The sequence below is a fragment of the Aquarana catesbeiana genome, linkage group LG05 (assembly GCF_042186555.1).
Source record: "Aquarana catesbeiana isolate 2022-GZ linkage group LG05, ASM4218655v1, whole genome shotgun sequence".
Taxonomy (NCBI): domain Eukaryota; kingdom Metazoa; phylum Chordata; class Amphibia; order Anura; family Ranidae; genus Aquarana; species Aquarana catesbeiana.
Genome location: NC_133328.1, coordinates 70,639,771 through 70,783,949, shown reverse-complemented (window position 1 = coordinate 70,783,949; position 144,179 = coordinate 70,639,771). Strand labels below are relative to the sequence as shown.

The 144,179-nt window shown below is 42.5% G+C and overlaps 1 long non-coding RNA gene across 1 annotated transcript; it reads left to right on the top strand.

Moving 5' to 3' along the window:
- Window positions 1–47,574: 47,574 nt before the first annotated feature.
- On the top strand, window positions 47,575–87,392 carry LOC141145802 (uncharacterized). Its single transcript, XR_012244647.1, has 2 exons — window positions 47,575–47,721; window positions 86,226–87,392. It is a non-coding gene; the product is annotated as an uncharacterized lncRNA (long non-coding RNA).
- Window positions 87,393–144,179: the final 56,787 nt, after the last annotated feature.

Below are 144,179 nucleotides of genomic sequence, written 5' to 3'. Positions count from 1 at the left end.
TTGTCATAATCCTTGTCACAGGGTCATGAGAGAGGGCTGATCTGGGTAAGTTTGTTTATACTATCAGTCTACAGGATGACTGGGATTCATTCCTTTACAGAAAATTCCACTTTCATTAAATTATCTGTAGCTTTATATCTATACTTGTAAGATTAGTGCAACGTGGGAGCCTTTTGCACCTCCAAGGTGAACTTGGCATACAGGCTTCATTTGTCTGTAAGGAGACACAGATTTCCAAACAGATTTTGAATTTTCAGTTTATGAATACTATGACCAGCCATTAGAAATTCTTTTACTGGGAATACATAGATAAACCAACATTATGGGGTCGATTCGTGAAGCCTGGCTGCATGTGTTATGTGTTTTACCATGTGGCATTTTCATTGTTTCTAAGATAAATATTGAATCCAGGCTAATTAATTTTTTTAAATACTGCATTCTGTATTTTACCAAATTGTGCAGTATTTCAATAATTGCAACCATAAAAATGTTTATAGGACTAAATTCAGAAAGGGTTATTGGACAGGTTATCATTCCTTTAAATGCAGTAAGGGGTTGATTTATAACGCCGTGGCCTTACGACTGCTTTACAAAAAACCCAACCCATTTAAAAAGCACAAATATATCCTTTACAAATGTGCATATTCAATTGCTCGCTTTGGGACTTCATTTCACAGAGCCCACTAGTCTAAATATATATTTTACAGAATTGACAGAACCAAAAATCGGCGTTTAATGGTACTACTCCACTATGGGCACTTTAGATTTTACAATAGCAGCAGTTCTCCCAGCTACAAAATGGATCTCCACCTTATAGTGGAATTGACACTATATTACCAAAAGTATTGACGCGCCTGCCTTTACATGAACTTTAACGGCATCCCAGCCTTAGTCCCGAGGGTTCAAGATTGAGTTGGCCCACCCTTTGCAGTTATAACAGCTTCAACTCTTCTGGGAAGGCTGTCCACAAGGTTTAGGAGTGTGTCTATGGGAATGTTTGACCATTCTTCCAGAAGCACATTTGTGAGGTCAGGCACTGATGTTGGACGAGAAGGCCTGGCTCGCAGTCTCTTCTCTAATTCATCCCAAAGGTGTTCTATCTGGTTGAGGTCGGGACTCTGTGCGGGCCAGTCAAGTTCCTCCAACCTAAACTCCCTCATCCATGTCTTTATGGACATTGCTTTGTGCACTGGTGTGCAGTCATGTTGGAACAGGAAAGGGCCATCCTCAAACTGTTCACACAAAGTTGGGTGCATGAAATTGTCCAAAATGTCTTGGTATGCTGATGTCTTAAGAGTTACCTTCACTGGAACTAAGGCGCCAAGCCAAACCCCTGAGAAACAACCCCACACCATAATCCCCCCTCCACCAAATGATTTGGACCAGTGCACAAAGCAAGGTTCATAAAGACATGGATGAGCGAGTTTGGGGTGGAGGAACTTGACTATCAGGTTGAGTCCTGACCTCAACCTGATAGAACACCTATGTGATGAATTAAAGTGGACACTGTGAGCCAGGCCTTCTTGTCCAACATCAGTGCCGGACCTCACAAATGCGCTTCTGGAAGAATGGTTAAACATTCCCATAGACACACTCCTAAACCTTGTGAACAGCTTCCCAGAGGCGTTGAAGCTGATATAGTTGAAAAGGGTGGGCCAACTCATAATTGAACCCTACGGACTTAAGGCTCGTACACGCGGTACGACAATCAGAAGGGAAAAGTCTGAAGACGAGCTGTCTGCGGATTTTCGGATCGTTGGTATGGTGCATTCGATAGACAATTTGACTTTTTCGTCAGACAAAAGCTGGATGTTCAGGCTATAAAACTTTTGTCTGATGTGAACTCAACATCTAATGCCCCATACAAACGGTTGGATTTTCCGACGGAAAATGTGTGATAGGACCTTGTTGTCGGAAATTCCGACTGTGTGTAGGCTCCATCACACATTTTCCATCGGATTTTCCGACACACAAAGTTTGAGAGCAGGATATAAAATTTTCCGACAACAAAATCCGTTGTCGGAAATTCCGATCGTGTGTACACAAATCCGACGCACAAAGTGCCACGCATGCTCAGAATAAATAAAGAGATGAAAGCAATTGGCCACTGCCCCGTTTATAGTCCCGACGTACGTGTTTTACGTCACTGCGTTTAAAACAATCGGATTTTCCAACAACTTTGTGTGACCGTGTGTATGCAAGACAAGTTTGAGCCAACATCCGTCGGGAAAAATCCTAGGATTTTGTTGTCGGAATGTCCGATCAATGTCCGACCGTGTGTATGGGGCATAATTTTTGGATGGTCAGTACAGAAATCGGTCACACAAAAGTCGAAAGTACAACCACGCATGCTCGGAATCAAGGAACAAGCAGGAAGAGTACGGTCTTGTATACTACCGTTCGTGATCTAGAATTAACATTCGTGATGTGGCAATTGATGAAATGTCGAAATGCAGCACACATTCTCATCTTCTTTAATGGAATGATAATGAAGCTGCTTTGCTGGTGATATTGATGTAGTTATGCCAAACATATTTTAAAAGGCATTTGTTTTCTTCGATCTGAAAATCACGAATCAACGCTCACCAAATTTCTTCGAACACGATATTAGCAGAAGGGACCCAAAGAGTGGTGCTTGAGAAATTAACTTCCTCTTTATAGTCTCATAGTACATCACTACGTTCGTGTTTGTCAAACGACAATTTGCGGATAGTTAATATGCTAGCCAAAATCCTGCACACGTCCTTTTGACAAAAATCAGACGCTCAGTCATCCAACAATCAGACTGTGTGTACGAGGCTTAAGACTGGGATGCCATTAAAGTTCAGGTATGTGTAAAGGTAGGCGTACCAATACTTTTGGTAAGATAGTGAATTTTCCATTGGCTCTGTCAAAGTCGTGTGACAGGCTTTCCTGCGATCACAGGATGTTGTATGCATAGAACTCCATATGGCACATCCTAGACTCTACACTGCAGTCTGCATTTATTTTATTTTTTTTTATGTCAGGTACTTATATAGCTTTTTTATGAAGGGCTTGTAAAATTAAACTGCAGTATGCATATAGATATTTCCATTGTAAATGGGACCTCTGGCTGATGATAATTATGAGGTCCTTTGAAATGTCTATGGAGAAGAGCACATAATATGAACTAATGGAGGGCAAGATAAAATGACAATTCGTGAAAAACAGGACATAATAAGTGGGTCATTTAGTGTTAGGCAGGCAATAGATTATGCAATTGCTCGATCCCCCCATTGACACAGTCAGTGTTGATGGGAAATCCCTCCCACAGCGCTACTGTGTTCTGCAGGCATTGAGTACGGGGAGCTTACTTTTCCAGTACAACACAATGATTAGGCTATGTTTCCACTAGTGCGTCCCCAAAGTCGCGCGATTTTGCCGCAATTTTTTACCGCGATTTTACCGCGACTTTTTACCGCGATTTGAAGCAATGCCTGTATCTATGGACCTCAAGTCGCATCAAAGTGGGACCAAAGTAGTGCAGGGACTACTTTGAAGTCGCTGCGACTTGAAGTCGCACAGATATGAACGGTACTCATTGGAAATCATGGGAAACAATTTGTCATGCGACTTTTCAGTCCCAAGTCGCATGAAAAGTCGCACTAGTGGAAACAGAGCCTTAGTGTTGCTAGCTATAGCCGGCGGCAATAATCGTTCAGGAAAAAGCTGACAGGCTGGCTGTACACAAGTCAATCGATAGGCTTACTTGTGTACAACCCATTCATGGATGGAAATTTGGCTGGGCTCTGCTGAACCAGCCAAAATTCGATCCATGTATAGCTGGCTTTAGACTTTGATTTTAAAGTGGAAGTAAAGTCCACTTTTTAACTTGTACCTATAATAAGGCTTACCTGTAGGTACAGTGAATATCTCCTAAACTTGCACAGTTTAGGAGATAATAATACGGGATGCAACGGGTGATGTCACCGGCGCATGCGCTCCAAAGGGACGGCATTCTGGCCCGGACATTCATATAGGCGCAGCCCGCGGAAGAGGGGACAGGAGAGCAGCCTGTACAACTGTGCAAAACTGAAAGGTAGGCTGGAGGTTTTAGTTTTAAATAGGGCTTTTTTTCCTAAACAATAGGTGCTGGACCTTAACCTCGGCCCCACAAAACCTCTCCCCCTACACACACCCTCCAAATCACATCAAATAGTGGGTGTCTTCAGTCAAATTTCACAAAAACAGTAGGAGGGTCTTAAAGGGGCACTAAATACCAGGATTGCATTACATACAAGAGTGCAGAGCTGTCACTTGTAAACACAGAAACCGGACTTCTGTGTTTACAAGTGATTGTGGTGAGCAGGCACTAAAGGATCTGAGCCAGAGGTGGTGGAACTGAGTTCCACCCAGTTCCCCCTGAAAAAAAGCCCTGGTTTTAAAAGTAAGCACCCTGAACCCATATACTGTAAAATTTCAGCTGTAGAATTTTTAAAAAAAGGTTTGCAGAAAGAAAAGACACAGACAATGCATATACAGTACAATGTGCCAGGAAAAGTAGCAACTGTCCATATGCAGTATACTTCAGATGAAGTGATAGCTATTTGCATATAGACAATACTTAAATATCCACGTGTATAAAAAGCATCATACATAATGTATATTTATAATTAATGCAAATGTAGCGCACCCCCTTAACCACTTGCTTACTGGCCACTTAAACCCCATTCCTGCCTAGGCCAGGGAGGGGGATCACCTAGGGATGAGTTACACTCGAACATCGGGTGTTTGTTTGTTCTAAATAGAACCAAACATATGGGGAGTTCGCAGGAAATTTGAGCGCAGTGGAACGCCCCATAATGCACTGCGAGATCGCAGTGCATTGCTGTATGATGATTGGCCAAAGCATGCACCTGACCTGCATGCTTTGACCAATCACAGCGCGCTCTGCTGAGAAAGCCATTATTGGCCAAAGGCAGGGTGCCTTTAGCGAATCATGGCTCAGGGGGACTAAGTCCACACCCCACACTATATAAGGCTGCTTACATAGCGGCCATGTGTAGCGTTGTTGGTGTGGACAGAGAGATAGCTTGAGTTAGATTAAGCAGGCAGGTTATTCAGTTAGTGGCAGTGTATTTGTATATATATATATATATATATATATATATATATATATATATATATATATATATACAGTGCATTCAGTGGTGTACTGTTTCTAACACCAAATTTAACACACCTGCTCCCCATTCACACCTGAGACCTTGTAACACTTATGACTCACATGACACTGGGGAGGGAAAATGGCTAATTGGGCCCAATTTGGACATTTTCACTTAAAGGGGTTGTAAAGGTACATTTATTTTTTTTTTTAAATAACAAACATGTTATACTTACCTTCACTGTGCAGCTCGTTCTGCACAGAGTGGCCCCGAACCTGGTCTTCTGGGGTCCCTCGGCGGCTGTCTCAGCTCCTCCCCGCAATAACTAACCCCCTTAATGCGAGCTCTCTCGCATGGTGGTTAGTTATTGCGGGCGCGCTCCCGTGATACAGCCGGCGGCTATAGCCGCTCGCTGTATCACTCGGCCCCGCCCCCGGCGCGCCGCGTCATTGGCTGTGATTGACAGCAGAGCGAGCCAATGGCTGTGCTGCTTTCAATCCATCCACTATAGCCAATCAGCGACCAGGCTGATCGGCTGAATGGAGGTCGGGAGCGAGCGGCTGAGTTTCGAGGTGTCAGGTAAGTAAAACGGGGGGGCTGGAGGCGGCGGTATTTTCAAAAGTTTTTTCACCTTAATGCATAGAATGCATTAAGGTAAATTCATACCTTTACAACCCCTTTAAGGGTGTACTCACTTTTGTTGCCAGCAGTTTAGACATTAAAGTGGATGTAAACCCGAATTTTTTTTTTTTTTTTATCATACTGTAGACACAGGCAGTATTTTTTAATTCCCTCCCCCACTCCTTTCTTCAGCAGCTCTGCCAGGATTGGCTGTTCCACACCTCAGCATGATTTGGCATGCTGAAGTCATGTGGTTACTTTCCTGTCTTTTCACTGGATGTTAGAGATCAAAGCAGAAGTTCAGCAGAAGTTCAGTATTACAATAATAAACAGGAGAAAATGCATATTGACAAGGAGTGTAGAGGTGGGCGGGGAGTCTACTGACATCACGACTCCACCCACCGAGCTCCAGACAATAGACCCACCCACAGAATCTGCAGTTTTTCGGGTCTCATAACAGACAGAGGGGAGACATTTGACAGGTAAAGATACATGCAGGAGGCATGTATATCCTTATAGATAAATCCCATGGCAGTAGTTTAGAAAGGACGACAATGGCATTGGGTTTACATCCACTTTAATGGCTGTGTGTTGAGTTATTTTATTTTTTTTTTAATTTTTATAAAATTCACACTGTTCTACAAGCTGTACACTCACTACTTTACATTGTAGCAAAGTGTCATTTCTTCAGTGTTGTCACATGAAAATATATAATAAAATATTTACAAAAATGTGAGGGGTGTACTCACTTTTGTGAGATACTGTATATATATATATACTCTGCATTCAGTGTAGCCTATATCCACAGTGCGTTTGGTGGTGTATGGTTTCTAATACACTTCAGGCGGTGTATTAAAGCAGAGTTCCACCCATTTAAAAGTCAGCAGCTACAAAAAGTGTAATAATCAGACATTCACCTGTCCCACGGTCCAGCGATGCGGGTGCAGGAAGCCTCGCTTCTCTCCCCCTCCTTTCCGAGGCACTGGCATTCTAACTGCGAGCCAGGTTGCGCGCTGTGAATGGCTGGGCAATCTTCTGGGACCTGTGATGTGCAGGGAGGGAGGGGGGAGAGGTGAACTTCCTTCCGGCGCTGTGGAGCCAGGGGAGGAAGTGGGAGTTGGGTGCCTGTAAAAACAGGGTACCTGCTCCTCCCCCCAAAAAAATGACATGCCAAATGTGGCATGTCAGGGGGTCACCAGTACTTAAAGCGGAAGTTCCATTTTTGGGTGGCACTCCACAATATATTTATATATACACAGTCTAGTATATATATATATATATATATATATATATATATATATATATATATATATACTCTGCATCCAGTGTCGCCTATATCTACAGTGCATTTGGTGGTGTACTGTTTCTAATACACTTCAGGCTGTGTATTAATATATATATATATATATATATATATATATATATATACACAGTCTAGTAAAAAAAAATATATATATATATATATATATATATATATATATATACTCTGCATTCGGTGTAGCCTATATCTACAGTGCATTAAGTTCCCTTGCCGGCCACCCACATTCATTTGACAGTGGCAAAATGGCTCCCCTGTGCGAATCTCCGTAGCTGTACAGCGGGCGACTTAACCAGTTACCGACCGCCTAACGCAGATATACGTCTGCACAATGGCACGGGCAGGCAAAATCACCGATCGGACCCCCCCCCCCCGGTGCCCGAGGCGGTTGGCTTTGGTCTGGCAGCGATCAGAGATGAGGGGGAGGCCATCCATTCGTGGCCCCCCCCTCGCGATTGCTGCTAGCCAATTGGAATCGTCCCCTGCCTCTGTGTAGTGCACAGAGGCAGAGGATGTGATGTCATCTCTCCTCGGCTCGGCAGTTTCCGTTCCGGCGCCAAGGAGAGAAGACATCTGAGTGAGTTGCACAACACAACACACACAGTAGAACATGCCAGGCATACTTTACACCCCTGATCGCCCCCCCCCCGATCACCCCCTAATCACCCCCCCCCCCCCCGTTACACTGACACCAAGCAGTTTTTTTTTTTCTGATTACTGCATGGTGTCAGTTTGTGACAGTTAGTGTGTTAGGGCAGTGAGTGTTAGCCCCCTTTAGGTCTAGGGTACCTCCTAACCCCCTAATAAAGTTTTAACCCCTTGATCACCCCCCGTCACCAGTGTCGCTAAGCGATCATTTTTCTGATCACTGTATTAGTGTCACTGGTGACGCTAGTTAGGGAGGTAAATATTTAGGTTCGCCGTCAGCATTTTATAGCGACAGGGGCCCCCATATACTACCTAATAAATGTTTTAACCCCTTGATTGCCCCCTAGTTAACCCTTTCACCACTGATCACTGTATAACCGTTACGGGTGACGCTGGTTAGTTCGTTTATTTTTTATAGTGTCAGGGCACCCGCCGTTTAGTACTGAATAAAGGTTTAGCCCCCTGATCACCCGGCGGTGATATGCGTCGCCCCAGGCAGCATCAGATTAGCGCCAGTACCGCTAACACCCATGCACGCAGCATACGCCTCCCTTAGTGGTATAGTATCTGAACGGATCAATATCTGATCCGATCAGATCTATACTAGTGTCCCCAGCAGTTTAGGGTTCCCAAAAACGCATTTAGTGGGATCAGCCCAGATACCTGCTAGCACCTGCGTTTTGCCCCTCCGCCCTGCCTAGCCCAGCCCACCCAAGTGCAGTATCGATCGATCACTGTCACTTACAAAACACTAAATGCATAACTGCAGCGTTCGCAGAGTCAGGCCTGATCCCTGCGATCGCTAACAGTTTGTTTGGTAGCGTTTTGGTGAACTGGCAAGCACCAGCCCCAGGCAGCGTCAGGTTAGTGCCAGTAGCGCTAACACCCACGCACGCAGCATACGCCTCCCTTAGTGGTATAGTATCTAAACGGATCAATATCTGATCCGATCAGATCTATACTGGCGTCCCCAGCAGTTTGGGGTTCCCAAAAACGCAGTGTTAGCGGGTTCAGCCCAGATACCTGCTAGCACCTGTGTTTTGCCCCTCCGCCCGGCCCAGCCCAGTATCGATAGATCACTGTCACTTACAAAACACTAAACGCATAACTGCAGCGTTCGCAGAGTCAGGCCTGATCCCTGCGATCGCTAACAGTTTTTTTGGTAGCGTTTTGGTCAACTGGCAAGCGCCAGCGGCCTAGTACATCCCGGTCGTAGTCAAACCAGCACTGCAGTAACACTTGGTGACGTGGCGAGTCCCATAAGTGCAGTTCAAGCTGGTGAGGTGGCAAGCACAAGTAGTGTCCCGCTGCCACCAAAAAGACAAACACAGGCCCGTCGTGCCCATAATGCCCTTCCTGCTGCATTCGCCAATCCTAATTGGGAACCCACCGCTTCTGCAGCGCCTGTACTTCCCCCATTCACATCCCCAACCAAATGCAGTCGGCTGCATGAGAGGCATTTTCTTTATGTCCTCCCGTGTACCCCCACCCAACGAACCCCCCAAAAAAAGATGTCGTGTCTGCAGCAAGCGCAGATATAGGCGTGACACCCGCTATTATTGTCCCTCCTGTCCTGACAATCCTGGTCTTTGCATTGGTGAATGTTTTGAAAGCTACCATGCACTAGTTGAGTATTAGCGTAGGGTACAGCATTGCACAGACTAGGACACACTTTCACAGGTTCTCCCAAGATGCCATCGCATTTTGAGAGACCCGAACCTGGAAGCAGTTACAGTTATAAAAGTTACAGTTACAAAAAAAAGTGTAAAAAAAAAAAAAAACACAAACAAAAATATAAAATAAAAAAAAAATAGTTGTCGTTTTATTGTTCTCTCTCTCTATTCTCTCTCTCTCTATTCTCTCTCTATTGTTCTGCTCTTTTTTACTGTATTCTATTCTGCAATGTTTTATTGTTATTATGTTTTACCATGTTTGCTTTTCAGGTATGCAATTTTTTTATACTTTACCGTTTACTGTGCTTTATTGTTAGCCATTTTTTTGTCTTCAGGTACGCCATTCACGACTTTGAGTGGTTACACCAGAATGATGCCTGCAGGTTTAGGTATCATCTTGGTATCATTCTTTTCAGCCAGCGGTCGAGTTTCATGTAAAAGCAATCCTAGCGGCTAATTAGCCTCTAGATGCTTTTACAAGCAGTGGGAGGGAATGCTCCCCCCCCCACCACCGTCTTCCGTGTTTTTCTCTGGCTCTCCTGTCTCAACAGGGAACCTGAGAATGCAGCCGGTGATTCAGCCAGCTGACCATAGAGCTGATCAGAGACCAGAGTGGCTCCAAACATCTCTATGGCCTAAGAAACAGGAAGCTACGAGCATTTTATGACTTAGATTTCGCCGGATGTAAGCAGCGCCATTGGGAAATTCGGGAAGCATTTTATCACACCGATCTTGGTGTGGTCAGATGCTTTGAGGGCAGAGGAGAAATCTAGGGCCTAATAGACCCCATTTTTTTCAAAAAAGAGTACCTGTCACTACTTATTGCTATCATAGGGGATATTTACATTGTCTGAGATAACAATAAAAATTATTAAAAAAAAAATGAAAGGAACAGTTTAAAAATAAGATAAAAAAGTAAAAAAAATAATAAAGGAAAAAAAAAAAAAAAAAGCACCCCTGTCCCCACTGCTCTCGTGCTAAGGCGAACGCAAGCGTCGGTCTGGCGTCAAATGTAAACAGCAATTGCACCATGCATGTGAGGTATCACTGCGAAGGTCAGATCGAGGGCACCTGGGCATTCCATGGCCTCCGAAAGTGTGATAGGCAGTGAAGAGTGAAATCAAAAATTTACACCCTTAGGAAATTCTGAAGGCGCTGATTGGTTTTCGGGGCCCCGTACGTGGCTAGACTCCTAAAAAGTCCCACACATGTGGTATCCCCATACTCAGGAGAAGCAGCTAAATGTATTTTGGGGTGCAATTCCACATATGCCCATGGCCTGTGTGAGCAATATATCATTTAGTGACAACTTTGTGCAAAAAAAAAAAAAAATTGTCACTTTCCCGCAACTTGTGTCAAAATATAAAATATTCCATGGACTCAACATGCCTCAAAGCAAATAGCTTGGGGTGTCTACTTTCCAAAATGGGGTCATTTGGGGGGTTTTATGCCATCTGGGCATTTTATGGCCTTCAAAACTGTGATAGGTAGTGAGGAGTAAAATCAAAAATTTACGCCCTTAGAAATCCTGAAGGCAGTGATTAGTTTTGGGGCCCCGTACGCGGCTAGGCTCCCAAAAAGTCCCACACATGTGGTATCCCCATACTCAGGAGAATATATTTTGGGGTGCAATTCCACATATGCCCATGGCCTGTGTGAGCAATATATCATTTAGTGACAACTTTTTGTAATTTTTTTTTTTTTTTTGTCATTATTCAATCACTTGGGACAAAAAAAAAATGAATATTCAATGGGCTCAACATGCCTCTCAGCAATATCCTTGGGGTGTCTACTTTCCAAAATGGGGTCATTTGTGGGGGTTTTGTACTGCCCTGCCATTTTAGCACCTCAAGAAATGACATAGGCAGTCATAAATTAAAGGCTGTGTAAATTCCAGAAAATGTACCCTAGTTTGTAGGCGCTATAACTTTTGCGCAAACCAATAAATATACACTTATTGACATTTTTTTTACCAAGGACATGTGGCCGAATACAGTTTGGCCTAAATGTATGGCTAAAATTGAGTTTATTGGATTTACTTTATAACAAAAAGTAGAAAATATCATTTTTTTTCAAAATTTTCGGTCTTTTTCCGTGTATAGCGCAAAGAATAAAAACGGCAGAGGTGATCAAATACCATCAAAAGAAAGCTCTATTTGTGGGAAGAAAAGGACGCAAATTTTGTTTGGGTACAGCATTGCATGACCGCGCAATTAGCAGTTAAAACGACGCAGTGCCAAATTGTAAAAAGTGCTCTGGTCAGGAAGGGGGTAAATCCTTCCGGGGCTGAAGTGGTTAAGGGGTATAGGAGGCACGGTACTGAGAGCCGATGCCTGTGCCTGGTAGCTGCGATGTCCGCCGGGCATCCGCGATCGCTCCTGACAGAGCCAGAACAAGGATCTGTGTGTGTGTAAACACACAAATCCACATTCCGGCAGGGGAGAGAAGACAGATCGTGTGTTCCTAGTATATAGGAACACCGATCGGTCTCCTCCCCCAGGCAGTCCCATCCCCCTACAGTTAGAACACGCTGAGGGAATACATTTAACCTCTTGATCTCCCCTAGTGTTAACCCCTACCCTGCCAGTGATTGATAAATGTCAATGGTCCCAAAAAAGTGTCAAAAGTTTACGATCTGTCCGCCGCAATGTCGCAGTCCCAATTAAAAACGCAGATCGCCACCATTACTAGTTAAAAAAAATAATCATAAAAATGCCATAAATCTATCCCCTATTTTGTAGAAGCTATAACTTTTGCATAAACCAATCATTATATGCTTATTGCGATTTTTTTTTAACAAAAATATGTAGAAGAATATATATCAGCCTAAACTAAGGAAGACATTTTATTTATTTATTTATTTATTTTTTATTTGGGGATATTTATTATAGCAAAAAGTTAAAAATATTGAGTTTTTGTCAAAATTGATGCTCTTTTTTTGTTTATAGCGCAAAAAATAAAAACCACAGAGGTGATCAAATACCACCAAAAGTAAGCTCTATTTGTATGGGAAAAAAGGACGTCAATTTTGTTTGGGTACAGCGTCGCACGACCGCGCAATTGTCAGTTAAAGTGACGCAGTGCTGTATCGCAAAAAATAGCCTGGTCAGGAAGGGGGTAAATCCTTCCAAGGCTGATGTCAGTGCCTGGGATGCAGCTGGAACAACCTCATCCAGAACCCATTCACTGACATTAGCTCATCAACTCTCTACCTAGGGTGCAGTGAAGTTGCCCTGCATCTTACACATATATTTGCAAATATATGCAAACTAAATCCCTGGTTTTAACGTGAATTGTTAGACAGGATAATCTGGTTTGTTGTAGGCTGGCTGGTAAGTGAGCTGTTGTTTTTGACTTGTGTTCCTCGCTGTAAAGGCCAGTTACAGATTGGGGTGATTGCCATTTGTTTCTACTCTCCACCATACCCTGCATGGTAAAGTGTCACTGTGCAGCTCCACTATAATAGAAAATCCTTATCATTTTAAGTGCAGAGTTTGCAGCTGCTTCTTCTGAGTCTAATGGATTGAATATGGCTAGGCAGCTGTGCCATATGTACAAATCAATAAAAAGACTGGCACACTTCTGGCTTTGTAGATGGATGTGTATAAGATCTGCTAATACAGCTTCACTGTGGTTATGCTTTAAGTGTTTGTTTTATATATGTCTTGATGACAATGGGGCACCCAAGAAACACACTTCAAACAATTCACAAGCACAGCAACAAAGTACCAGTTCATAGAAGAAAAGACAGTGCTTGATATCATCCATGCCCAGTAATGAAGTCCCTCCCTTGAACCTTGCCAGATCTCAGGCACCATCTTATTAATATGGGGCATCTTGTTGTACTGATATATTTACAACTTCAAAATTTAGTTGTATTACTCATTCCTTTTAAAGAGTGAAGATAGAATAGACTGAACCTAACACAGCCCTCCATGCAACTTCAGAAACCCAAAGGGCTGATAGGGTTGATCATCCCAATTCTAGTATTCTTTAGTGATTTATTGTGTATTGGGGTTTCAGGAGTACTGCGCTCTATTCAATTATTATATTTAAAGGGCGTGACCAAAAAAACATATTCAGTACATCTCTGCAATACATGCTCACTTCCCCATTTTTATTCCTCTCAACATGCTGCAAGTACAGAATGATGTACCAGAAATATAGTAGGGGGGATTTACTAAAACTAGTGCACTCGTATCTGGTGCAGCTGCGCATGGTAGCCAATCAGCTTCTAACTTCAGCTTGTTCAATTAAGCTTTGACAATAAAACCTGGAATCTGATTTTCTATGCAAAGCTGCACCAGATTTTGCACTCTACCAGTTTTGGTAAATACCCCCCAATGTGTTCCTACCTTCCTCTTTGACAGGACAACACAGTGTATTTTTGCCTTGTCAGTCCTTCCTACTTTATTACTGATGAATTACAAAAACCATAGGGTATAGAAGTCAGGAAAATACAGTTTAAATACAATTCAATACAAAAAGGTAAGGTGGGTTCTGATCGTGAGAGTTTGCAGTTTAAGGCTACTTTCAGACTGGGGCGGGCGGGCCCCGGCAGGTAAAGTGGCGCTATTTTTAGTGTCGCTTTACCGTTGTTTTATTGGCGCTATTCAGCTGCTAGCAGGGCGGTTTTAATGCCCACTAGCGGCCGAAAAAGGGTTAAAACCGACTGCAAAGCACCGATGTAGCGACACTTTGCCAGCGGTTTGGTGGCGCTGCCCCATTGTTTTCAATGGGCAGGGGCGCTTTAGGAGTTCCAAAGATGCGCTGCAAATATGCAGCTTGCAAGACTTTTTGGACCGTCCTGTAAACGCACTGCTCCAGTGAGAAAGCCATTCACCACGACTTCAGTTATAGTTATCAGCGCACACAGAATCATTAGACATGTACCCAGTGGCCCAAGTTTGTGAATGCATTTCAGGGGCAAATGCAAATACTTTGCATAGCTCTATAATATTAGACTGCAATTTGCCAAGTTGTGGATGCCCATTTGACCCACAAGCAAAAAAGACCAATTTACATGGTGCTGGGCTGTATTTTAAAATGCGGAATAACCCCCTTTTTGGTTTGTGATGGGAGGGAGACATCACTTATCTCCTGGGAAACAGGAATAAGTTGATGGATCTTTAATATTAGGCTGTATCGGTATTATATATAAACTAGCAATTCTGGATGCACAGAAGTGGTTCTAAAGACTTAAAGTGGATGTAAACCCGACATTTTTTTTTTTCAAATTAAGGCTTGCACCTTGTACAGTATAGGATTTCATGTCATCTGTGCCCAGTCTTGCCACGAAGAGTTAATCCAACTCTGAGCAGTCCTTTTATCTCTTTTCAGTGAGCTAAAAACGGACAGAGAAATAGGAGTCCATTTCTCCCCCTTGCTGTGAGTGACAGGTGATTTACATATCTCATGCACGAGCCTGAGAGAGACATTCTGTATACTTCAGATCCCCTCCTCCTTTCTTCTCCACCTCTCCCAGCATTGGCTGCTCCACACCTCATCATAATTGGGCATTCTGAAGTCATGTGGTGACCTTTCTGGATTTTGACTGGATGTTAGTGATCATACTGTAGCAGAAGTTCAGTGTAAGAAATACACAGGAGAAAATGCAGGTTGACAAGGGGAGAATAGAGGTGGGCGGGGAGTTTACTGACATCACGACTCCACCCACCGAGCTCCAGACAACAGACCCACCCACAGAATCTGCCGTTTTTTGGGTCTCATAACAGAGGGGAGACATTTGACAGGTAAGGATACATGCAGGAGGCATGTATATCCTTATCGATAACCACTATGGCAGTAGTTTAGAAAGGATGAGCGTGGGTTTACATTCACTTTAAGTTTTTTTATATGTATTAAGGTTGAAAAAAACTTTTTGTTTTCAGCTCCCTGCTTGATTTCCCTCTAAATACTTACCTGAGTCCAATTTCGATCCAGCACTGTGTCCGAGAGCAGCGTCTCTCTCTCCTCGAAGAATAGAATAGTAGCATCTGAAGCTATTGGCTCCTGCTGTTTTCAATCAAATCCTGTGATGGGGGGAGAAGGGGGCCAAGCCACACTGTCTGTGTCTATAGATGCAAGCAGTATTGCTCAGGATGGAGCCCACACAAGTAAAGCTGATTGCTATAGGGGCATTTGCCGAAGAGGAGGTGCCAGGAGCACCAAAAAGGGGAGGATCAGGCCTGCTCTGTGTATTTTTTTTTTTTTAATTATCAAAATTTTTTCTTTTTCTTTTTTTTTTTTTTAAAGATACAACTTATCAATTCGTTATTATATTCCAATATCGCTTTGTATTCCAATCTGTCATAAATAAAAACTGTACAATTACAATACATTTCATTCCACACTCTAGTATGTATAGCCCTCCACCCTAAAAAAAAAAAGAAAGAGAAAAGGAGAGAAAAAAAGAAATAAAAAGAAGAAAAAAGAGAGAAAAAGAAAAAACTCCTCAACTCTCTCCCTCCTTACATTCAATTTGTTTAGATGAAAATCGATCAATTACACCCTACTCTTCCTAGAGATTACCCTTCATTCTACCATACCCCCCTAACCTCTTATATACCAGTGCATATAATCAAATCTTAATCATTTTCCCGTGATCTCCATTTCCTTCTTCTTCAAAAAAAAATGTGATTAGAAAATTTGTGTATGAGGCCATTGTTGGCCATATTATCACCAAAAAAAACCCTTGTAAAAGCCCTTGTCGGCCACACTATCCCCCCAGAAAATGAAGGAGTAAGGGGCTACTAGTAACCACCTTCTCATTAAACCTTTTGTGAGAAAGAAAAAAAAATTGATTAGAAAATTTGAGGCTATTGTTGGCCATATTATACCAATTCAAAATCCGGACTAGAGACATGGCCCTATAATACAATGATATATCTGGTAGTCCCATTCCCCCTTCTGCTTTACTTCTGCGCAGCATGTCATAGGCCAACCTTGGCCACTTATCTTTCCACACAAATGCCACGAAAGATTTTCGTATTTGTTTGAAAAAGGTCTCTGGTAATGTAATTGGTACCATGTGTAATATATAAATTATTCTGGGTAATATATTCATTTTTATAGCGCTTACTCTCCCAAACCATGTCAAAATACTGGCCCTCCACTTCTTCATACCCCCCTATTATCCCTGTCAATAGGCATCGTATAGCAGTTTTTGGTCTGCACTAATATGTACGCCCAAGTAAACCAGGGAATCTTTATTCCAAATAAACGGATATAAATGTTGCAACGACCTTGCCAGTATTAAGGGGACATGGCTAGGTAGGAGAATGGATTTTTCAAAATAAATTTTAAAGTTGGATAGGTTACCAACTCTATGCACTTCCAACATGAGTGCTGGTAAAGATGTCTGTGGGGCAGAGAGATAGAAGAGTAGATCGTCCGCATAATCTGATACTTTATGCTTGTCAGTTCCAATACATATCCCTAATATCTCTCTGTTTCTTCTAATCTTACAGAGATGGGGGGGCACCCCTGCCTCGTGCCGTTTCGTATATTAAAATATTCTGATATTCTGATATTCTGATTCTGATTCTTTGACCCTTGCTCTTGGGTCCGTATACAAGGCCACTACCCATCCCATCATACGTTCACCCAGACCCACCCCCCTCAACACTTCGATCATAAAGCCCCAATTCACCCTATCAAATGCATTTTCGGTGTCCATAAAAAGTACGATCCTTGGGGCCCTATCAGGGCCATGTTGCATCCAGTGAAGAATGTGAAGCGCCCGTGTAGTATTGTCCCTCTCCTCACGTCCCTTCATGAATCCTGTCTGATCTGGGTGAACTAGTCCCCCCATATGTTCCTGAAGTCGAAGGGCCAGGATCTTCGCTAGGAGTTTAGTGTCAGAGTTGAGCAGAGAGATAGGCCTATAATTAGCACAATATTGGGGGTCTTTTCCTCCTTTCTGAAGTACCGTAATATATGTCAATAGGGCTTCTCGAGGTAGTGGATTGGTTGTGTTAATTGAATTGAAGTAGCTACATAGTGGTAGCGCTAACACTGAAGAAAATTTTTTATAGTATATATTTTTTTCAGGCCGTCTTGCCCTGGACTTTTACCTATTGGCAAGGCTGCTATCACTCCGCTCAACTCTTCTACCGTAATTGGACGTTCTATTTTCTCTATGACCATATCGGATAATGTGGGAATTGATGCGTCTTTGATGTATTCTCGTATCTCCTCCCTTTGCTGTCTCTCTATGTCCCCTGGTTGCGGAGTGTCAGTTGTTTGAATATTATATAATGCCTCATAGAATCTATGAAATTCTGTCGCTATAGCCTGAGTTTCAACTATCTTTTTGTCCTTCACTAATAAGTTATGAACATGCCTGGATTCCTGTTGCTTTTTAAGTTGTCTGGCCAATAACCGCCCACATTTGTTCCCCTGTTCGTAAAACCGATTTGCAAAATACCTGATTTTATTTTTAATTCTGCGATCCAGGCACTGTGAGAGATTGGATCACAAGCTATCTAATTGCTGAATATCTACGGGGTCAAGGTTTTTTTTATGTTTCATCTCTAATACACTAATTTTCTCCAGTAAGTCCCTTATTTTTTTCTTTCTTTCTTTTTTTAATATAAGAACCATATGCTATCAATTCCCCTCTGATAACTGTTTTGTGGGCTTCCCACACAGCTTGTTCTGACACCTCCCCGGCACATTTATTTCAAAGTATGCTTTTATTTCAAGGAGTAGTTCCTCTACTATATTTTTATTATCTAGTAATGATTTATTCACCCACCATGTCCGCTCTATATGACCTGCTCGGATCATATAAAGGGTCAAGGTTATAGGGGCATGGTCTGAAATAGTTATGGATTTGATTGTACAATTATGAACCTTCTCCAGATAAAATTGATCTACCAAAAATAAATAAATAATAATAAATAAAGGCGGGAGTACATGCCGTGTGTTTTAGAGTAGTAACTGTAATCTTTTACTCCTGTATGCCTTACACGCCAACTATCTACCAGATGTTGAGAGTGTAGAAGTTGCTTTACATGTTTTAAGGCTCTAAAGGACAGAGAAGTTTTAACTGTTGATGTATTCACACTTGGATCTAATGTGAGGTTAAAATCCCCACCCAAAATAAGACACCGTTCCCTAAATTTTTCCAACATCCAGTTTTAGCAAGAAAATTAACTGTCCCCTCATTAGGTGCATAAATCAAGGTGAATGTATAGCATTGGCCATGCAGTGTACCTTTAACAAATAAACAAATAAAAAACGTCCCTCTGGGTCTATCTGCAGGGACCCCAATTTCTATGGGCACGATTTCCTGAAGGCGATTGTAACCCCCCTTGCGCTTGCAATAGGTGACACTGCATGATACCATTGATTAAATACATATTGAAGCATGCTGGGTGTGGACCCTTCCATGAAATGCGTCTCTTGTAAAAAGACCACGTCGGCTGCATGGTGATGCAGTTTAAACCAGAGGCAACCCCTTTTATGCGGTGAACGCATTCCCCTTACATTATATGATACAATTTTTAATAGGGTAGCCATGTCCTAAAATATCCGCCAAGCCCTCCATACAGTATCCAAGATACCATCCCCAATACACCTCTCCCTCTGGTTGCTCTCTACAGCTGACCCTAGGAACTCAGAAACAAATAAAGCATAAAAAACACCAAAAGCTACAAAAAAGAAAAAAAAGAAAAGAAAAAGAAAACACCAACACAATACCTAAATACTCCACCCTGGAGTATGCCAACTAATCGGGAGAGGGGTCTGTGCAGGTATACACACCTTGTGCCAGACCCCCCCCCCTTAAATCGGAACCAACCTATTGACCAAAAAATGATCCCCTACTAAACTACTAAAATACTGACTACCTCCCTCTTCCCTGGGCATTTTTATTCTTAATTCCCCTCCTTAGTGACTGGATACCGTCCATAGGCCCACCCTCTAGAAAAAAAAAAAAGAAGAAAAGGAAACAAAGAGGTGACCCCCCTTCAAAAAAGGGGGGGGTTACCCCCTGACTCATTCACATTAACATATAGAATTTACATTTTACATTTTGCTTACAGCTAAACATACAGCCCCCATGACCCCCATGATCTCAATTCAGATGAATGTGGTCCCTTTCCCATCTTTTCAAAATAACACACAAAAAAAACCCTTTTATATGTACTACAAGAAATAGAACGGGAGAAAAATTAAGTTGGAACTTACAAAAAAAGAAGGGAAAAAAAAAGAAAGGGGTGGGGATTTCTTCATCCAATCATCTAGTTAGGCTCTGTAGGGATCTGTCTATGCCTTCCTGAGCGGTTTCTACGTTGACCTTTTACAGGGACTTCTTGCCATCGCTCAGGTCTTAGTAGAGAAGATCCTAAGTTACTTATTCTCCAATCTGTAAAATCCACCAAGGGGAGGTCCACAATTTCCACAAACGCCTCTAAATCATCTCTAGTGCGAAGGGTTGCTGTTTTACCATTCCTAGAGGTCATCAGACTAAATGGAAACCCCCACCGGTATTTAACCTCCGCTGAGCGTAGGGCTTCTAACAAGGGTCGGACTAATCGGCGTTGATAAAGAGTCCGACGAGATATGTCTGGGTACAGGGCTAAGTTTATACCATTAAAAACAATTTCAGGTTTACTATGGGCCATCTTCATAATGCTCTCTTTTACTGCATATTTATGCACTCTGCAAATAACGTCTCTTGGTTTCTCCATATTCTGAGCATTATAAGATGGGATCCGGTAGGTCCGATCTATCTCTATAATTTCTGGTGCAAAGTCCCCCATAATCTGGCAGAATATTTTTTGAACTGTTAGGACCAGTTCGGGCGTCTAAATTGTTTCAGGTAATCCCTTTATGCTGATGTTCTGTCGTCTGTCCCTATTCTCATAGTCGTCCAACTGATCTCTATAAGAATTTAGTACATCTTCATAGTTTTTAATGGCGTCTTGAACGTCCACCACTATATGTACCATAACCTCATGGTCATTCTCCAAACTTTCTAACCTGTGTCCCAGTGCCTGTGTATCCTCCCTTAAGCCCTCCAAAGCTTGCAGGCATGACTGTTCCACGGCACTTATTAACTGCTGAATGCCCATTTTAGTAGGGAGGGCCCTACAGTTCCCTAATGTCCATCTCTGTATCCACCATATGCCCATTTAGTCCCGGGGGCCGCCTGTCCCCACCTGTTGGATTAGGGCTAATTGCCTCTGGGGTCTGGCTTTCTCCCTGCGAGCTAGAGCCAGGGCTAATGCCGGACATTGTTTATTTAACTTGCATGGCCGAATGGCCCCCATCTGGAGCTAGGGCACCTCTACCTGTTACTAACATGGCCTCTTCACAGGATGGAGCCTCTAATGTCCCACCATTGCCATGTTCCTGTACCCGTGGGTCTTGTCTGTTTGTGGGTATTATGTCTCTATGCCCTTTATGGCCATTATCCACTCGTGGTGTTCCCCCATTAGGCATTAAGTGACCCTGCTCAGGGAAGGGACCCCCATGTCCTCAACGGGCCTTGCCCGGGTCCTGGAGTACCCTGTTCAGGGGCTTTCCTCCCCTGTCCTGCTGCCGGAGATCCCCTACCGTATTCCATAAGACCTCGACTTGCTGCCTGGGTGAAGGAGCATGCATGCTCCGAACGCGAAGCACCGCCCTCCTGACCCCGTTGCCGGAAGTGAGGACACAGGACAACACGGAGCTCCACGGAGGATCCACAGCCCACGTCCAAGCCACCCGGAGGCCCTGAGAACCCGCAGCACCACGAGCTACTAGGACCTAGGACACAGGACCCAGGACCCCCTCCACTGGCCCGTGAAATCCACATCCCCCGGGAACATGAGGATGAACCCATCGTACCGTTCTATATGCTGACTTTTATCAACTCAAATGTGAGTGTTTTTTATCCATTATAATAAAACTTTTATCATACATGCTGCATTTAGAGGGCGCCGTCCTTTTCTCTCTCTTGTATTGTTCCAGAACTCCTTCTAGCTTTTACAGACTGGCTGCCTTCTACATACTCAGCATTCCTTTTATCCTTACATGGACTAAACCTGAACTTGCTGTGATACATTAACATTCACCACCAAGTTCCCCCTCCCATGATCCCTATAACCCCCAACCCCCCCCCCTCCCTGCCTTTTCAGTTATATGTTCCTAGCTACATCCAGTGTGCGCCATATTAACCCCTTGATTGCTTATCTGCTCTCTGCACTAGTACACTGTAAATAAAGGACACCTTGCACTCATGATACTGTGCATTCATATAGCTCACAACTGTCCTGATTTCGAGGGACTGTCCTTGATTTGGAACAAAGTCCCTCTGTCCCTCTTTCCTCCTCATTTGTCCCTCATGATGGTCAGATCTATATAGTTTTATACAAAATGCACTATTTATCTTTCAAAAAGATCTTGCTAAACCTTTCATACAAATTCTAAATGACTGCATTTGTAAATGTCAGAAGCCAGTATAAAAGAACAGTAGTAGTAAAAAAAGCATTTTTTTTTGTATAATTCGGGTATGGCAGGGGGTGTGTCCTATGCCTACATACTTTTACTAATAGGTGTCCCTCGTTCCCATCTCAAAAAGTTGGGAGGTATGCATTCACATTGAGTCCTCAGTCTTTTACTCGGTATCATTCAACCAGAAAGACCGATAACATATTGTGCCAAACAAAAGGGTCTGCAAGGGACAGCTTTAGAAAGGCAAATAATGTATTGCAGCCTGAGCTGCTTTGTTTTTAACAAAGGCGGAGTGATATTTTGGACATCAAGAAGGAGCTACTCTACTTTGTACCCATTTAGTGGAGATTTTTTTAGTTCCTTTTATCCCACCATGACTTGTCTGGTTATATTGTCTCAAACAGATTTCAGAAATAGATGGGCAGTACTGATGTTTGTAAAACTCTTGTGCAGAAACACTCTGGGGAGAATTTCCCCTAGAAGCAAACCTCTTAATAGAGAAGAATTTATGGGTCAGGTTTTCACTGTACAAAACCATCCTGGGATGTTATTTAAACCTTCTGTTTCTGCTGAATGGACACCAATTAGTAATGAAGCACAGGAGCATTCTTGCTCAGTCACGTAATTTAAACATGCAACCGCCAAACGAGCTCATTATGATTAATGTAATTATTATCATGCCATTATAAGATTATGTTGTGTAAAGACGAGGCACCTTTGCTCTCGACTACATTAAATACTTTCATAATCCTTCTCATTGCTCTGCCACCTCTTTTTAACACTGCTAACATTTGCCTCTCAGCATGGGAGTACATTTGCTTAGAGCGAGTTTCTTCAAACATAGTGTGTTTTTATAGATAACCGGGGTTAGGAAAGTCGAATGAGAATGGATGTTATTTCCCGTAATGGGGATGAAAGTTTTTTCTTTCCCATTATAAAAGCAATTTATACTTTCTTACATAGGCATATTTAAAAAGATGCATTACATACTTAACGTAGCCCTGAACTAATAGTTCTGCAGCACGAAATTGCATTCTGGGAACTCTTATATTTAAGTGCTCTGTACGGTTATGGCATCACTGACTTTGACCTAAAAGCAGGGACACCACCTGGTATAACCAGAACAATATGGGTTTGTCAGTAAAAATCTAATGGAGTCACTGAGCAAATGGGTCAGCCATGAACTTATGTAGTGTATATTTATTATGATAATGAGGCAATTTAATCTGGTCTATATTCCATTAGTTATTGTCCTTCAAGCAAGCAGTATGCTAAGAGCCCAAAATCTAAAACTAAGCCATAGCCTTAAAGAGAACCAGTCACCATTTCCAATTTTTATAAAACCTCTCCACTCTTAAATTATTGAATTTTAAGGGCTTATGCGCACAGGTCGTTCTTACAGCTGCTGTTAGGGGTGTTTGACTTTTTTTAACTGCCTCTAAAAGCCCTTCCATGTCGCCCTATGTGTCCACGCACACATAAACTGTCAGAGGTGTTTGGAGGCATAAGCGTTTAGGGGCAGTAGAAAAAAATTACAGCATGTGCTTCCAGGAGCAGTAAAAATGAGCTGTAAAAATTACATTATAGGGAGTGTTTTTAATGAAAAAACATGAAAAAATGCAGGAAAATGTGCAAAAACGCGACTAAAGGTGAAAAAATGTGCGTTTTTAGTGCTGGTGTTTTTGAAATGTCCTGTGTGCATGAGCCCTAAAGATTGTTTGATTTTTGCTTACTTGTAGTTTCTATCTATTCTACTGATATTCTCATCAGTACTTACATAAAAGAAAAGTATTAAGTTGGAGGACTTTGTTTAGACAAAACCTGGCACAATCTCCTTGAAAGAGCAAACATTTGTACAAGGAAATTTCACCATGTCTCTCCAGAGGAGAGACTACAGGAAATGGGGATTTTTTAGTGCCCAAAAACTATAGACATAGCACAATATACAAAATATCCACATTTTTTATCTATACAAAGTTTAAATTGAACTTCATAAAAAGTGATCTATAATAACCATAGACATATGGCGCAAACATCTGCACATCAATGGATACCAGGAGATATATGGATAAACGGATTTCGCCCAGATAAAGGGCTTCCTCATGATCCACTTCTCAATGTTATTAGACCATATAGCTGATGAATGATACAAAAACAGTATTAATAATCACACAGGATACAAAAGTACATTGGTCATCACATTATACAATACATTGTGTGCAAACATATCATTTATTCAAACAGCAAGAGCATCACGGTATATAGGAAGCTTACTAATTTAAATAAGTGAAAGGTTTGAGGAGAAAAAAAAACTCAAACCAGTCGCACATCCTAAAATCACCCAACAACCCCCACCCTATTGTACAAACTGAAATATCTGAGGGATATTGCATAGATCCATGCATTGGACAGACATGGTGAAATTTCACTGTACACATTTTTACATAAAAGAAAACTCAAACTCTGAGAGTTTCCTAAGGCCTCATTTACATGGGTGGCTGAGAAACAGGCAGTGGGTTTGCATTTTTACTGCCTCCTGACCACACGGACATGTCTGCAAACATTTCCATGGTTGCAATGCAGCAAATCTTGTACTGCATGTCACTTTTTGCAAGTGGTGCCACCACCAAACTCACCTTATGCCTCGTACACACGGCCGGACTTCCCGTCAGAAAAAGTCAGATGGGAGCTTTTGGTCGGACATTCTGACCGTATGTATGCCCCATCAGAACATGTTCCAAATCTCTCCGTCGGAAATGCAGATGGAGTTTAGCCCGTTGGCAAGTCCGCTTGTGTGTACGCGGCATTATTCAAGCAACCGCAATGCAACTGCATCTAAAGCAAGTGGTTGTGGAACAGTGGCACTATCCCCAAAAAGCAGTTGTCCAGGAAGCAATATATTGCCTTTATACTGCTGACCATGTGAACTAGGCCTTTAACAGCCTATACAGAGCATCAGTTATGAGCTCTGAGTTGTCAGGCACAATGTGGGGTTCACAGCCTGACATTGGGATGACATTTGAAACATGTGAATAACAGGACATAAACCATAGCTTGAGAGGTACCGCTGCACTGAATGTTTGCTAAAAAAAATCCAACCTCTAGTCTATCATTTTTTAACCCTAACATTTCTATAGATATGGATGTTTGTGTTCTATAAAGGTGCGTATAAAGCTGGCCAAAGATGGAGCGATTTTCTTTCCTGCAACCATGGGTTGATGGGGGACTCACTCTCACAGAGCAACTGTGTTTTCCTGTTGGGGGGAGCCGTCCCTGCCAGGAGAACACAGTGAATATTGCAAGCAGCAATAATAACCGCTAGAAATAAGCGCATTTAAAATCCAACATGCTGGTTGTAACCAAGTTGATTGAGCAATCAACTTGGGTATATTGAGCCTGCCCATACATGGTTCAAATCTCAGCCAGTCTTAGCTGAACCAGACGAGATTCGAGCCTTCTATGTCTGGCTTTAAAGTACAGAGTTGTTACCATGTCCACTTTTATCTAAAAGAAGCCATTTATTACCATTGATTTGTATGTGTTTGTTTTTCTTTTCTTTTTTTAACATTCTGCTAAAAAATTTGTGAGTCAGTACTGCTTGGACCTTGAAGAAGGGGACATAACCCCAAAGCTTGTCCTGGAAAATTGTATGTTAGTGCAATTAAAAAAAGTATCATGGACAGTACTTAATTTTCTCTGTCACAATTGCACTAATACGGCTACAATCACCTCAAGTATCTAAAAGAAGCAATAGGCTTTCAGTCAGAAATCTGGCAAACACTCAAGAGGTATATCAAGGCACCTCTTTTTCTTGTAGAGCATTCTTCCCACTGACCATCACACTAATGTACCATGAACTGAAGATATAGTAAATATTAGCAGGGGATCTCAGAGACTGGAGAGTTATTTCAAGGGTTCCTCCATGTTAAAGTGGTCGAGTAAGGCTGTTCTAGGGTGTACAGACACCTGAACAGGCCTTAAAGTGTTACTAAACCCAGGACCGTGCATTTACTATATCTGGTCTCCCACAGTACACAGAACATGGAAATGCAATAGTTATAGTAAATATAAACTTCTAAATACCTTTTCTTATCAGCAATTAGATCAGTATTGTGACTTCTATCAGTGTCTGGTTAAAGCTTGTAGGAGGAGTTTTTATTCTCCTCTGACTGTCCTATGAGGCTGCAGGACCCCCGATCCTCTGGACAATGCTGATTGGCCCTGTGCTGATCACATGCACTTCCCCAAGGAAAAAAAACTCTCTAGCAATACACATCAAACTGAGCATGTGCAGAGTGCCCTCAAGGCTCTGTTCTATCAGGAGATTATATATGAGGGTGGGGGTAGACGTGAAGTAAATATAGCTCCATGGAGGCACCGTCCCTAGTAAGTACGAAATTCAAATTTAAAAGGAAGTAGGGTGGGACTTTACATGTGTCTCAGTGGTGTTAAGCAATGATTTATAACACAATTTAAAAAATATATAGAAACACTTTATTTGCCATCCATGGATGAAAATTTATAAAACATATTACAGTCTGAAGAAGAATACAGTTTACTGTTTCTTTTAGTCCAGGATGTGCAGGTCCTGGTGTAAGATGTCAGAGATATGGCCTACGTGTTTCGCGGGAACCCCTGCTTCGTCAGGGCCTTTATAGCAGCACTGACAGCATATAAATGTTAGAAATGTTCCAAAGACACAGAAATACAGAATTAGCTACATTATAAAATAATATTAGGTAAAATATTGATATTACATATGCAACATATGAGTAAATTTATGTACAACCACTACATCGTTGTGGGGCATTCATAGTTGCCTAATAATAAGATCCAAGTACATCCTCCGATCTGCCCTGATTCTCCTCCAGCAGTACCTGTAGGTTATCCCCACGGGCACAGTTTGAAGGTAAACTATAGATGAATATATCTAGATTAATAGTTTTAACATCTACATCTATAACCAGATTATCTATTTCTTTCCCCCTCTCCCTTTTTGGATTATTCTTGTGTTTGTGAGACACCGCTGCACATGAAAAAGTATAATTTGTAACTGCACTAATGTCAAATTTCTATGATGATGTACTTGCATCTTATTATTAGGTAACTATGAATGCCCCCAACGATGTAGGGGTTGTACAGAAATGTACTCATACGTTGCATATGTAATATCAATATTTTACCTAATATTATTTTATAATGTAGCTAATTCTGTATTTCTGTGTCTTCAGGACATTTCTAGCATTTATATGCTGTCTGTGCTGTTATAAGAGCCCTGACGAAACGGGGTTTCCCGCAAAACACGTAGGCCATATCTCTGACATCTTATACCAGGACCTGTACATCCTGGACTAAAAGAAACAGTAAACTGTATTCTTCTTCAGACTGTAATACGTTTTATAAATTTCCATCCATGGATGGCAAATAAAGTTTTTCTATATATTTTTAAAATTGTGTTATAAATCATTACTTAACTCCACTGAGGCACATGTAAAGTCCCACTCTACTTCCTTTTGAATTTGAATTTCTATCAGGAGATGGTTTGGGGACTGTAGAAGAAGGGGAGGATCAGAGAAGACAGGATCAAACAGCCTTTTTACATAATGCACAGGAATAACCCCTTCACAGATTCCACAGTGGGTATAACAAGCATGTTTTACTGCATATACAGACTGATTTTACTGTTGTGGGTTTAGTAACACTTTAAAGAACTTAAAGCGGGATTCCAGCCAGGAAATTTTTTTTTTAAAAGTCAGCAGCTACAAACACTGTAGCTGCTGACTTTAAATAAGTACTCTTACCTGTCCTGGGTGCCCGCGATGTCGGACGCCCAAGGCCAACCCGTCCCTCGGCTCTCGGGTCCCGGCACCGCCATCCTAACTAAGGGAAACAGGCAGTGGAGCCTTGCAGCTTCACTGCCAGTTTCCTACTGCGCGCACGTGAGCGGTGCTCTGTGAATGGCCCCGTGGTTTTCTGGGAACACACACAGTTCCCAGAAGGCAACGGGGCCGCTCACCAAGGAGCAGAACACGCCGCGGAATAGAAAGAGGCAGATTAGGAAGACTGCCTAGCATCAAGGGTTTAGGTAAGTTTAAAACATTTTTTTTTTTTAAATGTTTTTTTTTTTATTTTTTTTAACGATTTTTCATGCTTTTTTTATTTTAGGGTGGCCCTCCACTTTAATCACTTACCAAAAAAATCAGTCCCTTTTTCCCCTAAAGCCAGGCCTTGAATGGCAGACAGGCCTGAGGGCATGATCTGATTCTGACAGCAAATTATGCAGGCGAAGAAACTCACAGGTAGAAACAAATACAGTATTTGTTACTAGTTAATAAAATCTTTAGTTGTCTATAGAAATGTGTCATTTAATACCACTTAAACTACAAGTTCATCTACTAAAGTTTTACCAGTTGCTATGTCAAGTGAAATAGGACCATGTTCAATCCATCAAGTTCAGTTTTCAGCCCATTGTTGTCTTAAGAAAAAAGGTACAAAGCCTCATCTGAGCAGCGAGTGTTTAAAAATACATGTAAAATGCTCTCTATATATTGTTTTCTACAAGCTTTGTTTAGCAGCATGTCCTAGATTTCTGAAAGGTTCTGAGCTTTTAGCACTTCTTCCAATGCATGCTCCTTTTTGTAAATGTAGGTCAATTTGTTTGTCGTATTTTGAGAACAATTCATTTCAAGCCTCTGTCCTTTCTGGGAAATACACAAAGACATTATGACCTTGGTAAAATAAAGACAACATTGCAATAAATATGAGATAAATGCAGCCATTAATAGCTCTAAAGAAGTTAAAAAAGAAGTTGTCTTATATAGGCATACAGTTATCTTTGTTTTGTTTTTCCTTTTTAGCGTGTTTTGCTAAACAATCTGTTAAAGGCTCATTTAGGCCGGCCATACATGGTGCAAATTTCTTTGAAATTCGCATAATTCCCCCATGAAAACGGATAGTGCTGACGGGGGAATCCCTCTTGTTGAGTTCCTGACAGCTCCCGGTGGTGGTGGGTGGGGGGGGGGGCGTCCTCACCTGGAGAAGACAATGATTATCCAGACATCTCAAGTCTCCCGCGAGGTGCGGGAGTCTCCCGCATTTCGGCTACGGCTCCCGGACACCCGCATGTGCCCTACAACATCCCGGCTGTCAGCCCAGGACAAGAAATCCTGCGGGAACCCAGGGCCGGTACAAGGGCTGGGCAAAGTGTTGCCATGCAGGAGAGGGGCGCAAACTTGGATAAGTTCCACACAGTGAGTGTAAAAAACGCACAGCGCCCTGGCTCAGTCTTCTTACTACAGCGTTCACATGATACAGCATATTTCCCCGAACTCCCGCCCCTTTCAGCGACAGCCTCAGGTGGAGGGAGTGTGTGGAGAGAACCGTAGACTTTAACTGGCCAAGGGTTCCATCCATCAACTACACTGGCCCCGCCCCCTGCACCTCGGCTTTCTGTGTGGAGAAGAATGGCTGGCAGAAGTAAAGCAGCCCCCCCCCCCCAAATGATGGGGGAGGGCGTCTAGAGTCCTGAACTCTATCTACCATTGCGTTATCCCAGGTACACTTCTTCTATCAACACAGCCATACATGATACTACCAGACAGTGAGCCACCACAGTTGGTGTATGTTGTTACTTTCCCACTGCAAAGTAAATATGTTGAGCTGTGTTGATTTGCATTATAATGCTGTACCCAAACAAAATTGACGTCCTTCTTTTCCCACAAATAGAACTTTCTTTTGGTGGTATTTGATCATCTCTGCGTTTCTTATTTTTTGTGCTATAAACAAAAAAAGAGCGACAATTTTGAAAAAAACACAATGGGGGTTATTTACGAAAGGCAAATCCACTTTGCACTACAAGTGCAAACTACAAGTGCAAAGTGCACTTGAAATTGCACTGAAAGTGTACTTGGAAGTAAAGTCGCTGTAGATTTGAGGGCGACATGCAAGGAAAATAAAAAACAGCATTTTAGCTTGCACATGATTGGATGATAAAATCAGCAGAGCTTCTCCTCATTTCAGATCTACCTCTCAGATTTACAGCGACTGCACTTCCAAGTGCGCTTTCAGAGCAATTTCAAGTGCACTTTGCACTTGTAGTGCAAAGAGGATTTGCTTTTCGTAATTAACCCCCAATGTTTTGTACTTTTTGCTATAATAAATATCTCCATTTTTTTTTTTTTTTAAAAGCTAATTTTTTTCTCAGTTTAGGCCGATATGTGTTCTTTACTTTTTGCTAAAATAAATATCCCCAAAAAATAATTAAAAAACATTTTTTTTTCCTCAGTTTAAGCCGATACGTATTCTTCTACATATTTTTGGTAATAAAAATTGCAATAATCGTACATTGATTGGTTTGCGCAAAAGTTATAGCGTCTACAAAATAGGGGATAGATTTATAGCATTTTTATTATTATTTTTTTTTTTTTACTAGTAATGGCGACGATCTGTGATTTTCATCATGACTGCGACATTACGACGGACACATTGGACAATTTTGACACATTTTTGGGACCATTGTCATTTATAAAGCGATCCGTGTTAAAAAACTGCATTGATTACTTTAAAAATGTCACTGGCAGGGAAAGGGTTAACACTTGGGGGCGATCAAGGGGTTAACTGTGTTCCCTAGTGTGTGTTCTAACTGAAGGGGGGATGGGACTTGCTAGGGAAAGAGATAGATCAGTGTTCATACTTTGTATGAACACACGATCTGTCTCTTCTTCCCTCAGAGAACCGGGATTGCTGTGTTTACACACAGCGATCCCGGTTCTCACCGTGTCATGAGCGATCGCGGGAGCTCGGCGGTCATCGAGACCGCCGGGCACTCTCATCGGCTCCGAGCGCGCCCCTAGTGGCCAAAAAGGAAGCTACATAACATAACGGCGATTCGCACAGCTGAGCCATGTTGCCTCAGTACAACTGCAGCGGCTGGTCGGCAAGTATTATTTTATTATGGCATTATATTATTAATTATCTTTAAAGTATTTGGTATAAAAAAATCACAATAAGCGTATATTGATTGGTTTGCGCAAAAGTTATAGCATCTAAAAAAATAGGGGATAGTTTTATGGCATTTTTAATATTAATTTTTTTTTATTAGTAATGGCGGTGATCTGGGATTTTTATCGGGACTGCGACATTATGGCGGACACGACGGACACTTTAGACACATTTTTGGGACCATTGGCATTTTTACAACGATCAGTGCTATAAAAATGCATTCATTAGTGTAAAAATTTCACTGGCAGTGAAGGCGTTAACTCTGTATGAACAGACGATCTGTTTGTTCTCCCCTCAGAGAACCGGAAATGATGGGGGTTATTTACGAAAGGCAAATCCCCTTTGCACTACAAATGCAAACTACAAGTGCACTTGAAATTGCACTGAAAGTGCACTTGGGAGTGCAGTCGCTGTAAATCTAATGGGTAGATCTGAAATGAGTGGAAGCTCTGCTGATTTTATTATCCAATCATGTACAAGCTAAAATGCTGTTTTTTATTTTCCTTGCATGTCCCCCTCGGATCTACAGCAACTGCACTTCCAGGTGCACTTTCAGTGCAATTTCAAGTGCACTTTGCACTTGTAGTTTGCACTTGTAGTGCAAAGTGGATTTGCCTTTCGTAAATAACCCCCTACGTGTTTACACACACAGATCCCGGTTCTCGGTGTGCCCCAAGCGATCACGGGAGCATCGGCGCATCGGCGCACCCTAATGACCGAATATGTTACCAACGTAACATGACAGCGATTTGCGCAGCTGAGCCATGTTGCCGCAGTACAACTGCGATGGCTGGTCGGCAAGCGGTTAAAGTAAAAGTGCCCTATTGCAAAATATGGCCTGGTCATGAAGGGGGTTAAAATATTCCAGAGCTGAGGTAGATAAATAACTGGGCACGTGCACATTGACTAAACAGCTAGACCTCTTAAAGCGGTATTAAACCCAAAACTAAAAATGTAATATATTGCAGCTTACCAACCATTAGATGTGTTGGCTGCATCAGTTTTCGTTTCTTTGACTTTTTGCCTCTATTTTTATCTGGTTATCTGGCCAGTACTAATACCTCCTGTATTAAGTGAAACACAACTCTGGAGAAATGGTCATATGAGGCACAGTAGACAGCAGCATTGTCAGTCTGGGGGGTGAGGTAGTGTTAAACGTATCAGCAGATTTAGAACCACTAACAAATTGAAGCCAAACTCCAGCTCACACTTTATAATCAGTTACAGCAAACATTTTTTTCCTTTTGGGATAAGGTTTTGCATGAATAAATAAAAGCTGATCATTGTAATCACCCCTGCCAGCATTAAGTGGTTTGTCTCATCTATGTAAACTGATACATTCTGCTGGAGAGTTTGTGCTGTGAAAAACAACAGACTTGCTGGCTGGATCACTAAATGAAAATAGAAGAAAGAAAGCCTAAAAAAAAGAAAAAAAAAAAAAATTCAGCCATCGCATCTAAGCATTGGTAAGCTCCAATATAATAAATGTTTGCTTTTGGGTTTAATACTGCTTTAACTACTGATATCATATCCAAGATGGTGGCTCCCAGAAGCCAAAATAATCACAATAATTCCTTTGCCTAATTCCTTTGCCTAAAGTGTTTTTCTGTTCATAATTTTACAATTTTAGTTGATAAGGATAATCAAAAACAAGCAATTCTAAGTATTATCTCTATTGCAATGAATTAAAGTATTTGTTGCTTTTAGTTGTGCATTCTGACAAAGAAATCTGGGATTGAGATATAACCACAGTGTCACCTTAGTAATATATTTGGAAACAGACTGACATTTGTTGGCAACTAAACAACAGCAACATATGTACTTGCATGTAGAGAGCGCAGACCTTCACCACATGGCAAAGTACTGCCAAGCCAAGTGTTGTGGAAGGGCAAATTACAGAATACAACAGTACTTTTAACAGTCAAGAGAACAGCAGACTGTGTTTGGGTTAAAGTGTAATTAAACCCAGACTAATAAAAAAGACTATAAAAAAAAACCTCCCTGCTATATTATATGCTATATACTCATGCTATGCTATATACATAGTTTCCAACATTGTAAAAAAATGTTTAGGGACACTTTTTTGGCTGTAGGCGGAGTCTTGTTATAATCAGGGGGCGGGCATGCGTTTGTGGGCGTGGCATGGGAACAAGTAAAAATTCAGCGAAGCGCGCCGCGGTAAAAAATGAGCGTGCTTTACACAAAATAGTGGGAGTGTCTTAAATGGGCGTGGCTCAAAGGGGGTGTGGTTAGTGTCTGAGATGAATGAGGGATGGAGAGGGAAAGGGGGGGAGAGGGAGAGAGGGACAGCAGGCCCAGATCCTACACAAAAATGGAAATATGTGTATTCTAAAAAGTTTAACAATCAGCAGATAAAGATACTCCAAACACCTGTGTTAGCACTTCAATCATCCCGGCACCATGGTTGTTATGGTGTCAGGATGATTAAAGTGCATTATTTTTATTATTACATTGTAATATAAAATGAAATCATTCAACTCACCATAATGTTGAATCAGTGGGATCCCTGAGCGTGTCACCTGCCACGTCGCCTGCTACCAGCCATCCGTCCTTGTATCAGGTGTCCCAACAGAGTCCGTCCTTGCATCAGGTGCCCCCAGCAGAGCCCGTCCTTGCATTAGGTGCCCCCAGCGGAGCCCCCCTTACATCAGATGTCCCCAGCGGAGCCCCCCTTACATCAGATGTCCCCAGCGGAGCCCCCCCTTACATCAGATGTCCCCAGCGGAGCCCCCTTACATCAGGTGTCCCCAGCGGAGCCCCCCCTTACATCAGGTGTCCCCAGCGGAGCCTTTCTCACATCTGAGTCCCCATCAGCAGAGTCCTTTTTACATCTGTGTCCCCATCAGTCCTCCTTACATCTGGTGCCCCCGTGACATCCAGACTATATGGTCCCTCTCCCTGTGACACCCAGACTATACGGCCCCCCCGTGACATCCAGACCGCCCCCCCGTGACACCCAGACAAGTGCCCCCCTGTGACATCCAGACAAGCGCCCCCCTGTGACATCCAGACCGCCCCCCTGTGACATCCAGACCGCCCCCCCCTGTGACATCCAGACCAGCCCCCCCTGTGACATTCAGGCCAGCCCCCCTGTGACATCCAGACCGCCCCCCCATGACATCCAGACCAGCCCCCCCAGTTACATTCAGGCCAGCCTCCCCTGTGGCATCCAGACCAGCCACTCCCCCTGTGACATCCAGACCAGCCCCCCCTGTGACATTCAGGCCAGCCCCCCCGTGACATCCAGACCAGCCCCCCTGTGACATCCATCGAGTGGAGCCGCAGTCTATGAGGAGAAGCCAGCACATTATGCCCCCCAGCACACGTCCAGACAGGAACTCCAGGAGCGGCCGGTGGATAGTGTGCGCTCCATACTGTGCAGGCGCCGATAGACACCGGCGCCGTGTGTTCATTGGAGAGGGGAGGGGCCGATCTGTGCAGCTAAAGAAGCCGATTCATTGGCTGCACAGATCGAGCCCCCTTCCTCTTTTCACTGAACACAAGGGGGAAGATCTAGCGGCAGCGCCGGTGGCCATTTTGCTGGAGCCAGCTGCTAGAGAATTAAAAAACAAACATTCCCGATTTTCCCGAAAATCCCGATTCGGGACAGCCTCCGATCGGGACGAGGGTCCCAAAATCGGGATTGTCCCAGGAAAATCGGGACTGTTGGCAACTATGTATATACATGCTATATACTGTATTCACAAAAGCACTAATGCATTTCTTTTGTGTAGAGTAAAATATACCCGGTTGATCCTGCCTTCTGCTGTCCCTCCCTTTTATTCTGTGTTCCCAATGCAGCCTGAGATTGTGTAGACCAGCTGGTGTCCTCTACAGAGCATGCTCAATTTCACTTCCCTTCTAAGCTCTTCATTTCCTCCTTTTTCTTATCTGTACAGTCCACATGACTAACGAGTCATACATGTGGGCGTATACACAGTGGTAAATGACACATCCCTCCCTCCCTCCTCCTCTATGTCCTCCTATTGCTAAACACTATGGAGGCGGGATATATTATGTTGATTGATTACATTCCTAAAGCAACTCACAAAAATGCTTAGTCTTAATATAAATATAATATACAGTATCTCACAAAAGTAAGTACACCCCTCACATTTTTGTAAATATTTTATTATATCTTTTCATGTGACAACACTGAAGAAATGACACTTTGCTACAATGTAAAGTAGTGAGTGTACAGCTTGTATAACAGTGTAAATTTGCTGTCCCCTCAAAATAACTCAACACACAGCCATTAATCTCTAAACCGCTGGCAACAAAAGTGAGTACACCCCTAAGTGAAAATGTCCAAATTGGGCCCAAAGTGTCAATATTTTCTGTGGCCACCATGAGGTGATCAAATACCACCAAAAGAAAGCTCTATTTGTGGTGAAAAAATGATAAAAATTTCATTTGGGTACAGTGTTGTATGACCGCGCAATTGTCATTCAAAGTGCGTCAGCGCCGAAAGCTGAAAATTGGTCTGGATAGGAGGGGGGTTTAAGTGCCCTGTAAGCAAGTGGTTAATTTTCAGGGATTTCCTCTCACTTCCTGTTTGGCTATGGGACAGGAAGTGAAGGAAAATCTCTGCAATGGGACACAGATGGCGAAAAAAAATTCTAATATTGGTTATTACCCTCCCTTACTCTATCCAAAATGAAAAAAAAAAAAAAAACGTATTTGCTTTTTTTACTTTAAGAACGTGATAATAACAGCGTCAGAAGCTTCTATCAGTTCACATTATCATGTGACCAAACTCCAATTCCTTTTCTTGTGAAGAAAATTTAGGGAATGTAACATCCCACATGTACTACACCCATATGCCAGCTGAGTCAAAAATTGTGCTGCTTTCCAATGCTCCAGGGATGCAACAAAGGATGGAAGATGTATCAATGACTGCTGTTCTCCGCAAGATATCTCTCCCTTCTATGCACTCTATAGTCTCATTGCATAAAGAATACATACTTCAAAGCCAGCTTTGATTCTTCCAAACCCTGATGCAATCTGGTAGCAGAGTGATTCAGTTCAGTAATATGTTCAAGCTAAAAAGAGACCCGTCTCCTTACAAGCCAAATCATAGTCAGATTTGTAATCCAAATAATTTTCAAGCTGCATTTTCTTGATTTGCTTCACCTACCATCTGTCAGGCATCTCAGCCATCCAAATACGGGCTGAATAAAATGTCGGAGCCTGCAATGCAAAAACAAAAAAAAAAAAATGATGCCATATGCAGCTCATTAAACGGGAAGAACTAGAAAACACAAGGGCTGATACAAAATATTTGATATATTCCCGTGAATGTACATATTTCTCATTTCCACACTTGTATTTATAGCTTTTCAAATATCAGATACATTAAACATGGTACATTTTTCTAATAAGTCTGTTTTCAAGTGTTATGTCACATCTATATCATGTGCAGGTTCCGATATTCCTGTGTTTGGATTCAACAAATTGACAATCTTTATTCTTATTAAAGTGACTGTCAGGACAAAATAAAAAAATAACATATTCAGTACATCTCAGCAATACTGTTGGCGTTATATAAATCTTGTATTATAATAAAAATAATAATACATGTCCCTTAACCCACGTTTTCTTACCCTTAAAGACCCTGCTCTGTCAGAATTGCACTCAACTCCTAAGTTCCTTTGTGGAGTGACATCCCACTGCTTTTTTGTTGACCAAGTACTGTCAGTCCTGCCAATTTCCTTTTACTAATCTACTCAGATCCACCTACTCTTCCCATCTTTACAACATTGACACTACTTAACCACTTCAGCCCCGGAAGAATTTACCCCCTTCCTGACCAGAGCACTTTTTGCGTTTCGGCACTGCGTCGCTTTAACTGACAATTGCGCGGTCGTGCAACGTGGCTCCCAAACAAAATTGATGTCCTTTTTTTACCACCAATAGAGCTTTCTTTTGGTGGTATTTGATCACCTCTGTGTTTTTTATTTTTTGCGTTATAAACAAAAAAAAGCGACAATTTTGAAAAAAAAAGCATTATTTTTTACTTTTTGCTAAAATAAATATCCCCAAAAAATAATTAAAAAAACATTTTTTTTCCTCAGTTTAAGCCGATACGTATTCTTCTACATATTTTTGGTTAAAAAAATTGCAATAAGCGATTATTGATTGGTTTGCGCAAAAGTTATAGCGTTTACAATATAGGGGATAGTTTTATGGCATTTTTATTAATTTTTTTTTTTTTCACTAGTAATGACGGCGATCAGCGATTTTTATTGTGACTGCGACATTATGGCGGACCTAGCAGACATTTTTGACACATTTTTGGGACCATTGTCATTTATACAGCAATCAGTGCTATAAAAATGCACTGATTCCTGTGTAAATGACACTGGCAGTGAAGGGGTTAACCACTAGGGGGGGGGAGGGGTTAAGTCAGTACTAGGGAGTGTTTTCTAACTGTAGGGGGGATGGGCTAGCTGTGACACGTCACTGCTCTCTGCTTCCGATGACAGGGAGCAGAGATCAGTGACACTGTCACTAGGCAGAACGGGGAGATTCTTGTTTACATCAGCATCTCCTCGTTCGTCCTCTCCGTGAGGCGATCACGGGTATGTCCGCGGGACCCGCGACCTGACTCACGGAGCTCCCGGCCAGCGCGCGTGCAATGGCACAGCCGGAAATTTAAATGGGACTTACAGGTACGCCCATTTGCCCAGCCGTGCCATTCTGCCGACGTACATCGACGTGCGCCGGTCAGGAAGTGGTTAAAGTGGTTTAAACCCTAGAAAAAAAAAAAAAAAATCTGCAAGACAAAGGCATAATGAGCTAGTATGCATAGCATACTAGCTCATTATGAATTACTTACCTGAGATTGAAGCCCTTGCAGCCATCCTCGTACCCCGCTCCGGTGGCCAACATCGCTCCCGGAGTTACTTCTGGGTATCGCAGAATCCGCCACTGTGATTGGCCAGAGCCCCGATGATGTCACTCCCGCTCATGCACGCGGGAGCCGCCAGTAACGTCACAGTCTAACTGAAGCAACAGCACGTACATGCCATTGCTTCAGTGCTCATGTGCCGATGACGTCAGCACATGCAAATACATGGGATATCTCTTAAACTGTGCAGGTTTAGGAGATATCCAGTGTAGCTACAGGTAAGCCTAATTATAGGCTTACCTGTAGCAAAAAGTGGTTGTAAAGGGCTTACAACCACTTTAAGCCGACCATACATGGATAGAAATTCAGCAGGTTCAGAAGTCACCGTCTGACTTTTGATCCATATATGGGCAGGCTGTTGCATACAAGTTGGTCTATCGATTTACTTGTGTACAACCAGCCTGTTGCAAAAAATTTCTCTTGATCAACGCCGCCCGCTATAGTCATCGTGATCAGTGTATTCTGATGACAGGGAAGTCTCCTTGCTGTCAGAATACAAAGGCTCAGCGGGAGGATTCCGCTATCCACATCGAGTGTGTAAATGGGGGAATTGAGTCATTTTCTCTTTCTTCAACTCGCTAGTTGAAGGAAACAATATGAATCGTGAATGGCCTGCCTTATTCTGTTGTTCAAAATAAGAACTAGGAGAGCTAATTTGATGCCTTGAGCAGGGCCGGATTAACATAGGGGCTGATGGAGCTGCAGCTCCAGGCCCCTGCCTTAAAATCGTCCCTCACAGCCAGCAGTATAAGCCTGATTTCTCATGTCCATAAACTTCTCTGGGACAGGAGAAGCTGTGTGTAAATGTAGGGGTGTCTGGCTGCATCTGTGTTGGCTCACTGTGGTTATTACAGTGTCACAGTGCACAGTTCCCCCCCTACACAAATGGCTCTGCCTTCCCCCTCCCCTCCCCTCCCCTCTCTCCGTGTGCAGTGAAGGAGCCGTGTGGGCTGGGAAACAGAGCAACTGCAGCCGGCAGATAGAAGGTGAACACATATCTGAGTGATAAACTTCTGACCATCCAAGTGTGAGCTCAGTGACTGGACTCTTATCTCCCTTCTCTCCCCCTCTTTTACCTTTATCTTCAGCAATGGCTCTTATAACTGCAGTCAATATGTAGACTCGGCTCCTTGTGCTTTTAGGTGGGTTCACACTGCTTTGCTGTGTTTTGGCCCATTGCTGGTGTATCCACAGTTTTCTTGCGTTTTACCCACAGTCCTATTGATTTCTAAACTGCAGATACACAAGCAGTGCGCCCAAACTGCAGCAAACCAGTGTGAGCCCAAAGGCTTGTACACACCCCCCTCTATAGAACTTGGTCTGATCAATACTCCTGGCATTCATTTTACACACAACTATACCATCCCAGATCAGGAGGGGTGGGGGCTCCAGGGATTTGTTTGACTATGCAGGCCCTGTCCCTTCTACCCATCCTGGAAGAGTCCTGGAGGGAGTGGCAGGCTGCTGGTGGCAAGTGACATGCTGTATCTGGTGACAGGTTATCAGTGGCAAGTGGCACACTGTATCTGGTGGCAGGCTGCTGGTGGCAAGTGGCACACTATCTGATGGAAGGCTGCTGGTGGTAAGTGACACACTGTATCTGGTGGTAGGCTGTGGTTGGCAAGTGGCACACTGTATCTGCTGGCAGGCTGCTGGTGGCAAGTGGCACACTATCTGATGGAAGGCTGCTGGTGGTAAGTGACACACTGTATCTGGTGGTAGGCTGTGGTTGGCAAGTGGCACACTGTATCTGGTGGCAGGCTGCTGGTGGCAAGTGGCACACTGTATCTGGTGGCAGGCTGCTGGTGGCAAGTGGCACACTATCTGATGGAAGGCTGCTGGTGGTAAGTGACACACTGTATCTGGTGGTAGGCTGTGGTTGGCAAGTGGCACACTGTATCTGGTGGCAGGCTGCTGGTTTCAAGTGGCACACTATCTGGTGGCAAGTGGCACACTGTATCTGGTGGTAGGCTGTGGTTGGCAAGTGGCACACTGTATCTGGTGGCAGGCTGCTGGTGGCAAGTGGCACACTGTATCTGGTGGTAGGTTGTGGTTGGCAAGTGGCACACTGTATCTGGTGGCAGGCTGCTGGTGGCAAGTGGCATACTGTATCTGGTGGCAAGCTGCTGGTGGCAAGTGGCACACTATCTGGTGGAAGGCTGCTGGTGGTAAGTGACACACAGTATCTGGTGGTAGGCTATGGTTGGCAAGTGGCACACTGTATCTGGTGGCAGGCTGCTGGTGGCAAGTGGCACACTGTATCTGGTGGCAGGCTGCTGGTGGCAAGTGGCACGCTATCTGATGGAAGGCTGCTGGTGGTAAGTGACACACTGTATCTGGTGGTAGGCTGTGGTTGGCAAGTGGCACACTGTATCTGGTGGCAGGCTGCTGGTTTCAAGTGGCACACTATCTGGTGGCAAGTGGCACACTGTATCTGGTGGTAGGCTGTGGTTGGCAAGTGGCACACTGTATCTGGTGGCAGGCTGCTGGTGGCAAGTGGCATACTGTATCTGGTGGCAGGCTGCTGGTGGCAAGTGGCACACTATCTGGTGGAAGGCTGCTGGTGGTAAGTGACACACAGTATCTGGTGGTAGGCTATGGTTGGCAAGTGGCACACTGTATCTGGTGGCAGGCTGCTGGTGGCAAGTTGCACACTATCTGGTGGCAAGTGGCAGACTGTATCTGGGGTCAGGCTGCTGGTGGCAAGTGACACGCTGTATCTGGTGACAGGCTGTCAGTGGCAAGTGGCACACTGTATCTGGTGGCAGGCTGCTAGTGGCAAGTGGCACACTGTATCTGGTGGCAGGCTGCTGGTGGAAAGTGGCACACTATCTGGTGGAAGGCTGCTGGTGGTAAGTGACACACTGTATCTGGTGGTAGGCTGTGGTTGGCAAGTGGCACACTGTATCTGGTGGCAGGCTGCTGGTGGCAAGTGGCACACTATCTGGTGGCAAGTGGCACACTGTATCTTGTGGCAGGCTGCTGGTGGCAAGTGGCACACTGTATCTGGTGGCAGGCTGCTGGTGGCAAGTGGCACACTATCTGGTGGAAGACTGGTGGTTGTAAGTGACACACTGTATCTGTTGGTAGGCTGTGGTTGGCAAGTGGCACACTGTATCTGGTTGCAGGCTGCTGGTTTCAAGTGGCACACTATCTGGTGGCAAGTGGCACACTGTATCTGGTGGTAGGCTGTGGTTGGCAAGTGGCACACTGTATCTGGTGGCAGGCTGCTGGTGGCAAGTGGCATACTGTATCTGGTGGCAGGCTGCTGGTTGCAAGTGGCACACTATCTGGTGGAAGGCTGCTGGTGGTAAGTGACACACTGTATCTGGTGGTAGGCTGTGGTTGGCAAGTGGCACACTGTATCTGGTGGCAGGCTGCTGGTGGCAAGTGGCACACTATCTGGTGGCAAGTGGCACACTGTATCTGGGGTCAGGCTGCTGGTGGCAAGTGGCACACTATCTGGTGGCAAGTGGCACACTGTATCTGGGGTCAGGCTGCTGGTGGCAAGTGACACGCTGTATCTGGTGGTAGGCTGTGGTTGGCAAGTGGCACACTGTATCTGGTGGCAGGCTGCTGGTTTCAAGTGGCACACTATCTGGTGGCAAGTGGCACACTGTATCTGGTGGTAGGCTGTGGTTGGCAAGTGGCACACTGTATCTGGTGGCAGGCTGCTGGTGGCAAGTGGCACACTATCTGGTGGCAAGTGGCACACTGTATCTGGGGTCAGGCTGCTGGTGGCAAGTGGCACACTATCTGGTGGCAAGTGGCACACTGTATCTGGGGTCAGGCTGCTGGTGGCAAGTGACACGCTGTATCTGGTGACAGGCTGTCAGTGGCAAGTGGCACACTGTATCTGGTGGCAGGCTGCTAGTGGCAAGTGGCACACTGTATCTGGTGGCAGGCTGCTGGTGGCAAGTGGCACACTATCTGGTGGAAGGCTGCTGGTGGTAAGTGACACACTGTATCTGGTGGTAGGCTGTGGTTGGCAAGTGGCACACTGTATCTGGTGGCAGGCTGCTGGTGGCAAGTGGCACACTGTATCTCGTGGCAGGCTGCTGGTGGCAAGTGGCACACTGTATCTGGTGGCAGGCTGCTGGTGGCAAGTGGCACACTATCTGGTGGAAGGCTGCTGGTGGTAAGTGACACACTGTATCTGGTGGTAGGCTGTGGTTGGCAAGTGGCACACTGTATCTGGTGGCAGGCTGCTGGAGGCAAGTGGCACACTGTATCTGGTGGCAGGCTGTGGTTGGCAAGTGGCACAATGTATCTGGTGGCAGGCTGCTGGTGGCAAGTGGCACACTGTATCTGGTGGCAGGCTGCTGGTGGCAAGTGGCACACTGTATCTGATGGCAGGCTGCTGGTGGCAAGTGGCACACTATCTGGTGGAAGGCTACTGGTGGTAAGTGACACACTGTATCTGGTGGTAGGCTGTGGTTGGTAAGTGGCACAATGTATCTGATGGAAGGCTGCTGGTGGCAAGTGGCACACTGTATCTGGTGGCAGGGAGCTGGTGGCAAGTGGCACACTGTATCTGGTGGCAAGTGGCACAATGTATCTGGTGGCAGGCTGCTGGTGGCAAGTGGCACACTGTATCTGGTGGCAAGTGGCACAATGTATCTGGTGACAGGCTGCTGGTGGCAAGTGACACACTGTATCTGGTGGCAGGCTGCTGGTGGCAAGTGGCACAATGTATCTGGTGGCAAGTGGCACACTGTATCTAGTGGCAGGCTGCTGGTGGCAAGTGGCACACTGTATCTGGTGACAGGCTGTCGGTAGCAAGTGGCACACTGTATCTGGTGACAGGCTGTGGTTGGCAAGTGGCGCACTGTATCTGGTGAAAGGCTGCTGTTGGCAAGTGGCACACTGTATCTGGTGGCATGCTGCTGGTGGCAAGTGGCCCACTGTATCTGGTGGCAGGCTGCTGGTGGCAATTGGCACATTGTATCTGGTGGCAGGCTGCTGGTGGCAAGTGGCACACTGTATCTGTGGCAGGCTGTGGGTAGCAAGTGCCACACTGTATCTGGTTGCAAGTGGCACACTGTATCTGGTGGCAAGTGGCACACTGTATCTGGTGGCAGGCTGCTGGTGGCAAGTGACATGCTGCATCTAGCGGCAGGCAACTGTGGAAAGTGATACGCTACATCTGGTGGCAGGCTATGGGTGGCAAGTGACAAGCTGCATCTGGTGGCAAGTGACAAGCTCAGGTCCCACTGATTCTGCATCATGGTGAGTTGAACTATTTCACTATATATTACAATGTAGTAACTGAAATAATGGAATTTGATCATCCTGACACCATATCAAGCATGGTGTCAGGATGATTGATTTTATGTACTAACACCAGCCATTTGCCTGACAAATCACCTCCACCGCCAATTTCCCCGCCAACCCTGAGACTACATCCCCCACCCTCATCTTTTTTTGGGAAGAGGGGGTTGTCTCTGAATGACAGTTTGGAAATGTGGTCTCCCTATGTTGCTGCTGGTGAGAGACCGCATAGCAGGTGGTATTGGTGGTGTTGCTGCTGCTCAGAGGCTGCACAGCTGATATTACTGGTGAGAGTTTATTTAATTTGTTTTAGCGAAAAATTGTTTGCATTTTCATTTTGTTTCCATAAAAAGGCCCACCAAAATCCTCAGCACCAGGCCCATGATGCTCTTAATCTGGCCCTGGCCTTGAGATAACACAAGAAGTGTGCAGAGGACACAAGACAGCTCTGAATTTCTGACATGACCAACGGGTATTTTTTTGCACTTATCGAACGTATAAAACTAAATACTTTCAGTGGTATATGTAACAGACCAAATTGTAGCAAATAAGATGCCATATGCAGCTCATTAAACGAGAAGAACAAATAAGTTGCAGGGAAGTTGAAAAACATGTAGAGAATTCAAGAAGTTGTGGAAAGAGATGGCTAGCAGACAGGTGGAACTCTTAACATAAAAGGAGATTTTTCAAGTAAGTTCTTTTCAGATTGCCAAGTTTAACTACTGTTTGTATTGTTATTACAATGCTGATGTTAAAAAATGAAAGCGTATGCTGTGACCGTAGATTTCCGTTAAAGCGGTAGTAAATCACTGGCTCTTTTTTTTTTCTTAAACCTGCAAGGCAATGCCATAATGTGCTGGTATGCATCACATGCTAGCACATTATGTGAAACTTACCTTAGAATAAAGCCCTCCAGCAGCGTACTGTCACTGCTGAAGGCGCTTCCATCTTTACCAGGTCTTTCTTCCGGGTTCGCGAACTCCGGCTGTGTGAGTGGCCAGGGCCAAAGATGACGTCACTTTCGTACATGCGCACAAGAGCTGCCATTTACAGCACAGGACTCTGAAGGAGCGGGTATGCCGTTCCTTCAGAACGCATGCACCAGTGACGTCACTGGCTGCATCTACAGTAAATATCTCCTAAACGGTGCACGTAGAGGAGATATTTACAGTACCTATACAGTGAGGGAATGAATTATTTGATCCCCTGCTGATTTTGTACGTTTTCCCACTGAAAAAGAAATGATCGGTCTATAATTTTAATGGTACGTTTATTTTAACAGTGAGAGACAGAATAACAACCAAAAAAAAAATGCAGAAAAACGCATTTCAAAAAAGAGCTACATTGGTTTGCATTTTTAATGAGTGAAATAAGTATTTGACCTCTTTGCAAAACATGACTTAGTACTTGGTGGCAAAACCCTTGTTGGCAATCACAGAGGTCAGACGTTTCTTATAGTTGGCCACCAGGTTTGCACACATCTCAGAAGGAATTTTGTTCCACTCCTCTTTGCCGATCCTCTCCAAGTCATTAAGGTTTTAAGGCTGACGTTTGGTAACTCAAACCTTCAGCTCCCTCCACATACTTTCTATGGGATTAAGGTTTGCAGACTGGCTAGGCCACTCCAAGACCTTCTTCTTGAGCCACTCCTTTGATGCCTTGGCCATTGTCATGCTGGAATACCCATCCATAACCCATTTTCAATGCCCTGGCTGAGGGAAGGAGGTTCTCACCCAAGATTTGAAAGTACATGGCCCTGTCCATGGTCCCTTTAATGCGGTGAATTTGTCCTATCCCCTTAACAGAAAAACACCCCACAAGTCCAACCTATGTGTGTGATATGTTCCCACCTCCATGTTTGACGGTGGTGATGGTGTTCTTGGGGTCATTGGCCACATTCCTCCAAACACGGTGAGTTGAGTTGATGTCAAAGAGCTTGATTTTGGTCTCATCTGACCACAACACTTTTATCCAGTTCTTCTCTGAATCATTTAGATGTTCATTAGCAAACTTCAGACGAGCCTGTACATGTGCTTTCTTGAGCAGGGGGACCTTGCGGGCACTGCAGAATTTCAGCCCTTCACAACATAGTGTGTTACCACATGTTTTCTTGGTGGCTATAGTCCCAGCTGCCTTGAGAACACTGACAATAATTTCCCTTGTAGTTCTGGGGACCATTCTCATGATCATTGAAACTCCACAAGGTGAGATCTTGCATGGAGCCCCAGACTAAAGGGAGATTGACAGTTATTTTGTGTTTCTTCCATTTGCGAATAATCGTATCAACTGTTGTCACCCTCTCACCAAGCTGCTTGGAGATGGCCTTGTAGCCAATTACAGCCTTGTGTAGGTCTACAATCTTGTCCCTGACATCCTTGGACAGCTCTTTGGTTTTGGCCATGGTGGAGAGATTAGAATCTGATTGATTGATTTCTTCTGTGGACAGGTGTCTTTTATTCAGGTAACAAGCTGATATTAGGAGCACTCCCTTTAAGACAGGAAGTGAAGGGTGATACCCTCAAAGAGACACAGTTGCCAATAATTAACCCAATGGGGTTCTTAACCCTTTTTTACACTAAAATAAACAAAAAAGGTTTTGGCTATACTTTACCAGTATATCCATGAACAATGAAAATGTTTTCAATTACCTCATGCATTTACATTTTCCGAAAATGTACTATACACAACATTCACACTAAAATGTATTTGCCATTTGACAGCATTTGCATGAACATGCCACACTTCCAGATATTCCACAATTCCAATATAAACAGTGCAACCCATACTATCAATTTATGAGATGATGTTGGTCAACTATTATAATATGGAATGACTCTTTATAATTCAGATACCTTCCAGTGATCAAATGAGTGAGTCCTTTTGTGCTAACCATTCCCACATGTTCATTGACACGTTTAGTGTAATTGGTTAAATTCTATTTCAACTGGAGATAACACCAAAAGCCTGTATACACCTATCAATACACCAGAATCAGTCACAATTCAGCCTTATTCCAGTTTTTGTATATATATAATTTAATTTCATGTAAGAAACAAATTGCGAAGATAGTTACTTTTTGATAAACTAGCAATATTGATTGGTTTTGTGTGTACTAATGATGGATAGATTTACCACTGTTACAAATAACAATATTACAAAATATATAACAGCATTATTTATTTGAAGGCCTTATTCCCATTTGCCAGACGAATGATTAATGTTCTGTTCCCTTAAAAGCAGACATGATGGTAACCTAATTATGAAGAGCTATTTTGGAACAATTAAATGGTTCATGATTTGCAAGTCAAAATGCTCAAGTCCTCATGGGTCCTTTCAGCAACACTTTTTCTGGATTATGCTTTAGTTCCAGGAAAAAGATTTACACCCAAAATGTTAATGTTCAGGTATGTGAAACCGCTGTATTACCAGTTTAGAGTTCTCAGCAATAAAAACAAAAAAACAAAATGAACACCCCCCCCCCCCCCCCCCTAAAAAAAAGTGTTTTTATATCCCTGTATAGAAATGTTCTTTTTTCTCATCATCAATAGAAATACAGTCATCTCATATAAGCCTACTGATACATTTAAACAATATTCTAATCCAGATTAAGACAAATAAAAGAAAACAGTGTTCTTTTTGAAAGAGGTGGGGGGGGGGGGTTCCTTTTGTCCCAAATGTTGTGTGTTTTGCCTCTAGTTCTATAAATCCACCTATTTCATCTACATAAGTACCCCTGTAATCACATAGGGGACAATGTGGACAGCTAGCCCAGTGTAGCGCTGATGGTTAGGATGGGATCCTCTGTTTTCTGCCTCAACCTCCACAAGAACTTCAACCCCTCTGACACACTAGGTTGAATGTATAAACATGAAATTAACCAGTTAAACTTAATATATTGTCACCCAATATGGTTAATAATGAGACAAGCATAATATACTGACAGTAACACAATTTAGAATACAGAGTAATTGACAGTAAAGACTAGGCAAAAATGGCACATCCAGATCAACAGTAGCAAGGCCACCTAAAGTGCAGCAGTGAGCAGCAACATCAAAATGTATGGATATCTCCCCATATGACAGTTTTAGATGGACTTAGTTGTGGGCCAGTGGTGTGGGTGCACATGTATGGCATGCAGGCATGGGGATTTGCATGTACGGTGTGTATCTACAGTGTGATCCTTTTACGTTGGTATCATTTTCTGTTGGTGTTCAGGTGTCACTTATTATAATTTATTTATTATTTATTATTCATTTTTTTTTTATTTGTTTTTCGTGGGGGCCACATTCTCCTCTGTCCTGCCTATGTTGCTGCCTGGACAGCGGCTGAGGGGTTAGGCTGATGCCGGGCGGCTATTGTGTTTCATTCAGCCTGGTGAACGGTTTGCACATACGGCTATGGCGGGTCTTTCTCTGACCTCTTTAATCCTGCCCCCAGCAATATGGCGCCGATCAGCCCTCCGCTGTCCACGTCACTGATGGGCGATGGATGACGCGGAGGAAGTGAAGCTAGGCCTGCCCCTTCCTCCCGCCTGGAGCGCAAACACGCTGGTGTGCATTCCGGGACGCAACAATTACTAGGAAGATGATCAGCATTATGGTGCAGACCTGGCAGCGCTGCTCCTCATATTTTATGGAAGCCATGAGCGGCTACTGAAGGGACTTTTTTCTACCCTGACACCACAGACTGGTGAGGGTCCTCCTACAAACCATTTGTACACACCATTTGCACGATATGCTACTGCCTATAACAAAGGTCTAGCTATGCCCCTATAATGGGCGTTTTATTATTACTAATAGTATTATGTTTATTTATTGTTTGTTTTGACCGCCCACCGGGCTGAGGGGCGGAAGGGGGAGGGGCCCTAAGCGCTCTTTCTGATTGACTGAAAGTGCATGTAGGCACACATATATAGGGACTGCTGAAGGAGTGTTCACTGCCGAGCTCTGAGGAAGAAGGGATGTTCCCTTCGAAACACGTCAGCTGGCAGTGATCTCTGTGAGTTCCTCTATGACCTCTGGAGGGCTCCGTTCATCCTAGACCGAATGCTGCCAGTCAATAAATATTTACATTGTGAAATCTTCTACAACTGCTTGTGAGTAGTTCCTTTTTATCACTGTTTTTAATAAATTTACATCCAAAGGATAATGCACATGGCTGGTGTGCCCCTTTTTCCTTTTTCTCTTGTTGGCTATTAGGATTCCCTATCCTTGAGGGCAGCAAGGCCTGTGTCTTTGCACTACTTGTCTGGTTATCCACTTGTGCGCAGTAGCGATTTTTCTCTGCTACCAGGTGTCTCCACTCCCAGGCCTCAGGCTTGGTCCCCACTGGTCTGCCTCCACAGAATGCCTCTAGTGATAAGTGGTGGGACGAAGAGGGTGAGAGGACACTCTAGCCTCCCTGTAGCAAAGATGCAGATGCGATTGCTGCGGTCCATGCAGCTCTGCCCCAGGTGTCTCCACTCCCAGGCCTCAGGCTTGGTCCCCACTGGTCTGGCCTCTCAGAAGACTGGCCAGTATGCAGGCAGATGTGTCCTCATTGGTTCCCATAAACCAAGTTCCTCATGCAGTTCGTTACAAAAAAATCTCATAGATGCATAGGAGTCCATTATAGGATTCCAAGTGGCTGTACATGGTGCTGTGCGCATAAATGTGCCATGGTTACCGATGCTTGTGGGTGCCATTTAGAGTTATTGGCATTTTGAGGTGTCTGCTAAAGTGCAGCCTGTTTCTCTGCACGTCGGGAATACACACAAACTTGCACAAATTTCCAATGTGAACCTAGCCTTAGGGTGCAAACATATTCTGAAAACTCACTTTTAACCTTGGCCTAACTTAGGCCTTCAACCCCTCCCCTAACTTCTCCACTAGTTTGATTGCGCTTTAAAATACTGTATAATATGATGGAGCTATGAAAAGTTGGGAAATAATAATTTTTCAGTTACGTTTAGCAGTTTATTTTTAATTTCTGTGACAAAAGACTTAAAGTGGTTTAAACCCATACATACAGTATATCTGGTGAAGTGAATGTCCTCAGGTGCTACACAGAGATCCTCCTACATAAGTTGTATTTGTTTACCTTCAGTCTTCTCTTCTTTACATCCATTCAAATTCAAGAATTTATAAAGCTTGTCTGAGCTGTCAGACAAAAGGGAAGTGGGAAGCTGAAAACACACTCTACAGAGCTCAGTGAGAAGAGGTCTGAAAGTTGATTGGCGGGAAGAGACCCCCCCTTCACACAAGAACAGAGCTGAGGCTGTCAATCAGCTGGAGCTCCCTCTCCTGTCACCTTTTTTTTTCTTGGTGTCAGGAAAATGTATCAAAAGTGATTCATGCTGATAACGGAGAAATGAAGTAGCAGACAGAAATGACACTAATGCCCCAAACACACGAGCAGATTTTCCATCAGAAATAACTTGGATGGTTTTTACGATGGAATTCCGCTCAAGCTTGCCTTGCATACACATGGTCACACAAAAGTTCTCTGAACTTTTGACCGTCAAGAACACGGTGATGTACAACACTACGACCAGCCGAGAAAATTAAGTTCAATGCTTCCGAGCATGCGTCGATTTGTTTCCGAGCATGCGTAGGAATTTTGCGCGTCAGAATTAGTACAGATGATCGCATTTTCGGCTATGAACTTTTCCCATCCGAAAAATAGAGAACATGCTCTCAATTTTTTGCTGGATGGAATTTCGCCAGCAAAAGACCGATGGAGCATACACACGGTCGCATTTTCCGACAAAAATCTCTCATCGGAGTTTTGCTGGCGGAATTTCCGATCGTGTGTACGCGGCATTAGTGTTCTGGACTGAGTCAAGTAAAAAAACAATAGAGGGATAGGCTTTGTTCATATTTCATGTCTAAAGTTTACAACCACTTTAAAGGGAGTCATCGGTAATAAACTATACCTGTGATACACAGAGCAAACATGGAAATTACATTTTTTTTAAAATATTCTTTTAAATAATTGCTTTAAAACAAAAAAACACAACATTATTTGAGCAGCCTTATCATGGCAGTAGCAACTATAATGAAAATATATGGAAACAATTTAATGTAATGTTGTGAAATAAACTTTCAGGGTTTATATTAATATTTTTTTCCTATTAAAATTTTAATAACTTTAATAAATCAGCTAAAGTCTGCAAAATAATCAAGCACTCTGATTATACTACCTAAAAAATAATTACAAGTAAAATGTGTTCTAGTGCATAGCTCAATAAACATTAATGTCAGCAATGGACTACAAACATTTAATCCCAAAAAAAAGCTGTGCATTTTAGTTGAGATAAATTGTCCAAAAGAGGAAGAAAAACAGGCTGTGTCTTTTTTTTTTTTTTTTTTTTTTTTTTTAGTACATCTGTTTTTAAAACCTCGAAAATGATTCTGAGGACTATGAAATTTATGAAAGATTTTGAACGTGTCAAGATTTTCAGGTCACTGCTTAATCCTCAACACAGAGAAGAAAGTTCAAGTCAAATTGGAGAACAAAAATGTATAGGAAGGAAAGGGATTCTAATCCTTGAGAAAGTTTAGCGAACAAGTAGAGCCGATTAAACTTTGAATAATGAGTGATGGATATTACAGCAATAATCTATCACAAATGCCTTTGATGTTATTTATTTTGTAATGTTTTAGCTGAGCTCAAACTAATTTTGACAAACAAAAAATTAATCTCCAACAGAATATTGCGGTCTTCAGAATATGTTAATTTGACTGCGTGTTTGACAAATAACAGCGTACAACAACGATCAGTTATGTTGTGGTGATATTGATTGTTAAAAATAGCATAATACAAAGTTATAAACAATCTCGTGGCTCATAATTAATTTGATTCAGTTTTTTTAAATACTGATTGCATGTTAGGGATGGGAATTTAAGAGTGCTTGCAGCTTTGGAGAGAACAACACGCTATGCAGGAAGCCGGAAAAGGGATAGGATGACATTTTTAGAGTATTCTGGAAAGGTAATATTAGGCTCTGGTCCTATCTCATTTTAACCAACCAAGCCCCATCTTCCTTTTTATTTATTTCTGACCGCACTTGGCTGGGTTAGTATCTTTTTAGTGTGGTATCTGCCCTGTTCCTTAGCTGGTGTGTGCACTGGACTTCACTCCCAGAAAAAGGCTTTAAAATAGAGGTAGGTGAAGTTGGAACTGAAAGAAAGGCATATGGGAAGAGGAGCTATGAAGTCCCCTATTGAGTGGTGGTAGGAGTACCACGTGAGTTTCCCATCTGGATGCCCCCATCTGGGACTGGTCATTATTCTTTTGGGATGTTAGAGTAGAATAGGAAAAGTGTAAAAAAGTATAATGCTGGCATGCAATCCCTCTATGCAAGAAGTATGTTCATATTGAAATAACAGTTTGCTACAAGATGGATTGTGTTATAACAAACTGACTAGTAAAGCCTTTGAAAGGCAATTTCTGACTGGACATTAATTTATTGAGAAAGGAATTGGGAAGCAGTGGTGCCATTTTAATATATATAGGCCTGGAAATTGCTGTAAGGTCCTAGGACTGTGGAACTTCCATTAGGACAAGGGGTGGAGGCTTTTAGGAGGATTACCTGGCACACTGTGTGGTGGTGCTGCCAGAGGACCTACTTACACATTGTGTGGTGTACAGGCAGGTAGGCCATGACACTGTCCTGGCATTTTACAATAGTGCTAGTAGTTCCTTATTCCAGGGCCCGCTTCAGCAAACATATTATGACAGCAATGTGATGGCACATATCTGGCCAGATTCTTGCAGTTTGCCCAGTTTTAGTTTTATGGTTTGTTCCTTTAGTAAATTTTCCCCATCTCTTGGCTAAAAGACTGTATCTCTCCCAGCTCTTACATGTCGCTTATCCCTGGCTCTGGTTAATGTATCCAAACTCTTAATATTTGTGTTTCATCTGTTCTTTGCTTGTGGTTTAACAGCCAGTTCTGTTGCATCATTTGAGTTTATTCTGCTTTGTGGTGACTCCATTGCTAGTCTGTTTCTGCATTAGGGCTTTGCCTGCTGACCTTCTGTAAATGTTGTCTTGTATTTTCCCATGATTTCTGTTTCTTATTGTCCCTGGCTATGATTCTGTCTGGTCCTCAGCCTACATTTGTCTACTGCCTTTCCTTAGCCTGACCACAGTTCTCCTTTACCACTGGTACCCCCTCTGATTCCTTTTGCATGCTCATGTCTCAGCAACAATACAATCAAAAAGGTCAGATCCTGAGGCTATCTTGCAGCCATATCTGCATAATTAGTAGCCCTGGTGAGGATCAGGCACTTACAGAACCTTCAGTAAGAGCTCAGTTTTTGAAAGACCAAGTGGTGTGACAGTGATGCAAAGCAGACTGAAATGGTGAGCTGAGGAGTAGAAGGATAGATTTAGGTGTTCTCAGCATAGAGATGGTATTGAAAGCCATGAAAGGCTATCAGCTGACAAAGGAAGGAGGTGAAGAAAGCAGAAAGAAGGGGTCTGAGGACAGAGCCTTTTGGGATCCCTATGAAAAAATTTAGCAGAGAGGAGGAGATGGAGTTGTAGGTGACACTGAAGGAGTGCATAAACATAAGACAGGAGGAGAACCAAGAAGGAGCAAAGTTTTGGAGGCAAAGGGAGTGAAGTTTTTTAAGGAGGAATGGGTGGTTAACTGCATCAAGGGCAGTAGAAAAGTTTAATAGTGTGAGTACAGAGTAGTGGCCTTTGGTTTTAGCCATTGGTTGGTCATTGGTGAGTTTAATTATGACAGTTTCTTTGTAGTGTTGCAGGCAAAAGCCTGACAGTAAGGGGTCCGCAAAGGTTGTTGACCGTGAGGTAGTGGTTAAGATGGTTGTAGAGAGTTTCAGAAGATTTAGATGTAAACAGGACGAAGGAGATGGGTCTTATATTGTTCTGGCTGGTAAGGTCCAGCGAGGGCTTTTTCAACACATTACTTGGTACAACCTGAGCTAAATCCAACTGAGAGAAGACAGTAGGTGATAAATGATTCTCTTCTTCCCAAATGATATCTTTAGATTGCTTTGATAAAGTTTTCCGGTAGTAGCTAGTTGGTGAAGCATGAAGGTCACCATTAAAAAGCAGGGGGCCCTTTACAGCCTACCTGACAGGCCCCCACCCCACCAGTGTCTCCCCATGCATTTTAACACCCCCATTTCTCTCCATAAACTTTAAACACAAAGCCCTCCCCCATGCTTAGTATCTCCTCATACACTGGAGAGAGCCACCACATATACGGAGGCTGTAAGCTGCCCTTACCTGATAGAGAGTTCTTCTCCCCCGCTCAGCCGTGCCATTCATTCACAGAGACCCGTGATTAAATGAACTACAAGTCTTGTCTTCTACCACAGCAGACAGACTTGTAGTTCCACATGGACTACAAGTCTAGTAATCAGTATGTGGGCGGGGCTTTAGGCACCCTAGGTGACACTATGTAACAGCACTTGCTTATGCTTTTATGACAGGCCAGAGCTCCAGTCATGTGAATTCAGCATTAAGGCAAGAATAAAGTCTAAAAAATAAGCAGGGCAATTTGCACAGATAACACTTTGTAATCCATGGTCATACTTCTTACAGTGTTGACACTACTGCACTATGGAAACCACTTCTGTTAGAGCTTCCCTCTCCCCCGGTGTGAAGTATTTCTAAGCCAGTACAACGGAGCTTGTATCACTAACTCAGCATTTCCGTCGCCTCACTTCCAGTGACAATGTTCCATATCTTACTAGAGGATACAGGAAACACGCTTCTCCATAACTCCATGCTTGTTCTCCTCCTGGGGCCCCCTGCATCTCTCGCCGTGACTGCAGGCTAGGTCCCTAGGTACTCTGTGCCATGAAGTCAGTCTCAGTATGTGGGGAACCGACAACCAGTAATGAGACCAGGCATAACACCCCTTCACTACCAGAGTATTCGTGACACCTACCACATCACCCATTTCCTTGCTGGTTGGGGACAAGGGCCTCATCCCCACAACCCTTGCCCGGTGGTTGTGGGGGTCTGCAGGTGGGGGCTTATCGGAATCTGGAAGCCCCCCTTAACAAGGGGACCCCCAGATCCCGCCCCTCCCTGTTTGAAATGGTACGGGAAATGGACTGGGGGGATCCCATGCCATTTTTTTCAATGACTTTTATCTGTATTGCCGAGACCCGACAATTCACTATAGCCGCTATTACTTTTAAATTACTTTTTTCCTTATGAAATGTCATTTTGTGCAGGGACTGTTCTAAACACAGGAAAAATGCGCCGCTTTACAGGCATACTATAGACACCCCCCCCAGGTACGATATTTAAAGGAATATTTCACTTTTATTGTTTTGCTTTAAGCATTATTAAAATCACTGTTCCCGAAAAAACGGCCATTTTTAAAACTTTTTTTTGCATTGATACATGTCCGCTGGGGCAGGACCCGGGTCCCCAAACACTGTTTATGACAATAACTTGCATATTAACCATTAAAATGAGCACTTTTGATTTCTCCCATAGACAATTCACTATAGCCGCTATTACTTTTAAATTACTTTTTTTCCTTTAGAAATGTCATTTTGTGCAGGGACTGTTCTAAACACGGGAAAAATGTGCCACTTTACAGGCATACTATAGACACCCCCCAGGTACGATATTTAAAGGAATATTTCACTTTTATTGTTTCACTTTAAGCATTATTAAAATCACTGCTCCTGAAAAAAACAGCCTTTTTTAAAACTTTTTTTGCATTGATACATGTCCCCTGGGGCAGGACCCCAGGTCCCCAAACACTTTTTATGACAATAACTTTTATATAAGCCTTTAAAAAGAACACTTGATTTTTCATGTTAATGTCCCATAGACTAACGCTGTTGCGGCGGCTTTTGAATTTGCCCCGAACACCGCATATTGTTGGGTGTTCGCAGGAGAGGAGTATGGAGTGTGTGGCGGTGGGTAGTATATGCAGGAGAGTTGTGCGGAGTGTACAGTGGTGGGTAGTGTAACGAAAAGTACGTGTAGGATAGTTTTGCCTTAGCAAGATGTGATGTGATCTGTAAAAGTAGTGTAATTGTAGATTTAGTTTAATTCTGGGTTATTAAAAATATAGTATTCAATATCAGTCATGCACATATGTTCTTTCATTAGCATTTGAAAAGGACAGAGCCAGTTTCTAAGAACAAAGTGACCCCTAGATGCCAATAAAAGTTCCCATTAGAGTAAACATAGATTGCCACCTTCCTGAGGCTTCAAAGAAAACTGCTAGTCATTTTGGCTACACGGATCCTCAGGGGGCATTCGCCAGGCCCCGGCTGGTCTGCAAACTTTGATTAATATTAACAGGTCTAAGGAACCTAGTTTATCTCTCATAAAAGCTCAATTATTAGCGTCAGAGGGATGAAAATAATTCCGTTTGATCGTACACGTGATGGGTTACATGTACATGTAACTCCGTATTTTTAGCATGTGTGGAATCCTAGAGAAGCACACAAAATTGTTATATGGTGCCTGATTTTGGCAGGCAGGTAGTGATTGGTACTGTCGCGATCAGACTGATGCGCTGGTATCGGAAATCCTGTCCATGACCCAGCAATCAGCGCCGTTCTGAGCCAATTCGACTCTGGTAATTTCAGAACACAAAACACCCTGTGGGCTGAGACAGGAACATCCCCCAGGGTTGATTGGCCAAGGGCTAAAGTCCAGCCCACATCCATATTTCAATAAACTGGGTAGCCTGAGATATGGACATCGTTCTCCCATGAAGCCAGTTTGAAACTGGGGAGTTCCCACATGTTCCAGTGTGCTTCTACAAGATGATAGACTTCGGTAAAGTTTATTTCTGTTTTTATCCCCTTTTATTTTCATAGCAAATTGCCAAATTGTGTGTCTTTCTGTATTTTTTTAATCTTTTTTAGTAACTCTTTTTCCTTGTATATCTTTTATGCACTGCCCACTTTCGGGATATTAAATGATAAAATTAATAAGTGACTTCTGTGTACTAGGCTAGGACTCATATCTCTGGAGAGGTTGTTGTATTTTAGTGCCTAAGTACTCAGTCTAAGTTATGTGCCAATCGGTATGCAATTGAACTGCGTGTTGGCAGATTGTAAGCTAACAGATCTTCCAGACAGAGATCTGTGTGTTTGTCCGCAGACCAGTCTGCGGACAAACTGTTGGTTGGTGGCAGGCTATCGTTTATTGTGTGTCTGGTGTGTGGGTGTGGGGACAGTGGGAAGAGTGATTAACACCAGGGTTCAAGCTTGCAGGATAGCTAGAGGAACCCTAGAAGCGTGTGCTAATTGCTAGACTGCTCCCCAACCCTTAGAGTGCACCAGATTGCATGTAAGATTTGTATCTGCCTGTGTGTGGTCAGCTAGCTGGATTGGAGTGGAGTCTCCCTGTAGTGGTGGTCAATGGTAGTGCAGGCTGTGAAAGTACCACAGCCAGTCTTACATGCGCAGTATAAGTTTCCCCTTATTCCCTTAGTTCCTCATATACCCCAGTCACGGAACGCACGTCGCGGTTAGCTAGTCGCCGTGGGCATGCGTAATCCGTGACAGGTAGTATGTGCAGAATGGTGTCAGCAGGACAGAGGACAGTAGTTCTTTATTTTTTTTAATTATTTTTTTACAATTTAATTTTTTTGCTTTTTGTTTTTGTTCAAATTGTTTTTTGGGGGCCACTGGATGGTGTCAATAGAACAATGGACAGTGTCAGAATTTACTTATTTTTTCATTATTTTTTACAATTTATTTTTATATTGTTTTTTTCACAATGATTGAATGACACAATGATTCGGTAGCGATCGCTCTCTATGTCCAATTCAGAAAAGGAAGGAGTTAGTAAATGACATATATATAGGCCCCTTCCTCCGTTCTCCATCCTGACACATCCCCCGCAGCTGCTGGGAGAAGAGAGGAGGGAGGCGGCTGCGGGGAAACGAGAGGGGGACAAAGAACACGGGGCTGGAGGAGGAGGACACAGCGGTCGGAGGGGTTGGACAGGAGCCAAAGAACACGGGGCTGGAGGAGGAGGAGGAGGACACAGCGGTCGGAGGGGTTGGACAGGGGCCAGAGAACACGGGGCTGGAGGAGGAGGACACAGCGGTCAGAGGGGTTGGACAGGGGCCAGAGAATACAGGGCTGGAGGAGGACACAGCAATCAGAGGGGTTGGACAGGAGCCAGAGAACACGGGGCTGGAGGAGGAGGAGGAGGACACAGCGGTCGGAGGGGTTGGACAGGGGCCAGAGAAAACAGGGCTGGAGGAGGAGGAGGAGGACACAGCAGTCAGAGGAGTTGGACAGGGGCCAGAGAACACAGGGCTGGAGGAGGAGGAGGAGGACACAGTGGTCAGAGGGGTTGGACAGGGGCCAGAGAACACTAGGTTGGAGGAGGAGGAGGACGCAGGGGTCGGAGGGGTTGGACAGGGGCCAGAGAACACGGGGCTGGAGGAGGAGGACACAGCGGTCAGAGGGGTTGGACAGGGGCCAGAGAACACGAGGCTGGAGGAGGAGGAGGACACAGGGGTCGGAGGGGTTGGACAGGGGCCAGAGAACAAGTGGCTGGAGGAGGAGGACACAGCGGTCAGAGGGGTTGGACAGGGGCCAGAGAACACGAGGCTGGAGGAGGAGGAGGAGGACACAGCGGTAGGAGGGGTTGGACAGGGGCCAGAGAATACAGGGCTGGAGGAGGAGGACACAGCGGTCAGAGGGGTTGGACAGGGGCCAGAGAACATGGGGCTGGAGGAGGAGGAGGAAGACACAGTGGTCAGAGGAGTTGGACAGGGGCCAGAGAACACTAGGTTGGAGGAGGACGCAGGGGTCGGAGGGTTTGGACAGGGGCCAGAGAATACAGGGCTGGAGGAGGAGGACACAGCGGTCGGAGGGGTTGGACAGGAGCCAAAGAACACGGGGCTGGAGGAGGAGGACACAGGGGTCGGAGGGGTTGGACAGGGGCCAGAGAACAAGTGGCTGGAGGAGGAGGACACAGCGGTCAGAGGGGTTGGACAGGGGCCAGAGAACCCGAGGCTGGAGGAGGAGGAGGAGGACACAGCGGTAGGAGGGGTTGGACAGGGGCCAGAGAATACAGGGCTGGAGGAGGAGGACACAGCGGTCAGAGGGGTTGGACAGGGGCCAGAGAACATGGGGCTGGAGGAGGAGGAGGAAGACACAGCAGTCAGAGGAGTTGGACAGGGGCCAGAGAACACAGGGCTGGAGGAGGAGGAGGAGGAAACAGTGGCCAGAGGGGTTGGACAGGGGCCAGAGAACACTAGGTTGGAGGAGGAGGAGGACACAGGGGTCGGAGGGGTTGGACAGGGGCCAGAGAACACAGGGCTGAAGGAGGAGGACACAGCGGTCAGAGGGGTTGGACAGGGGCCAGAGAACACGAGGCTGGAGGAGGAGGAGGACACAGGGATCGGAGGGCTTGGACAGGGGCCAGAGAACAAGTGGCTGGAGGAGGAGGACACAGCGGTCAGAGGGGTTGGACAGGGGCCAGAGAACACGAGGCTGGAGGAGGAGGAGGAGGACACAGCGGTTGGAGGGTTTGGACAGGGGCCAGAGAATACAGGGCTGGAGGAGGAGGACACAGCGGTCAGAGGGGTTGGACGGGGGCCAGAGAACATGGGGCTGGAGGAGGAGGAGGAGGACACAGCGGTCAGAGGGGTTGGACAGGGGCCAGAGAACATGGGGCTGGAGGAGGAGGAGGACACAGCGGTCAGAGGGGTTGGAGAGGGGCCAGAGAACATGGGGCTGGAGGAGGAGGACACAGCAGTTGGAGGGGTTGGACAGGGGCCAGAGAACACGGGGCTGTAGGAGGAGGACACAGCGGTCAGAGGTGTTGGACAGGGGTCCAGAGAACACGGGACAGGAGTAGAAGGACACGATGGACATTGGGGGGATGATCGATGTGGCAGAGGGACAGTTGCGAGCACCGATCTCCCTGTATTGCATTTCAGCTGACAGCCACGGAAGGAGAGGAGGAGAAGCAGCTGTCTGAAAAGCCATGCAGGGAAATCGGTGCTCGCAACTGTCCTTCTGCCACACCGATCATCATCCTGATCAAGGAACAATCATCCATGTGTGCAGTGTGGGTCACAGTGCCCCCTCCCCCCTCATGGGGGCCCGTGTGCAGTGAACACCCTGCACATATGGATGATACATCACTACTTTATTCTTTCTCCTCAGTCTACTTTTCTGGAGAACATCTGTAATCCAGCCCATTCACTAAATGTTCATTACCTGGGTCTTTCTGATGCCTTTCTATTCTAGCCTTGCCACTTGCCACTACATATTCACCAATGCTCCAACCTTTTGCAGTTGATACATCTTCAAAAAAGAGGACACACTGAGGTTGATTTACTAAAGGCAAATAGACTGTGCACTTTTCAAGTGCAGTTGCGCTCTGGAAGGGCAGTTGCTCCAGAGCTTAGTAAATGAGACGGGGCTTAACTTTAAAAAGGATACCCAATCACATGCAAGGAAAATAAAAGAAAAAAACCCCAAAATGTTTGCTTGCAGATGATTGGATGATGGAAGTCTGCAAAACGTTACCTCCTTTAGTAAGCTTTAGAGCAACTGCTCCTTTAGTAAATCCACCCCGATATCTGCTTTGTGAATATGTGTTTATGATGTAAAAGACTGATTATGTGATAAATAAAATATTAGTAGTCTGTGGTATAACAAATATTACTAGCCTTAGGATGTGTTTTTATGGGGTACAATTTTTATGGATGAAAAAACCTTAAATCATTGATTTTATTAATATTAGATTTGTGTTCCAGAATATAGCACAGGTGGAAAGCAGCAGGAATGTTGGTGCAACAAGAGCATATACTGGAGGTACTGATTGAAGTCCAAAATTCTGTGAATTTGTATTATTTTGCAATCCCAAATTAGCATTTTTTTTCTCAAAATGGTATAATTTTACCAGGGATTCAAAAGATGTTATTTTGAAACATGACTAATTAGGGCATTAGCCAAAGTCACCTTGGTCACCATAGTGGTTGGTAGATGTTTTAAATGTATTCCAAGCCAGTCTTTGTTAAGGCACCCAGCATATGAAGTCACAAAAATGGAAATTGAAGAACTCCTCCACCGCTAAAAGTCCAGAAACAACTTTATTCCAATAAAAATCAGGGGGACAATCCAAAAAAGTAGCCAACATATTTGGGGGTCCAAAAATGCCCCCTTTATCAGGGCTAAAAAAAAATAAAAGGACATTGCCAGATGTTGACAAATTTGTTAATTTGGAATTAACCGAATTAACGAAAACCCGTATAACAAATTTTTCTGAATATTTGTAATTTTGAATATTCGAAAATTCGTAAATTCGAAAATTTGTAAATTCGAACATTCGGAAATCAGAAATAACTGACTAATAACAACCTAACTATTACTAACTATTAAATTAAATTAATTATTATTGGAATTTCCTTTAAAATTTGATTGTTAGTGAACGCAACGAATACGAATTTATCCGCAGTTACGAATTATCCGAAATAACGAATGCCATATCTAAACGAATGGAACATAACAAATTAATAATAATAAATAACAATAATAAAAACTTTTTATTATTATTTTTATTTATTATTAATTCGTTCCGTTCCATTCGTTCCACTTCAGATAAATTTGTATTCGTTACGTTCACTATTTGGAAGGAAATTCCAATACCTAGAATTTAATAGTTAGTATTAGTTAGTTATTCTTTCAGATTTTTGGATTTTCTTTCTTATTTTCGGATTTTCGAATTTTCGAATTTTCAAATTTACAAATTGCGATCATAACGAATGACCTGAAAAAAAAAACAAAAAACCTAATGAAACGAAAACGAACAAATTTTTCGGCAGTGCACATGTCTATTTCCAGATCAATACAATATTCCCTTCTCAGAGCCATAGCTAAAACCATTTAGTTTGGCTTCAATTTCCATTTTGGCTACATTACACTACAAGCCAAGGAGATTGTGGATATCCTCTGGGGTATGGAAGCTGGACACGTGAAGAACGAAAAAAATGTGTTTTGTTTCGATTCGTTATTTCCATAAATTTGTTTAGGCTGGGCTCATACTGGCCGCAGCTCATAGCAGGGGGTACGGCTGTATATCGATTCAGGTGCGAATAAGGTCTGAATTTCTGCCTGAATTCACACCTGAAACGGAGTCAAATATACACAGGACCCTTTTCCAGTGCAGACCGTGGCCGGTCACACTCTCCTGTCATGCCAATTCCCATTAGTGTAAACCCAGCCTAAGTTAAGTTAATTTATTTCATTTAATTTGTATTCGTAATTATTTTAATCAATTAAAATTTACTTAAAGTCGTTTAGTTAAATTAGTTAAATTTATTAAATTTGGTTTTTTTTCGTACTCAATTCGACCGATTTCAGAAAATTCAAATCAATTTGAATTCCATTCGACATTCATTCGAAATCTATTCAAAATCAAATATATTTTATTTGAAATTCCAATTTCGGAAGATATTATATTTTTTCTATTATTTTCTTTTTTTTTTCAATTCTATTCTTTTCTATTATTTCATTTTTAATTCTATTCTTTTCTATTCTATTATTTTCTATTCTAATCGAATTCTAATTAATTATATTTGAAATATGAATTTTGGAAGATGGTTATATTCTTTCTATTTCATTCCAATATGTTGTTTACTCTATTCTTTTATTTTCTATTCTAATCTATTCAAATTTGAATTTATTATATTCGAAATTCGAATTTTGGAAGAAGGTTATATTCTATTTTATTCTACTCTTTTCTATTCTATTCTTTTTTTTCTATTTAAATTCAAATTTATTTATTTTGAAATTCGAATTTCAGACGACGGTTGTATTCTATTTTATTCTGTTCTTTTATTTCCTGTTCTTTTATCCTCTGTTTTTTTTTTATCCTGTTTTACTCCATTCTTTTCTATTCTTTTCTATTCTATTCTTTTATATTCTATTCTATTCCTTTAGTTTTATGCTAACCCTTTATTTTCTATACTATTTTTTCAATTCTTGCATTTTGTATTCTGTTCTGTTTTACTCTATTACATTCTATTCTTTTATTTTCTACTCTATTATTTTCTATTCTATTATATTTTCTATTCTATTGCTTTATCTTCTATTCTATTTTATTCTCTTCTGAAATTTGAATTCGATTAAAAAATGATTTAAATTAGATTCGAAAAATGTCCTAATTCAATTTGAAAACTATCCGAATTTCATCCTTCGTTATTTCAGATTCGGTAAAATTTGTTACTATTATAATTCAGAAATTCGGATACATCCGAATTCCCGATTAACTGAAAATTTGAATATCTGAATTTCGATCCAGAACGAAACAATCCGCACATGTCTAGTAGAAGCTGCCTGCCCGGGAATCAGATTATTTACATCAACATCAATATTTTAAGATGCCAATACCAATAAAGTAACCTTATAGATCCAGCAATATTTTTCTACTTTCCTCAACTTATGAAGTCAGTTAGGCCTATAACAAATACTGAATACTACTGGTCAGGTTATCTTCATTTATATGTATAATTTATGTAATTTTGTTTATTGTTTCCTGTTTGGGCTGAAAAATTTGTCATTCCAGTTTGGTGATTGGGTATGTAGATCTTAATGACTTTATTTGCATATTGCCTTAGTAAAGATGGGCTGTACCCCACTTGAACACTGGATTCAAAATAAACAGCAACATTTTATTTCTCTACTTATGACTCCTTAAATTGGTTGTAAACCCTTTACAACCACTTTTTGCTACAGGTAAGCCTATAATAAGGCTTACCTGTAGCTACACTGGATATCTCCTAAACCTGGACGGTTTAGGAGATATCCCCTGTATTTGCATGTGCTGACGTCATCGGCACATGCGCACTGAAGCAAACTGAAACAACGGCACAACGGAGTGACGTCATCGTGGCTCCGGCCAATCACAGCCCCGAGGCCTGCGATACCCAGAAGTAACTTCGGGAGCGATGTCGGCCGCTGGAGTGGTGAATGAGGACGGCTGCTGGGGCTTCAATCTCAGGTAAGTAATTCATACATTCATTCATGCTATGCATACTAGCTCATTATGCCTTTGCAGGTTGTTTTTTTTTTTGTTGTTTTTTTTTATTTTTTAGGGTTTACAACCACTTTAAGTCTTGGGTGGACCTGAAAATATCATTTTTGTTTATCTTGGTTGGGAGCTCTCCCCGGTTGCTTTGCAAGCAATGGGTGCTGGTACCACCTTCCTCTTTGAATGCATGGAAATGGGAGAAAAAGCTTTGAAGTTTCTTTACAGTTTCTTGGGTATAAAAGTGAGTGTTGCTTTAACAATGCCCCAAGCAGGCTTACAGGGAAGCTCAGCCCAGACTGTGGCGCCTATTACTATACTGAGAATTACAATGCTACAAATAAATAGATCTCTGTTATTACATAAACATAAAAACATGACTTTTATCATGAAGACATCTTTACGCAGACTTCTAAGGCCTGTTTATGAGATAATGGCATCATGGCAAGGTACATAATAAAGGGAGGAAAAAAGGCTTTTCATGCTACTCTTTTTATACTGTTACCGCAGTCTACTGAGATAATGGGAATCTGACAACTTGTATTTATAGTCTACCCTCATATTATGGCTTCCCTTTGCTGTTGATGTCTAATCTATAAAAGTCATTTCATTTGGTTGTTTTGAATTAGAATGATAATAACCCTTTTACTCGCGTTGAAGAATAGGATAGTGTTACGCAAACTATTGTTAATTATTTATTTTACACATGCAGAAAAGTCCAAGAACAATAATATTTTTCTACTTATGTCCTTATTTAATAATATTTCACAAAATGTTAAAGTGATCTTTACAGAACTCAAGACACGTACCATTTTTGCTCATTGCAGTTGCTGTATATGCTCCTAAACACACAGGCAAGTGCTACAGAAGATGACTCCATTGATGAGAAATCATCCTCAAACATTTTTTTTTAGGAAACCAAGAGTTCCATATGTGACAATCTCCTGTACCCCCCACAGTGCTCAATGGTTCCTCCCCTTGACACCATAGCCCTTTAGTGACATAGAGGGTCCAGTGATGTAAACAGCATCACTTTAACCACCTCAATACTGGGCACTTAACCCCCTTCCTGCCCAGGCCATTTTTCAGCTTTCAGCGCCGTCACACTTTGAGTGACAATTCCACGGTCATGCTACACTGTCACCATGTGAATTTTTTATAATTTCCTTCACACAAATAGAGCTTTCTTATGGTGGTATTTAATCACTGTCAGTAAATTTTGTAAATAAGTAATTTTTCTCCTTCACTGATGGACGCTGATGATGAGGCAGCACTGATGGACACTGATGGGCATTGATGACGCGGCACTTATGGGCACTGATTAGGTGGCACTGATGAGGAGACACAAATATGCCACACTTATGGGCACTGATAGGTGGCACTGATGAGCACTGATAGGCGGCACTGATGGGTGGCACTGGTGGGCACAGATAGGCGGCACTGATGGGCAGCAGTGATAAGCATTGATGGGCATTGATGGGCAGCACTGACAGCCAGCACTGACTGGCATCACTGATGGCTACTGATTGCTGGCACTTGTGGGCACAGATTGGTGCCAATTGTGGGCACTGGTTGGCACTGATTGCTATCAGTGGCATTGCTGGCATTGCTGGCACTGGTGGGCACTTAATTGTAATCAGGGCACTGATGAACAGTGCCCTGATTACATCCCTAGATGTCCTCTGTGAGGCGAGGAGCGCCAATTGAAAAGGAGGGGGGAACAAGTGCGCAAAACCAAAGTGAAAAAAATAAATAAATTAAGGATGAGAGAAGCCGCCAAACATATAAAAAGTGTTCCCACACAAAAAAAACAATAGGATAAAAGAAATATGTGGCGCTAACTAGAATGTAAAAGTAAATCAAATATCACAAAAATAATGTGACTAAATAGTGTAGCTAATGACAATTCTTCAATGTGACATCAAGTGACTAACAGGATAATAACGTGTAGAAATAACATTCAATAAATCCAATAAACCTCATAAAGTATATAAAAGTGAAAATATAAAAAAAAATTGCATAAAGTGAAAAAAAGTCGCATGGATAAAAAAATCGCATAAATAAGTCCAAAAATGTAGAAATACAGTCAGTGAATCCAATAAAACTCATGAGGCACATAAAAATGAAGAAAATCACATATTATGAAAAAAATCGCATATAGTGCAAAAAAGTGCAAAAAAAAATGCTAATTCAATAAATAAAGGTGCATAGTCCAACAAGTGCAATCTTCATATAACAGTTCATGCAAAAAAACAAAAGTGCATGTGCAGAGAATGATCGGTTTCAAATTCCTCCAATCACCGACAATCCGTGGTGCGCCAAACGATTCCCCCAGCCTCTCACCTCTATTAAAGACCCCTACGGGTCAAGCCAAGCCTGCAGTCTGGAAGCAGATGATCCAATAATCGATCGATCCCCTCCAATCGTCCCAGTACTGGCGGGTCTCTGATGGAAGGCTTCAGGCTTGGCAAGTAAGGTGGGGGCATGCAATATAAAGGAATAACCCCATCGTGTAGTAATCCAACACAGTTTTATTAAAACACAACGTAGTAACTTACATGAAAAAAACTGGATAAACAGCACAGGACAGAGTACTTCCTGTCTCGGCCGCGACCCGGAAGTGACAACACCTGACTCCTCCCTGACGTGTTGCGTCACTGCTCAAGTGACTTCATCAAAGGGTGGATGAAGGCCTCAGAGTGTGGAATAAAGTTCTCAGCAAAGTGATGATTGTGTCTTTTGGCTGCACTCACACTTTAGCTGAGCATCTATGGTCATTTTGCAGGCTATTTTTAAGTATTTGTACAGGCGTATTTGCGAGTGTCTGAGACTTGAGTGTTTTTTTAACTGCTTGCTGACCAGCCACCATCATTATACTGCAGCAGGTTGGCACGGCTGCGCAAATCACTGTAGGTGTACGGCCGTCACTTTAAGAGTTAGGGGATGCACGTGGCCCATGTCCGCCGGTGAGCCGCAATCGCTCTTCAGAGAGCTAGAACGGGGATCTGTCAATGTAAACGGACAGATCCCCATTCTGCCAGGGAAGTAGAGATTAGCTTTTCCTAGTAATCAGGAACAGCGATCTCTCTCTACTCCCAGCCAGTCCACTCACCCCACAGTTAGAAACACCTCCCTAGTGAACACTTGACCCCTTGATCACCCCATAGTGTTAACCCCTTAACCTCTTACCTGCCAGTGACATTTATACAGTAATCAGAGGCTATTTTTAGCTCTGATCGCTGTATAAATGTCATCGGTCCCAAAAAAAGTGTCAAAAGTGTCCGATCTGTCTGCCGCAATGTCGCAGTCCCGCTAAAAATTGCTGATCACCGCCATTACTAGTAAAAAAAAAAATTATAATAAAAATGCCATAAATATATCCCCTCTTTTGTAGACACTATAAATTTGGCGCAAACCAATCAATATACGCTTATTGCAATTTTTTTTCTTACCTAAAATATGTGGAAGAATACATATTGGCCTAAACTGGTGAAGAAATTCGTTTTTTTTTTTCACTGTTTTTTTTTTTCAAAATTGTCGCTATTTATTTGTTTATAGCACAAAAAATAAAAAACTGCAGAGGTAATCAAATGCCACCAAAAGAAAGCTCTATTTATAGGAAAAAAAAGGACATCAATTTTGTTTTTGTACAACATCGCATGACCGCGCAAGTGTCAGTTAAAGCGACGCCGTGCCGTATCGCAAAAAATGGCCTGGTCATTAAGGGGGTAAATCTTTCCAGGGCTGAAGGGGTTAATATTATTAATTGAAAGCTCATTAGTATGGAATAAAAAACCGTGATAAGGTCATTTTCGCACATTTCTTTCGGGCATGTTTGAGTGTTTTTCAGGTGTTCCTATTAATCTCTTTTGGGGCCACAAACACTTGAAGAGTGTAAGCTGAAAAGAAAGTCATGTATTTTTTATAGCTGCAAGCTTCAAATTTCAAGCTACGCTAAGGTTTGCACAAACACAACTGAAAACCATGAGATTTTGTATGTTGAGCATTTTGGAGCTTTGAGCTACAAAGCTCCCAGGTGTAAATGGGGCCTAAGGTGCATTAGCACCAAAATGCACACAATAATGCCTGTCAAGTCAACTGCATGTTTGAAAGGCTCCATTTAAACTGACCTAAAAAGGAGGTCCAGTCCCCCCTTTTAATATATGGACACTTACCTGTTCAGGGATCCTGCGATGTCACCACCCCAGCCGATCTTGAGATCGGCTGTTGGGCGCAGCCACCGCCATTCCTGATAAGGGAACGCGCCAGTGAAGCCTTTCTAATTGGCCCGGCGGCAGAGGAAGGAGGGGGGGCGAACTTCCGAGAGACGGCACTGCAGCTCGGTCTCCAGATGTGGGGAACGGTACCTGTCAAACACAGGTAACCCCCCCCCCAAAAGGGGCCAAATGTGGCACCAGAGGGGGGGAGGAGATGGATAAGTGGAAGTTTCACTTTTAAGTGGAACTCCCCTTTAACCACTTGACCACTGGGCACTTAAACCCCCTCAATAATCAGACCAATGTTCAGCTTTCAGTGCTCTCACACTTTGAATGACAATTATTCATGCAACACTGTACCCGAATGAATTTTTTGTCCTTTTTTTCACACAAATAGAGCTTTCTTTTGGTGGTATTTAATCACCGCTGGGTTCTTTATTTTTTGCGCTATAAAAGAAAAAAGACCGAAAATTCTGTAAAAAAATGCATTTTTCTTCGTTTCTGTTATAAAATTTTGCAAATTAGTAATTTTTTCTTCATATATTTTGGCCAAAATGTATACCGCTACATATCTTTGGTAAAAATAAGCCAAATTGGTGTATATTATTTGGTCTTTGTGAAAGTTATAGAGTCCGCAAGCTATGGTGCCAATCTCTGAAAATTGATCACACCTGAATTACTGACGGCCTATCTCATTTCTTGAGACCCTAACATGCCAGAAAAGTACAAATACCCCCCAAATTACCCCTTTTTGGAAAGAAGACATTCCAAGGTATTTAGAAAGATGCATGATGAGTTTTTTTAAGTTGTCATTTTTTCCCATAATTCTTTGCAAAATCAAGATTTTTTTTTCTTTTTTTTTTTCACAAAATGGTCATATTAGCAGGTTATTTCTCACACACAGCATATGCATACCACAAATTACACCCCAAAACACATTCTGCTATTACTCCCGAGTACGGTGATACCACATGTGTGAGACTTTTACGCAGCGTGGCCACATACAGAGGCCCAACATGCACGGAACACCATCAGGCGTTCTGGAGTGCCCAGGCCAATTCTGACATTTCTCTCCTACATGTAAAAATCATAATTTATTTGCTAGAAAATTACATACAACCCCAAAACATTATATATATTTTTTTAGCAAAGACCCTAGAGAATACAATGGCGGTCATTGCAACTTTTTATCTCGCACGGTATTTGCGCAGCAATTTTTCTAACACGTTTCAAAAAAACAAAACAGTAAAGTTAGCCCAATGTTTTTACATAATGTGAATAATGAAGTTACGCCGAGTAAATAGATACCTAACATGTCACCCTTCAAAATTGCACACACTCGTGGAATGGCGCCAAACTTCGCTACTTCAAAATCCCCATAGGAGACGCTGTAAAAAATTTTACTGGTTACATGTTGTGAGTTACAGAGGAGGTCTAGGGCCAAAATTATTGCTCTCGCTCTACCGATCGCAGCGATACCTCACATGTGTGGTTTGAACACCATTTTCATATGTGGGCGCAACTTACGTATGCGTTCGCTTCTGACTGCGAGCACACGGGGACACGGGGAAATTTTTTTTTTTTTTTTTTATTGTTCATTTTACTTTATTTATTTTAGTTTGAGGCTTTTTTCCAAAAAATAAATTTTTTGATCACTTTTATTTCTATTACAAGGAATGTAAACATCCCCTGTAATAGGAATATGGCATGACAGGTCCTCTTTACAGTGAGATATGGGGTCAATAAGACCCCACATCTCACCTCTAGGCTGGGAAGCCTGAAATAAAAAAAAAAAAAAAGATCCTGGCTTCGATCGTAGCGGTGAGTCGGTAGAAGCACCTGAGGGCGGCGAGAGGGGGGGTCCCCTCTCGCCTCCCGTAAGAATGATCAAGCAGCAGAACAGCCGCTATGATCATTCTTATGGTGTAGGGAATCGCCGGCTGAAAAAGATGATATCTGAATGATGCCTGTAGCTGCACCCACCATTCAGATATCCCCGCACAAAGTCAAGGACGTTGTATGACGGCCGGCGGGCAGGAAGTGGTTAAAACACATTTTTTTTAACACAAAGTTATTTATTTATACAATATTTCTAACACATAGCATGTACATACCAAAAATGACACCCGAGTACAGCCGAGCATGGCCGAGTATGGCGGGGCATGGCGGGGCATGGCGGAGTATGGCGGGGTATGGCGGAGTATGGCGGAGTATGGCGGGGTATGGCGGAGTATTGCACAGGGTTGCACAGGATCATTGCAGAGTATTGCACAGGGTTGCACAGGATCATTGCAGAGTATTGCACAGGGTTGCAGAGTATTGCACAGTGTTGCACAGGGTCATTGCAGAGTATTGCACAGGGTTGCAGAGTATTGCACAGGGTTGCACAGGGTCATTGCAGAGTATTGCACAGGGTTGCAGAGTATTGCACAGGGTTGCACAGGATCATTGCAGAGTATTGCACAGGGTTGCAGAGTATTGCACAGGGTGGCACAGGATCATTGCAGAGTATTGCACAGGGTTGCAGAGTATTGCACAGGGTTTCAGAGTATTGCACAGGGTGGCACAGGATCATTGCAGAGTATTGCACAGGGTTGCACAGGATCATTGCAGAGTATTGCACAGGGTTGCATAGGATCATTGCAGAGTATTGCACAGGGTTGCACAGGATCATTGCAGAGTATTGCACAGGGTTGCACAGGATCATTGCAGAGTATTGCACAGGGTTGCAGAGTATTGCACAGTGTTGCACAGGGTCATTGCAGAGTATTGCACAGGGTTGCAGAGTATTGCACAGGGTTGCACAGGGTCATTGCAGAGTATTGCACAGGGTTGCAGAGTATTGCACAGAGTTGCACAGGATCATTGCAGAGTATTGCACAGGGTTGCAGAGTATTGCACAGGGTTGCACAGGATCATTGCAGGGTATTGCACAGGGTTGCAGAGTATTGCACAGGGTTGCACAGGATCATTGCAGAGTATTGCACAGGGTCATTGCAGAGCATGGGGGGGATGGCTGAGCATGGATGGATGGATGTGACTGTACATGTCACTGAGCTGCGCTGTGGGCACTACACATCCAGCCCACAGCGCGGCACCCATCCGATCTCTTCCCCTCTGTACCGATCGGTACAGAGAGGGGAGGGAGGAACCGGTTTGTTTACATGTGATCGCTCCGTCATTTGACGGAGCGATCACATGGTAAACGGCCGCGATTCTGGTGGTCACGGATGTTCCCGTGTGCGCGCCCCAGGGGGCGCGCGGGAGCAGTTTTCTGGAATCACGTCATATGATGTGATCCCAGAGTTATCCAGCCGCCCTGCAGCCGTCATTTGGCTATGGGGCGGTTGGCAAGTGGTTAAATCACACAGGAACCAAAAATATAGTTTGTAAAAGTTACCAAAGCCTGATAAAACCATATTTAAAGTATAACTAAAGGCAAAACTTTTTTTGTTAGTTTTGGATAGAGTGGAGAGCGATTAGAACACCTATCAGTTTATATTGCCGTCTGTGCTCCCGTTAAGGAGATTTACTCTCTCTATTTGTCCTGTTTACCATTATTATTGAAAGTGAAAGTAAAAGAAAATCTCAATCTTTGGGTTATCCCCAGAAAAGTAATAGAGGGGAAATCTTCCAATGGGGGACACTATTTCTGGTGACCTGGGGGGCCCCAAGGAATTTTTACAGATTTCCTCTCACTTCCTGTTTGGCTATGGGACAGGAAGTGAAAAGAAATCTACAAAATGGGACCCTCTATTACTCTATCCAAAATGGAAAAAAAACATGTTTATAGTTCTACTTTAAAGCTACAATCAGCACTCTTATTAAGATCTATATTCAACATTCTCAGACGATAGCTAATGTCTGTTTCAAGAGCTTTAAGAAAGCTGTTATATTTTAAATACTTTTCTGCATGCTTCTGAAGCTGATACTCTTTGGACTATCATTCGCAATCTAACATTTAACAATTCCCAAGTGTTTGCTGCCTAATAGCGAAATATGGTAGACTCTCCATCACAGCTAATAACAGATTGCTCCTCTGTTATTCAATAATGTCTCCCCTAGTCATTGTTATATATTGATCCTTGTAAATCCAAAGTTTTTTTAAATAGTTTGGTCAGACTTTGAATATGAACACAATAGCTTTACAGTAATCATCCAGACCAGGTGACATATACTATAATGGGCTTGTATCATTTATTAAAAGCATATGGATAAGTGAAGGGCTGCAAAACTGTGAAGATGGTGAAGAACAGCGCAGCCAGGGGCGGATCCAGAGTCTAGTCTCAGGGGGACACTGCCAGAAAATAAAGTTTTTCGCGGGCATTATGTCGGGGCAAGGGCTGGTGATTGAAGCACATTATTTCTATTAAAACATTGTAATATAAAAAGAAACAATTCAATTCACCATATTGCAGAATTATAAAGAGCCCTGAGTGTGTCATATGCACCCGTCGCCTGCCACCAGATGCAGCATGTCTCTTGCCACATCACCTACCACCAGGTGCAGTGTGTCCCTTGCCACCGTCACCTGTTACCAGATGCAGCTTGTCACTTGCCACTGCTGCCTGCCACCAGATACAGCTTGTCACTTGCCACCGTCGCCTGCCACCAGATGCAGTGTGTCCCTTGCCACCATCACCTGCCACCAGATGCAGCTTGTCCCTTGCCACCATCGCCTGCCACCAGATGCAGCATGTCAATTGACACCATCGCCTGCCACCAGATGCAGCATGTCACTTGCCACCGTCGCCTGCCATCAGATGCAGATTGTCACTTGCCACCATCGCCTGCCACCAGATACAGCTTGTCTCTTGCCACATCACCTGCCACCAAATGCAGCATGTCACTTGCCACATTACCTGCCACCAGATGCAGCTTATCACTTGCCATCGTTGTCTGCCACCAGATGCAGATTGTAACTTGCCACGTCACCTGCCACCAGATGCAGCTTGTCACTTGTAATGTCACCTGCCACAACATGCGGATTGTCACTTGCCACATCATCTGCCACCAGATGCAGATTGTCACTTGCCACGTCATCTGCCACCAGATGCAGATTGTCACTTGCCACATCACCTGCCACTAGATGCAGCTTGCCACTTGTCATGTCACCTGCCACACGATGCAGATCTGTCCCAGAGTCAGGGCGGGCAGTGAGAGATTATGTAATCTCTCTGCTGCCCACAGATGCACAGTGAGTGCGGAACTGGATCAAAGTAACAACCATCCAGAGTGAAAAGGGGGCATGTACAACGTGTTTCAGAGGTTACTTGAAAAAGGAGGCAGGGCCTCTGAAATGCTCCTTTTTTGCTCTCGATAGTTCGATCCTGACTGCGCTGCTCTTCACAGTTTTGCAGCCCTTTGCTTATCCATATGTAAGTGTGCCTTTATGCTTTTAATAAATGATACATGCTCATATTGATGTTTGTGCTGTGGCCACCTTTGTTTCCTACTTGTTATTGAGGACTCCCAGACTTAATGGGCCCTGCTGCATGACAATCTGAGCAGTCATCCATCCATCCATCCCCACCCACATCTCTTCCTGTGATATATCCTGCATTGACTTACACTAAGGCTGCTGATTGATGTACTCCACCCTGATCCATCACAGTGGAACCAAGACTCCATAGGAGTACTGGACTTGAAGCTCCTTCATTACATCTTAAAGCCTCTTTAATCCCTTATTCCCGGATTTAAGGTCTGATGAGCCTGAACTTGGCACAATAAGACTCTTTTTTTCTTTTTGACATGTACTATAATGCATGAGAGAGCATTACTGCTGTTCTATTGCAAACTGGCAATCATTAAAAAATACATACAGCAAATCTGGGATTTTGTCAATGCAGAGCAAAATACTTTAAAGTAAATGTAAAGCCAACACTTTTTTCAGTTTTGGGTAGGAAGGGCAAGGGTTGGAAAACCTTTCTGTTTTTTTACTGATGTTTGTGTCCCTGCTGGAGAGATTCATCTTCTTAATTGGTCCTTGTGTACATTGGCTCAGAAAGCGAGTGACAGTCCACAGTTTTTGAGATGTTACTAGAACAAAAGGTGAGGGGAAATCTACTAAGTGAATTTGCCCTGGTGACAGCTGTCTAAGCGGGGACATACCTCACATTAAAGAGATCTCCTTTTATGTCCTACTCCTTCTAGAAAAGAATATGAAGGCAAATCTCTCCAATGGGCACAGACAGGAAAAAAATACCGGGATGGGGTCTTAACCATTCCCTATACAAAACTTAAAAAAGCTACATTTAGACAGTCCCAATGGCAGCACTTACCCACCACCAATCGGTCAGGAGCAAAGATACATACTAGGCACATACTTCCCGGTATGGGATAGCATATTACATACACCCCTCTCTCCCATTTGACAATTCTAGAACTTGGCAATTAGTCAATCAAGCAGCCAGTACTGTCAAATAAGGAGAAAGAGGGGTGGCAGAAAGTCATCAGCCCTCTGTAGGCAACAAGTTGCTACTTGGACCTTACACAGGGCTAATTTCTCATCATTAAGATGAACGAATCATCAAGGGAGTAAAGAGAAAGTATGTGCAGTTGTGGAGGTAAGCATTAAAGTGAATCTATAAATGGGAATGGCTAAACCAGTAGTTCACTTTAAGATGATCTACCAATGATTTTTCACTGGACCAAATACTGTATACTGAATTTGTAACTGAATCTGCATGGTATCAGACCTTTTCAATTGCATTTTTATAGGTTTTAATTATACTGTATATTCTAATGATATATTTATAAATGTATCTGTTTCTTTTCTAGTTCTTTAATATAAGAAATAGATGGAAAAAAAAGTCACAACACTTGCATGACTGTAGCATTCTAATTATGTTCAATGACACTTTAAACATCCAACACAACATAAACTAATAAGTCATTACTAATTGGCGCTTTAGCTAGAAAATTAATCTGAAAGAGGTTATATGCAACCCAGATAACAAATACAGCAAGATGAAGGTACATTTCTATCAATTTAACATCAAACAAGATGTCGGTTGATTTAACGTGGAAGGTTACGAACTGATCCTCTTATTAGGAAATCTCTATCTAATTTTAATTCATTTAAATAAAGACCTTTTCCTCCGCCACAAAACTCTGCACTTTCCTGTAACTTAAAATGATGAACTTAGAATTGATTTGTCCAATTTGTTTTTTAATTAACTCCCGGGGGAGGAAGCATTTCTGGTGGAATCTGCTGAGAGGAGATGCAAGATGTTATAAACACCAGGGATTCTTCTACTTGACTTTTGCTGATGATACAAGGAAGACTAGATAAAAATGACCGCATTGGTAATTCCGAAATTGCTGATACGAAAATATTTACAAGATGTGTTTATACAGACTTTTCTTACATTTTTGTCTTTGAAGTTACACTTTGTGACCCAAGACTGCTCATACAGGAATTTTTGTCCCCGGGCCAATAATCACAAGGGACCCTCCTTTAGGCCATAATAATTGGTACTGAAAATCAGGTGTTTGTATTTCAGCGACAAGTGGACCCACTTTTAACTCAGATCCCTTTTTAGGGGTATCATTTTTCTTTTTAAATATGGTTTCAAATGAAGAGATTTTCCTGTAGAAGATTGAAGCTCTACCCACTTTTAGAAGATCGTGTTGGAAATGTTACCTTTAGAATTTTTCAGTTGTTTCCTATTTGACAGTTTGGGGCTTCTACTAGGAAAATCACAAATCTATCATATGATTATTTAACAGCAGATAGAGTTGAGTAGAAATGGTGATTTCTGTGAAGATATATTGCCACTTAAATCTCCAAGACATTTAAGAAGACAATATATTTTGGCTCGTCATTAGCCACACATGGCTGAATTCAATGGAAATTACTCAAAGGTGTAAATAAAAAATATGTGGGGTTCCAAGGCAAAATTTAAACTGGAGTCTGAGTCCCCATAGATTTTTTAACTGACCTGTTAAGCCATGGAGGTGATTATTATTAGAAATGTATTAACCAATTTTTGGCACGATTCTTTATAGTATGTAATGTATGCTTTTAGATGATATGGAATGGTAAGTAGCAGTCATGATGGAAGCTCTTGACCTCTGAGATTTACTAAAACTGGTGTACACAGAATCTAGTGCAGCTCTGCATAGTAACCAATCAGCTTCTAACTTTAGCTTATTTAATTAAGCTTTGACAATAAAACCTGGAAGCTGATTGGTTACTTTGCAGAGCTGCACCAGATTCTGTATGCACCAGTTTTAGTAAATCTCCCCTCTGTAATGCATTGTCCCCTATAAGTGGAAATACATGGACCTGCATCAGATCTATTTATGTTCCTTTACTTGTAATACAGTCATGAAAATATGACACAGCAAATGTAAAAATAAAAATCACATTAATGGTTATTTCCACATTACAATAATACAACAAAATCAATACTTGTTGAAAATTAAGCATATCCTCTTCTTTTAAGTGACTGGCTGGATCTGTTCGTTTATTTATCAATGTACATAAAGACCAATTGCAAAAAATCATCAACATACTGTATAATACTCCATTTTCCAAAAGACTGGGCATTTTTGAAATGTTGAATAAATATTCCTGTTTGCTGGAATTTCCCCCTCCCCTAAAAAAAAAATTTTGTATGGGTACTCACTAGTAGGTATGAGCTTGATGTTCGGGTTGAACATAAGTTCAACTCGAACATCGGGTGTTCGCCCATTTGCAGAACAACAAACATTATGGGGTGTTTGCGGCAAATTCGAGTGCCGCGGAATGCCCCATAATGCACTGCGAGATTGCAGTGCATTGCTGTATGATGATTGGCCAAAGCATGCACCAGTCTCGTATATATATATATATATATATATATATATATATATATATATATATATATATATATACACATCCAGTGTAGCTTATATCTACAGTGCATTCTGTAGTGTACAGTTTCTACTACACTTCTGGTGGTGTACACAGTACACAATACAGTGCAACCGTAGTACAGTTGATAATACAGTGCAGGCGGTGTACACAGTATCTAATACAGTGTGTACAGTTTCTACTACACTTCTGGTGGTGTACACAGTACAAAATACAGTGCAGCCGTATTTCAGTTGCTAATACAGTGCAGGTGGTGTACACAATATCTAATACGGTGTGTACAGTTTCCACTACACTTCTGGTGGTGTACACAGTACACAATACATGCAGCCGTAGTACAGTTTCTACTACTTTTCTGGTGGTGTACACAATATCTAATACAGTTTGCACAGTTTCTACTACACTTCTGGTGGTGTACACTGTATAAAATACAGTGCATCCTTAGTACAGTTGCTAATACAGTGCAGGCAGTGTACACAGTATCTAATACAGTGTGTACAGTTTCTACTACACTTCTGGTGGTGTACACAGTGTAGTGTGGTGTTTCAAAACAAAATATACATCATGTCTGGAAGGCCACTAAGTCAAGGCAGACGCTCACAGGACACTAAAAGAGGGCAAGCAGCGTCTGTGTCTACAGTCATCAGTGCTGGTCGTGGACATGGTGCATCCTCTGCAGGTGGCCATGGAGCACGCTTGTCCTTTTTTTCTGCTGCTGGCCGTATTATTGAGCCAGAACATGCAGAAGAGTTGGTGGAGTGGATAACAAAGCCATCCTCATCCTCTGTCACCCAGGCTCAGAGTAGTTTGCCTTCCAACGCAGCTGCCAAAGCAGCCTATTCCACTGGCTCCTTGTCCACAGTCACTCCTTCCGTAGTCCCACCATCATGCACGAAGGAGTCCCCAGAATTATTCGACTACAGTATCGGGTACATGCTGCTGGAGGATGCGCAGCGATTTGAAGGCTCCAATGTTGTTTCCCAGGTTGAAAAAGGGAGTAACGTGAGCCTAGAGAGAGGGGGTGAAGGAGAAGGACAAGAAACTGGCAGTCATGTTCCCCCAGCTGCAGCATTCTGCCAAGTTTGCTCCAGTGATGAGGAGGGAGGAGATGATGAGGGCACTAACTGTACTTGGGTACCTGAGAGATTAGAGGAGGAGAAGGAGGAAGCACAACTACAACGAGGAAGGATGTCCTCCACAGGTGCAGGGCGCTGCTGACTCCCCGCTGACTTTTAAAGGTTCCTTGGTGTGGGCTTTTTTCGACACGTTTGCAGCAGATTGCACTGTTGCTGTTTGCAACCTATGTCTCAAGCGGATCAAGCATGGCCAGAACAGCAGCCGCTTGGGCACCACATGCTTGACCAGACATATGACAACCTGCCATGCAGTCCGTTGGCAACAGCACTTGAAAGACCCACATCAAACAAAAAAGCAGACTTCTCCTTGCTCCTCATCTGGGATCTCCAACCCCACTATACCTCCAGTCCTCTCAAAAACCTGCACTGAGAGGAATGAAGGTATAGAAATAGGTGTCCCAAGTACTTGCAGCAATCTGCTAGCAGTACACCACCATCTGATTTTATCAGGCAAATTTCACTACCCCAGTTGCTGAACCGTAAAAAGAAATTCAGTCCCAACCATCCACATGCTCAGCGTCTAAATGCTAACTTGGCCAAATTGCTAGCACTGCATGTGACAGACTCACCCGGGATAGAGGCTTTTGGAGGGGACTGAATGTGAGCCTCTTGCCTACAGATTATGGGCCTTGGCATTTGGGGTACCCTTGAGGTGTTGGCTTCGAGTCCTTGTCCCCCAGGACACACAGACTCTGGGGACCCTGTATTTGCCATAGTAGCAATAGTGACTGAGTCATACTGTTGGGACTCATACTGTGAGAAGATGCTAATGTCATCAACTCCACTCACCTGTCTGATGTCAGCTATAATGTGTTTAATGTAAATGAGTTTAGTCTGGCTTACCACAGGTTCTAAGGGTATTCAACTCATTGTTGTTTGTTCTAATTAACCCTGTGTTGATGTTTATGGTAATATCTGTTCAATAGTCAATGAGCTAGGAGACGTAGTCACCTAGGCTGTATAAAGAATTAGATAATTAGCTCATGTTAATTAGGTTACAGTTGTATTGTTAGAGGACGTTCCAACAGCATATAAAGTCTTGTAATTTTGATTCTAAATAAAACAGTTCATGTTAGCATCTAAGCAAGTGTCGCCTTGTTTTCTGCTTGGAAGCATTTGGAATATCTGATATCTGTATACAGACTAGGAAGAAGTGGTATATGACAGAAGCACTCAAGCGTAGTGAGGGAAGTTCCGTGACACTGCAACTGCTGCCTTTTCAGCCGGTAGACTCTGCCCCCTTTCGTGAATTTGTGGAATGTGCTGTACCTCAGTGACAGGTTCCAAAACGCCATTTCTTTTCATGGAAGACCATTTCGGCTCTCTACCGGCATGTGGAAGGTAATGTTTTGGCCTCGTTGGACAGGGTGGTCAGCAGTAAGGTGCATATTACCGCTGACTCATGATCCAGCAGGCATTGGCAGGCATGTTACCTTTCCTTTACGGCGCACTGGGTAACTCTGCTGGCAGCTGGGAAGGATGCAGGACAGGGTTCAGTATTGTTGGAGCTTGTTCCGCCACCAAGCCTCCAAAATGTTAGTGGTCATTCTCTCTCCTCCACCCCCTCCTCTTCTTCTTCCTCTGTGGCCTCTTCTGCAGATTTGTCCTCTGAATCAGCGGTGCTCTGTAAGCATTCAAGGGGCTACACAAGCATACAGGACTTCCTTACCTCTCAAGGCCCCCTTTATCCAGATAGCATTCCTGCGGGCCGGCCAAACAAACAGGAAGAAGAGGAGGAGGATTGTGTCAGCATGGATGTAGAGGATAACACTCTGCAGCAGTCTTCAAGGGATGGTTTTCTGTCCCCAGAACCCCAAGGACTTGTACGTGGCTGGGAGGAGGTAGTTACAGATCATCTGATCCAGAGTGACCCAGAGGACTCAGAATCGAAAGCCTCTGCAAACTTACGCTGCATGGCCTCCCTGATTCTGCAAAGCCTGCGAAAGGACCCTAGGATTTGTAGTATCAAGGAGAGGGATCATTACTGGCTGGCAACCCTTCTTGATCCACGTTACAAGGGTAAGGTTGCAGAACTCCTCCTGCCTTCTCAGAGGGAGCAGAGGATGAAACATCTTCAGGAGGACTTGAAGAAAGGTTTGTGCAATGCATTTCATGACCCTTACAATTTCCCAGACAACGTGTTGCTGAGGCTTTGTTTAGTCAGAGGAAGAGCAGTGGAGAAGGTGGCCGGCTGACCAATGCCTTTAAACTTTTCAGTCCTCAGCGCCAAGGTTTGATCGGTACAGGCAACCATCGCCAGCATCTGCATTCCATGGTGCAGGAATATCTAGGGGCAAGAGCAGACTTGGAGACCTTTCTAACAGAGCATCCACTGGGTTACTGGGTCTTGAGGATGAACCACTGGTCAGAACTTGCTCAATATGCAATTGAGCTACTGGCCTGTCCTTTCTGAACGCACATTCAGTGCTGCTGGAGGATGTGTAATGGATCATAGAGTGCGCCTGTCCACAGACTCCATTGATAGGCGCACATCCATAAAAATTAATCAGCCTTGGATCAGCAGCTATCAAGCACCTGATGCTGAAGTAACTGAATGAATTTTCTATGGATGTGGGATCCCTTGAAGACTGCCTATGCTGACTATCCTATTCCTCCTCAATCTTGATGATGCTAGCTTCCAACAATATTTTTGGTTTAGGGCCCCACCACCACCACCCAAGGCCCAATTTTTCTGCATGTAATTACAATTTTTGATCTAATATTTCACAGCAGGGCCAGTTCCTGTGCCCAACAAGAGTATCTGTGAGAGGTTACAGTGTTGTGGCACCACCACCCAAGGCCCAATTTTTCTGCCCCTGTTTAACAGGGGCATGTAATTCCAAATCTTGATATAATATTTCACAGCAGGGCCCATTCCTGCACCCACCAAGAGTAACTGTGAGGGCTTACAGTGTTGTGGCACCACCACCACAACCACCAAAGGCCTAATTTTTCTGCCCCTGTTTAACAGGGGCATGTAATTCCAATTCTTGATAGACAGAGGCTCCTTCACTACTGGTGAACTCCGTCACCCAGGCCAAGTCACCTCAAGTCCGTGGCCAGCTGGCTGCTATATTACACTTAGATACTAGTACTACAGTCCTTACACTGTCCTGTCCCCTGGTGTGACCATGCTATTTGATACACCATGCATACCCCTTTTTATGGATATTCTGAAATAATCTCAGACCAGGCAGAACTTGCAAGCAACAAAACTTGTCTTTACTGATGGCACTTCATCCAGTACATCTTTGCATTACATTACAGCTTTTGTCAACATTGTTTCACTTTTAGTAATCCCTCTTGGTGCTTCTGGTATCCCTGATCCATAAAAGACCATACCTTAGCCTGTAGCAAGTCCATTACAGTTGAGCATAAAGTCCATGGTCTGGAACCCCGAATCGGATTCCCGCAGGGGATAACATAGGACAGCACTTAATTGCATAGCGACATATTCCCGTCTCTAGTTCCCATACACTGAGCGACTTCAACAGGTTGCCTTACCTTGTATTTATAATCCAACATCTGGGGCGGCATTATGAACTTCCGGGAGTTAGCAAAACAGTTAACTCCTTCCTTACCAGTTTAATGCATTTACATTTTACAGTTTAACAACAACAAACATTTGGCATAATGGTAGACGTTGGCAAAGTTAGGTGGAATATACACAAATGAGGCACTTGCCTACAAACGTCACAAAATAGTACCTGTCATTAAGATAGTCAAACCAAACTGAATGCCTTTTACTGCTTGCTTTCTCTTTAAACTTTCTTTCAGACCTATTCATCTGTCACTGCTACTTCCAAAGATCATATGCGCACACCAACTTTCTGATACTCTGTACTGTATATTGATAGGTCCACTCACCCCATATCCCAGATAGCAAGGATAACTTGCCACAAATATGTGGCAGTGTTAAATTGTAAATCTGTTAACTTGCTGCACATTTTCACAGGCAAGTTGTACACTTGCAGAGCACTTGAAGCAAAAATTCTAGTTGACACTTTTCCAATTTGTAGCGAATTTGCGTGGCAAGTCTATAGCAAGAGCAAAGTTGCAGTAATGATTCTACAGGAAGAGCTCTGCAAGTCTACATCATGAAAATTCAGCCACAGTGACCCTTGTGGCGGGATGACTATTGCACAACATAACTGAACCAGAACTTGCAGCAGACTTGTAGTATTTTTGCAAAGAAAGTTGATCTGGAGTCATGCAATGCAGACTTTCTGCAATTGTGCAACAAATTTGTGAAGCCTGGCAAGTCTAGCAATAGCTTAGCAAGTCATTTTCAAAGACACCTGGAAAAAAGATATATACAAAATATTGTTTTTTTTTGTTTTAAGCTGCAGGGGTGCTCCAGTGAAGGGGGGGGGGGCAAATGGGGGAGCCTTGCAAGCTTGGAGTTAGATAGGTCATAGGTTTTCCTTAAGACATATATTTGGATAGATTAGTTGATCAATAAGCTAATTCCACCCTATAAATAAAAGAGACATGCAACAAGTGCTGCAGGAGCCGCCCCCTTGGACTTTTAAGATAGAAATGGGAGTAGTGGAGTAGGTAAAAGGCAACAGAGTGCCACTTTTATTGAGTACACAGTATGTAATACATTTTATAAACGTGAACAGTAACATTAAAATATACAAGGTATACCAATGAACCAGTTAATACATAAATGTATATATCAAACCCAAAGCTAATAATCTAGGCACTGCTAGAGTCAAGCTGAGGTCAGTCCGTGAAGATTTGTAGCATACATCCTGACATGTTTCAGAAATTTATTGGTATATATTTTTTCTTCATCAGGGGAGGTTTACATTTGGGTGACTTTATCTTTATCTGCAACATAGATATAGTTACATAGTATCTGTACTGTAGTGCATAAAAAGCAAGTCGTTTTACATAGTGAAATATATGGTTTTTAGGCTTAAAGGTACTTACATTCGGGGTTCATTGAGGGGCATGGGGAATTGGTTAAAACAATTGTAAAGATTTCACGTTGGTAGAGAGAGTCCGCATGGACAACATAGGTGGACAGGCATGCAACTCTGTGCCGACCACTGATTCACATCCACAAGAGACACTCTGATGGCTACACCAGCAAAGAAGTAATACTGTCTAAAGGACCATGAAAAACAAAAGAAAATCAATCAGTGTTTTAAGATTAGTACACAGGCACAGCCAGTGTGCACGTGGCGGCAAAGCAAAGACATGTATTGCCCAGAAATGCCTGTATTAAATAGTACATTACCTTTCAGTATACTGGCAGAAGCGCAGACATCAGAGCAGCCGTGATCAGACCGAGACATGCCAGCTGTGTTTGAGCGCTGTTAAATAGGGAACAACCTGATGAGGGAGCCAATCTTCACAGAGGGTGGTACTGGTTGTCCGGCCTCATTTGCTGTATAGAGAACAGCTGAGGCCGGACTCAGAGTGTCTCCCTGACACGGAGACACAAAAATAAAAATAATCTTGTGACCGCATTATTACCTTCATAATTACATGTATGCAATATAGATGATCTATTCTAGTCTATTGTTAATTGTGTCCATTTGATATTCAACCGCAATGTCTTTCTATCCCCCCTTTCTCAATTTTATTTTTATTATTTTCATTTATTCGTTTGTTTATTTTTCGGCCTCTGTTTGTTCTTTGTGATTTTGATGTTTTTGCATTGTAAACACGTTGGCTGTCATTGTCCTTTTGGTCCAATGGGTGGCACACGGTGTGCTCCCTGGGCTGCCTTGTTTTTTTTTCACACCACCCGGCGGGTAGGCTCCACCTGTACATGACTGGTGGATGACAGGGATCTCCCTGTCTCCATACAAGCCGTCTCTGCGGGGAGGAGCTCCTACCTGTGCCTGCTGTGTCTACGACATGGAAGGAGACTTCCTTTTCGCCGGTGATGCTCTGGTGTGTGCCGTCATCGTACCCCGAGTGGTGGGGCTACGCCGCGTGCCTCAGCGTCAGGGAGACACTCTGAGTCTGGCCTCAGCTGTTCTCTATACAGCAAATGAGGCCGGACAACCAGCACCACCCCTGGAGGATTGGCTCCCTCATCAGGTGATTCCCTATTTAACAGCGCTCACACACAGCTGGCATGTCTCGGTCTGATCACGGCTGCTCTAATGTCTGAGCTTCTACCAGTATATTGAAAGGTCATGTACTATTAAATACAGGAAATTGTGGGCAATACATGCCTCTGCTTTGCTGCCACATGCACACTGGCTGTGCCTGTGTACTAATCTTAAAACATGGATTGATTTTCTTTCGTTTTTCATGGTCCTTTAGACAATATTACTTCTTTGCTGGTGTAGCCATCAGAGTGTCTCATGTGGATGTGAATCAGTGGTCGGCACAGAGTTGCATGCCTGTCCACCTATGTTGTCCATGCGGACTCTCTCAGCCAACGTGGAATCTTTACAATTGTTTTTACCAATTCCCCATGCCCCTCAATGAACCCCGTATGTAAGTACCTTTAAGCCTAAAAACCATATAGTTCACTATGTAAAACGACTTGCTTTTTATGCACTACAGTACAGATACTATGTAACTATATCTATGTTGCAAATAAAGATAAAATCACCCAAATGTAAACCCCCCCTGATGAAGGAAAAAATATATACCAATAAATTTCCGAAACATGTCGGGATGTATGCTACAAATCTTCACGGACTGACCTCAGCTTGACTCTGACAGTGCCTAGATTATTAGCTTTGGGTTTTGATATATACATTTATGTATTAACTGGTTCATTGGTATACCTTGTATATTTTAATGTTACTGTTCATGTTTAAAAAATGTATTACATACTGTGTACTTAATAAAAGTGGCACTCAGTTGCCTTTTTACCTACTCCACTACTCCCATTTCTGCCTTAAAAGTCCAAGGGGGCGGCTCCTGCTGCACTTGTTGCATGTCTCTTTTTTTATGTTTTAACCTCCCTGGCGGTATGATTATGTCAGATTTTGCGTCTCAAAGCAGTACAATTATTTTGCATAGAAATTTGGCGTTATATATTGTAGGTCTTAGCAATAACACACTTAAATCTGTCCAAACAAGAGTCTAGTAGATATCCCAGGTATGATGAAGTTTGAAACACAAAATCATAAATTATAATATAATAAATAAATATAAATAATTATAAAACGTTTAAATATAATAATAATAAAATTAATTTCCCCACGATTCACTATCGCTCAATTCTGCAAGTGTTCTAATTTACTATCGCTGTTTTCTAGCTGGTCTAAAACCACTTTTAACGTAAAGGTACACTCTTTGGTTGCTATGGACAATCTCTAGTTTGCAGGCAGAAAGAACAGTATATATCATATAAAACTGCATGCAGGGCATTGGACAAAGCACTGGGGACAAAAGGGATGTGAAATAATTTCATACAGTAATATAATCTGTAAGATTAGAGTGTACTGTATGTATTATGATTTTTCAATTTTCTGAATTTGCCACCGGGCTCCGCCCTCATGTGTCACGACGCTCGCAGGGAACGGACTGGCACAGAGAGGCATCGGGCGGAGGACAGAGCCCACGGACACAGCGGGGGGACATGGCAGGATCCTGGGGACAAGGTAAGTATACCGCACCAGGATCCTGCAATGCAATCCCGAGTGTGGCTCTGGGTTACCGCTAATGGTACCGAAATTTAACCCCGAGCCACACTCGGGAATACTGCCAGGGAGGTTAAGGATATGGCAGTCCCTTACACTCAATTCCCATAAATAATCTTTTTCTAATTCCACCCTATAATAATATTGTGTATAGAACTCTAAATGCTTGCCTAGACTGACAGCAGAATTGCAACATACTGTACAACAATTTATATGTTTCTATCTCTAAAACTGTTGTAACCCTTCAAGAAAAACACCTGCATAGGCTTCTCTAAGTAAAGTCAGTTTTAATAGATATATTGAACTTTATAGATCAGTGGTTCTCAACTCCTGTCCTCATGACCCACTAACAGGCCAGGTTTGCAAGATAACTGAAATGCATCACAGGTGATATAATTTGCTGCTCAGTGATTGCAGTATTCTAGTCTGCATCTCCCCAATGTAAAACTTAAAATCTGGCCTGTTAGGGGGTCCTGAGGACAGGAGTTTAGAACCACTGTTATAGATGAAAGCATCACAGCTACTATAAGATCTTATAAAGAAAAAGAACATTGAATTCATAGCACTCAACTTCCTTTCTGGTAGAAAAAAAGAGCAGTATAAAGTATTATACTGTATCACTGTAGAAACAGTGTACAGTTTTGTTATATCCATTTTACCAACATATAAACTACTTTGTTTAATGGCTTTTCTTTGGTATATTTAATTCAAAAGTGCCTTCTTTATTTCCTCTTAGTGAAACACTTTAGAGGTCTAAATAATATTATAAATGTGAATTAGCAAATATGTATCTGAATGGACTAATTTAAGCTGTGTCTCTGAGTGATTTTTATATTGTACATTCATAGGCATTATTGCCTAGCTAGAAGATGCGTTATTATTAATATACAGGATTTATATAGTGCCAGCAGTTTGCACATCACTTTACAGTCATAAGGGCAGACAGTACAGTTACAATACAATTTATTACAGGAGGAATCAGAGGGCCCTGTTCGATAGAGCTTAGGATCTAGTAGGGAGTCAAGTGATACAAAAGGTAATAACTGTGGGAGATGATCGGATGGAGAAAATAAAATTACAGTTATTAGGTGGAGGCAGGATAGGCTTCTCTGAAGAGGAGGGTATTCAGTGATCGTCTAAAAGCAAACAGAGTAGGAGATAGACAGATTGGGGTAGAGCGTTCCATAGGATATAAGAAGCTCGGGAAGAGTCCTGTAGGCGAGCATGGGAGAAGGTGACGAGGGAGCTAGAGAGCAGGAGGTCTTAGGAGGAACGAAGAGAACGAGTAGGTTCAGCTGGATGTATATTATTTGAAAAAGTGTGCCATCACTTATAACTGGTATAATATTATTTAAACAGTGCCCACAATCCAGAGAAAAAGGATCTCACCAGGAGACTAAATGAAAAGGATTTTATCGGGAGACTAAATTAAATGGATGCATCAGGAGACCAAGTGAGAAAAATATCATCAGGAGTCAAGGTCAGAAGGCCCTCATCAGGAGAGAAGGAGAAAGGGATCTCACAAAAAGCCAAAGTAAAAAAGGATCTCATCAGGAGATACAGTGAAAATTATCTCAACAGAAGGGAAACTGAGAAGAAGGATCTCATGAGGAGACAAGATGAGAAGATTTCATGAGAAGACAGCATCAGAAGGATTCTATCAAGAAACAAAGGACTGGTTTACTAAAGGCAAATATGCTGTTTTCATTGCAGGGAATTTTCTTAGCTTACAGAATGTGGTAAAAATGCACTTTGCAAAGAATGCCCAATCAGGTGCAAGGAAAAAAAAAAGGGGTTTTGCATGCACATGATTTGATGCTGGAAGTCAGCAGAGTTTCACCTCATCGACTAAGCTAAAGGGAAAAATCTATTTGCAATGTGAACAGCCTATTTGCCTTTAATAAATCAACCCCAAAGTGTGAAGAATCTCATTAAGAAAGTTAAAAGGATCTCTTCAGGAAACAAAGCAATAAGGATCTCATCAGGAGACAAAGTGAAAAGGATCTCATAGGGTACAAAATGAAAAGGAACGCAACATGAGACCAAGTGAGAGGGATCTTATCAAGAGACTGAGTGAAAGGATCCTGTCAGAATACAAAGTGAGGAGGATATCATCATTAGGCAAAATAAGAAGGATCTTATCAGGAGACAAAGTGAGAAGAAACTCATCAGGAGACAAATTGAGAAAGATCTCATTAGAAGACAGAGAATTTCATAAATAGCAATATAAAAACCTATCTCATCAAGAGGAGGAGGCAGAATAAGATGGATCTTAACCAGAAGCCGAGCAAGAAGGATACCTAGCAAGGAGGGGGATAAAATCCCCATGACAAATTGGAGTAAATTGTCCCCAAGGTGGCATGGTGTGACTGGAGAGTGTAAACTCAGGTGCAGATCTGCTTAGAAACCAATCAGCTTCAGAGAGAAGAATGTTGAGTAAAATTGCAAGGTACACAGATGTCCTGAAGAAATTTGGTATCCTCGCTTAAACATGCCCACACGTCTGGAATAAAATATTTGGAAAAACTTAAAAAAAAAAAAAAAAAAGGAAACCAATCAGCTTTCCAGTTTTTTTGTCAAAGTTTAATTAAACAAGCTGAAGTAAGAAGCTGATTGGCTGCCATGAACATCTGCACTAGATTTTGCACTCTCCAGTTTTAGTACACTTTTGATTTTCCTAGTGGTTATTTTTTAGCATTGCCCTTTTATTTAAAGGCTGCTATAGCTCTTTGACTCAAAATGTACATATTGTCTGGGTATGTATTCTGGGTTGTTTAGGTGTTCACCCTCTTCCCCTGCAATACCATATTCATGTACAGTAAGCAACAGCCGGGCAAAAGCCTTATTATATGGTAATGACTAACGGTATATAGAAAGTTCCAGCAAAATAGGGGACGTCTTTGACTTGGAAATTCTTTGACAGCTTTTTTAGGGTTTTTTTGCCCTAGATGTAAACAAAGCTATTACAGACACAGAAACTCTAATATTTTCTTCCAACAACCACAGAGTTATGCAGTAAGTACATCAGATATATGAAAACATATACAATCAAGTTCTTTTACCAGCTTCCCTATAAACCAATTTGCAGTTTAGGTATACTGGACATTTAAAAAGTAATTACCAGCCTTCTAAAAAGCAATAGCAGACAAAGCAATGTTTTGACCTAACGTGTCTTTGCTTCCTGTGTAAGTGGATAAATGACCATTTGCTAAAAAAGCATCACTTCTACTAATTGCCTTTTTCAATACTAATACAATTAGAAAAATGAAAACAATTACAGTTGCTTTAAATGTGCCTATTTGATCATTACTAGCCTATTTTATAACAGACCAAACAAATTCCTTTCCTTTCCTGCAGATAACTCGATTTAGTGATATGATTTCAACTTGAGTCATCTACAAATGTTTACATAGGGGGTTGATTTGATTTACTAACACCGGAGAGCGCAAAATCTGGCGCAGCTCTGCATAAAAACCAATCAGCTTCCAGGATTTTTTGTCAAAGCTTCATTGAACAAGCTGAAGTTAGAAGCTCATTGGATACCATGCACAGCAGCACTAGATTTTGCAATCTCCAGTTTTAGTAAATCAACCCCATTGCGTCACAGTGTCAAGAAGATCAAGCCAACCCACAAAGCCAGACTTTAGCGTGAGCACCTCTGCATGTATGTATGCAAGTTCTGCTCACAGAATTGTGCACAAGCACATCCATCTGCAAGTCTCACCTTGGGTGCATAGGCAAATGTGTGAGCATATTGCAAATAGCAGCGCCAAGCAGGCTAGTTAAAGTAGAGATTTTCAAGACTCCACTGCTAAGACATCTTCAGCTGTGCTCGTGAATCTGTATCCAATCTGATGCCTGTTACTTACCTGTTTCCTGACTCTTTTGTGGTTCTTTTTTGTCTGCTGACCTGCTACTGTGTTGACCCCATATTGTATGACCATGATTTCTGCCTGCCACTCAGTTGTTGACCCGGCCTGTCCGTGATTCTGTCTCTGCCTATGATATTGGTAGCATCTAAACTAACTGTTGCTGACCACAGTTTGTGCTTCTACTATTCTTGTGGGTGACCATGATCTCCTTTCGTACCAGCCACGTGACAACACCATTAAAGAATTCTACTGCCATCAATGGTATCACAATTTACCGCCACTCACTCCACTTCTTTTATCCCACCTGCACTCCTTTGTGCCACCATGGCACTCTTTCGTCCCTGCACTCTGTCCTGCTACCCAGTGATGCTTGGGCTGGAGCAGTAAGAGAGGTTACCCTTGTCATCTCAGGCTATGACTGTGTAGGTCTACAACTGAACTCTAAGGTTTTTCAGGCATGCTCTGGTAAAGGCACATGGAAAAACAGAAGGAGGCTTTTACTAGGAGTATTTTCCCCTATGCATTCATTGACCAGATTAGAAAAAGTGCTATAGGTCTTGGCACAGTGGGAAAAGTCCAAGGAGAGGAACATAATTGCCCATCTACAGCCTCCCTTTGTCTGGTCCTTTGAACCACAGCAGTATGTACAGATGCAAAGAAAAGGAAGGAGGGGAGAACCTCCAAAAGACAGTCCACTCAAGAACATGCGGGTATTTACCTAAATATCTTTATTGATTATCCCAATTAAAACAGTACATCTATCCAAAAACCATAAATTAAAAATAGGACAAGGGTCCTACAAAGCATCGGTGGCCACCGATTCATTCCACATACATCAATCACTCATGCACCTGCATACATGTCAAATTGTAAGAGAGACCCGGGTCTGATCTAAAATTCATCTACTTCCTAAATAAGGTTATGAGTAGATTGAGTGTAGCCACTTCGGTCCTCACTAGGTAAAGTGCAAGTGCTGGTGATTGAAAAAATATCCGCCGGATATTAATGGTGAGGAAAAACAAACTTAAAATACAGAGCAGGCTGATGAATGAAATATCCCCGTGTTGCCGGCTGTATAGCAGCAGTCAGAGGGCAAGATTATGTATTCAGCAAGGAAACAAATGGCAGGTAGCAGTAGATAGTGTGCCTCCTGTATGTTGGAGCACTACCTAGCTCACCGTTTGACGTCTTCAGCCTGAATTACAGGGCCCATAGAGGACGGTAGTAGCCGCGTTGACTTGGTGTGGGGGAGCAAACGTGCGGTGTGTTCATCTGTGCTGACAAGAGCTGTTATTTCCGGATCTTTCCGTGGGGATGTATGGTGTATCACAGAGTTCAAAAATGTTCCGCACTTAGTCTGTCAGATTACCAGAGGAGGCGCTTAGTCCCAATGTTCACCGCAGAGCTCAACCCGATATCTCGAAATTACTCAAACCGCTTCTGTATACTCAAAGTTGATTCCTCATCTATGAGTGGAGATCCATGTCCCACCAGTGCATAGGTTAGACGCTTACGCGTTTCACTTGTTGCCAAGCTTCTTCAGAGCATGTGCAGTGCCCACGGCTGAGTGCTTAAATAACCTGACGGTTAATGTTCAGTATGCATTAATTATAGCCAGACATGTACAGATGTTAGATGAGAACTCATAAGTTAAATGCTTCTCATAATGGCACGCCATGCATTATTTTTTATATCTTGCATTTTGCAATCAAGTAGGAATACTTCAGGTTTACACATGCACATTACTCCTTTCCAAAGGAGAAAGGACTTCAGAGTAATGCAGGCATGCATATAAATGATTCCCACAAGGCTTTTGTTTAACGAGAACCCATAGACTCTATTGTTTTGGCCTACTGGCCTTATTAGCACAGAGCTGGAGGTTCTATTTACCAAATGGATTGACAAAGTAATACGTCAGTGAAGTACAACCTTCTTCAAAAGTAGAAAGGAGTTTTAGGTAATGCCGTTTTATCATGGCAAGGCTGTAAGTGATTGCTGATTTTCTGGATCAGCCCCTTGCTATCTCTTAATATTCACTAGTGGCCTTTTACTGTGATAGCCAATGGCGAGGCTTTGGAAGTACATAATTATAAGTACCTGTAATAAGTAAGAGGGGGTGAGGTCAAGTACCGGGCAAGGACAGTACTGGGACCTTACTTGCAGGCACCTATGGGTGCCTGCAATGTAATAACAGCCCAGTATAAGGCAAGTATATTCCACTAAAGGGTTTCATTAAGGAATCACACATTCTTTGGAGAAGAAAAAAAAAATGGCAGACACATCACACTTTTAGGTCAAACCCACCATCACCATTTAGAAAATACAATGCTTATGGTTAAATATGTAGACATCATTTGTTTTTTCTTTGTTTTCAGTATCCCACAATGTATTTTTTAATGCATGAAAACTGCACACAGACTACAGAAGCTTAATTAAGGAACAGTTTTCTTCCTTAATTAAAGGGTATTCTGACAAAATAATTGTTAAGATAACTTTTTTTTGTCCCCAAAAATAAAAAAAATCATAGAAAATAACTAGCCACGGTTCACTGGTTCATAGCAGCTTGCCAGTGTCTATTGTGCAGGGACTTAACCCTTTTTTACTTTAAGAAGAACAGTGCAAATGACACCATCACGTCTCGGTTCTCACTAAATTAAAATGCACCCGTAACCCAAGAGACAGAAAACATGTTATTTTGAGAGGCAATTAATAAGAAATGAACTTTAGATAGTATGTGTCTCTGCACTGTCACCTACCCTGCAATTAGGTTCCAGGGGACAATACACAAGCATGGCACGCTGCAGCCTGACACCCTCTCTCATGAAGAACCTTGTTAAAATTCATGAAATCCTGTTGACAATTCAAAGGACTTTCTCATCAGACATTGGATTTGGAACTATAGGGACAGCATTGCGGGCATTATTTTTTTAAGTAGGATAAAGAAAAAATCTCAGATTTATAAAGGCTATTGTAAATATGATAATACATGATTATGATTAACATTCATTTTTATAATTGTTTCTCTTAAACGCATAATATACAATTCTTCACCTATAGTATATAACAAAAAAAATATATATTTTATCCACAGGGAAACAGATGAAAACAACCCTAAACCGAATCTGTGATATGCCATGCATGGCAAAGCAGTGGGTTCACCCCACCTTCTTCCCGATATGCTTACCTTGGCTTTGTCCTCTCTTCCACCCCATTCAACATTCCTAGCTCCCCTGCCACTGTAAATCCCTTACCCACATTCTACCCAGAATAAAAATAAAAATAGTTTTTTCACTTTGACTTCCACCACTTTAACCACTTCAGCCCCGGATCATTTGGCTGCCTAAAGACCAGAGGACTTTTTCCAATTTGGCACTGCGTCGCTTTAACTTCTAATTGCGCTGTCATGCAATGCTGTACCCAAACAAAATTTACGTCCTTTTCTTCCCACAAATAGAGCTTTCTTTTGATGGTATTTGATCACCTCTGCGGTTTTTATTTTTTGCGCTATAAACGGAAAAAGACCGAAAATTTAGAAAAAAAATGATATTTTCTATTTTTTGTTATAAAAAAATCCAATAAACTCAATTTTAGTCATACATTTAGGCCAAAATGTATTCGGCCACATGTCTTTGGTAAAAAAAATGTCAATAAGCGTATATTTATTGGTTTGCGCAAAAGTTATAGCGTCTACAAACTAGGGTACATTTTCTGGAATTTACACAGCTTTTAGTTTATGACTGCCTATGTCATTTCTTGAGGTGCTAAAATGGCAGGGCGGTACAAAACCCCCCCAAATGACCTCATTTTGGAAAGAAGACACCCCAAGGAAATTGCTGAGAGGCATGTTGAGCCCATTGAATATTAATTTTTTTTGTCCCAAGTGATTGAATAATGACAAAAAAAAAAATTACAAAAAGTTGTCACTAAATGATATATTGCTCACACAGGCCATGGGCATATGTGGAATTGCACCCCAAAATATATTCAGCTGCTTCTCCTGAGTACGGGGATACCACATGTGTGGGACTTTTTGGGAGCCTAGCTGCGTACGGGGCCCCGAAAACCAATCACCGCCTTCAGGATTTCTAAGGGCGTAAATTTTTGATTTTTACTCCTCACTACCTATCACAGTTTTGAAGGCCATAAAATGCCCAGATGGCACACCCCCCCCCCCCCCAAATGACCCCATTTTGGAAAGTAGACACCCCAAGCTATTTGCTTTGAGGCATGTTGAGTCCATGGAATATTGGAATATTTTATATTTTGCCACAAGTTGCGTGAAAGTGACAATTTTTTTTTTTTTTTTTTGCACAAAGTTGTCACTAAATGATATATTGCTCACACAGGCCATGGGCATATGTGGAATTGCACCCCAAAATACGTTTAGCTGCTTCTCCTGAGTATGGGGATACCACATGTGTGGGACTTTTTGGGAGCCTAGCCGCGTACGGGGCCCCGAAAACCAATCACCGCCTTCAGGATTTCTAAGGGTGTAAATTTTTGATTTCACGCTTCACTGCCTATCACAGTTTCGGAGGCCATGGAATGCCCAGGTGGCACAACCCCCCCCCCCCAAATGACCCCATTTTGGAAAGTAGACACCCCAAGCTATTTGCTGAGAGGCATGGTGAGTATTTTGCAGCTCTCATTTGTTTTTGAAAATGAAGAAAGACAAGAAAACAAACATTTTTTTTTCTTTTTTCAATTTTCAAAACTTTGTGACAAAAAGTGAGTTTCTGCAAAATACTCACTATACCTCTCAGCAAATAGCTTGGGGTGTCTACTTTCCAAAATGGGGTCATTGGGGGGGTTTGTGCCACCTGGGCATTCCATGGCCTCCGAAACTGTGATAGGCAGTGAAGAGTGAAATCAAAAATTTACGCCCTTAGAAAGCCTGAAGGCGGTGCTTGGTTTTCAGGGTCCTGTACGCGGTTAGGCTCCCAAAAAGTCTCACACATGTGGTATCCCCGTACTCAGGAGAAGCAACAGATTGTATTTTGGGGTGTAATTTCACATATTCCCATGGCATGTTTGAGCAATATATCATTTAGTGACAACTTTGTGCAAAAAAAAAAAAAAAAATTTGTCTCTTTCCCGCAACTTGTGTCACAATATAAAATATCCATGGACTCGAAATGCCTCTCAGCAAATAGCTTGGGGTGTCTACTTTCCAAAATGGGGTCATTTGGGGGGGTTTTGAACTGTCCTGGCATTTAATGCACAACATTTAGAAGCATATGTCACACATTACCAACTCTTCTAACCACTTGAAGAGAAAGCCCTTTCTGACACTTTTTGTTTACATGAAAAAATTATTTTTTTTTGCAAGAAAATTACTTTGAACCCCCAAACATTATAGATTTTTTTAAAGCAAATGCCCTACAGATTAAAATGGTAGGTGTTTCATTTTTTTTTTTCACACAGTATTTGCGCAGCGATTTTTCAAATGCATTTTTTGGGGAAAAAACACACTTTTTTTTAGGCCGAGTACATGGATACCAAACATGACATGCTTTAAAATTGCGCACAAACGTGCAGTGGCAACAAAATAAATACATTTTTAAAAGCCTTTAAAAGCCTTTATAGGTTACCACTTTAGATTTACAGAGGAGGTCTACTGCTAAAATTACTGCCCTCGATCTGACCTTCGCGGTGATACCTCATATGCATGGTACAATTGCTGATTACATTTGACACCAGACCGATGCTTGCGTTCGCCTTAGCACGAGAGCAGGGGGGGCAGGGGTGCTTTTTTTTTGCTTTTTTTTATTTATTATTTTTTTGCTTTTTTATCTTATTTTTAAACTGTTCCTTTCATTTTTATTTTTTAAATCATTTTTATTGTTATCTCAGAGAATGTAAATATCCCCTATGATAGCAATAGGTAGTGACAGGTACTCTTTTTTTAAAAAAATGGGGTCTATTAGACCCTAGATCTCTCCTCTGCCCTCAAAGCATCTGACCACACCAAGATCGGTGTGATAAAATGCTTTCCCAATTTCCCAATGGCGCTGTGTACATCTGGCGAAATCTAAGTCATAAAATGCTCGTAGCTTCCGGTTTCTTAGGCCATAGAGATGTTTGGAGCCACTCTGGTCTCTGATCAGCTCCATGGTCAACTGGCTGAATCACCGGCTGCATTCTCAGGTTCCCTGTTGAGACAGGAGAGCCACAGAAAAACACGGAAGACGGTGAGGGGGGGCATTCCCTCCCACTGCTTGTAAAAGTAGTCTAGAGGCTAATTAGCCGCTAGGATTGCTTTTACATGAAAGCCGACCGCTGGCTGAAAAGAATGATACCAAAATGATACCTAAACCTGCAGGCATCATTCTGGTATAACCACTCAAAGTCGTGAATGGCGTACCTGAAGACAAAAAAATGGTTAACAATAAAGCACAGTAAACAGTAAAGTATAAAAAATTGCATACCTGAAAAGCAAACATGATAAAACATAATAACAATAAAGCATTGCAGAATAGAATACAGTAAAAAAGAGCAGAACAATAGAGAGAATAGAGAGAGAGAGAGAACAATAAAACGACAACTATTTTTTTTTATTTAATATTTTTTTTTGTCTGTGTTTTTTTTTTTTACACTGTTTTTGTAACTGTAACTTTTATAACTGTAACCGGTTCCAGGTTCGGGTCTCTCAAAATGCGATGGCATCTTGGGAGACCCTGTGAAAGTGTGCCTAGTCTGTGCAATGCTGTACCCTACGCTAATACTCAACTAGTGTATGGTAGCGTTCAAAACATTCACCAATGCAAAGACCAGGATTGTCAGGACAGGAGGGACAATAATAGCTGGTGTCACGCCTATATCCGCGCTTGCTGCAGACACGACATCTTTTTTGGGGGGGTTCGTTGGGTAGGGGTACTCGGGAGGACATAAAGAAAATGCCTCTCATGCAGCCGACTGCATTTGGTTGGGGATGTGAATGGGGAAAGTACGGGTGCTGCAGAAGTGGTGGGTTCCCAATTAGGATTGACGAATGCAGCAGGAAGGGCATTATGGGCACGACGGGCCTGTGTTTGTCTTCTTGGTGGCAGGGGGACACTACTTGTGCTTGCCACCTCACCAGCTTGAACTGCATTTATGGGACTCGCCACGTCACCAAATGTTACTGCAGTGCTGGTTTGACTAGGACCGGGGTGTACTATGCCGCTGGTGCTTGTCAGTTCACCAAAACGCTACCAAAAAAACTGTTAGCGATCACAGGGATCAGGCCTGACTCTGCGAATGCTGCAGTTATGCGTTTAGTGTTTTGTAAGTGTCAATGATCGATCGATACTGCACTTGGGTGGGCTGGGCTGGACCGGGCGGAGGGGCAAAACCCAGGTGCTAGCAGGTATCTGGGCTGATCCCGCTAACACTGCGTTTTTGGGAACCCTAAACTGCTGGGGACGCTAGTATAGATCTGATCGGATCAGATATTGATCCGTTCAGATACTATACCACTAAGGGAGGCGTATGCTGCGTGCGTGGGTGTTAGCGGTACTGGCGTTAATCTGACACTGCCTGGGGCGACGCATGTCACCGCCGGGCGATCAGGGGGCTAAACCTTTATTTGGTAATAAACGGCGAGTGCCCTGACACTATAAAAAGTAAACGAACTAACCAGCGTCACCTGTAACAGTTATACGGTGATCAGTGGTGAAAGGGTTAACTAGGGGGCAATCAAGGGGTTAAAACATTTATTAGGTAATATATGGGGGTCCCTGACGCTATAAAACACTGACGGCGAACCTATATATTTACCTCCCTAACTAGCGTCAATGGTGACACTAATACAGCGATCAGAAAAATGATCGCTTAGTGACACTGGCAACGGGGGGTGATCAAGGGGTTAAAACTTTATTAGGGGGGGTTAGGGGGGTATCCTAGACCTAAAGGGGGCTAACCCTAACTGCCCTACCACACTAACTGTCACAAACTGACACCATGCAGTAATCAGAAAAAAAAAAAATTGGTGTCAGTGTGACGGGGGGGGGGGAGGGGTTTGATCGGGGGGTGATTGGGGGGGGATCGGGGGGTAAAGGGGGGTGTTATGTGTGCCTGGCATGTTCTACTGGGATGTGTAGTGTTGTGCACTCACATTGCAGTCTTCTCTCCTCTGTGCCGGAACGGAAAATACCGAGCCGAGGAGAGATGACGTCACATCCCCTGCCTCTGTGTACTATACAGAGGCAGGGGAAGATTCTGATTGGCTGGGAGCGATCGCGAGGGGGGGGCCACGAATGGATGGCCTCCCCCTTATCACTGAATGCTCCCAGACCAAAGCCGACCGCCTCGGGCACCGGGGATCGGACCCCCCCGCCCGTGGGAAGGCAATCACGTACCAGGTACGTGATTTTGCCTGCCCGTGCCATTCTGCTGACGTATATCAGCGTGAGGCGGTTGTCAAGTGGTTAAAGGAAATCTGTAATAAAGCTGAACACGTTTTATTTATACTGTATATATATATATATATATATATACACACACACACACACACACACACACACACAAACATACAGTGAGGACAGAATGTATTCAGACCCCCTTAAATATTTCACTCTGTTATATTGCAGCCATTTGCTAAAATCATTTACGTTCATTTTTTTCCTCATTAATGTACACACAGCACCCCATATTGGCAGAAAAACACAGAATTGTTGACAATTTTGCAGATTTATTAAAAAATAAAAACTGAAATATCACATGGCCCTAAGTATTCAGACCCTTTGCTGTGACACTCATAAACTCAGGTGCTGTCCATTTCTTCTGATCATCCTTGAGATGGTTCTACACCTTCATTTGAGTCCAGCTGTGTTTGATTATACTGATTGGACTTGATTAGCAAAGCCACACACCTGTCTATATAAGACCTTACAGCTCATAGTGCATGTCAGAGCAAATAAGAATCATGAGGTCAAAGGAACTGTCTGAAGAGCTCAGAGACAGAATTGTGGCAAGGCACAGATCTGGCCAAGGTTACAAAAAAAATTCTGCTACACTTAAGGTTCCTAAGAGCACAATGGTCTCCATAATCCTTAAATGGAAGACGTGTGGGACGACCAGAACCCTTCCTAGAGCTGGCCGTTTGCCCAAACTGAGGTATCGGGGGAGAAGGGCCTTGGTGAGAGAGGTAGAGAAGAACCCAAAGATCACTGTGGCTGAGCTCCAGAGATGCAGTTGGGAGATGGGAGAAAGTTGTAGAAAGTCAACCATCACTGCAGCCCTCCACCAGTCAGGGCTTTATGGCAGAGTGGCCCGACGGAAGCCTCTCCTCAGTGCAAGACACATGAAAGCCCGCATGGAGTTTGCTAAAAAACACCTGAAGGACTCCAAGATGGTGAGAAATTAGATTCTCTGGTCTGATGAGACCAAGATAAAACTTTTTGGCCTTAATTCTAAGTGGTATGTGTGGAGAAAACCAGGCACTGCTCATCACCTGTCCAATACAGTCCCAACAGTGAAGCATGGTGGTGGCAGCATCATGCTGTGGGGGTGTTTTTAAGCTGCAAGGACAGGATGACTGGTTGCAATTGTGGGAAAGATGAATGCGGCCAAGTACAGGGATATCCTGGAGGAAAACCTTCTCCAGAGTGCTCAGGACCTCAGACTGGGTCGAAGGTTTACCTTCCAACAAGACCTAAGCACACAGCTAAAATAACGAAGGAGTGGCTTCACAACAACTCTGTGACTGTTCTTGAATGGCCCAGCCAGAGCCCTGACTTAAACCCAATTGAGCATCTCTGGAGAGACCTAAAAATGGCTGTCCATCAACATTTACCATCCAACCTGACAGAACTGGAGAGGATCTGCAAGGAGGAATGGCAGAGAATCCCCAAATCCAGGTGTGAAAAACTTGTTGCATCTTTCCCAAAAAGACTCATGGCTGTATTAGATCAAAAGGATGCTTCTACTAAATACTGAGCAAAGGGTCTGAATACTTAGGACCATGTGATATTTAAGTTTTTCTTTTTTAATAAATCTGCAAAAATGTCAACAATTCTGTGTTTTTCTGTCAATATGGGGTGCTGTGTGTACATTCATGAGGAAAAAAATGAACTTACCTGTAAATGATTTTAGCAAATGGCTGCAATATAATAAAGAGTGAAAAATTTAAGGGGGTCTGAATACTTTCCGTCCCCACTGTACTATATATATATATATATATATATATATATATATATATATATATATATATATATATATATATATATATCTCTTTTATATCTTTAAAGGAAAAGTACAGCCAAATAAATCTCGTTTGGCTGTACTTCTCCTGTGGACCACAGGAGTGCAATTTGTTCTGCTCTTTTGTGACCAATTTTCAGCAGATAGCTGGCTGAAACCCACTGTCGGCTGACGTCACAGAGCCAGTCCAGGCTCAGGCAAGATCGCGACAATGGAGTCAGGATCCACCCACATGCCTGCACTGGCACCGGCTCAGCCTCCCAGCAAGCCGCTGAGAGCCCGAGCCAGCCGCTTCTGACACCTCCACAGCCCCACAGCACTCCAGTGAGCGCGAGGTTGCAGAGCAGAGAGCCGCTGACTGACAGTCACTAGCTCACTGAGCTGCGAGAACTGAGCAATCTGTGATGTTTGAGCTCTCCGTTTTCATTGTTAGAGGTGTCGGGGGGGACTGATGCTGCATCCACTTAGGTAAGTATGATTCTAAAAAAAACAAAAAACCCAAACTTCTCTTTTAAAGTGATGTTTTATATTCTCTCTATCTTACTTTATAATATACACGCTGGGTTTGATTTACCTAAACTGGAGAGTGCAAATTCTGGTGCAGCTCTGCGCGGCTCCTTTTCAGGCGCTGGGCGCCTGAACTACAGCGGCAGGGTTTTTTTTTTTTAAGCACCTGATTAGAGTCATAGACTCTAAAAGACGTCAAAAAATGTAAACAGCGAGTGCCAAGGTTTGCAGTTCACCCAGCTGTGTTAGAAAAGTGAATTAATCTTCGCTTTCCTAACACTGAACCTTCTCTCTGCCAATCAGGTGCTCGGGTCTGTTACCTGTCACCTGATTGGCTGAAACGACAGGCGCTGTGATTGGACGCCTATTAGGCGTCCAATCATAGGAGAGGATGGGAGGAGAGGACGGGAGAAGAAGACATCGAGGACATGGAGGAGCGGAGGAGCATGGAGGACACCGCCCATCGCCATCACCCGCTGCCCCACCGAGACAGGGTAAGTGCCGGGCAGACAGCGGAGGGGGGTCACAGTGGCAGCATTCGATGAGCACAGTGGGAGCATTTGATGGCACAGTGGGAGCATTTAATGGGGCACAGTGGGAGCATTTGATGGCACAGTGGGAGCATTTGAGGGCACAGTGGGAGCATTTGAGGGCACAGTGGCAGCATTTGATGGGCCCAGTGGCAGCGTTTGATGGCACAGTGGCTGTGTTTGATGGGCACAGTGGCTGCGTTTGATGGGCACAGTGGCTGCGTTTGATGGGCACAGTGGCGGAAATTGATGGGCACAGTGGCTGCGTTTGATTGCACAGTGGCTGGGTTTGATGAGCACAGTGAGGCTGCAACTGATGGGGGTTTTTTTTCAGAATTTTCAGTTTGTTTGCGCCCCCAAAAATTTTTAGCACCAGCCGCCACTGCTCGGACCTTAAAGAAGGGGACACACCCCAAAAGCTTGTCCTGAAAAATTGTATGCTAGTGCAAATAAAAAAAATTATCATGGACAGTACTCAATTGTTTCTGTTGCTTTGACAATAAAAGCTAGAACTGATTGGTTACTTTGCACAGTGAATGGGGTGAAACTGCCCTTTGCAAAGAATACCCACCTAATCGCTGCAAGGAAAATATTTTTTTTTTTTTTGCTTGCACATAATTGGATAGTGGAAGTCAGCAGACTTCGTCAAATTAGCTAAGCTAGGTGGAAGTTCCCTTGGAAAGTCAATCGCCTGTTTGACTTTAGTAAATCATCCCCATCTAGTCTATCTAGTCTTATGATACCACATTCATGAAATACTAAAGATTGGTATTAAAACAAACTTTCTGAAGTACTGAATAACATTTTTAACACTAAAAAGCCAGTCTAGCTCCTTGTTCGGCATGTGCTGAGCATCATAATTAGAAGCAGTCTTTCTACCATTTCTATATATGACTGCTTCCTGCTATCACTGTTTCCTAAGGAAGCAGCAGGTGCTTTCACCTGCCACTTCCCCAGAAGTAGCTGACATCACTGGGAAATACTTATGCAGAAAATTTCTATGCACCATCATAAAATAAAAATGTTATTTTCCTTTAGTTTTGGTTTCAGTATTTCACTTAGGAAGGGGATTCCTCATAAATCATAAATGATAGAGTGACACCAAAGAAAGCTTGTACCTCAGCTCGAGGTGGAATTTCACCCACTGATAAAAAATGCTGCTCAAGGATCCTACAGACTAATGACCAGCTATTTACAAAGTCTGACTCCTTAAAAAACATTGGGTATGGTATGTAATTGAAGTGCACAAGCTCCTTCAGCATAGGTCAACTTGGACATCCCCCCTTTGGGTCTCCTGCATTCTTCCAAACTATCCTTTTCATTTCCTTTTTATCTGGTGTTGATTTATCAAACGCTGTTCACTTTGCAATGGAGTTTTCTCTTAGCTTAGTGAATGTGGTGAAAATTCACTTTGCATTAAAAACCCAATAGCGTGCAAGAGAAAAAAGAAAACAGTATTTTTGCTTGTGCATGATTTGTTTAACCACTTGCAGACCGCAATACGTATATATATATATGTTGCGGTTTGAAAGTGGTTTACCGGGATTGTGGCTAAAGATATCAGCCATAACCCTGGTATCGTTCTTTGAAGCTAGCAGACGGCTTTCTCATGAAACCATTTTGAGAGCCACTGGAACGCTTCCTGAAGTAGCGGGAAGGGACATCCCCCCCTCCCGCAGCTCCCTGATGTTTCTTGGGCTTACTGTTTCCGCCGGTTCACCAGAGAAACGATCCAATGGTGCGGCCGGCTGCTCCCATAGGCGATCAAAGAGTAGATACTCTTTGATCGCCTCTATGGCCTTGGAGGACCGGAGTGACGTCATGACGTTACTTCCGGTCCAGTTTGGAAGTAAATAATTTTTTTTTTTAAAGCAAAAGATCAAAAATGTATTTTTTGATCTTTTGCTTTAAAAGCTAAAGAAGAGATTTTGGTTATTTTTGACCCCAAATCTCCCCATAAAGAAGACCTGTCATCCTTATTTCTATTACAAGAGATGTTTACATTCCTTGAAAAAACAATAAAAGTGATTAAAAAAAATTAAAAGGACAGTGTAAAAATAAAAAGTAAAATAAATAAGAAAAAAAAGTAAAGTGCCACCATCCCTCCATGCTCGCACACAAAAGTGAACACATAAGTAAGCCACACACGCATATGTAAACAGTAGGGATGAGCTTCGAGTTCGAGTCGAACTCATGTTCAACTCGAACATTGGCTGTTCGCAAGTTCGCCGAACAGCGAACAATTTGGGGTGTTCGTGGCAAATTCGAATGCCGCGGAACACTCTTTAAAAGTCTATGGGAGAAATAAAAATTGCTAATTTTAAAGGCTTATATGCAAGTTATTGTCATAAAAAGTGTTTGGGGACCTGGGTCCTGCCCGAGGGGACATGGATCAATGCAAAAAAAAGTTTTAAAAACGGCCGTTTTTTCAGGAGCAGTGATTTTAATAATGCTTAAAGTCAAACAATAAAAGTGTAATATCCCTTTAAATTTCGTAGCTGGGGGGTGTCTATAGTATGCCTGTAAAGGGGCGCATGTTTCCCGTGTTTAGAACAGACTGACAGCAAAATTACATTTCAAAGGAAAAAAGCCATTTAAAACTACTCGCGGCTATTGCATTGCCGGTCCGACAATACACATAGAAGTTCATTGATAAAAACGGCCTGGGAATTCCCCACAGGGGAACCCCGAACCAAAATTTTTAAAAAAATGACGTGGGGGTCCCCCTAAATTCCATACCAGGCCCTTCAGGTCTGGTATGGATATTAAGGGGAACCCCAGCCAAAATTTTAAAAAAAAATGACGTGGGGGTCCCCCTAAATTCCATACCAGACCCTTCAGGTCTGGTATGGATTTTAAGGGGAACCCCCGCGGCAAAAAAAAAAAAAAAAAACGGCGTGGGGTCCCCCCAAGAATCCATACCAGACCCTTATCCGAGCATGCAACCTGGCAGGCCGCAGGAAAAGAGGGGGGCGAGAGAGCGTGCCCCCTCCTGAACCGTACCAGGCCACATGCCCTCAACATTGGGAGGGTGCTTTGGGGTAGCCCCCCAAAACACCTTGTCCCCATGTTGATGAGGACAAGGGCCTCATCCCCACAACCCTGGCCGGTGGTTATGGGGGTCTGGGGGCGGGGGGCTTATCAGAATCTGGAAGCCCCCTTTAACAAGGGGACCCCCAGATCCCGGCTCTCCCCCCTATGTGAAATGATAAGGGGGTACCTACCATTTCACTAAAAAACTGTCAAAAATGTTAAAAATGACAAGAGACAGTTTTTGACAATTCCTTTATTTAAATGCTTCTTCTTTCTTCTATCTTCCTTCATCTTCTTCTTCTGGTTCTTCTGGCTCTTCTAGTTCTTCCTCCGGCGTTCTCATCCAGCATCTCCTCCGCTGCGTTTTCTATCTTCTTCTCCTCAGGCCGCTCCGCACCCATGGCATGGGGGGAGGCTCCCACTCTTCTCTTCATCTTCTTCTCTTCTTCATCTTCTTCTCTTCTTCTCTTCTTCATTTTCTTCTCCGGGCCGCTCCACATCCATGCTGGCATGGAGGGAGGCTCCCGCTGTGTGACAGCGTCTCCTCTTCTGACGGTTCTTAAATAACGGGGGTGGGGCCACCCGGTGACTCCGCCCCCCTCTGACGCACGGGACATGACGGGACTTCCCTGTGGCATTCCCCGTGACATCACAGGGAAGTCCCGTCAAGTCACCGTGTGTCAGAGGGGGGCGGGGTCACCGGGTGGCCCGCCCCCCCGTTATTTAAGAACCGTCAGACGAGGAGACGCCATCACACAGCGGGAGCTGTGAAGAAGAAGATAAAGCAGAGAAGAAGAAGAAGATGAAGAAGAGAAGAAGATGAAAAGAGCGGGAGCCTCCCCCCATGCCATGGGTGCGGAGCGGCCCAAGGAGAAGAAGATAGAAGACGCCGCGGAGGAGATGCTGGACGAGAACGCTGGAGGAAGAACCAGAAGAGCCAGAAGAAGAAGATGAAGGAAGATAGAAGAAAGAAGAAAGAAGAAGCATTTAAATAAAGGAATTATCAAAAACTGTCTCTTGTCATTTTTAACATTTTTGACAGTTTTTTAGTGAAATGGTAGGTACCCCCTTACCATTTCACATAGGGGGGAGAACCGGGATCTGGGGGTCCCCTTGTTAAAGGGGGCTTCCAGATTCCGATAAGCTCCCCGCCCGCAGACCCCCACAACCACCGGCCAGGGTTGTGGGGATGAGGCCCTTGTCCTCATCAACATGGGGACAAGGTGTTTTGGGGGGCTACCCCAAAGCACCCTCCCAATGTTGACGGCATGTGGCCTGGTACGGTTCAGGGGGGGGCGCTCTCGTCCCCCCCTTTTCCTGCGGCCTGCCAGGTTGCGTGCTCAGATAAGGGTCTGGTATGGATTTTTGGGGGGACCCCACGCCTTTTTTTTTGGGTTTTTTTGCCATGGGGTTCCCCTTAAAATCCATTTAGGGGGACACCCACTTCATTTTTTTTTTTTAATTTTGCCCAGGGTTCCCCTTAATATCCATACCAGACCTGAAGGGCCTGGTATGGAATTTAGGGGGACCCCCACGTCATTTTTTTTTTTTAATTTTGGTTCGAGGTTCCCCTGTTGGGAATTCCCATGCCGTTTTTATCAATGAACTTCTATGTGTATTGTCGGACCGGCAATGCAATAGCCGCGAGTAGTTTTAAATGGCTTTTTTCCTTTGAAATGTAATTTTGCTGTCAGACTGTTCTAAACACGGGAAACATGCGCCCCTTTACAGGCATACTATAGACACCCCCCAGGTACGAAATTTAAAGGGATATTAAACTTTTATTGTTTGACTTTAAGCATTATTAAAATCACTGCTGCTGAAAAAACTGCCGTTTTTAAAACTTTTTTTTGCATTGATCCATGTCCCCTGGGGCAGGATCCAGGTCCCCAAACACTTTTTATGACAATAACTTGCGTATAAGCCTTTAAAGTTAGCACTTTTGATTATTCATGTTCGTGTCCCATAGACTTTAACGGTTTTCGCGTGTTCGAACGAACTTTTTTCCTGTTCGCATGTGCTGGTGCGAACCGAACAGGGGGGTGTTTGGCTCATCCCTAGTAAACAGTATTCACACCACACAGGTATCGCCGTGAACATTAGAGTAAGAGCAATAATTCTAGTACTAGAACTCCTCTGTAACTCTAAACACGTAACCTGTAGGCGTTTAAAAAGGCGCCTATTGAAATTTTTAAGTGCCATAGTTTGTCACCATTCCACGAGCGTGCGTAATTTTAAAGTGTGACATGTTAGGTATTTATTTACTCTGCGTAACATCATCTTTCACATTATACAAAAAAATGGACTAAGTATTGTGTTTTGTTTGTTTTTTTAATTCATTAAAGTGTATTTTTTCCAAAAAAATGCCGTTTGCAGAAACCGCTGCGCAAATACTGTGTGACATAAAAATTTTTTTTTTTATTCCTAGGGTCTCTGCTAAAAAAAAATAAAAATGTATAATGTTTGGGGGTTATTAACAATTTTCTAGCAAAAAATACTGAAAAGTGCCAGAAAAAGCTTGATCGGCAAGTGAAAGCCAGTAGTGCTTCGCCTCCAGGGCCGGTGCTCCCGCTAGGCAAACTAGGCAGCCGCCTAGGGCGCACTGCTGCCTAGGGGAGCATAGCCATGGCCGCTGACTTCCCCTCAAGCCTGGCCAGGGGAACACGAGGTGCTGAAGAATGTCCAGCGGGCACAGCTGGGGAGGCAGAGGACAGTAGGGATGGGACATTAGGGAGCCGGACGAGGTGGGTACAGCTGGGGAGGTGAAGGAGGACAGTGGGGGGGGGGACACTGGGGAGTCAGACAGGGTGGACACAGCTGGGGAGGCAGAGGGGGACAGTGGGGAGGGGACACTGGGGAGCCGGACGAGGCGGACACAGCTGGGGAGGCGGAGGAGGACAGTGGGGAGCCGGACGAGGTGGGCACCATCAGGTCTTCGGACATGGGCAAAACGATCCTGTCTGGTGAGTCTGCTCTGACCCTGTTCCCTGTTGTAGTCACCTGTGCCCTAGGCAAGACTAGCGCTACTAAACCTCCCCTCCCCCCACCGGGCTGGACAGGCGGCGTTGGGGGGGGGGTGTTAGTCTTGCCTGGGGTGCGTAGTCAAGCACCGGCCTCATTCACTAAACTAAGGAAAAAATCTTTTGCAAAAGCATATTTGCCTTTAGTATGTCAACCCCACTGTCTCTAATGAATCCAAACTGCCCCCTCAAAGCTGATGAGAGAGAAGCAGTTTTGGGGATCAAACTTTAATTCATGAAAAATCTTTCCCTGTTTTCTAGTTATTTGAAACTGGAAATGTAGGTGGGGAATATTTTTACTAGCATCTTTCATTTGCTAAATAGATGTCTTACTTAAAACTTTATTTTTAGACCCTCGAATACTTACGTTTGCTTCTCTAGGTAGCAAATAACCATGTCTTTTGGTCCACAGTGTAAAAAACTTCCATGGATTAAGCAAAACATTTGATGTTTAATCCTCTCCGTGATACAAAGAAGACAGATACTGCTTAAATCATTTAAAGATGATTTTTGTTCATCACATATGAGAGGAAAAAAAAACTTTTATCCTCAAACTGTCAGAGATGTTAGGCGCATCAGCATACATTTAAATTCATGCATCAGAAAGATAGTAAATGATTTATGCAGAAGAAAAACAGTACATTAGAATATCTTCTGCAGTGTTTGTGTGAGGGAAAAGAGGGAATAGACAGATGAGAGTTTCTTCATTCCTTTCACTAATGTTAATTAATAATGCAGAAGAATGAACATGAAGTGAAGGGAAAGAAGTCAGCAAAACTATTTAACACATTATCAGCAGTAATGCTGATCGTCCAATCAAAGTAATTGCCCAACATAAAATAGCAATGGAAACAAAGGTAAATTTCTGCTTGTATGCAGAAAGTACAGTAAAGTACAAGTAAACCAGATCACTAAAATCTCATACAAGCTTTAACATACTAATGGAATTTCAACCGTCATTTTCATAATTTTTTAATCTGCTGCTTTTAAAAATAATATTAATATCTGTTGATCCTGCCATTAAAGTCCCTGTGTGGGTGCTTTGTGCATTTAGGAATTCATTGCACCCTAGAAGGGTAATAATGAGTGCTTTTCATCACCCGTGGAGATTTTCTATTCTTAGGTACTTATATGGTTTTATGACCAGGATATGCTTTAGCAGTCAGAACAACATCTGATCTTTTATGATATTTTTTGGAGACCTGTAGGCCAACCTCATCTCTTGGATATCAGTATAGGACAGCAAAATCTGCCCATGGATGGCCAGATTTAGCAAAGCCTTTTATCTGCACAAATATGGAGGCAGCATATTAGTGTGTTTGCCATGAACCATTAAAATCAGTTGATTGAATTTGGTCTGAATGGGGTTTACATGATCTCCCTCTCTTTGTGTGGCTTTTTACTGGGTATTCTAGCTTTCCCCTCATTGCGTACTGGTAGGTTAATAGTTCTTTTTTTTTTTTTGATACATCAAAATTGTATTGATAAAAGCCATAAAAAAGACTATGAAAGCATGGAATATTACAAATATCATTTCATTTTAAGAATTCCAACTATAGACATGGTAGGAGGAACAGGGGTGAGGAGAAGTTACTGGATTTGGTTTGCGGGAAATTCACTAAACTGTGCTATATTCTGAGTCAATAGAAGCCAAATATTTCAAATCGGTTCTGACCTTTTTCAGGGCTAATAGGCAAGAGGTTGTCAAATAAAGGGCACAGGGAGCTGGGGAACACGCACCAATGCAATACATTTTTTTTTTCAATTCGGCTTGGCAAGAAGCAGTCATTTTAATAGTTCTTAATGTGAAAAATTAAACATGCAAAATGCCTTTAAATAACATGCCTGGAGATGCTCTGAACCTGCCTGTGAAGTGGCGCATCTGTATGATGTATACAATGTACTATAGCAAAACTGACATGTACAAAAGTATACCATTTATACTGCTTGTAAATGATATTTCCTGCCTGCTTCATTCAGTTTGTAAACAAAGGAGCTGCTGATTCCTTTCATTCATACCATACCCTTTTCCTATATGAAGGATTGGTATAAATGCTAAGTAGGAACCCATGCATAAATTCTGTGTATGCGTCAGCTCAACCACATCTGACTCCACCTTTAATTGAAACTGGGATCTGCTTTCTAAATTCTGTGTATGTGCTTTTGGTGATCTATGCTGCCTTCAAATTCTTTACCTCTGTCCATATCACAGTGATGTTTATTTTACTTTCTTATCGTCTTTACCTAAATTATGAGCAGTTCCTATCTTTACGGCTCTGACCTTTCTGCTCTCTTGCTGTGTCTTGTAGTGAGCCTTGGTGTGAGAAGTTCATTCTGTTAGCCATGTGTTCCTTAAATGCAATCCTGACTAATTAGTTGGCAATACCCCCACCCAAACTCAGTATAAATTTAGGTCTTACCTGCGAACGCACAGGCAGGGGTTTGCACAGGCTGGGATTGCATTGGTAACTATCATCTTGGATAAAGTATTCATATTGGATTAAGTATTACACTTCCGCTCAGCACTTCAGCAAATGCACAAAGCGAAAATATACAACAGACTTCTGCAGTACACTAAACAGACTACAGGTGACCTGATTCTCCATTAAACTTTTTCATCTCTCATTCAGGCTTCCTCTCAATTTCACCACTCTATATCTGTATCATGCACTCCCTACTTTTCCTTCTCACAGTTGCATCCTCTCTCCTTAAATTCTCACTCCTTCACCCATCTTCTCCACCCCACAGCTTATATATATCACCCTCACTCCTGTCTTCACCTTATTATTGCACGTATCAGCTCCTGCTAATTCTGAACCCATATACCAATAAAACCAGCAGGCCACTGGGATGTGTCCCCCCACATAAGTCACACTCCCATATCACCTCTCTCACCCTTCTGCTTCTCCTAACTTCTGGAGATATTTCCCCAAATCCTGGACCGCCATCATTTACCTTCGGCCAACATACCCAGAACCCTCCATCCTCTGATAGCAGCCGCAGTCCACACAATCTCATTTCTATTCCTCTTCAGCCTAGAACCAGCCTCCCCTTCTCCTGTGCCCTTTGAAATGCCCGCTCTGTTTGTAAGAAACTCACCACCATCCATGACCTATTTATCACAAACTCCCTGAACCTACTTGCAATTACTGAGACCTGGATTCAAGCATCTGACCTTCCTTCTCCTGCCTCTCTCTCCTATGGTGGCCTCCTGTGGACTCACTCTCCCAGGCCTAGTGGATGGAAAGGGGGTGGTGTTGGAATCCTCCTATCCCCTCAAAGCACTTTTCAGGTTCTTCATCCACCCCCTCTCTGTCCCTCTCCTCATTTGAAGCTCACAGTATTCATCTATTTTCTCCAGTTTCATTGAGAATTGCTGTGATCTATCGGCCCCCTGGACCGGTATCAAACTTCCTTGACGACTTCTCTGCCTGGCTACGCTACTTTCTCTCTTCTGAAATTCCAACAATCATTCTTGGTGACTTCAACATCTCTGTTAATCTTAACACTCCCGCTACTTCTAAGCTGCTGAGCCTAACCTCCTCTTTTGACCTAAAACAATGGACAAGCGCTTCTACTCCCTCTGTTGGCAACTGCCTTGATCTCATATTCTCCCACCTATGCACTCCGCACAACCTCTCCAACATTCCTTTTCCTCTCTGTGATCACCACCTTATTAGTTTCACTCTCTCCTTGTCTGCCTCCTCCTTGCCTTCCAACTACTAAACTATCACCTGTAGAAACCTTCGCCATCTTAACCCTTCTCTTCTTTTTTCTGCCACAGATTGTCTCTACGACAAAATTTCATCCTTGCCCTGCCCCAACTTGGCCACTTATATCTACAACAGTTCACTGTCATCCACCCTGGATACCTTGGCCCCCCTCACTACACACAGAATCAGTCCCCGACCGCTACAACCCTGCAGACAGACAATACCAGAAGCCTCAAAAAACGTAGTCGCGCTCTTGAGCGTCTGTGGTGTAAAACTAAGTCACAGCAAGATTTCAGCCAATATAAATCTGCCCTCCAAAAATACCATTCCTGCCTGCACACTGCCAAACAGACCTACTTTATCATTCTCATTAACACCCTCTCATGCAGTCCCCGTCAACTCTTTTCTACCTTTACCACTCTACTTCGTCCTCCATTACCCCCACCCACTAACTTACTCACTGCCCAGGAGATTGCTAATCACTTCAAAAATAAGATTGAGACAATTTGTCTCGAGATCTCCGCTCTACAGATATCTCCCTTACTTTACAGTTCTTGTCCTCTACTGTTCCTTCTCAAATACTACGGTCACCATCTGACTCAATCCTACATTCCTTAACTCATATCTTCAACCTCTCACGCTCTACTGGCATCTTCCCCCAACCCTCTAAAACATGCGCTGGTCACTCCCATACCAAAAAAGGCCTCAGACCCCACCAATCTTAACAACCTAAGACCCATCTCTTTACTCCCTTTTGCCTCCAAACTCCTTGAACGTTTAGCGACCACCTCATTGTGAATAACCTTCTTGATCCCTTTCAGTCTGGATTTCGCCCACAGCACTCCACAGAAACTGCCCTCCTAAAACTTACAAACGACTTACTAACAGTCAAAACCAATGGTCATTATTCCATACTCTTACTCTTGGACCTTTCTGCTGCCTTTGATACAGTTGACCACCCCCTCCTACTCAAAAAACTAAATTTGCTTGGTCTCCATGGCTGCACTCTCCGTTGGTTCGAATCTTACCTATCTCATCGCACCTTCAGTGTCACTTACAACTCCACCTCCTCTCCTTCAACTCCTCTTACCATTGGGGTCCCCCAAGGTTCTGTCCTTGGACCTCTACTATTCTCGATCTACACTTCCTCCCTGGGTCAGCTGATAGCCTCCCATGGCTTTCACTACTATTTATATGCTAATGACACCCAAATCTATCTCTCTGCCCCTCAAGTCACCCCATCAATCTCCTCACGCATCACTGATCTACTAACAGACATATCAACCTGGATGTCAAACCACTTCCTCAAACTGAATCTACAACTGAGCTCTTAATATTTCCTCCCCCACGTGCCCCCTCCCCTGACTTCTCTGTGAAGATCAATCGCACATCTATCAGTCCATCCCCACATGCCAGGGTGCTAGGGGTAACCTTAGACTCTGAACTGTCCTTTCAGGCCCACATACAATCCCTGTCCAAATCATGCCGCCTTAGCCTCCGCAACATTTCCAGAATACGCCCCTTTTTAACTAATGACACCACCAAGCTTCTAATTTACTCCCTGGTCATCTCTCGCCTCGATTACTGCAACTCCCTCCTCATTGGATTACCGTTACATAGACTATCCCCCCTTCAGTCCATAATGAATGTCCCTGCAAGACTCCGCAACCTTACTAACCATTCAGTGTCCTCCACCCCTCACAGCCAATCTCTCCACTGGCTTCCACTCACCCAACGAATAAAATTGAAAGTACTAACAATAATTTACAAAGCCATCCATAACTCTACCCCCAGCTACATCACTAACCTAGTGCCAAAATACCAACCAACCCGCTCTCTGCAGTCATCCCAAGACCTCCTACTCTCTAGCTCCCTTGTCACCTCCTTCCATGCTCGCCTCCAGGATTTCTCCAGAGCTTCTCCCATCCTTTGGAACTCCCTACCCCAATCTGTCCAACTGTCCCCTAATCTATCCATCTTTAGGCAATCCCTGAAAACCCTTATCTTTAAATTAGCCTATCCTGCTTCTAACTAACTCTGTTTTACTTCCTCCATCAGCTCATCCCCGCACAGCTATTACCTTTTGTATCAAATTTTGATCAAATTTTGACCCTTCCTTTTCAGATTGTAAGCTCTAACGAGCAGGGCCCTCTGATTCCTCTTGTATCAAATTGTAATGTAACTGTAATGTCTGCCCTCAAGTTGTAAAGCGCTGCAAAAACTGTTGGCACTATATAAAACCTGTATAATAATAATAATAAACAGAAAGAAAAAGTGTTAACCCCCCCCCAATATGTATAATGGAATGCTATGCAATCACGCTGCCTGGCAGGCCAGGAAATGGGGGGAAGTGTGCTTGCACCCCCTGAACCATACTAGGTCACATGTCTTTAATATTAAAAGGCAAAGCACTTGGCCCCTATGTTGATCAGGACAAGGGTCTCTTGCCCTCAACTTTAGTCTGGTTACTCATTTATGAAAAAAATAATTATATAAAAAGTAAATAAAACCCCAAAAACTTGTTCCATGTGGTAAATCCATTGTTAATTATGTTGTTCAGTGATGAAGATATTCATTGTATGTGATAAACAATGATCCGGACAATCACAGCACAGTGGCTTAGTGGTTAGCCCTTTTATCTAGCAGCACTAGGCTCATCGGTTAAAATCCAAATCCCAACCCCAACATATCTGCATTGAGTTTACATCTTCTCCCTGTGCTTGCGTGGGTTTCCTCTGGGTACTATGGCTTAGACTGTAAGCTCCTTGGGGGAAGAGAGTGATGTAAATGTATAATTTATATGTAAAGGACTGTGTAAGGTCGTGGTGCTATATAAATACCTGTAATAAATAACAGCTCCCATCTTAATAATGTAAACAGACAGTCTGGGAGCTCTGAAAATATTTGGTCAATGATGTCTCTTAAGATGCCTGCTGGCTTCTTTACAAACCAGCAGGCAACATGAGAGCGGTTGCTAACATGTGGGCAGCCACCAGTATGTTAGCAACCAATGATGCTGGTGGGCACTAGCATCCTACCAACCAACTGCAGTGTACAGTCTGCTAAAGTTTTCATTTACTGGTGGTAATACTACCCAAAAATAATGACTTCCTGTTGTCAAAGCAGCAGGATGTTTATTGATGGCAAATTGGCCAAAGAGTTCTGGTCTGCAAATGCCAAACATGCAATGCTTTGGTTGAACCTTAAATTGGGCAACCCTTGAGTCTTGCTGAAAAAGAGAGTAAAAGCAAGAAATATAGTAATTCCCATAGGATAAGAATATATATAAGTAATATAAGAAATATCAATTTAAAATAAAGCTACTTATTACGAAAATGGACATCACCTTGTATCAACATAAAACTGCCAGTTAACAGTTTCCGGTAAAACTAGTACTAATGTTTTCATGCAATTGGGACTTGAGTTTATAAGCTTCTTTAGCAGCAAAGACCCTTGTGAATGGTTTTATGGTCAAGTCAGTGCTGCTTTTGTTCCCAATCCAGCAATGTTACCTGAATTTAGACTGGACCTGCCTTTCAGATACCAGCAGATGCCACAAATCCATTGTGTCATGCTCAGTTTCCATGATTGACTTAGGGTGACACATAGCACAAAAACACAGTCAGGTGCTGGAACAGAGAGAGCAAATTTTCCAGAATGTGGAGAAATTCCAAGCATAGAGGTCATCTAAGAAATGCAAATACTGACTTCTCAATAGAGCCGGGTCATTTGGAAGCACGGATCAATGAGATGGCAATGATTCATTTTGTTTAGAGGAAAACATGGATTTAAGAAAAAAAAAAAAAAGACAGAGGGCAATGGTCTCCTAAAACACACAAAACTTCTAATAATAGCTAAGAGTATAAATACGTCTCTGGGGTTCTGTTCTTTGTCTTCTAATCCAATAAACAGTTTAGGGTCCTTCTCTGGTACATCAATCCCATTCAAAATTCCCTTATCTTGGTTGAAAATCAAACATGTGAACCAATTTAAGGGTAGTGATACATTTGCTTTGAAGAAAAGAATGTTCAGCTTAAAGAAGACAAAGGCTATCACATCTCAGAGTGTTATTGAATTGGGTGAATGAGCCATCATAGAGACTACAATGCTTTTTCCGACCAACGATGCATAAACAAAACAAAATGCTCTCATGTGGGATCTTTCTTGTCCAAAATATTCAGGTTAACACATAAAGAAACCACACACAGCATATGTGCATTAAATATACTTTGAAGTGCTAGAACGTTAAAAATTGAAGTTTTAAAAAAATGTAAGTACATCACTTCCAAATGTTGTTATACTTACTGTATGTAGATTGCCAGAAAAGCAAAGTAAACTGTAACCAACTTAAGAAATTGCAGTTAAAAAGCACAGAAAAAGTATTTTAAATGCTTACTTGCAACATTTTCCTTTAAATAAACAACTTTTTCTTGATTTGCAATTTGCCTCTGAACTTGCAATAAATGTGAATGCTTCAGGAAGAGTCAATTGATAGGCTCATCCCCCTCCCTTCTCTCCTGGGAGTGTCTAATTACTGTCTGTGCTGGCCAAGCTCCTCTGTTCCTCCCATCACCTCACTATATAACCTTTTATGTAGCAGATGGCGAGAGAATGAAGGAGAATACTATAGAGTGGCACTTGAGTGGCAGATCTGAGTCTACTTGGGATGCTGAGATTGCATCCAAGATGGAGGAGCCCAGCATCCTTAGGGCTTTTGGAAGACTACACAAGAACGACCTTTACATATAAATACCATGAATAAAATATGGTAAATGCAAAATAATATTATGGGAATGTTGTTGTTATGGGCTGGTGTCCAAGCAGTAACATGATCACAAAAGCTACTACTACCCCCCAAAAAAATATATTCAAATAAAAAATGATTTGGACTCAGTTTACCATCTGAGAGTTTTTTCACCCCAGTGCAGCCAGATTTATGTGGCATCTTCATAAGTTTCTGGGTGGGATAACAACCTCTTCTTACATAATTCTGTATGGTGCAAAAAGTAAGCATTCTTGTATTCTGTGTGTATTTATCTGTTTTTAAAAACAATATTGTTTAAATGGAATTCCCCAAACCAGACTACATATGTATAAATTAGGGATGGGCCAAACACACCACACACCAGAACACCTCGAACAGGCAAAAAGTTCTAGCAAATATGCAAACCCTATTAAAGTCTACAGTGGGGATGGAAAGTATTCAGACCCCCATAGATTTTTCACTCTTTGTTATATTGCAGCCATTTGCTAAAATCATTTAAGTTCATTTTTTTCCTCATTAATGTACACACAGCACCCCATATTGACAGAAAACACAGAATTGTTGACATTTTTGCAGATTTATTAAAAAAGAAAAACTAAAATATCACATGGTCCTAAGTATTCAGACCCGTTGCTGTGACACTCATATATTTAACTCAGGTGCTGTCCATTTCTTCTGATCATCCTTGAGATGGTTCTACACCTTCATTTGAGTCCAGTGGTGTTTGATTATACTGATTGGACTTGATTAGGAAAGCCACACACCTGTCTATATAAGACCTTACAGCTCACAGTGCATGTCAGAGCAAATGAGAATCATGAGGTCAAAGGAACTGCCTGAAGAGCTCAGAGACAAAAATGTGGCAAGGCACAGATCTGGCCAAGGTTACAAAAAAAAATTCTGCTACACTTAAGGTTCCTAAGAGCACAGTGGCCTCCATAATCCTTAAATGGAAGACGTTTGGGACAACCAGAACCCTTCCTAGAGCTAGCCGTCCGGCCAAACTGAGCTATCGGGGGAGAAGATCCTTGGTGAGAGAGGTAAAGAAGAACCCAAAGATCACTGTGGCTGAGCTCCAGAGATGCAGTCGGGAGATGGGAGAAAGTTGTAGAAAGTCAACCATCACTGCAGCCCTCTACCAGTCGGGGCTTTATGGCAGAGTGGCCCGACGGAAGCCTCTCCTTAGTGCAAGACAACTTTGCTAAAAAACACCTGAAGGACTCCAAGATGGTGAGAAATAAGATTCTTTGGTCTGATGAGACCTAGATAGAACTTTTTGGCCTTAATTCTAAGCGGTATGTGTGGAGAAAACCAGGCACTGCTCCTCACCTGTCCAATACAGTCCCAACAGTGAAGCATGGTGGTGGCAGCATCATGCTGTGGGGGTGTTTTTCAGCTGCAGGGACAGGACAACTGGTTGCAATCGAGGGAAAGATGAATGCGGCCAAGTACAGGGATATCCTAGACGAAAACCTTCTCCAGAGTGCTCAGGACCTCAGACTGGGCCGAAGGTTTACCTCCCAACAAGACAATGACCCTAAGCACACAGCTAAAATAACAAAGGAGTGGCTTCACAACAACTCCGTGACTGTGCTTGAATGGCCCAGCCAGAGCCCTGACTTAAACCCAATTGAGCATCTCTGGAGAGACCTAAAATTGTCTGTCCACCAATGTTTACCATCCATCTTGACAGAACTGGAGAGCATCTGCAAGGAGGAATGGCAGAGTATCCCCAAATCCAGGTGTGAAAAACTTGTTGCATCTTTCCCAAAAAGACTCATGGCTGTATTAGATCAAAATGGGTGCTTCTACTAAATACTGAGCAAAGGGTCTGAATACTTAGGACCATGTGATATTTAAGTTTTTCTTTTTTAATAAATCTGCAAAAATGTCAACAATTCCGTGTTTTTCTGTCAATATGAGGTGCTGTGTGTACATTAATGAGGAAAAAAATGAACTTAAATGATTTTAGCAAATGGCTGCAATATAACAAAGAGTGAAAAATTTAAGGGGGTCTGAATACTTTCCGTCCCCACTGTGTGAAACACGAACATGAAAAATCAAAAGTCCTAATTTCAAAGGCTTATATGCAAGTTATTGCCATAAAGAGTGTATGGGGACCCAGGAACTGACCTGGGGGGCATGTATCAATGCAAAAAAAAAGCTTTTAAAACAATCTTTTTTAAAGTGGCAGTGATTTTAATGATGCCTAAAGTGAAACAATCAAAATGAAATATTCCTTTAAATAACGTGCCTGGGGGGTCTCCTTGGTCTTCCTGTACAGTGGTGCATCTGTGCGATGTGTAGAACAGTGCTGCAGCAATAATGAAATTTCTAAAGGAAAACATTTCAATTAAACTTGCTCACGGCTGTAATGTATTGCCGGCTCCCAGCAATATAGATTAAATTTTTTTTTTTAAATAGTGTGGGGTCCTCCCCCCTCCAGTCCATACCAGGCCCTTCGGGTCTGGTATGGATTTTAAGGGGAACTCCACGCCTAAATGAAGCGTGGGGTCCCCCCCAGAATCCATACCAGACCCTTATCCAAGCATGCAGCCTGGCAGGTCAGGAAAAGGGGGGGACGAGTGAGCGCCCCCCCCCCTGAACCGTACCAGGCCACATGCTCTCAACATGGGGGGGTGGGTGATTTTACCCAATATTGATGGGGACAAGGGCCTCTTCCCGATAACCCTGGTCGGTGATTGTCAGGGTCTGCGGGCGGAGGGCTTATTGGAATCTGGAAGCCCCCTTTAACAAGAGGGCCCCCAGATCCATTGCACCCCTACCCATTCACCAAAAAAGTGTCAAAAAGTAAAAACCACAAGAGACAGTTTTTGGAATACCTTATTGAAAAATAAAAAAAAGTGTCAATGACGCCGCCTGACAGACCCGAAAAATAGCAAAAATGCAAAACGCTCCGCCTCCATGGGAGGTCTCCCGCCAACTGCTGTCTCTTCGCTTTGACAGCTCTTATATAGGCAAGGGAGGGGCCATCCGGTAACGTAACCGGGTGACCCCGCCTCAGTTTTTTTTTCATGGAAGGCCATAGTTCTACTTTAAAGAGTCAGTCGATTCAATACTAATGTTTCCCTTTTTAATAGATCCTCCAAAGTCCGATCATCTAAAAAAGTGTTATATCTGTTGAAGACTATTGGTGAGATTTCAGCATCCAATTATGTAGGTTAGTTTGCCATTTGGATTTATGGTTCCTTTAAAAAAAAAAAAAAAGCTGGTTAAAATGAGAAAATATCCACTTGTTAAACCATGATTCACATTCTCACAAGGCTCAGTATTCTATCAATATATCTCTTCCACAGTGAGATGTTTACAAAGCCCAGAGTACTTAGTATCACAAGTGATTTACTTTGTGTTCTAATAATACCATTGCCGGCATTTGGAGGTATGTTTGTTCTGCTATCCACTGACAATGCTGCTACCTTTTCTATTGTAACCTCTTCCTAGACTTGATAAGACAAAATGTTTGTTTTTTCTTGGGCTATGCTGGGCTTAAGCATCTTCCTTTGAAGATAAGGTTTGTTTCTTCATAGCCATATGCTGTTTTTTTTTTCTTCTACAAAAAACGCCACCAGAAAACCAGCAAATCCTCCTGCCTACCCAGACGGGCAATTTTCCGTTACCTTATTTCATCTGAGAGGTGCCAAGGGGTCTATGAATGCCCAGGATTTGTAAAATTGTGTTTCTGCATCAGAAATCAAGAACTATATAGCAGCGTGCACCGCCAACACGCATGCTGTGCATTAAAGCGATAAGGTCATAGCTAACACGTAACGTACAATATACGGCCAGAAATGATATGTGACATGTTGCGGCAAGAAGCAATGTAAGAAAAAATGATTTATGAACAGCTTTCACTTCATTCTGAATATTAGCAAGGTTCAGATTTTTAAATTATGTTCTCAACGTAGAGCTGTCAAAAATAGTAATATATGTTTGTACAATTTCACTCTTTTTTTTTTCTAGGTACCAAATAAGAAAAACGATATATATGCAGTACATTAGACCTATTTAATGTTAACCTTTTCCCGACTGGGCCCATTAAATACGCCTCAGGTTAAAGTCATAGTCAGCACTTTTGGATACTTCCACCCTGAGCAAGAAAGAAACAAGAACCGCCAGATATATTATTCCAACCAGTCCATGGAACAGAGCTCATCAGCTGAGATTGTTTTATGTCTATACAGACTTTCAGATAAAGTGGAGTTCCTGATGTTTTCTGTTTTAATGAAAAACTGGTCCAGGAATCATTATGGGGAAGATTTACTAAAGGCATATAGGCTGTTCACTTTGTAAGGGAAGTTGCACTTTGCAGGGGAATTTGCCTCAGAGATGAGTGAATGTGGTAAGATTTTACATGCAAGGAAAAAAAAAAAATTTGTTTGCACAAGATTGGATGATGGAAGTCAGCAGAGCATCACCTAATTTACTAAACTCTGAGGCACATTTCCTTGCAATGTATAACTTCCCTTGCAAAGTGAAAAGCCTGTTTGCCTTTAATAAATCAGCCACTATCAGAAGACCTCCATGCATGCATGTCAGACCATTGATTAGTGTCTATGGCCAGTCTAAACTGAACCCGTGCTTTGCTTATGCACTTAAAGTGTTTGTATACCTTCAATTTTTTTTTTTTTTTTTACAAAAATAACAAACATGTTATACTTACCTTCTCTGTGCAATTGTTTTGCACAGAGCATCCCCGATCCTCTTCTTCTGGAGTCCCCCGGCAGCGCTCCTCCTCTTCATCGGGTGCCCCCCCCATGGAAAGCCGCAGGATTTGATTGACATCAGTGGGAGCCAATGGCTCCTGCTGCTATCAATCTGTCCAATGGGGAGAGAGACAGTGGCTGTAGCCGCTGCGCACTTGCACATCGCTGGATCGGATCACGCTCAGGTAACTAAGTGGGGGGGTCTGGGGGGGGGGGGAACAGCATAGAAGGTTTTTCACCTAATGTGTTCTATGCAAATGTTGAGGCTTTACAACCAGTTTAAGGATTATCTCCACTTTTGTTAACCACTTCAGCTCTGGAAGATTTGGCCCCTTAATGACCAGGACATTTTTTGCGATTCGGCATTGCGTATTTTAACTGACAATTGCGTGGTCATGCGACATTGTACAAAAACAAAGTTGAGGTTGATGGGCGAGGCTCGGGAGAAGTCCTGGAGGCGGATATGGGAGGAGGTGATGAGGGAGCTAGAGAGCAGAAGGTCTTGGGAGGAACGGAGATGGCGATTAGGTTGGTATTTTGAGACTAGGCTAGTGATGTAGCTGGTGGCAGAGTTGTGGATGGCTTTGTAACTTATTGTTAGTATTTTAAATTTAATTCATTGGGTGAGTGGTAGCCAGTGGAGGGATTGGCAGAGAGGGGTAGCAGACACTGAGCAGTTTGTAAGGTGGATGAGTCTGGCAGCAGCATTCATGATGGACTGAAGGGGGGATAGTCTATTTAAAGGTAAGCCAATGAGGAGGGAGTTGCAGTAGTCGAGGCGAGAGATAACCAGGGAGTGAATCAGGAGCTTTGTGGTTTTATTGGTTAGAAAGGGACGTAGTTTAGAGATGTTGCGGAGGTTGAGGCGGCAAGCTTTGGAAAGTGATTGGATGTGGGGCCGAAAGGAGAGTTCAGAATCCAGGATAACACCTAGCACCCTGACATGTGGGGACGGTGGATGGTTTTGTCATTGCTCTTGACAGAGAAGTCAGGGGAAGAGGCACGTGGGGGAGGAAATATTATAAGCTCGGTTTTGGACAAGTTAAGTTTGAGGAAGTTGTGTGACATCCATACAGATATGTCGGTTAGTAAGTTAGTGATGCGAGGAGACTGATGGAGTGAGTTGAGGGGTGGAGAGATAGATTTGTGTGTCGTCAGCATAGAAATGATATTGAAAGCCATGAGAGGCTGACCCAGGGAAGAGGTGTAGATTGAAAATAAAAGAGGTCCAAGAACAGAACCTTGGGGGACCCCAACAGAGAAGGGAAGAGGAGTGGAGGAAGTAGAATTGTAAGTGACACTGAATGTGCGTTGGGATAGGTAGGATGAGAGCCACTGAAGAGCACAGTCACGGAGACCGAGGGAGTAAAGTTTTTTGAGGAGGAGGGGGTGGTCAACCGTGACAAAGGCAGCTGAAAGATCCAGAAGTAGGAGTACAGAATAGTGTCCGTTGGTTTTTGCAGTTAGTAGGTCATTTGTGAGTTTTAAAAGAGCAGTTTCTGTGGAGTGTTGAGCGCGAAATCCAGATTGTAGGGGATCAAGAAGGTTGTTTTTAATGAGGTGGTCACTCAGTTGGTTGTAAACCAGGCGCTCAAGTAGTTTAGAGGAAAAGGGGAGCAAGGAGATAGGGGGTAGGTTGTTAAGATTGGTAGGGTCCAAGGACGGCTTTTTAAGTATGGGAGTGACCAGTGCATGTTTTAGAGCATTGGGGAAGATGCCAGAGGTGAGGGAGAGATTTAGACATGTGCAGGATGAAAAAATTCGTTTAGTTTAGTTTCGTTTCGATTCGTTATTTAACTTAATTCGTTTCGTTAAATTCATTGCATTCATTACATTCGTTTTCGGAATTCGTTTCGTTTCGTATTCGAATTCGAAAAAATTCGACCGCATTCGAAAAAATTCGACCGTATTCGAAAAAAACTATCAAATTCGAAAAAATTCTAACACATTCGAAAAAAACTGTCAAATTCGAAAAAATTCTACCACATTCGAAAAAAACTATCAAATTCGAAAAAATTCTACCACATTCGAAAAAACTATCAAATTCGAAAAAATTCTACCACATTCGAAAAAAACTGTCAAATTCGAAAAAATTCTACCACATTCGAAAAAAACTATCAAATTCGAAAAAATTCTACCACATTCGAAAAAAACTATCAAATTCGAAAAATTTCTACCACATTCGAAAAAAACTATAAAATTCGAAAAAAACAATAACTGAATTTGAAAAAGTAAACTATATATAACCATTTTGCAAAATTTGAAATTCGTATAGAATGAAATCGAATTCCAATAGAAAAGATTAGGATAGAATAGAAAGTATAAAAGAATAGCATAGAAAAACAATAGATCAGAATAGAAAAAAATATAATATATTGTATTCTAAGCTTTTCTATTTGAATTCAAATTCATTCTGTACCAAATTCCAATTTTGGAAGATGGTTAAATATATATATTATATTTTTTTTTATTCTGTTCCATTGTTTTTCTATGCTATTTTTTTCTATTCTATTCTAAACTTTTCTATTCGAATTTGAATTAATTCTATGCGAAATTCGAATTTCGGAAGATGGCTTCTAAAATTAGAATTTCGTATAGAATGAATTCGAATTTGAATAGAAAAGATTAGAATAGAAATAGAATAGACTAGAAAAACAATAGAACAGAAGAGAATAAAATATAATATATTTATATTTTTTTCTATTCTGTTTCATTGTTTTTCTATGCTATTCTTTTTTATTCTATTCTAAACTTTTCTATTCAAATTTGAATTCATTCTATACGAAATTCGAATTTCGGAAGATGGCTTCTGAAATTCGAATTTCGTATAGAATGAATTTGAATTCGAATAGAAAAGAATAGACTAGAAAAACAATAGAACAGAACAGAATAAAATATAATATATATATTATATCTTATTCTTTTCTGTTCTATTGTTTTTCTAGTCTATTCTTTCTACTCTATTTTAATCTTTTCTATTCAAATTAATTTTATACGAAATTCGAATTTTGGAAGATGGTTTTATATATATATATATATATATATATATATATATATATATATATATATATATATATATAAAATATTTTTTCTATTCTGTTCTATTGTTTTTCTATTATTTTCTATTATATTCTGATCTTTTCTATTTGAATTCAAATTCATTCTATACAAAATTCGAATTTCAGAAAATAGTTATATAGAAATAGAATGAAATCAAATTCGAAAAGAATAGATCAGAAAAACAATAGAACAGAATAGAAAGAAATATTTTATACATATATATATATATATATATATATATATATATATATACACACATATATATATATATATATATATATATATATATATATATATATATATATATATATATATATATAAATATATAAATAAAATCATCTTCCGAAATTGGAATTTGGTACAGAATGAATTCGAATAGAAAAGATTAGAATAGAATATTTTATATTTTCTTCTATTCTGTTCTATTGTTTTTCTATGCTATTCTTTTATATTATTTTCTGTTCTATTCTAATCTTTTCTATTTGAATTCATTCTGTACCAAATTCCAATTTTGGAAGATGTGTGTCTATATATATATATATATATATATATATTTTTTTTTTTTTTTTTTTTTTTTTTTTTTTTTCTATTCTGTTCTATTGTTTTTCTGTTCTAGTCTTTTCTATTAGAATTCGATTTCATTCTATTTCATTCTGTTTCTGTATAACCATTTTCGGAAATTCAAATTTCGTATAGAATGATTTCGCATTCAAATAGAAAAGATTAGAATAAAATAGAAAAGAATAGAAAAGAATAGAAAAACAATAGACCAGCATAGAAAAAAAATAAAAATAAAAAAAATATATATAAATATATATACCGTATTTATCGGCATATAACACGCACTTTTTTCCCCTTAAAATCAGGGGAAAATCATGGGTGCGTGTTATACGCCGATCCCTTGCGATCCTGAGCTGACAGATCTTCAAAATCGCCGACCGCGATTTGAAAATGGCGCTGAAATACACAGAGCCGGTCCTCGGCTCTTCTCGGCCACTTTCGGCTTCACTCGAGCGCCGCCCGAACCTAGCCGAGTGTACTCGGCTAGGTTCGGATAGCTCCGCTCACAGTCACGCCCATCCCGGGCGGGACTACGAGTGGAGCCGAAAGTGAACGAGAGCCGCCGAGAAGAGCCGAGGACTGGCTCTGTGTATTTTGGCGCCGGCGGCACCATTTTCAAATCGCAGTCGGCGATTTTGAAGCTCAGGATCGCAGGGGATCACAGGATTTTCAAACTGCGAGCTGCAAGGCTGCACTGGGGCAAGGCTGCACTGGGGCAAGGCTGCACTGGGATAAGGCTGCAATGGACACTGGGAAGGCTGCACTGACAAGGCTGCACTGACAAGGCTGCACTGACAAGGCTGCGCTGACATGGCTGCACTGGGGCAAGGCTGCACTGAGAAGGCTGCAATGATGGGCATTTAAATGTAAGTTTTTTTCCCTTAAACTTCCCTCCTAAAAGTTTTTTTTTCCTTAAAAATCCCTCCTAAACTTGGGGTGCGTGTTATACGCCTGTGCGTGTTATAAATACGGTAATTTTTTTTGTATTATTCTCTTCTATTGTTTTTTTATGCTTTTCTTTTCTATTATTTTATATTCTATAATAGTCTTTTCAATTCAAATTCATTCTATACGAAATTCGAATTTCGGAACATGGCTTCTGAAGTTTGAATTTCTTATAGAATGAATTCGAATTTGAATAGAAAAGATTAGAACAGAAAATAATAGAAAAGACTAGAAAAACAATAGAACAGAATAGAAGAAAATATAATATATATATATATTATATATTATATTTTCTTCTATTCTGTTCTATTGTTTTTCTAGTCTATTCTTTTCTATTCTATTCTCATCTTTTATATTCAAATTTGATTTCGGTCTATATGAAATTCGAATTTTGGAAGATGTTTTATATATATATAATATATATATATATATATATATATATATATATATATATATATATATATATAAAATTTTCTATTCTGTTTCATTGTTTTTTTATGCTATTCTTTTCTATTCTATTCTTAACTTTTCTATTCGAATTTGAATTCATTCTATACGAAATTCGAATTTCGGAAGATGGCTTCTGAAAGTGGAATTTCGTATAGAATGAATTCGAATTTGAATAGAAAAGATTAGAATAGAAAATAATAGACTAGACAAACAATAGAACAGAATAAAATATAATATATATAATTTTTTGTATTCTGTTCTATTGTTTTTCTAGTCTTTTCTCTTCTACTCTGTTCTAATCTTTTCTATTCAAATTCGAATTCATTTTATAAGAAATTCAAATTTCGGAAGATGGTTTTATATATATATATATATATATATATATATATATATATATATATTATACATATACACACACACACATATATATATATATATATATATATATATATATATATATATATATATATATATATAAAACCATCTTCCGAAATTTGAATTTCTTATAAAATGAATTTGAATTTGAATAGAAAAGATTAGAATAGAGTAGAAGAGAAAAGACTAGAAAAACAATAGAACAGAATAGAATAAATTATATATATTATATTTTATTCTGTTCTGTTCTATTGTTTGTCTAGTCTATTATTTTCTATTCTAATCTTTTCTATTCAAATTCGAATTCATTCTATACGAAATTCCACTTTCAGAAGTCATCTTCCGAAATTCGAATTTCGTATAGAATGAATTCAAATTCGAATAGAAAAGTTTAGAATAGAATAGAAAAGAATAGCATAGAAAAACAATGAAACAGAATAGAAAATTATATATATATATATATATATATATATATAAACATCTTCCAAAATTCGAATTTCATATAGACCGAAATCAAATTTGAATGTAAAAGATTAGAATAGAATAGAAAATAATAGAAAAGAATAGACTAGAAAAGCAATAGAACAGAATAGAAGAAAATATAATATATATATTATATTTTCTTCTATTCTGTTCTATTGTTTTTATAGTCTATACGTTTCTATTATTTTCTGTTCTAATTTTTTCTATTCAAATTCGAATTCATTTTATACGAAATTCAAACTTTAGAAGCCATGTTCCGAAATTCGAATTTCGTATAGAATGAATTTGAACTTGAATTGAAAATACTATTATAGAATATAAAATAATAGAAAAGAAAAGCATAAAAAAACAATAGAAGAGAATAATAAAAAAAATTTATATATATATATATATATATATATATATATATATATATATTTTTTTTATTATTCTCTTCTATTGTTTTTTTATGCTTTTCTTTTCTATTATTTTATATTCTATAATAGTATTTTCAATTCAAATTCGAATTCATTCTATACGAAATTCAAATTTCGGAACATGGCTTCTGAAGTTTGAATTTCGTATAGAATGAATTCGAATTTGAATAGAAAAAATTAGAACAGAAAATAATAGAAACGTATAGACTATAAAAACAATAGAACAGAATAGAAGAAAATATAATATATATATTATATTTTCTTCTATTCTGTTCTATTGTTTTTCTAGTCTATTCTTTTCTATTATTTTCTATTCTATTCTAATCTTTTACATTCAAATTTGATTTCGGTCTATATGAAATTCGAATTTTGGAAGATGTTTATATATATATATATATATATATATATATATATATATATATATATATAATTTTCTATTCTGTTTCATTGTTTTTCTATACTATTCTTTTCTATTCTATTCTAAACTTTTCTATTCGAATTTGAATTCATTCTATACGAAATTCGAATTTCGGAAGATGGCTTCTGAAAGTGGAATTTCGTATAGAATGAATTCGAATTTGAATAGAAAACATATTCTATTGCTTTATTATTTTATATTCTACCTTATTGTTTTTTTTAGAAAAACATTTTCTATTTTTTTTTTATTTGATTATGTTTTCGAATTCGATTCGAATATGTTTTCGAATTCGATTCGAATATGTTTTCGAATTCGAATCGAATATGTTTTCGAATTCGATTCGAATTCGTTCGTTTTTTTTTTCGGATTCGTTTAAATTCTTTACTTTTGTCATTCGGAAATTCGGATGCATCCGAATTTCCGAATAATGAAAAATTCGTCCGAATTTCGATTCGGAACGAAACGAAATGCACATGCCTAGAGAGATTGAAGATGTGGGTTAGAGAGTGTAGGATGGGGTCAGAGGGCGACCGTAGCATTTGAGAGGGAATAGGGTCCAGGGGACTTCGTCTGTAGTAGCAGATTTGAATAGGGGGAGTGTCAGTTGTACCTGTTGACATGGGGTCTTAGCTAGGGGAGATACCTGTAGAGTGGAGATTTCATCACGGATTGTATCAATCTTGTTTTTGAAGTGATTAGCGATCTCCTGGGCAGTGAGTAAGTCAGTGGTGGAGGCGGTGGAGGACAAAGTAGAGAGTTGAAGGTAGAGAAGAGTTTACGGGGACTGGATGAAAAGGTGTTAATGAGAGTTGTAAAATAGGTTTGCTTGTCAGTGTGGAGGAAAGAATAGTATTTTTGGAGGGCAGATTTGTATTGGTTGAAGTCTTTGAGAGACTGCACCTGCCTACAGGTGGGACCCAGGTAAATGAGGGGCTTCAAAGGCAGCAAAGAAAAGGAGGAGAGATTTGGAGTCAGTTTTGATTTGGCTGAAGCAACTTCCCACCCTCCCACCCTGACATTTTTCTTGGTCTTTGGAAAGTTCAGAGGTCATGGTGGCCTGGTGGTTGGAGTCATTGCATGTGTTTAAATAATGTCAGTGCTATTAGATCCTAGGGGCCCATCTTTGGTATGGCGTCTTCTGTTGAATATCAGTTAACTGGTGGATATCTGGGAATTTCAAACATGGAGGTCTCTGTGGAGAGTTGTGATTGTCCCTGATTCAGAGTGTGTTGCAACTGAGGATCCTTAAGTGTTTCAGCCGATACTAAAAGTTAGAGTTGAGGTTGACGATACCTTCAAAGATCATCAAACTTTAATATGTTTCTGTTTTAAAAGAATGTTTGTTATAAGTTTGTTACATGTTAATAAATGGCTGCCATGGCCACCTTTTTACTCTGGAACGGTGTGTGGTCTGATTATTAAGGGTATAAAATATTATAGTTGGATGGGGGCATAGCAGTCTTTTGTATAAGGGTTTGATGACATCAACCCTAGTCATGTGGACCCAGAAGAATGAACTTAAGCAGTGTTATCAATTCTGCACAGGTTATCTCTGTGAATTACAGAACACTTCCCACTATGATAAGGAAATGAGTGGAGGTGTAGGTGTTCTGTAGACCTAACACACCTCCTGTCCTAAGGGGACAACGTTATTTCCCATAGGTACAGTACACAGAGTAAGTGTTGTTACTCCAGGACAGAAAATGTGCTACTGGCAGGATAACCTGGTTAAAAAGAAAAATAAATGCAGTGATCACATCTAAGGGCTGGTAAACTGCAAAATATACATATTTTTTGTATTTAGAGTTTGGATACATGTTAGCTAAACCTGTTGCTTTGTCCTATTTTAGTCAAAATGCTGATTTTTATGCTGGTATGTGTGTCTTGAAGTCACACAGCTGGAGTTCCCCCCACATCCCATGTCTCTTCCCACACATATAGATTCTCTTTGCAGCTCTCCTGCTTTCCAAATAGTGACAGTCATCCTATTAACTAGCCGAGTGCAAATCAAACACCCCCATGTCTGGTCCAGGAGTATTGTTCAGTCACCCCCTGTACTGAACTTACAAATCAGTCATTCTGCCTTCAAGACCCTTACAGCAAGAAGATAGCTCAGGGCTAGGAAAAAGATGGCAAGGAAAGGGAGAGGGGACACATACGTCTTGGACCTTTCTTCACCTTACAAATGAGAGCAGGTATCAAGAGGATGAGAAGGTTCCTTTCAGTATAAACATATCTGGCCAGTATAAAACAATCAATGTACAAACCACAATGGGAAATTTTGGCCGGGAGGGGTGAGTCACAGTACAAAACACCAGAAGAACGCCACAACACTTAACAGGAATTTTAAATTGTGCAATGAATTGTGCAATTCCTACTTTTTAAGAATTGGTCTCACTATTTTCTATTCGGTTGCAGAAGATCAGAACCCTTTGTGTGGCTTAGATATTAAGGTGTAGAAATTATTTTTTTATATGCAAAATTCTAAATATATTTAGTATCGCAACTAGACAGTAAGCCCTGGTTTGTGTGATTTTAGATGCAAATTGAGTTTCACGGGATCACAGAACAATGTAAATCACATTATTCTCTGTGGTGCCTGTTCACATCAATGCAACACAGCACAGTGCAGTTTTAGAAAAGGGTCCTGTGCAATGGAGATGTACCAAAAAAATGCATGTACATGTGTTTTTGAGGTGTTTTTACAGGTTGTTAAAGTGGTAGTAAACTCCACTTTTTATCTTTTACCTATTGATAAGCCTATAATAAGTCTTACCTGTAGGTATAGTGAATATCTGCTAAATCTGCACCATTTAGTAGATATTTCCATGTGTAGCAGGCAGTAATGTTACCGGTGAATGCGCACTGTGCCCTCAATGGACGGCATGCTTTCCACTAAGAATGACGGCAAGGTGGTGTAGTGGGTAGCACTCTTGCCTAGCAGTAAAAAGGCTCACTGGTTCAAATCCCAACTACGCTACCAGCCTGCAGTTTGCATGTTCACCCTGTGCCTGCGTGGGATTCCTCCGGGTACTCCGGTTCCCTCCCACACTTCAAAGACATGTTGGTAGGTTAATTAGCTTCTGTCCAAAATAGGCCCTAGTATATGAATGTGAGTTGGGGACCTTGGATTGTGGGCTCCTTTAGAGAAGGGACCGATGTGAGTGTGCAATGTATGTGTGGAGTGCTGTGTAAAATTGACGGTGCTATAAAATAATAATATAATAGATGAGTATCTTAATGAGACACAATGTACAGAGATAGGGACAATTGTAGATCCGCACCTACACTCACTCAGGTTGAACTGGTGTCTTTATTCAACCTTACTATCTATGTAACTATGTAGCTTTGCAGCTCGGCCATTCAAGCCCCTGGAAGACCGGGTGAAGATGGTCAGTGGTGACAGCATGCCTCTGGAGGGCTCTGTTTTAAGGTAAGTCTTTCATAATGTGCTAGTATGCGATGCATACTAGCACATTATGACGTTAACCTGCAGGGACCAGATTTTTTTTTTTCTATGTCAAGACTTTACTACCACTTTAAGGCTACTTAAAGTGGTGTTAAAGGTTCAGCTTTTTTTTTGGTGGGAGTTCCCCCCACATCCCATGTCTCTTCCCACACATATAGATTCTCTTTGCAGCTCTCCTGCTTTCCAAATAGTGACAGTTATCCTATTAACCAGCCGAGTGCAAATCAAACACCCCCATGTCTCGTCCGGGAGTATTGTTCAGTCACCCCCTGTACTGAACTTACAAATCAATCATTCTGCCTTCAAGACCCTTACAGCAAGAAGATAGCCCAGGGCCAGGAAAAAGATGGCAAGGAAAGGGAGAGGGGACACATACTTCTGGACCTTTCTTCACCTTACACATGAGAGCAGGTATTGAGAGGATGAGAAGGTTCGTTTTAGTATGAACATATCTGGCCAATATAAAATAATCAATGTACAAACCACAATGGGAAATTTTGGCCGGGAGGGGTGTGTCACAGTACAAAACACCAGAGGGAGGCCACAACACTTAACAGGAATTTTAAATTGTGCAATGAATTGTGCAATTCCTACTTCTTAAGAATTGGTCTCACTATTTTCTATTCGGTTGCAGAAAATCAGAACCCTTTGTGTGGCTTAGATATTAAGGTGTAGAAATTATTTTTTTTATATACAAAATTCAAAATGTATTTAGTATCGCAACTAGACAGTAAGCCCTGGTTTGAGTGATTTTAGATGCAAATTGCGTTCACAGGATCACAGAACAATGTAAATCACATTATTCTCTATGGTGCTCGTTCACATCAGTGCAACACAGCACAGTGCAGTTTTAGAAAAGGGTCCCGTGCAATGGAGATGTACCAAAAATGCATGTACATGTGTTTTTGAGGCGTTTTTACAGGTTGTTAAAGCGATGGTAAACTCCACTTTTTATCTTGTACCTATTGATAAGCCTATAATAAGGCTTACCTGTAGGTATAGTGAATATCTGCTAAATCTGCCCCATTTAGTAGATATTTCCATGTGCAGCAGGCAGTGATGTTAACGGTGAATGCACACTGTGCCCTCAATGGATGGCATGCTTTCCATTAAGAATGGCGGCAAGGTGGTGTAGTGGGTAGCACTCTAGAAAGGACCGGAACACAGCATGTAATGCATAGGTGGAGGGAGTACATGACTGTGGCAGCAGTGGAGTTAACACAGAGGGGGAGTGTATATTAGTTAACCGAGGGGGAGGCACTAGGAGGGTCTTTATAAGTTCCTCCCGCCCTGGGGGGAGTAACAGTTTTCCTGAAGAAAGTTCCCTGAAGAGCAGCATGGCTGACCTGGAGCGCCTGATGGAGCAGATGAGAGTAGAAGCAATGGTGAGAGGGGCAGCCTGGCTCCAGGACACCTTAGAGGAAGCAGTGAGGGGAACAGAGCCTGCATCTAGCAGGGGGGTAACGAGCGACACTAGGACTCGGCGGTCGCGGCCCCCAGAGAGGTTGTCCCCTGAACAGCTGCAGCCTGGGACTCACTCCGGTCCCTCAGCAGGCCCGCCGCCAAAGAGAGTGGCAAGCGAACGGGAGGGACGGGGGAGAACCGAGGGTGGACCGAATGGCGGTCAGCGGGATGGAGCGGGAGCGGCGCAGCGGCCTAGCACAGCCAGAGTGGAGAGAAGCGTTAGCCCCGCCCCCAGAGTTAGGGAGTCGGATGTGCGCAGCGGTGCACGAGGAGAGATCCCTGGGCCTTCTGGTTCCATGGCAGGGGATCGCAGTAGAAGCGAGAGAGGACGGCCGGGTAGAGCAGCGATAGTACCTGACGGCAGGACTGTGGTTCCCAACACCGGTCCGGGCAAGGTACAGCAAAAAACGACAGGCAGATGGGATACGTGGAGGCGGGGGTGTACGGCCGCGGTTTCCACGGCAACCTGGTGTCCAGGCCGGGTGGGCATTCATCGGCTGAGGAGGAAGAAGGAGAGTGCATTGGGGAGGATGAGCGGTCCGGGTCAGAGGAAGAGGCGCCCCCCCCCCCTCCAGGAGGACAACAGCGGTGGAGAACAGAAGTCCGGCTGATGAGGCTACGCCTGTGCAGCCTGGTGAGCGTAATGTCATGATTTCTGTTGCAGGTCTGCCGAGTAGTGGGGGGCTGGGGGTTGCAGGTGTGAGTGAAGCTGGCAGAGTGAATGACACAAACGGGGGGCCTCTGGCTTAGGGGGTTTTTCTTGGCAGGCATAAAAGAGCTCTTACAGCGCTTTGAAGCGGCGGAAAAGGGTCGCACGGGTCCGGCGGCGGCATGGGTTCCGCCGGGGGTTGCAGGTGGAGCAGAAAAAAGTGGAGGGCCGGTGGTGCAGGCCGCAGTCGCATTGCCCAGCCCAGCGGTGACAGTGAGTGGGGCCGCGGAAGGGACGGAAAAATCAGCGGAGGCAGCTGGCAGGCAGGACATAACAAGGTTGGCTGACGCGGCAAAATGCGAGGTCTATGTTTGCTATGAGGGACCGTTAGGGTCGCACTTAAAACAAGAAGTGCGTGAAAAACTGTGAAAAGGTGAGTATGTGGAAATTTTTTCACTGCTACCATTGGAAAAATTTAATCTTGATAGAGTTAAGCCGCAGGGCTCTAAGAAGGAGGATGAGGAGAAGAGGAGATATTGTTTGATCCCTAGAACGTTTGCTAACTGGTTGCAAGCGTTTGCGATTATGGCAAGTGTGATAGGGGAAAAACAACCCGAGCATTGTTCGGCACTGTTTTGTTATCAAGATGCTATTTGGTGAGGCGTACAGAGTTTATGGGGGAACAGCATGGTTGAGGTATGACGAACAATTCCGACAACGGAGGGTGGTCAGGCCGGCTCTGCGTTGGGATCACAAAGACATCAGCTTCTGGATGAAATTGATGACGACGGCGAGGGCCCCCAATCAGTTTTTTCAGGGGGGGGGCGGTGGACCTTCGTCCCAGGGACATTCGGGCGGAAATAGAAAAGGGATTTGTTGGCAATACAACACCGGGACATGCAGGTTGGAGTCGCATGTAAGTATAAACACGAGTGTTCAGGGCGGGGGGATCTCACCCCTGTCCAGAGGTTCCAAGCAGGGAAAAGCACGTACAGGAGAGACTGCAAACAAAAGGGAGGACCCCAGTGAAGGTGGAAAGGATGCGACCGTTTCTAGGTAGGTATCCGGACAGGGCAGCAGCTCAATTGTTGGAGGTAGGTTTTTTCGGTTGGCTTTAAGATCCCATGCGAGTTGACGGTGATTCCACCGGTTCCACGCAATTTGCGGTCAGCAATGCAACATCCGGATGTGTTTTTGGAGAAGCTAAGGAAGGAAGTTGCATTGGGGCGGATGGGTGGCCCATTTCCAGCGGCGCCGTTTGACGATCTGGTGGTCTCGCCGCTGGGGGTGGTACCAAAAAAAAAAAAGGAACCAGGTAAATTTAGGCTAATTCATCACCTATCTTTCCCAAAAGGGGGGTCAGTGAACGATGCTATAGATCAGGGGGCGTGCTCCGTGACCTATACTTCATTCGACGCGGCAGTGGGATGGGTCCGTTGTTACGGTTAGGGGGCCCTGATGGCGAAAGCGGATGTGGAATCTGCTTTCAGACTACTGCCGGTGCACCAGGATAGTTTTAGGCTACTAGGTTGTCATTGGAACAATGAATTCTACGTGGACAATTGCTTACCCATGGGCTGCTCAATATCGTGCGCGATATTTGGACACTTTAGCTCCTTCGTGGAATGGGTTGTGCGGGAGGTGTCGGGGGTGAATTCTGTTATTCATTACCTAGACGATTTTTCTTTGTATAGGTCCGGCGGCCTCCAGGATTTGTGTGGTGCTGTTAGCCACGCTGGAGCACATCGCAGATAGATTTGGCATTCCATTGGCTGCTGATAAGACGGAGGGACCGTGAACGGTCATCCAGTTTTTTTTTTGGGCATTGTCATAGATTCGGACGCAATGGAATGCAGGCTGCCGGACGATAAGCTGGAAGATCTGAAGAGAGAAATTGCAGGGCTTTTAGGTTTAAAGAAAGTGCAGTTAAGGACACTACAGTCAGTATTGGGCAAGCTGAATTTTGCACGCCGCATATTACCGATGGGGAGGGTGTTTAGTCGCAGGCTTGCGTCTAGCACGAGTGGAATAAAATCACCGTGACATTTCGTGCGATTAAGAGAAACGCACAGGGCAGATTTGAGAGTGTGGTATATGTTTTGGAAGCTTTTAACGGTAGGGCACTGTGGATGTCTGGTCCAGTCAGCAACTTTGACCTGGAACTATTCACGGATGCCGCAGGTTCCACAGGTTTTGGGGCATTTTTTCAGGGACAATGGAGTGCAGGACCATGGCCCCAAGCATGGGTGGAGGCAGGATTCACGAAGAATCTGGTGCTGCTGGAGTTGTTTCCGGTAGTGCTGGCAGTGGAGCTGTGGGGAACATCATTCAGGGATCAGAAGGTGCGTTTCCATGGGGACAATTTGGGGGTGGTGCAAGTTATCAACGGGATTACGGCATCATCCACGCCAGTGATCAGGTTATTGCAACACTTAGTATTGCGCTGTCTGCAGTTGAATGTTTTCATTCATGCGGTACACTTACCAGGGGTGGAAAATGTGATAGCTGATGCGTTGTATCACTTTCAGTGGGACAGTTTTCGGGAGTTGGCGCCGGAGGCGGAGCAGCAAGGAGTACCTTGTCCCGAATGGCTGTGGGGGATAGCATTGGCCTCATCGCGGGATGGATAAGGAAGTCGGTGAGTGGGTCTACATGGGCAGCGTACTCTAAAGTATGGAACGAATGGATGGGGTTTGTTCAAGGAATAGGGGAGGAGCCGGTGGGGCGAGAAGTGAGGTTGTTGTTGATTTATTACATTGCCAGAAAAATGGAGGAAGGCGTGTCTGCGTCGTGGTAAATAAGACGGTTGCGGGTTTGGCTTTTCTGTTTAAATTACAAGGACAGGTGGACTTTGCTAAGGATTTTGGGTAAGGCAGGCTATGAAGGGCTATAGGAAGTCATGATCGGGGTATTAGTCAGCCCTTCTAGGAAAGTGAAAGGGGGGCTGGGTTATCATGATGTACAGTATGGAGCGGAGGGGTTAAAGTTGGGGTTACGGAAATCTAAGACCGATCAGCTGGGAAAAGGAAGACTGGTGCAAGTTTACCCAGTGAAGGGATCACAATTATGCCCGGTAGAAGCAGTTCGGGAATTTTTTAAAAGTTCGTTCAGAACAACCGGGCCCCCTTTTTGGTACATTTAAGTGGTGAAATTTTATCTAGATTTCAATTTGCGGCAGTCTTTACAAAATGCATACGGGGTTTGGGCCTGGATGAGAAGGATTTCTTGTCCTATTCGTTTAGGATAGGAGCAGCTACGGAAGCAGTCAGAAACGGTATGCATGCACCGTTATGGGATCTCTGTTATGGGATCACTGTTATGGTATCTCTGTTATGGTATCTCTGTTATGGGATCACTGTTATGGGATCTCTGTTATGGGATCACTGTTATGGGATCTCTGTTATGGGATCACTGTTATGGGATCTCTGTTATGGGATCTCTGTTATGGGATTTATGTTATGGGATCTCTGTTATGGGATCTCTGTTATGGGATTACTGTTATGGGGATGTGGTAAAGAAGGTGGAATATAGGAGTTTGTTTTTTTTATTGTTCGGTTGTTTTTCTTTTCTTCTGTTTCAGATTCGTTGCTGAGGATGGTCTGGATCATGGGCCATTCTTACATGCCCTGGGGGGCACGGAGAGGTGATGCACGTTTTTGAGGGTAGGCAATTGGGTTTCAGCAAACGGGAGGCATGTATCAAGTGGTTAGGGTTCCCCGGCATATTGTGGGGAAGGTTGGTTGCTGAGGTTCATCGGTATGCACAACGAGATAGGTCGCCGGACGTATTAGTTATTCATTTAGGCGGCAATGACTTGTGCGTTAGGGCCATGGTAGACATTAAACGGGACATAAAGTAGGACGTTTGGCAGTTGAAGGAAGCTTTTCCTAAGATGGTGATTGTCTGGTCCGACATGGTGGCGCAGACATCATGGAGGATGGCTAGGTCGGTAGAAGGTGTGCACAGGGCACGGAGAAAAATAAACAGAGAAGTGAGCAAGTTTGTGATTAATAATGGTGGTTTAACGGTGAGACACCTTGAACTTGAGTTTGAAACCTGGAGGTATTTAAGGTCTGATGGGGTTCACTTGAACGAAGTGGGTATAGACTTGTGGGCCTTAGGTTTACAAGATGGCATACAGCGAGCACTTCGGGTGTGGAGGGGCACACAAGAATAAGGTTTTATTCTCGTGTGCTGTGGCGGGCGTTGGTCTGGGCAAGAGAAAAAAGATGGCAAAAAGTAAGAGTTTTTTTGGGAGCCAGCGTTGATATGGCTCATGATGGTGGTTCCCGGTTAATGGAGGTTAACCGGGAAGTGATAATGGGGCTCTGCGGTCATTGGTAGTCTCTGAGCCAGCTTGTCGGCTTGAGGCCTATGTGACAAATTTGATGGGACCGCAGGGTAAGTTTTTGTTATTGGACACTGATGATTATGAAGATATTGCTCAGACCAACGCTTGAGAAATTAGACAGGTTGTTTAACAGATGTTGTTGTTTTGCTGTTTTATGTTGGATATGTTTTATATCCATAGTGTTGATATTCTAAGGTATATTTGTTTAAATAAAATAGGCTGCTACGGCCTTTTATACTCCAATATCGGTGTGGTCTGAATTATTGGGGTAAGGGTTTTTAGTGGTGGCAGAAGGGCATGTTAATTACATCTGTTATCCTACAGTCAAGAAAGGACCGGAACACAGCATGTAATGCATAGGTGGAGGGAGTACATGACTGTGGCAGCAGTGGAGTTAACACAGAGGGGGAGTGTATATTAGTTAACCGAGGGGGAGGCACTAGGAGGGTCTTTATAAGTTCCTCCCGCCCTGGGGGGAGTAACAGTTTTCCTGAAGAAAGTTCCCGCCCACCCTCCCATATATTGGTAAAGTATTGTTAGGATGTAGGGTATTGTATTGTTTCTTCTACAGGTGATGGTCGCAGATATGTCGTGGCAGGGGCGGGCGTTGGTCTGGGCAAGAGAAAAAAGATGGCAAAAAGTAAGAGTTTTTTTGGGAGCCAGCGTTGATATGGCTCATGATGGTGGTTCCCGGTTAATGGAGGTTAACCGGGAAGTGATAATGGGGCTCTGCGGTCATTGGTAGTCTCTGAGCCAGCTTGTCGGCTTGAGGCCTATGTGACAAATTTGATGGGACCGCAGGGTAAGTTTTTGTTATTGGACACTGATGATTATGAAGATATTGCTCAGACCAACGCTTGAGAAATTAGACAGGTTGTTTAACAGATGTTGTTGTTTTGCTGTTTTATGTTGGATATGTTTTATATCCATAGTGTTGATATTCTAAGGTATATTTGTTTAAATAAAATAGGCTGCTACGGCCTTTTATACACCAATATCGGTGTGGTCTGAATTATTGGGGTAAGGGTTTTTAGTGGTGGCAGAAGGGCATGTTAATTACATCTGTTATCCTACAGTCATGCCTAGCAGTAAAAAGGCTCACTAATTCAAATCCCAGCCACGACACTACCAGCCTGCAGTTTGCATGTTCTCCCTGTGCCTGCGTGGGTTTCCTCCCACACTCCAAAGACATGTTGGTAGGTTAATTGGCTTCTGTCCAAAATTGACCCTAGTATATGAATGTGAGTTGGGGACCTTGGGTTGTGGGCTTCTTTAGAGAAGGGACCGATGTGAGTGTGCAATGTATGTGTGGAGTGCTGTGTAAAATTGACGGTGCTATAAAATAATAATATAATAGATGAGTATCTTAATGAGACACAATGCACAGAGTTAGGGACAATTGTAGATCCGCACCTACACTCACTCAGGTTGGACTGGTGTCTTTATTCAACCTTACTATCTATGTAACTATGTAGCTTTGCAGCTCGGCCATTCAAGCCCCTGGAAGACCGGGTGAAGATGGTCAGTGGTGACAGCATGCCTCTGGAGGGCTCTGTTTTAAGGTAAGTCTTTCATAATGTGCTAGTATGCGATGCATACTAGCACATTATGACGTTAACCTGCAGGGACCAGATTTTTTTTTTTTCTATGTCAAGACTTTACTACCACTTTAAGGCTACTTAAAGTGGTGTTAAAGGTTCAGCTTTTTTTTTGGTGGGAGTTCCCCCCACATCCCATGTCTCTTCCCACACATATAGATTCTCTTTGCAGCTCTCCTGCTTTCCAAATAGTGACAGTCATCCTATTAACCAGCCGAGTGCAAATCAAACACCCCCATGTCTCGTCCGGGAGTATTGTTCAGTCACCCCCTGTACTGAACTTACAAATCAATCATTCTGCCTTCAAGACCCTTACAGCAAGAAGATAGCCCAGGGCCAGGAAAAAGATGGCAAGGAAAGGGAGAGGGGACACATACTTCTGGACCTTTCTTCACCTTACACATGAGAGCAGGTATTGAGAGGATGAGAAGGTTCGTTTTAGTATGAACATATCTGGCCAATATAAAATAATCAATGTACAAACCACAATGGGAAATTTTGGCCGGGAGGGGTGTGTCACAGTACAAAACACCAGAGGGAGGCCACAACACTTAACAGGAATTTTAAATTGTGCAATGAATTGTGCAATTCCTACTTCTTAAGAATTGGTCTCACTATTTTCTATTCGGTTGCAGAAAATCAGAACCCTTTGTGTGGCTTAGATATTAAGGTGTAGAAATTATTTTTTTTATATGCAAAATTCAAAATATATTTAGTATCGCAACTAGACAGTAAGCCCTGGTTTGAGTGATTTTAGATGCAAATTGCGTTCACAGGATCACAGAACAATGTAAATCACATTATTCTCTCTGGTGCTCGTTCACATCAATGCAACAAAGCACAGTGCAGTTTTAGAAAAGGGTCCCGTGCAATGGAGATGTACCAAAAATGCATGTACATGTGTTTTTGAGGCGTTTTTACAGGTTGTTAAAGCGATGGTAAACTCCACTTTTTATCTTGTACCTATTGATAAGCCTATAATAAGGCTTACCTGTAGGTATAGTGAATATCTGCTAAATCTGCCCCATTTAGTAGATATTTCCATGTGCAGCAGGCAGTGATGTTAACGGTGAATGCACACTGTGCCCTCAATGGATGGCATGCTTTCCATTGAGAATGGCGGCAAGGTGGTGTAGTGGGTAGCACTCTTGCCTAGCAGTAAAAAGGCTCACTGATTCAAATCCCAGCCACGACACTACCAGCCTGCAGTTTGCATGTTCTCCCTGTGCCTGCGTGGGTTTCCTCCCATACTCCAAAGACATGTTGGTAGGTTAATTGGCTTCTGTCCATAATTGACCCTAGTATATGAATGTGAGTTGGGGACCTTGGGTTGTGGGCTTCTTTAGAGTAGGGACCGATGTGAGTGTGCAATGTATGTGCGGAGCGCTGTGTAAAATTGACAGTGTTATATGGGTACCATAAAATAATAACATAATAGATGAGCATCTTAATGAGACACAATATACAGGGATAGGGACAACTGTAGACCCCCACCTACACTCACTCAGGTTGGACTGGTGTCTTTATTCAACCTTACTATCTATGTAACTATGTAGCTGTGCAGCCACCGTCATTGCGGCTCAACCATTCAAGCCCCTGGAAGACCGGGTGAAGATGGTCAGTGGTGACAGCATGCCGCTGGAGGGCTCTGTTTTAAGGTAAGTCTTTCATAATGTGCTAGTATGCGGTGTATACTAGCACATTATGACATTAACCTGCAGGGACCAGATTTTTTTTTTTTTTTTTCGATGTCAAGACTTAACTACCACTTTAAGGCAACTTAAAGTGGCGTTAAAGGTTCAGCTTTTTTTTTGGTTTTTAAATAACAAACATGTCATACTTACCTGCTCGGTGCAATGGTTTTGCAGAGAGCAGCCCTGCACCTTTTCTTCTTGGGTCCCCCGCCATCACTCCTGGCTCCTCTCCCTTGACCAGTGCCCTCAGGGCAAGCCACTTGCTATGGGGGCACTGGTGTGTGCTCGCTCTCAAGTCCTGCTCTATGCGTCCATAAGACACATGAAGCAGCTGCTTGGCCCGGCCCCTGCCGGCCTCTCCCCATTTGCCAATGACTGCCGCTGCTGGCTCAGCCAATGAGGACTGGGAGTCCCGGGACAGCTGAGGCTCCCGTGCACATTGCTGTATTGAGAGGGAGATTAGGTGAGGTTTTTTACAGTCTAATGCCCCGTACACACGGTCGGACTTTGTTCGGACATTCCGACAACAAAATCCTAGGATTTTTTCCGACGGATGTTGGCTCAAACTTGTCTTGCATACACACGGTCACACAAAGTTGTCGGAAAATCTGATCGTTTTAAACGCGGTGACGTAAAACATGTACGTCGGGACTATAAACGGGGCAGTGGCCAATAGCTTTCATCTCTTTATTTATTCTGAGCATGCGTGGCACTTTGTCCGTCGGATTTGTGTACACACGATCGGAATTTCCGACAACGGATTTTGTTGTCGGAAAATTTTATCTCCTGCTCTCCAACTTTGTGTGTTGGAAAATCCGATGGAAAATGTCCGATGGAGCCTACACACGGTCGGAATTTCCGACAACATGCTCCGATCGGACATTTTCCATCGGAAAATCCGACCGTGTGTACGGGGCATAACAGGGGGAGTTCTTTTACATTGTGAGATTTCTTCTCACTTTCTGTTATTTCTCTGAGACAGGAATTGATTGGAACTTTTCCCAATGGTACCCACATAGCAAAAAAAAAAAAACAAAAAAAAACAAAACACAACATGGCAGGGGATTTAACCCTTCCCTATCTAAAATTATAAACGTTTTGGCTAAAGATATACTTTATTATTATTATTATTATTATTATTATTATTCAGGATTTATATAGCGCCAACAGTTTACGCAGCGCTTTACAATATAAAAGGGAGACAATACAGTTATAATATAATACAATACAATAGGATTAAGAGGGCCCTGCTCAGAAGAGCTTACAATCTAATAGGGTGGGGCAGGTGGTACAAAAGGTTGTAACTGTGGGGAATGAGCTGGTGGAAGTGGTAGGAGATTAGTTGGAGACGTGATAGGCTTTCCTGAAGAGATGAGTTTTCAGGGATTGCCTGAAGGTAGCAAGAGTAGGGGCTAGCCGGATAGATGGAGGTAGCGAGTTCCAGAGGATGGGAGAGGCTCTGGAGAAATCCTGGAGACGAGCATGGGAGGAGGAGATGAGAGAGCTTGAAAGCAGGAGGTCTTGAGAGGAGCGGAGAGGACGATTTGGGTGATATTTGTAATATTCTATTACTTTAGAGTCTAACTCCAGGCAGAAAGGATTGTCCTTACAATGCCTCCTCCCACACTGCAAGGGTTAAAAGCTCATTAAGTCTAATGTTGGCCATACACTATACATAAAATTGGCCGAACCCATTTTCAAAATATGAACATTTGGCGGGGAGCGCAAGCAATAGTGCCATCATGTAATGACCAATAAATTATTCAGTGGACATAAATAAATGCATTTTTTGCGTGTTTTTTACATATACTTAGTGCAGACAGCTCGGATGGGAAACACATTAACCTTTCAATTTATCGTTAGTTCGTCAGAAAATTTCCAAACTTGTCCTTCGTTTTTTCGGCTCAAAAATGTCCTAATAATTATCAATTTTGTGCCCATTAACTGGCTGAAAAACGAACGAACTGTCTAAATGACCGAAATTCGGCCGATTTTTCGTATAGTGTATGGCCAGCATAACAGTAGTGAAATAAGGTGTATACTTACTTTATTCCTCACCCCAGCGGGTTTCTTCCATCTGTGCAACTGGTCCCCTGAAGACTTTTCTCTAAAGCTAGGTATATGCTAGTAGATATTCATTCAACATTTTTTATTGCAAGAGCGTTGTAAGAACATTTGTTCTTTTTGCTAATCATTAGTGGTGTTAAATCAACATTTGTTTTCCACCACAGTGACAAGAAAATTTGAAGGTGCAGGATAATTTTTTTTTTTTGAACCCATTAATTTCTAACAGTGTATGTGGTTTTCATTCAGTTTAATTCATTCCAAAACTGAATGTTAAAGGAGACGTACACAAAGACAAGAGAGCGCAAGGCTACCTTAGTGTGATATTGTTTAATGCCAAAAATTCTAGATTCAAGTTAAAAGGGTTACACTCACAAACATGGATCAGAGGGTCACATGTACAGCAAAGTGGATGTCTCCTCTCCTGGCCTGAATGGATGGGTTGGCTCCTAAAAATGAGTAATATGGATAGGGGATGTTAGAGCGAACGCCGCTTCCTCATTGTGTCAGGCTGTGCCAAAGCTCATTTGTCTGTACTTCTCCTATGGATCACAGGAGTGCAATTCTTTCTGTGACCCGTTTTCAGCAGACAGCGGGCTGAAGTCTGTTGTCGGCTGATGTCACAGAGCCGGTCCAGGCTCTGGCAAGATCGCAAAAAAGAAGTTAGGATCCGCCCACATGCCTGGACCGGCACCTGGCTCAGCCTTCCCAGTGAGCCGCTGAGAGCCTGAGCTGGCCACCACAGCCCCCTCCACAGCCCAGCACTCCAATGAGTGAGGAGGGAGCAGAGCACTGAGCAGTGACTGACAGTCTGCAGCTCTCTGCTCAGGGAGCTCTGAGAACCGAAGGATCGGCGATGTTTGAACATTTGGTTCTCAGCCTAAGTGTCGCCGGGGGACAGATGCAGCATTGGACCGATTCACCTAGGTAAGTATGATTCTGCAAAAAAAAAAAACATACATCATCAATAATTAATACCATCAATTGTGTAACAAGTTAAAAAAAAATGTTTTGTAAAAATTCTAAGAAATGTCAATACAGAGAAAAGTACATAAAGTCCCATGAACATTTCGTGATACATCCAAACCACAGTGTTTTTGACTACCTGTAATGGGGGTCACTACGTTCCAGTGAGTACAATGCACATGTGAATGTTGGTGAAAAAGAGATATATTTAAGTCACGGGTGAATTTGATCACATAGGCATTTAGATATAACAGAATATTCATAAGACTTTATGTACTTTTGTCTGCATTGACATTTCTTTTCAACACATTTGCGCCCTATGATCGTCAAGTCAATGAGACTCGCTGGATCACAGATCGGAGTAAGGGGTCGATCCCGAACCTTTTCCACGTGATCAGCTGTCAGCCAATGACAGCTGATCATGTGATGTAAACAGAGCCGGTAATCGGCTATTTGTTCTCCTCACACTATCAGTGAGCTATCAAAAAAAAAGCCAATCACCGGCGGCTGTCAGAGGGACATCGGTCCCGATCAAGGAGAGCAGCCGCCATCTCATCTGTGCCCACCTGTGCCAGCTGCCAGTGCCACCTACCAGTGCCCACCAGCGCCACCTACCAGTGCCCACAGTGCCACCCATCAGTGCCCACTCTGCCACCTATCAATGTCACCAATCAGTGCCTCATCAACAGTGCTGCTCATCGGTGTCACCTACCAGCGCCACCTATCAGTGCCACCCATAAGTGCCCATCAGTGCCATCTATCAGTGGTACCTATGAGTAGCACCTATCAGTGCCCATCAGTGCCACCCATCAGGGCCCATCAGTGTCATCTTATCAGGGGCCATCAGTGCCGCCTTATCTGTGTCCATCAGTACCGCCTTATCTGCCCCCATCAGTGCCACCTTATCTGTGCCTATCAGTGCCAACCAGTGCAGCCTATCAGTGCACATTAGTGCCGCCTCATCAGCGCATATCAATGAAGGAGAAAAATTAACTGTTTGCAAAATTTTATAACAAACTATGAAACATGATTTTTTTTTTTCTAAATTTTCTGTCTTTTTTTGTTTGTTTAGCAAAAAATAAAAACCCCAGTGGTGATTAAATACCACCAAAAAAAAGCTCTTTTGTGTGAAAAAATGATAAAAATTTCTTTTTGGTACAGTGTTGTATGACCGCGCAATTGTCATTCAAAGAGTAACAGCACTGAAAGCTGAAAATTGGTCTGGGCAGGAGGGGGGTTTAAGTGCCCAGTAAGCAAGTGGTTAAACTACTTTTAAAATGACATTCCAATATACTCAGAATTTTTGTATGAATTTTTCTAAGAATTTGTGTACAAATTTTCATTCGAAGTTCTACCCAGCTTTAGATGCTCCACCCAATGGTTGCACGCTGAGATCATCAAGTATACTGCAGAACCAACAGAATGGTGAGGTGGTCTGCTTACACCATGGAGTGTCAGCGAGAAGAGGAGAGCACTGGAGCAAGGAATAAAATATTATAGTTTATTTCTCTACCCCTAGACTTAATGCAGTATTAAACCCAAAAGCAAACATTTATTATATTGCAGCTTACCAATTCTTGGATGTGGTGACCGCATTCGTTTTCTTTTTTAGGCTTTCTTTCCCTTATTTTCATCTGGTGATCCAGCCAGTAGGTCTGTTGTTTTTTCAAAAGAACAAGTTCTCTTGCAGGTGTAGCAGTTACATGACTGAGACAGTCATTTAACACTGACAAGGGTGCTTACAGTTATCAGCTTTTATTGGTTTATGTAAAACATTTATGCCAACTGCTTATAAATAGCTGGAGTTTGGTTTCAAATTTTTAGTATATTTAAATCTGTTAGTACATTTAACACTCCCCTCCCCCAAGATTAAAGCGAAACTAAAGTCTCATTTTTTTTTTTCATTTAAAAATAACAAACATGTCATATTTACCTGCTTTGCGCAGTGGTTTTGCACAGAGAAGCCCAGATCTTCCTCTTCTCGGGTACCTTGCTGGTACTCCT